The following is a 137,770-nucleotide window of genomic DNA, read 5'->3' on the forward strand; positions in this document are numbered from 1 at the left end:
AACCGGGAGTAACTTAATCTTGAAAAAAGATCACGGATAACAAGTTCATTCCTGCTCATGTACAGAGCTGTACACTTCTCGAGATGCGTCCGTCTCTGCATCAGTAGCATATGCATCTGGTTTACAATAAGACATTATTATCACCAGCACATACTTGCACCTGTCCTATAGCAGGTGCAAAACATGCGTCTCCTAAGAGGCATATATGCATGACAGTGCTCAAAAGGAAATAATAAATGTAATAACTATATATAAAATGTAGGTTTTTTGCCTTGCCCATGGCGGTACCAGGCACCCTTAGCTAGCACGTAATGCTGCCTCAGGGAGACAAAATAGGCTAAATGGACAAAACTGAGCATTTTAGGAATTTAGTGGGTCTGTGTGCGAGAGTAGTCTTTGCCTCCTCTACCCCATATGTGACATTAGGAGAATGGTAAAGGCATATGTGACATATACTCACTACCATTCTCCCCTCTCACATGTCCTGTATACCCCACAGGTACCAACCTGCTGCAGGATCCAGTGGAGAAGGGCTCTGGTCTTGACAGCATTTCCCACCTTCATTCTTTCATGTGGGAAGGCACTCGCTACATTAATATACCCATCCTACAATAATGCCTCCAACATTACATTAATAGCACCAACTATTTCCAACATTATATTAATAGCCCTGATCAAATCCCATATTATATTAATAGCCCCATTAAATTAAATTAAAACCCTTTTCTCCACATCCATTTAAATACTCTGCCAGACACACATTTCAGATTGCAGAGTTGGCCACAATTGCGCCCCAAATAGCAGCAGCGCATTTGGTTCACTAAAAAAGCTGCAATTGTGTGCATATGCAAATCTACAAGATATATGCAAGTAGCATATATGCAGGGTTTGAGGTGGGCATATACAGCGTAAAAAAACTTACCAGCACTAAGCAGAAGAACTTACGGTATACGCCACATACCTCATATGTTTATAACCATTTGTATTGTTTTCTAAATACATATTTGATATTAAGCATCAATAAAACTTCAAAACCTCTATAACACAGGAGAATCAAGTCCTAATAATACATAAATGGAAAAAAAAATACTTAAACACTCATAATAAAAATATATGCATGGTCTGACGACTTGAGAGGGTGGTCTGGCCCACATGGAGGGTCCCTTGACTCATGGCTCATGTACACTGCACACCCTGCACCCATAGTGGATATGCCACTGCCTTCTGGGCATGATATGGGCTTTATTCTCATTCAAAGCTGTGATCAGACAATTAGTGAACTATATAAACCTCTCACTAGGAATCAGATTTGAAAGAGCATTGCTAATGTCACCCGTGGTTTTCAGCCTTCAGTTAGTGAGTTTTGGTTCTTGAGTATTGACCACACTGACCTGCCTGCTTCTGTTTATCCCATCTGCAGACAACTGTGTTTTAAGAGAGACACTTTGGCATTCATGATAAATTTGACATAAACTTGATTACATAGTGTAAAATATGCATATTTTGTACTTGCCAACAAAACAGCATATGCTTACACCCTTATGTAGATTTAGTACTTGCCCCTCCTTATGCTAGGTGCACACTACAAAAACTTTCAACCAATTTGTTATCACTAACGAATATACAAACGACTAAAGTTCCAATCAGTCTGCCGATTCATGTGTACATCTGTCAGAACCATCGGCAGCAAGGTAATTCAGGCAAGGAAAAGTGACAACTCATATCTTAATTCATCGAGAGACATGATATGAGATAGCTACTGTAAAGAGGTTGCATGGCTGATGTGTGAATATCAGGAGCCCTAAATAATAGGCAAGCAGCAGTGTGCATGAATGAATGTAGCATCTATTTAAAATAGATAATGAATGATAAACATCTCATTTATGTATAGAAGCATTGTTGGATCAGGGTCCTTTAGTGCTGCAGTGTGTTATATGTGAAGGGTTAATTAAGAGTGAAAAGTAGGGCAGGGGGTTGATTGAAAGGAGACATTCCATCACTATGCTGGCCAGCTTCCTTGCACATCCTGTTACTGCACAATGTCAAAGCTGTGATCAGAGCTGGGGCGATGCTGCAAGGGGTCCCTGGAGAGGTGCAGGCACAAAGCACCAGCCGTAGGCCAGGTGATCAATCTGCTAAATGTGTTCTCACGCTGTATAATCCTATGCTTGATCTCATTAACATCTTCAACACGCGAGCCATTTGTCACATGCAATTATATTACAATCCTTTATGTAATACTTGCAATCTTTTTTCCAGTAGACTCCATTAAACAATCACTTGCTGTCATATAGCAGTTAATTGCTGTCATTATCAGATGTCTGCTGTGTCCTTATGAGTGACGGCGTGACTGCAACAGTGACAGGCATGTCTGATAGTGACAGAGCACAGGTACAGTGACACGGAGGGATGATCCAGGAGGTTCCATGTGCTGTCATCAGTATTTCTGCACAGTACAGTAAGGACTATGAAATGCTACTGAGGGAAGCTCTGGAAGGAGTTAAGTCGTAACTCTGGTCCCTCCCCTGGGATGATGATTAATGTCAGTGTTCAAGAAATATAAGCAGCTCACGCAGCACCAGTTGTGGCAATCACATGTAACAGCTAAAGACTAGTCACAGTGATTACACTGCCCAGAGACCACCATGTCACATCACTGACAGCAGGGGCGCACGCAGGATTTTTAGGGGCGGTTTCCCCCCCACCAACCAAAAAAAACCAAAACCAAAAAAAAACCGAGAGAGCTGCTGCGCATGCACCCGCGCAGCAGCTCCGTTTCGGCAGCACTGTATTATACAGCAGCCGCTGTCAAAGAAGCGTCCACGGTCGGTGCTGTATATAGTGCACCACTGCGGACGCTTCTTTGACAGCGCCGCGGCTGCTATATAGTACAGTGCCGCTATGTGGGGCACTTCGTTAGTGGAGGGGAGAGGTTTCTGGAGACCCAACCCCCCCCCCTGCGTGCGCCAATGAACAGTTTGCCTCTGTGCATGGCTACCACTTCGACAACACTTCCCGCAAGATTTGTGTAAATTAATATTAGGCATGTCACTACAGAGGAGCAAAAATACAATATTAGCAATATTTAAAGGTGATCACTGACCCCCGTGAAGTGGTTTTGGTTTTGGATCTGGATTAGCTCCGTGTTTTGGTTATGGCAAAATCACCCTTGTGTTTTGGTTATGGTTTTGGATCTGTATTTTTTTTAGAAAAATTGCTAAAATATGCTAAAATCACATAATTTTTTTTTTATCCTACATTATTGTTAACCTCAATAACACAAATTTAACGTCATTTGCAGTCAAATTTTGACCACCTCATGGGTCACAATATTATTTTTATACCCTTTCAAGCAAAGATTGCAGCAGTTCTTGCCAGTGATAAGAAAAAGGCCATTGTCATGCCTAGGCATAAGAACAAAAATCCACCTCTTATATGTGCAATTATTTTTAACACAAACCCTGACAACAGTTGTCTAGCCATTTGTAGCGTTTGTAAAGCCACACTCAGTAGAGGTAGGGACCTTAACCATCTAGGATCCTCATCCATGTTACGGCATTTGAAGCGAGTTCATGGAAAGCGGTTGGGAAAATCAGAAACTTATGTTAAAAAAATAACAACAAGCAGTCCAGCATCATCTCACCTCCCTTCTCTCATCTAGATCCCAACACCTGCAATCTACACCCCCAACACCGTCCTCATCAATATCCTCAGTAGCGATCGGAGTTAGTCCTGCATCCAAGTTGCTAAGGCTAGATGACTCCTGCACTATCCTTGAGTGCTCTGAAGAATTCTTGATTGTTAGTCCCACTGCTGCTGCTGTTGCTGCTGCTGGGGGTGAATCATCAGCCCAGAAGGAGACCAAGAAGAAGACTACTAGTAGTTTACAACAATTGACTGTTAAACAATCCTTTGCAAGAGGAAGCAAGTATGAATGTCAACCAGTCGCAAAGCCATGGCGATTATGCTAGTATTAGATTTGCGTCCAATATCCACTATTAATGCAGCTGGTTTGAGACAAATACTTGAGGTCTTGTGTCCCTGTTACCAAATTCCATTACAACACCATTTTACTAAAAAAGCTATTCCTCACCTCTACCAGAAGGTTCGTAAAAATTTAATTATTGTGCAACAAAATGTCATTCTACCCACTATATACTTAACCACAGATATGTGGACAAGCGGTACTGGGCAAACTAATGATTATATGACTGTGGCAGCCCACTGGGTTGGTGATTCGCCTTCACCAGCAGGAACAGCAGTAGCATGTACCCAAGTATATCACATTTTTCAGAGGCAGACTACTCTGTGTATCAGCGGCTTCACTAAGAGGCATATTATTATTAGTAGTAGTAGTAGTATTAGTATTATTATTATTATTATTATTATGGTAAATTTGTAAGGCACAACAGTGCTCGACAGCACCCTACAGTAGGGAAGACAAGGACATACATAAAACAAGACATACGTAAAACAAGAACAGAAAAAGCAGACAAAATGAATGGAGGCATGAAAACAAAGGGTATGGAGGGCCCTGCTTCATTCTAAAGGGAAGAGGGCACAGCTAAAACAAGAGGAGCGAGTGTGGCTCAGAGTGGAGATTGGGATAGTTGTGAGGGTGCATTGGTGTGTAAATTGTTATCGAGGATAAGGTCACCTCTAAAAAAGAGATGGGTTTTCAAAGTGCATCTAAAGATTTGAAGGCTGTGGGAAAGTCTGATTGAGCGTAGTAGAGAATTCCATAAGTGGGGAGCAGCACGGGAGAAGTCTTGAAGGCGGGAGTGAGAGGTGGTTTTCAGAGACGAGACAAGGCGCAGGTCAGAGGTAATACCACTGACAACCTTTTTGAAAACCTAAGGGATGTCATTGCAACATGGCTTATCCTGCTTGGACTCTCCTGAGAATATGTGATTTCTGATAACACCACCAATATTGTTAGAGCATTACAGCGGGAGGAATTCCATCACATTCCTTGTTTTGCTCACACAATCAACTTGGTGTTAAAGAACTTTTTAAAAAATTACAATGACATGCAGGCTATACTGTCTGTGTCCCCGAAATATTTAGGATCATTTTCGGGATTCTGCAACAGCATGTAGGAGAATGCAGCAGCTGCAAGATGAATATAATTTAGGGGAGATATACTTTAGTCCAGCACAGTGGAGAAATCTTTTCGTGTTGTGCAAGGTGCTAAAACCACTCAAAGTAGTCACCTGTGCAGACACTGTTAGCTTGAGTCAAGTGATTCCCCAAATTAGACTTTTTGAAAAGCAGAAAGAGAAATTGAAGGAGGAAATTAAACAAAGAAATTCCGCTAATTATGTTGGTCTTGTAGATTATGTACTTTATTCGCTTTACCAGGATCCAAGCGTTATCAACATCTTGAAATTGGATCATTACATTTTGGTAACTGTGCTTGATACTAGGTTTAAGAGCTATGTCTTTTCTTTCTTTCCAACTGACCCCGATCTCAGGAGATGCAATGAGCTCCTGGTCAGCAAGCTGACAACTCAAGTGGTACATGACACAATGACATCTCCTCCTTCAGTTTCTCTGGAAATTGCTGCTAGGAAAAAACTTAGCTTTCCCAAGACACCCAGTGTTGATGCAGATGAGTCTGCACAACATTTTGACATTTTGTCTGGTCTAAAAGAATTGACCAAAAATCATGACTAAGACTGGAGAGTGACAAGAACAATACTACCCCTCCTGTTTCTGTATAAGCTATGGCACAGTAGAATGTCACTGGAGACTTTTAAGAACACTGACAGTCCTATTATTACAGTTTCTGTTTCAGCACTAAACCCTGCCACCTCTCCTGTTTCTGAGTGAGCTATGGTACAGTAAAATGTAACCGCAGATTTAGACCAAGACTGCGAGCCCTATTATTTTATATTTCAGCAATGACAATTTGGAATGGAGCTCTCCTCTTTATGTTTTACCTATATAACACAGTACAATGTGACTGCAGATTTAGAAGACCAAGCTTACCAGCCCTAGTATTTCTATTTCAGCAGTGACAATTAGCAATGGAGCAATGCAGCTCTCCTCTTTGTGTGTTACCTGTATAACACAGTACAATGTGACTGCAGATTTACACCAAGCCTGCCAGCCCTAGTATTTGTATTTCGGCAATGACAATTAGCAATGGAGCAATGGAGCTCTCCTCTTTGTGTGTTACCTATAAAAGACTACATTATGTGACTGCAGATTTAGAAAACCCAACCTGCCAGACCTATCAATTCTATTTCAGCAATGACAATTAGCTATGGAACAATGGAGCTCATCTGAATGTCACTGGAGACTTTAAAGAACACTGCTACCCCTCCTCTTTCTAATCTATCTATGATGCTGACCAACTGCTTTACAAACTGCCAAGAACTGTGCTACCCCTTCTGTGTCCCTCTGTGAAATGGCGCTGGATCGGGCGGTACTTATAGACCCCCAAAACTCACGAGATCCGACTACGTATCAATGATGTTTTGCCTCGTTTTCAATTTTGAGGACGCACAAAAATACCACGCCCGCTCTGCTCGGTACTCGGATCTGCTAGGTTTGGATGTGTTCGGTTCTTGGGGAACCGAGTCTGAGCATCTCTAGTAAATATATATAATGTGATATTGTGGACATACATGTGTAATATTAAAGCACCAGATTTATTAACATAATGGGCACAGGCTAATGTAATGTGTTGGGCCAAACTGGTTTAATGCAATGGGGGCACAAGCTGAAGAATTTGTGATTGCACAATCTGGTATAATGTGATATTTTGGGCAGGGGAGGGGAGATCCTGGTGCCATGTCTGGGGCATTGCAGAGCAAATTGTGTCATCGTGGCCCATCCCCGCAGCTCAATATCAAAATTCTTGGCATAATATTTTACAATTTGCTGTGAATTGCGTCAATAAGCCCTGCCCTCACTAGGGAAGTGGGCAGGATGTGTGCAGGTGCACTGCTCTTCCTGGAGTCCCGGAGAAATCCTACAAATTTGGGAGTCTCCCAGACATTCTGTGAGAGTAGGCAACTATGAGATATTTGTAACATATTGGTCAGAGGCTAATTTAATTTGTTGGGTACAGACTATAATATTATATTGGTCATGTACTGATATAATGTGATGGGCATGTGCTGGCACATTTATGAAATAAAAAAGTGGGGAGGAATAGATGAATTGTAGGTCAGATAAAAGCGAAGAGGGCAATTAGCAGAGGATACATGACTGAGACAAAAGGGAAAACACTATACATGAGGAAGTTAGCAAAAAATCCATTGTAGAGATGCAAAGGGGCAGATATAACAGAAGGAGACATAGGAAACAAGAGGAGCATAGAGGAAACTGCAAACAGAAGTGACAAAATGTATGATTGGAGACATGGGAACAGACTTGAAGTAAAGGCAGATATAAGAGACCACCAGAGTAATAGTGGGGATGTACCCCCACCACACCGGAAAGATATACATCATATGAGTAAAACTGTTGCTTGAGGATTACTATTATTATCTTTCATTTATAAAACACCAAGGGGTAAATGTATTAACCTGCGGGTTCTTCAACACCCGCGAGTTTGGCGTCTTCGGCGTTTAAATTTAAAGCGGCGCTGCCTTGTAAAGGGAAACTTTCCTTTACAAGGCAGCGCCGCTTTAAATTTAAACGCAGAAGACGCCGAACTCGCGGGTATTGAAGAACCCGCAGGTTAATACATTTACCCCCAAGTGTGCATTGAGGGGATTGTGATCCAAACAAATAACAATTTAGCAATTAACAAATGAGCTTACAATCTAAGATGTGTGTGAAACAATTAATTAAACAATTAATACGTAAGGTAGCGAATAATAGTTGTAGTTGTTGATGGGGATACATGTTCATGGAAACAGCCAGTGTGCAAGTTTCTGGCTCCAGTCAGTTGATAACCAGAGGCAGAGCACCAGTTCAGGCAGATGGTAATTACAGGCAAAGTTCTGGTCCCTGGCTCCAGGCATTAGGTTATTGCAGGTAGAGCACTAGTTCCTGGCCAAAGTAAAGGCTTTGTATGGATCATAAGCTATGCCACTAGCACAGGTTGACAAATGAACCAGCCTCCATAGTGGAGTTACCACCACCACTGCATTGACATGAATAAGTACCATTATCCTACGTTGTCACTGTCTAATAATCATAGACTGCTCCTCTCGTACTGGTCTACATACTAATACCAGGTGATAGGGTTGGTTTTCTATCGCAGCTTATCTCAGAGATACAAAAAACACCTATCGCCCTGATTTATCATTATAATCTTGGAGAGGCAGTTGAGCGTTAAGCATTAACCTACCGCTTTCGAGGTCTTTGAGAGTTGTATATGTGAACAATTGTGTTGAGCACAATTATAGCTTTTTTACCATTCAGTCTGAAGTCAGAGATATAAGCCGAAGATCCAAATGTTAGCTCCTTTATTCATTCTAGCATGGGTGCAGCACTCTGAACATCAAAAAAATGCATTTACACAGTCTTAAATACCTTTTTTGTTACTGGGTAGATTTTAGTATCACCTTCTGTTTTAGGTCTCCCTCTTATACAGAGTTTGACCTTGCAGGGGTCTGTAATACATCTCGTTTCTATCTGGTTTTCTTGTAACTGGTACAGGGAAGCATGAATGTGCCATATCTTTGTTAGGCACAGTTGAAGAGACTATTCTCCCCTGCAGGATGCTAACTTGTATTAACCAAATTCCATTAAATTTATAACAAGCACCATGACACCTGTCTCAGCTCTTGTTTGACTACTTTAAGGCCTCTTCTGATATGCATGTACTGCTCAGAGGATGATATTGCACCCCCCCGCATCCACTGTAGTTCTACCACTGCCTTGTACTTATAAAAATGTGCAGTCTCATCTCATGTTGCTGAAAAATGCATACCATCATATTACAGGGATATAAAGGTTCTGTTGACATTTGCTAAACTAGGAACATTTTTGAAAATGCGTGTTTTTCTCCACTCATTTAAAAATCATGTCCCACAACACCAAGGGCTAAATGTATGAGCGTCTGATTTTTCAACTCGCCCGAAAGAGCAACTTTGCAGGTAAAATTTAAAGCGGAGATAGCTTGTAAAGGCAAGTTTTATTAACCTCAAAAAGAAACACGAGGTTAATCCAGATCCAAAACCAAAACCAAAACACAGGGGTCAGTGAACATCTCTTTTATTTACGCTACAAGGGCCATTACACAATTAAATGTACAAAAGTGACACACTGAAAATAAAGGCAGCTCCATTGTCCCTTTACTGTCAAGATTTATTAAAGGCAAATAGTAATTTAATGAAGGAATAGAAAATGGCATTTTATTAAATATATAAAGTGTGAAGAATTGCATGTAAGTAAAACATTTACTTTCTGTCAGATGTTGGACCTGATCTCTGTGAACAATGACTGAGCACATGTGCCCTAGTGTGTACTACTATTTCTCCTTCTTTGATATAACAAATATATTGTATATTCTTGGTTGCTATTTTTATACTAGTAGTTAAAACATGTGATAGGACACCATAGGGTAGAGAACCGGTGTATAAATTACCATCCATGACCTTATAGGGGAGATGCTTTGAATATTAATCCTGTTCACTTTAGAGTAATCTATGTAACTACAATCAGCTATATCATTATCAATTTTGTACATTGAACTGAAAGAACTGCAAGTCATAGATTTGAATAGGACACACCCAGCCAGCTCTCACACTACAGATATACATAAAACCTATTCTCAGTGTAGAAGGAGGTTTATTCAGTGAATAGGACACTTCCTGAATTCAGACTACTGATCAGGGTTAATAATGGAGCTGGGAGTTACAGCCACGCTTCTCCTGGCTGTCTGTGTCAGCCTCATCCTGTACTTCTTCACATGGAGAAGGAAATTGAGGGGGAAAAACCTGCCTCCAGGACCACCCCCACTGCCATTATTAGGCAATATTATGCAAATGAGCACCAAAGAAATGCCCCAGTCTTTAGTGGAGGTGAGTAATGAACTAATTTAACTATGTCAGAAACAACAATGTAACAATGTGGGAATATTTAAATGGTGAACAGGAATAGTGTCCTGTAACTGATAGCAGTCAAGCAAGCATTTGCTTTCGTGTTTCCATTCTAGAGAAATAACAGTTAAAATCTGATTGGTTGCTATGGGTCACAGAACCTTCTTCCTGTCCACCAGTTTTTATAAAATATATACAAATCAATCTACTTTCCTGTGTATTGTATTGGCTCTGTGCTGCACAAAGTGAAGAGACTGACTATCCTATAACTCTCAACTGTCCAGATTTAGGTGGCAAAGTTTCAATTTGATCTAAAGGATCTGTCCAGCAATTCAGGATTTTTCTCCCGGTCCCACGACAGTTGGAAGATGTGTGACGTAAACAGGGGTCGCACACACCTGGCCAAGTGCAGTTTTGAATTTATTTATTTTTTACTTTTTATTTAATATTTGCAGATACAATAATCAACAGGTAAAAAGAAAAAAACACAATGGTTACAATTGAGCAGAATTCAAGATTTTACAAAATAGATTAAATAAAATTGTAACAAATTTACAATTTCAGAAAAAATTATATTTAACAAAATAAATAACTATTGGAACAGAATAAAAGCATATCAAGTTGATCCAGCGAAAAAAGAGTATACAACAATCTAAGTAATGAACAATTTCATTAGGGGTTGAGGTTTATATAGAGGGCGGTGGGCTAAAGGTTGAGCGGGTTAGAGGAGGTCATCGTTATGTTATCTCATTGTAAGGTAGTTATATTTACATAGAAGAAACAGAGTTCTATAGTGGGAGAACTCATTGTGTAAGTGATAATAACCGGTATTAAGTAAATGAAGGGAGCAGTCTTAGGGATAAGGGATTAAATCATGGTGATGAGGGTGTTGATGAGTTTTGTCTCTGGTGGAACAACCATGGGACCAAGACATGGCTACATTTTTTATCTTTATTGTGTGGATGGTAAGGGATTTTTTCCATGTGCACAATAGACCAAATATAAGATCTGAGAGGAAAAAGATGAGTACTGGTGCTTCCTTGATTTATCGATAAGACAAAGGATGTGGGATGACAGTTTGGCTGAGTGTTTGTCTGCTACTTCTACGGGAAAGCAGAGAAGAAAGGATCAGGGATCTTTAAAGAGAGGGAGCAGAAGGAGTGACGACAAGAGATCTCTGACCTCATTCCAGCAATTGTAGATCCTTCAGCAGGTCCACCAGATATGTAAGAACATTCCAGTCTGGGCGAACTCCCTCCAGCAAGCAGTGGTGATGGAACTATGCATCATTTCTAATTTTTTAGGGGTATAAATTGCATACCGTGGATGCCAATCTTTCCCTTCACAAAATACCTTTATAAACTTAAACTATGTTCTCTAAAATAAAGACTTGAGACAATGTAAGTAGTTAAATAAGTCACAGTTTATTACATAATTTGGTGGTGAAGAAAGAGCACTGCAGGACAGCTGACCAGACTAAATACCTAAACCAAGCATGGAAATGGCGAGACTGCAGTGCATCCACTTACCACAGGGAACTCTCCCTAACTGCTTGGCCAGCGCTAAACCTGGTGTCAGAGTGACTGCATCCTCTCTAAATTCATGATGCCATACCCTCACTGAGTCGTACAAGGGATTCTCCTTACTGATGGACCACAAGTTACTGGTGCCTCGAAGGAGGCAGTGATCTGTGGCCAAATAAGCAATAGCGCAGTATGTATCAGCTGCTGATCGCAGTGCCTTCCTATCAACTGTGCCTGCTCTGTGATGATGTGAAAAACATGGGTTAAAACCGGCACTTAATCTACAAAAACCGTTACAAGGTTGCGGGTGGGCAAGATCTTGTGAAGAAAAATGAAGCAACCAGGAAGTGAGAGGACCTATATAGAAATCCAGGACACACCCATGAGACATTGGTCGGCTTGGAGCTGGATGTTAACCCATGCAGATAAGTGTGAGATTACAGAGGCATACACTTCCGTTATTTAAGTGCTTACTTCTATAGGGACTCTCATGTCATAGTTCCATTTGCAGTAAATTTTAAAGTTTTTTCTTTGATTAGGGTTGAGATTGAGCTAGTAGCTATTTTTTCTAGGATTGTTTCCATATAATTGTGTCCGGGGGGGTGGACCAAGATTTCCCTCCCACTCCATCTCGAGCCTGTTCTGGGATATTAGTACTGAGGTAAACGGGATTCCGTAAAAAGATAAAACTATGCCTTTCTGTAAGAGCAAAGAGATACAGATTTTTTTCTAAGTAAGTCATGTCTCCATGGGTCTCATCTATTAGAAGTGTTCTTAGGGAATGTTGAGTCTGGATGTAGTCTTAAAACATGGGGTTAAGATCAGGAAATTGGCTTTTTAATGTCCAATGTGAAATGGCCACTCACATGGTATGCTCCTTTCTCATACCCACACTGCTCAGATTAAAAAAAAATTGGGGAGGTATACTGTTCTGCTACACAAGCTGCAACTGAATCAGCACCTCTTTTGCACCCCTTTCATATTTGGTATGCAGTATGAAAGAAAAAACCCAGTATCACCTATTTATATTTTAATAACTACGATCAGCAAGGTAGAAACCAATTATGTATATATTGACAGAAAGAAAATCAAAATGTTTTATTCATGATTGACTTTTTACAAACTTACTCTCTCAAATACAAATCTTCAATTTGCTTAATTACCACCTCACCCCTAACTGCATACACTTATAATTTTACATATACAGTTTTTATTTATAACCATTTACTGCTTCCACAGAATCTACTGTTCTTGCAACATATTGAAACATATAAAAGAACCTCACTGAATTTAGTCCGTTCATTGCTACAACCTGAACAGGGTTTCAGCTGTGCTTCAGCTGTGCTTTTCAGCTATGATTTTATATGAGCATCAAAGTTGCTTATTTTCATTTGTCTTAGGGCAAATCTAGTTATAGACCATCTTAAGTTAAACTATAAATTAATTTACAAAAAAGATAGTCTGGCTGATGTTTCTGTTTAAAGCAAAATATGCCCAAACTATAGTTAGAGTTTATTGCCACTTGATTTTTAATCTATTATTGCAGCCTACTTCAATTATAAAAAAAAGGGAAAAATAAATGTAGCAAAACAGAAATTATAAAAATATAAAAAAAGCATATATTTTTAGCCAGTTTCATGAAATGCGTTATTCGCAGTTTTAAATTGATTTTGAATTACTTTTGTAATCACAGTATCTTAAAATGGGCAGATAATATATATTTTTTTATATATATATGTATCTCAAGCTAAGTGAAATCTACGGACCAGTATTCACCATTTATATTGCCCACGACCCAATGGTGATCTTGGCTGGCTATGACTGTGTAAAAGAAGCCTTGGTGGATCACTCAGACGCATTCAGTGCTAGAGGATCTAATGATTTATCCGATATGATTTTTAAGAATTACGGTGAGTTTTCATTGACAGAACACTATGTAAAACATCTATTACATTGTAGATTGCTAATGAAATGTGAGCTTAGCAGAGGCATTCATATTCAATTTATAGATATTCACTCTCGATTCAACATGCAGCAAATAAATCAAAATTCAATAGCACACATTTATTAAGGTTCCAATTCACATTTATTTATTAGTAAAATGTATTAGAGATTAGTTATACATAGATGATACTACAATAAAGGTAATTATGGATCAGGTCCACAGAAATGTGTGGGGTGTGGTCTCATATTAAAGCTTATTTCACCAACATTAACCCAGTTTCGCCAGAATAGTGAATGCATTAATGGTTTTACATTGATTAAGCACGTTTTTGTTGAATATTTTTATGCTTTGACATGCCAATTATAGCTATACATAGTGCCGGGGATACTTTGTTCATTTCAGACTATCTTCAAGAGGACTAGGGATCTCTTCCTATTTTTTCTCTTTTGGCAGCTTTATATTTTCTGAGGAGAGCACTGGTTCACCTACATTTTTCCTTTTGAGCTTTCTTCCCTCATCTGTTATTCTATCACAATGGACCTTCTCCCCCACCCATTGTTTTGGCCACTCCCTTGACCTTGTCTTCCCCCACCTTTGTTCTGACTTGTCCATATCTCCAGACCCTCTTTCTGACCACCACCTCCTCTCCTTCACCCTCTCCTCATCGCCCTTCCCTCTGTCTTCTCCTAACTGTAACTGAAAATACTCATATTTTAAACAGTATTTTGACAGAGGGTTGGGATTCTGGGCACATATCACCACAACCATGCTTGGAAACTGTAAATGTAAACAGTTCACAGAAACATCCTCACCACACAATGGCTCATTTCCTAATTTTCATTCTTGACAATATATTTATGTGCTGACTGTACATCGTGAAACTATTTTGTAAATGCATCTTTTTTACCTCAATGTTGTTACTGCTTCCTGTTCACTTAATGGGTCATGAACATAGCAACATTTTGAACTGCAGCTATTTTTAAAAATAAAACACAACCTAATGAGCCTGATTCATTAAGGAAAGTAAAGGGAAAACAAAGGAGTAAATTTGCACCTTGGCAAAACCATGTTGCTTTGAGGGGGAGGTAAATTAAAAAGGTGAGGACAGATTTATAGTTGGGGTAGAGCATGTCCTAGATTAGTTTTAAATTTCAGTGTAAAAATAAAGCTATCAAGTACTTGTGTATTACATGAAAAAACAGTCAGTATTTAACTTATGTACAAAATAATAAACTAATTTGCACCCCTTTAATTGTAACATCGTTTGACCAGGAGAACATTTACTAATTGTTTTGGGTTACTTATCTTAATGAATCAGTCCCAATATCTTTTAATATTCTATTCCATAGCATTAACTTGTTCTAGACACCTTGGTTTGTTAGTATACATCTGACCACACGTTTATATTACAACTCTCTGTGTTAAATCTGTAAATGTTTTCATTCAATATTCATGTTTACCATGCCTGCATGCAGTTAACCATCTTCTGTATAGAAGTAAATATTAATGGATATTAATGAGAGTATTTGCAGCCTATGAAATTACAGACGAATGCTCAGTGTGCTTCTGAGTAACACCCCGCACATCTTTCAGTACATGGCTCTTAATTAGCATCAGATTATTAGTGTTACAGGAGCTTCTGACTAAATAAAGAGCTAATTTAAATAAAGCCTGAGGAATTTATGACATAGAGAGGATGAGCACTGTTTTGTAGCTCATTTTTTCTCAAGAATGGTTTTGCGGTACTAATTGTGTATTTGAAACTTATGTATTAATATTAAATATTAACACTGCAAGACAGGTATGTTATTATAGTCACATTTCATATCTTTTACACCATCTGAAGGAGTGATGCTAAGCAATGGGGAGCGGTGGAAACAGTTACGTCGTTTCTCACTCACTACATTAAGGAATTTAGGGATGGGGAAGAGAAGCATTGAGGAACGAGTCCAGGAAGAGGCCCGATGCCTGGGGAAAGAATTTGTGAAAAATGGAGGTTGGTCAAACATTTCTGGAATTACAATTACATTTAAAGAGTAAATAACGTCATTGTATAAAATTAATATATCACAAAGGCTCTGTATAGCTGATTTCAACAGTATACATGAATGAAGTGATGTGTTTATACTTTATAAAATCTGTGCACTATACTCTTTTTCTCTGTAGCTGCAGCCAGTTGTCATGCTATGAGCGATATGCTTTTTTAACTGAGCAGGTAGAGAGCTATTGACATGGTTTAGGTTTATTCTGCAGATTGGTAGAGTCAAGGACAGGTAATATCATAGTGATATCACAGCAGCTTAACATGTTGCGATCTCAGAATTTTCCCATTTGGAATCTAAAGCTCATTTTCTACAATTACCTATATGCAGGGCCGGTTTAACGGAATGGGAGCCCCTGTTCTAAGGGGGCCCCCATTACCCAATGAGGCCCCCCCGTTAGCTGCCGCCCCCCCCGCCTCCCCCCCCGAGTGCTTACCTTATCCTTTCACTGCAGTCCTCCTTCTGCGGCGCGCTGTAAGCTCCTTACTGAGGAGCTCTCGTGACACTCTCATGAGGTCTCCTTAGTAAGGAGATCACTGAGCACTGGGGAAGGAGGACTGCAGTGACAGAGCTCAGCAGCATTGATCGGGCAGGGGGCGGGGGCACCGCCGGCCCGATCAATAACGCTGCTGAGCTCTATCAAGGGCCCCCTGGAAGCCCGAGGCCCCTGGGCTGTCGCCCAGTTAGACCTCGGGTTAATCCGGCCCTGCCTATAGGTCCAAATTTTTCACTAAACTATAGGAACTAATAACCTTTGCTTACATCATCTAACTTACACTAGTAAGATAACGTTGCCCTTAAATGCAACGCTAGTGATCCTTACTATACCAACGATGTCAAAGGGTTTCAGCTGTCTGCTATGAAGTGTGGAGACAATATTGTACTTTTAACAGAGCTACGGTTCAATGAAATGCCAATTTAAAACATTAGAGGTTATTTTACCTGCATATTTCATGTGTAAACTGGTGGTATGGCTAAGCAGCCAACTAAGATCGACATGCCTTACTGAAGCTCTGTCTCTAAGAGTACTAACTGACAGCCAATGGCAAGTTTCCCTACTGTCCCATATCGCACACTGTTAATCAGTAACAGAAAGAAACAAGTAATAATGCCACTGTATAGGTCATTGGTACAAGCTCATCTAGAGTACTGTGTTCAGTTTCGAGAGGCCATATTTACAGAAGGATATAAATACACTAGAGACTGTACAAAGAAGGGCAATTAAAATGGTGCATGGTCTACAGCACAAAACTTACCTGGAAAGACTAATATATATAATTTTGAGCAGAGAAGGGAACGGGGGGACATGATAGAAACTTTCAAATATATTGTGGGTTTTAACAAGGTACAGGAGGGAAACATTCTTCAAAGGAAGAGAACTATTAGAAAACTGAAACTAGAGGGAAGCAGGTTCAAAGGAAATTTGAGTAAAAACTACTTCACAGAAAGGGTAGTGGATAAGTGGAATATCCTCCCATCAGAGTTAGTAGAGGCTAAAACAGTAGAGCAATTTAAACATGCTTGGGATAGACATACCCCTTGATGATGGAGGTATCTTAGATGTAAGATGAAATTCTATACAGTAGACATCTCTTTACTTTGGTACCGTAATACTTTCACTGGAAATTAACGTGCATTTCCAGATGTTCCCTTTGATTCAACCGATTTGCTGCGTTTGGCTGTCTCTAATGTCATCTGCTCCATTGTATTTGGAGAACGTTTTGACTATGAAGACCAGAAGTTCATCACTTTACTCTCATTGCTAAAGGAAGTCTTTCTGCTCCTGGCATCCCCCTGGGGTATTGTAAGTTAACACTGTACATTAAGTTTAATAATTTTATACCAATACATGCATTTTAATACTAGATCAACAAATAATTTTTTAATAATGTAATAATCCTGCCATTTGGTTTGTGGATTAACTCATTATTTTGGATCAATCTTTTTTTTATGTCTTTTAGTCGTGTTGCAAACAAAAAAGGAACAACTATATAAAAAATATATTGATAGTCAAAAAAAGCCGTTTATAATTAAATTTATTTTATTTTTTGTGTACAAATTGGTATTGCTCAAAAACCCTATTTAGAACTAAAAAAGTTTTAATTCCACCTACAAAATACTCCCGTATGAGTAAACTTCTTGCAGTTGGATTCATAAGTTACTGTAACTAAAGGCCTGAATCAGTCAATGTTTGGTGAATCTCAAACTTTGCTGAATTGCCTTTCTTCTCTATACTTAAACCAATCTAATTATATTTCTTATTCTAAGAATCCCCCAAAAATTTTTAACCTGTAAATAATTGTATGCTTTAGGTTCTGCTACTAATTTAGCTAGTATTTCCTTTATGCATAAGCAACAAAATTCCTCTGTTTTTATACATGCAGCTCTACTAGTAATCTGATATTTATTTCACAACGGATGTGCCATATTTTTGAATTTTAGCTTCTCAATATGTTTCCCAAAATACTCCAAAATCTCCCCGGACCACATCAGAAACTCTTCATAAACATGGACAAATTAAAGACATTTGTTAAAGAATCTGTAGAGAAACACAGGAAGACTATCGATATGAACTGTCCACGGGATTTTATTGATAGTTTCTTGATCAAGATCGAGGGGGTAACGTATATGCATGCTCGGATTGTGATATTTGTATAACTATTATTATTATTATTACTAGTACTAGCAGTTGCAGTTGTCATAGTAGTATTAACTTTTATTATTTATATTAATAGTTAAATACAGTATAAATCTTCACCGATTAAGTTAGGGCTGAATTATTTTTTTAAGACTTACCTTTATATAAATGAAGTGCAGTAGGGTTGGTACCGAGAAGAGCAATGAGAGAGGGATGGGTTGCACTGTAAAATCAGCCTACAGCAGCATGAAATATGAATCTGGACCTGACTATATACAGGCTAGTACTACATTAAATAATGCTTTGTAAACCTGTGATACAATACATGCACCTTCAGAGGTACAATAGGCACTTAAATCTGTTAAGAGTAACTATATACTACATGAACAAAAAAAATATATATGTTTTTTTTAAAAAAATGGGGATATTTATTGAATTTATGTAGGCATAAAGGACCCTCTGCTTTTGCATGGCGCATGTCCTATTCTGTGTTCCTGCCTATGCTTCGATTGGTGAAGAAAGTTTAGATTTCTGCCCAAGCACACAGGTTTGCGGTGTACAATGGCAGTTATTACAAAGCAGAAGAAGTTTACGCAGGAACTGGGTAATTGGTGGGTAACTTGAGGATACTCCTTGCACTGATGCTCCAGTTTCTGCACAGTGCAGAAATGAGTTTTCCTTTTATGACCATGATTATTGAGACTCTACATGATAAGCAAAAGGTTAAACCCTCCATTATAAAAGTAGGGGCAATTATTATCATTTTGTTTCTTAACATATGTTGACAATAGTCTATGTGGGCTAAATATCTACAGGAGAAAGACAAACCCGGCACTGAATTCCACTTTATGAATTTATTTGGAACAATCATTGACCTGTTCTTTGCTGGAACTGAAACCACCAGCACAACTATGAAATACTGTCTACTTATCCTGTTAAAATACCCAGATGTTGAAAGTAAGTGAACAGTCACCATTAAAAACCCCTCTTAGTGACCTTATATCTGCAAGGATTGTGTTTTCTTACACACATATAATCTCCTATGAAAACATCTTTACAGCTTTTCCACTTTTTGGAGAACCCTTGCACTAAGACCCCCATGTAGCACCTTACAATTAGCCATAGTTGCCTACTTTCCTGAAATATCCGAGAGATTCCCGAATTTCTGTGAGTCCTCCTGGACCTGAGAAACCAGGGCAACCTCCCTGATCCTGCCGACTTCGCTGGTGAAGTGGGTGGGGACGGGGCTTAGTGATGTGAATCACGTGTCATCCCCTATTGTAATAGGCTAACGTGGCTGATGTTTGTATAGGGGGCGGGACAAAATGCAATTCGCCGGGCCTCGCCCCCTTATGTCCACATCCCCGTGGATCTCCCAGAGGCCAAAAGAAAAAAGTTGGCAAGTATACCATTAGCTCCTGATCTGCTGTGTCATCAGGCAGAGAAGAGCATTCAGATACAATGGACTGAGCCCCTCCTAGCTACAGTATTAATAAAGCTAGCACAGATTGCACAATGTACATTGTAGCAGTGTTGTTCAATGTTCATTGTAGGTAGCACTAAGAGAGTTTCCGACCAAACGTCTACACTTAGGGCTCCCTAAAACTGGACAACCCTTTCGTTATTATGTTTATAGTTTATTGATAAAACTGCAGCATATTCTATATACCTGTGCAATAAAAAATGCTTTGATTGCAAAACAGTTTTCCTGACAGTTATCAGAATAGTTACGCCCTGTTAAATCCTCTGCACTCTCTGTTCTGACAGGACATAGGCGCACGCCTGAAATAGTGTCCTGAAATAGAGGCCATTCCATGGGCATTTAACCATGCTGTGGCTGCTTAAGTTATAAGAAAAAAAACAGTAAAAGTATAAATAAAAATAATAAAATTAAAAAAGTCCCACTGCCCACCCTTTTCCAGCCCTTAAAGACAATATGAACCTACTGTATTTTGTGTGATAAGGATGCATTTTACATGGGCATCACACACTAATAAAGTAATGTGCAGTCTGAATAGAATAGAACGAGGCCAGTTTTTAGTCATTCCTGTATTGTTCAGGGTTCCAGCTGCATTGTAATATGAATACACTATAGTCATCCCTTAACATTTACAGTAGACAAATACAAAAGTAGCACACAAATTATAGCATTAGGGCCCATTAAATATGATCAAATTATTTAAGAATTAGCTTTACTTTTAATAGAAAAAAGCTAAGTTATTTATTTATGTATAAACAGTACAGTTAGTTTCACAAAGTGCAAAAAAACAAATGTGAGCATTAAATAGTTACACTACCACAAATATTTAACACTTGTTGAGATAATGAGATAAATTGCTTACGTCCTTATTTACACAGAAAAAATCCAGGAAGAGATAGACAATGTGATTGGACAAAGTCGATGTCCCTCATTGGAGGATCATATCAAGATGCCATATACGAATGCTGTCACCCACGAGATACAGAGAATTGCCGACATAGTACCCATGGGACTTATACATGCTACCAGCAAAGACACAGTGTTTAGAGGATACAATATCCCAAAGGTCGGACAAGCAAGAGCAATTTCTAAGATAAAAAATAACACTTTGCAGTCTAGGAACAGTCATAATGACAATCAATTATCAACTTTTATTGTATAGCTATAATATACTAAGCACTATATATGGTAGCAAACAAGAAAACTTCCAGTAATTTAATCTCAAACACAAGAATAAGTGCAGTGGTGAGTACATAGGATTACTGTAATGACACAATTTGGAACAGTGTTCAATATTAGTGGTTGAGTACATTTCATTCAAAGTAATGCATTGTCAGATTGAAAAGAAAATATACTGAATAAAGTATATAAAAAAGGATAACATAGCCTAATAAAGGAAAACATTAAACATACAACTTTAGAAATTGTTTCACCTTATCTTTCTTTAAATGCTTAGGATAGCATAAGGGCATAAATAATTCAACGCATAGAACCTATTACTTTCAACAGGTTAAAATAATATTTTCAGCACACCTAAATTGATATCCATTTCTTTTATTTAGGGTACAATAGTTGCCCCCTTGCTGACATCTGTTCTGAAGGATTCTAAATGCTTCAAATGCCCAAAACAATTTGATCCAGGACACTTTTTGGACGAAGAAGGGTGTTTCCAGAACAATGATGCCTTCCTGCCGTTTTCCATAGGTAATGATAATTTTAATCTCTTCAACTATCAATCCACCATATTTGTAGAGTATTGACAACTGTCTTTAACTCATGGATTGATGTGCTAAAGTCATGTTCCTTTAAGGACTTATTTTGAAATGATCTGGGGAACAATAAAAAATACCATAGTAACATATTAGCCATATTGCGGACCATATGATAAGTCTTTACAGTAAATGTTATTAAATGGTTTAACACACCTATTTGACTGGTGAACTCCATTCTCAACATTTTGTGTAAAAGGTCAAACCCCTTCCCAACTTTTTATATGGGAAAATGTTTCTCTAGCCTCTTAGATTGTACGCTCCTTTGAGCAGGGTCTTCTCTCCTCCTGTCTTCACCACTTTTAACTCTGCTCTCCAGCTACTTAGGCCTCCTCCTTGAGGACCCTCTTCCCCTTGTCCCCTTTCGCTCCCTCCTCCCCCCTCTGGGGGTCTCCCTGTCACCCGTGCCCTCCCTCTTGGCTCCGTCGTAGGCGGACCTTCCCCTCTCCCCTCCACCGCCCCCCTATCTGTGCTTTGAGCTCACTGAGTTACTGTGCTTATTGTTTACTGTACTGTGCTGTCTCACCCTGTATTGTAATTTCATTTGTCCCTGTACGGCGCTACGGACACCTACTGGTGCCCTATAAATAAAAATTAATAATAATAATAATAATAGCCTTACAAACGAGTGGTCAACATATCTTCAATCAACCATGTGGCTGGCTAAAAAATTCTCAACTTTTCATGTTACTGGTCAAAACTTTGTCAGTATTCCATGGAACTAATCAATTCCATCTCAGTCTTGCTGGTGACTTCCATATGATTGACATACCCATTCTCAACTTTCCAAACCATTCTAAAACTCTAAAGTAATACAATTTGCGAGTGTGCGTCACTGTGCATTCTAATCTCGAAAATTTTAAAATTTACAGGAAAAAGGAGCTGCCTCGGGGAGGGTTTGGCCCACATGGAGATATTTATTTTCCTGACATCTGTACTGCAAAAATTTAATCTAAGATCGAACACGGCTTGTAAAGATATCGAAATTACACCAGAACCAGGGAAGAATGGAACTGTTCCCAGAACTTATCAGCTCTATGTGGAATCAAGATGATGAAGATATCTGCTTACTTTGTTCTGTATTTTTGACCACAGTCACACTCACTTCATCCTCAACAAAACTAAGTTTTGGCATGGGCGTCACGGTGGTTGTATGCAGACCTCTGCAAAAAGAAGCAGGGTTATTAAATAACATTACATGTAGGCACAAACTTGCACAAAATCATAGCAACCAATAAAACACTTGCTTTAATTGTCAAACTAGCTCTAAAAAATAACAGCTATTTCCTGATGGGTATGTAAGTTTTGTTGAAAATCATCACCTCCATGCAATGCTAATAAATAAAGTATGGAATTCTTCATAACGCTGTGAAATCATACAAGAAGATGTGCAAAAGATGGGATTAGCGTAGTTTTATGATTTAGGTCAGGAAGAAGGTACCATAGATAATGGGAAATGGCAATCATCAATCTGCGTAGAATATATTGTAGGTCTAAACAATCACTGAAAATGACCCATGTTGTCACAAATATCTTTATTATTCAACAGTAGTCTTAGAAATGTCACATTCAAAGATTACAGGGCAAAATGAATATTGATTTAAAGTAGATCCTGTCAATCACATTAATGATCACAGAAGACAGCTTTCAAAATAGATTACTATAGTATACTAATGTGCTTTACATCCGGGAAGAGCCTAATAAAGAATCTAGTAATTCTATAAATATGCCATACTTTTATCCTTTTGCAATACTGTAATACATTGACAGCTGGGTGCATATATTTGTTCCTTTTTTATAGTTGGAGATTAGTGGATAAGGATGTTGAATGCAGGCGAGGTGCATCAAAGGGTGATAATTGGGCATCTAAAGATCGTTTTTGTTTTCACAAGTGGTCACCGAGCCCTTTTTCACTAACTGCAAACCAACTTGATTTTTACACTTGGTAGTGATCAGGCATTAAATCATACTTTCAACTAATAGTTTTGCGCCAACAAGTACATTTATAGGTGTGATAAATCTCCCTATTCCCATCTTCTTGATGGAATATAAATGTTTTAACCTACTGTTCAGTGATATTTCCTAACTAGTTTGTGTCACTCCACTAATTCTACTTCAGCTGAAGCATGTTTCAGCGACCACTTTGCTGTGTGCTGTACAGAGTACACTTTGCTGTTTGACAGGTCACTCAAGCCAAATCCTGCATGGTGAATCAATTAGGAAAAATTGTAATTTGTGTAATGGAATAAAAAACACCAACCAAGTCACAATATGGAGATATGGGGCCTGAGTCATTAAGTGTAGCAAAGCAGTAAAAAGGAATACATTTGCACCTTCTCAAAACCATGTTGCATTGGAGTGGGAGGTAAATTTAAAATTTAAAATTCAGATTTATAGTTGTTATACAGCATGTTCTAGATCAACTTTAAATTTCAGTGTAAACATTAAGCTATCAAGTATTTGTGTGCTACATGAAAAAGCAGCCAGTATTATCCTTATGTGCAAAATAATAAACTAATTTGCATGGGATTGTAACATGGTTTATCCAGGAGCTTTGCTCTCTTTAATGACTCATACTGTCTGCCAGTTCCAAGACTAATCAATTTCAGATACACACTCCAAGTGCCGCTACAGACACACAGAATGATCTCTACAGTCAAATGAAAAATTAAAAAAAAATTAATACCATTTCCCAAAATGACGAGTTATAAATATGTAACTACTGGAATTTTTATCCAAGCTACTTGTTGGATCTCTACCCAGTGAGGATAAATCACTGCAAAGTGATGTTTAATTACTATGCACAACATATCAATGCACTTCAAAAACATGGTTAGAAGTCTTCAGTTGTGAGAGTTAACTAAGCGATTCTGCTATACCTTATTAGTATATTCATTTACTATACAGTTTCTGTTTGGACATTGGGAAATAAATTGACTGGTTATATTGCTTCCAATCTCATACTTATTATAGAATATTGGAAGACTAAGTGGCTGTGGATGATTCGGTTGTTTTTTAATTGGATGGCAGTTTTATTTACTTTTTCAAATATGATTGACTGTATGTTGGTAAGTATGCTTAAGTAGTTTTAAGCAATTTATGGCACCTGTGCAAATCATTAAATAATACATACCTCTTGAAAACCTGAAGAAAGGGCTATGCACCCAAAATATGGTGGCTTCACCTCAGCACTTGCAATATTTAATCATTTTGGAGACATTTGTTCTTACTGGGGCGGCTGTGTTGTGGCTTTTTGAAACTTCACTGTTTATATGGATTCTATTCCTGAAGCAGTACCATTATTTGCATTTTGTTTTACACTAAGGGGTCTATTTATCATTGGTGGCTAGTGGACAGCAGTAATAATCATTTTATATCACAAAATGTGCTGCCACTGACCCATATAGCTACTGCTAAGTTGGCTTAGTGTTTGGCACTTCTGCCTCACAGCACTGGGGTCATTAGTTTAATTCCTGACCATGGTCTTATCTGTGTGGAGTATGTATGTTCTCTCCATGTTTGCGTGGGTTTCCTCCGGGTGCTCCGGTTTCCGCCCGCATTCCAAAAACATACTGGTAGGTTAATTGGCTGCTATCAAATTGACCCTAGTCACTCCCTCTGTCTGTGTATGTGTGTGTGTGTTTGCATCTTAGGGAATTTAGACTGTACGCTTAAATGGGACAGAAACTGATTTTAGTGAGTTTTCTGTACAGCGCTGCGGAATTAATGGCGCTATGTAAATAGCTGATGATGATGATAGAGATGGGACCTGGCACTGGACACATAGAGGCTTTGCATTTTCTGCATTTTTATTGCCCTTTTGTATATACGGCAACAACACTTCACTTACCAGAAGCACGCGCTTTAAAAAAATAAAAATAAAAAATTGAGTTTTGTAACCCAACCCTTTAAATAGTCCCACAAAACATTTGAATGGAGGCACTTCCCAAAAGTATAATGTGAGCTTGCATCCCTACCCTTTACCACAGCTAATCTTTACTTTAGACCCACTTTAACAAGAACCTGTTTTATCTCCCCGCTGTTCAGTGGCAATATGTGCAGCATTCAATAACAGGAGCCGACCAGTCAGTGAGAGAAAAGTCACGTTCAGGCACATCTTGCACCTATCAGTGTGGTTCTGAGTGGCAGTTTGAGATATTTGAAACATCAGTGTGTAAAATACAGTAGTTGTTAGGGAGAAAAGCTGAATCCCATGAGTTATGCAATGTAGAGAGTTAATCATTAACAATATAATTTGAACTAAGAGCTAAATTGAGTTTCTGATATTCTGCTAGGGATAACCTTTATGATAATGTGCATTTGGCCCACAAAACTTCAGATTCTCCTTTATTCTTCCTTCTATATTTTATCATCTACAGTGAAAATAAACTGTCTAGGAGAATGTCTAGCCTGCACAGAGTTTCCTTGTACTGAGCAACCTAGTGCCAATGGCGGATCCAAATGGGGGCGATTGAGCCAATGTTCTGCCTGCAGCTGCACACTATGTGCTGCAGGTCCATGTTGGCACAGACAGGCAGACAGAGAATCCTGCCCGGCTGCTCTGATTGTGTTTTAAACACAATCAGAGCTGCCAAGCACCGTACTCTGCCTGCCGACACGGACCTGCAGCACATAGTAAATAAATAAAAGTCAAAAAGGGCGGGGACTAAATCACCCCTCTAAAAAAAAAATCTAAATCCGCCCCTGCCTACTGCAGAGAAGTAACTTCAAGTCAAACAAGGCCCAGAAAAATATTGAAATAACTCCAAAATCTGGAAAAATATGGATTTGTTTCCAGGAAATTTATCTAGTAGCCAGAAAAAAACCCAAAAAGGCTTCTAACAGTAAATGGGTTTTGAGTGCTATATAAAACAGTCTGCACAACTCTGTATTAATGGCAACTATTAAAAAAACAATTAAGTTTACATTATTCAAATATTTCCACAATTATCATTAGATCCATCAACAAGGCAAAAGCCATTAACATAGGCAAAATAAAATGTATGTATAAAACATGTAATAGTACCACCTTCACATGGACTGAAACCAAGTGAGTCTGTGCAAGTCAGTGAAGACACATGCACCAAAGTGTACTGGTGAACTGCTTCCAGTATTTGTTTACAAGGTATCTGTCTGTCACCACCATAATAACATTGAGCCCTATATATAATTTTAATACAAGCATCCACTCAGCTTGGATGATTGAATGATAAAGATGATTAATGGGTTTCCAAGATTGTCCCCAGGAGGATGCTGCCACTCAGCAGGGAAAACGCATCGGGTCACGTAGACTGCACTCGTCTGCCCTCCTGAAAGTTTGCCAAGGTTAGCATTAGTTACACAAACAGTTAATATAACAGTAGTGCCCTGACCTGCTATTTCTTATATGAGCTTCATGCTTTGAGATTGACTCGCGGCAGGTCAGTCAAATGCAAAGAGGCGGTTGTATTCCGCATCACCTGGACACTATAACAATATTTTTATAGGGGATTAGGTGATTACTGGCGTAGACCTCTCTCTTCTTCTGGAGATGACTATGTATTGAGGTGCAGACCACCCAGGGCCGGTGATAGCCTCCATGGCGCCCTAGGCAACAATCGCCCGCAACAATCGGCGCCCTCCTCCCTCCTCACACCGTCTTTTCTTACCTCACCACCGCCGCCTCTCTGCTCCGTCTCCTCCCATTCACTCACTGAGTGGAGGGGAGGAGACAGAGCAGAGAGGCGGCGGTGGTGAGCAATAGCCTATTCCCCCCTCCCCCGTGCATCTGAATGCTGTGCGGGGCCGTGACAGGTATGGTCAGCGGTCGCCGCACAGTTTTAAAGTAATTTTCATTCTGGAGGGCACCCTCCAGAGCCCGGCGCCCTAGGCAAGTGCCTAACCTTGCCTAATGGGAGCGCCGGGCCTGAGACCACCATATACTAACATCTGTGAAGGTTGTAGTAGTGCAGTCCAACAGACTTTTTATGGAACATATTTATTTTAGTTTTTTCAAATATTTTACTATGTTAATGAAAGTTATGTTTTAAAAGACCAAACAAGAGATCTCCCCCACTTTTCCTTCACTTGTTGTATTGCTAACCACTCATTTAGTGAATAGCAGCAGATTTTTTAAACTAATTTCCTACATTTTGCTGTCCCCTAAAACATTCTGTCTGTGACAGCTCCTTCAACCTTATTAAGTCACATTTCATGCATCTAACTCATGCATGAAATGAACATCTTGAATATGCATGTCCAAATTTTGCAGAATATTTGTGTGTATAGAATTCTTTTTGATAGGTTTAGAAAATATTTGTTTACAGTGGGGATTAAGGCTATCTTAGTAAGTAACTTTTTTAAAAATATACTGGAATACCCCTTCCTAACACTACATAAACACACACAGAATTGGCACACCATGATGTTGAGATTGTGAAAGGTAGTGAACCCTTTACGTACAAGAGAATGGAGGCCCCCGGGCTAAGGGTACTGTGAGGCCCCCCGCGAGCGCTTACCTCCTTCCGTCACTGTAGTCCTTCCGCGGCGCATAGTAAGCTCCTTACTGAGGAGATCTTGTGAGAATCAGACTATGACTCATAGTCACATTCTCACGAGATCTCCTCAGTAAGGAGATTACTGCGCGCCGTGGAAGGACTACAGTGACAGCAGGCAGCTAACAGCATAACATTTGCTGTTAGCTGCCTGTCATTCTCCAGCTGACAGTCGGAGCCGGAGGCGGGGACGCCCCCGACCCGATGAATGTCAGCGGGCCCCCCGGGATGCCCAAGGCCCCGTTCATGTAGCCTAGTTAGACCTCTGGTTAATTAGACCCTGGACTGTTTTTGTAAATACTGCTCTATATACAATTTTAAATTATTTAAGGGTTGCCAAACTTGCAAGCTTTATACAGATACTGTATTATCATAGGGAGAAGAGCCCTAAGTCCGATGAAAATGATGTTAGGGAATCTCCCTATTTACCAGGCCCCAAAGTCACAGCTTCCTGCGGGAGCTTCCCCATGCAATTCACTGATCACTATGATGGCGATAGCAGCGATAATGGAAACAAATATTTATTTAATTAAATAAAGCGTTTGTTCCATTTAATGTTATTTTAAAATTATTTGTTTCTATTTTTTTAACTATTATTTTTTTTCGATTTTCTAACAATCTGCTACTGGAAGTCCCTGAATGGGCATCAAGTGCAGTGCACATGTGTGACTCAGCAATGACGGGTATCAGGCATGCGCAGATGGACCCGACTAGCCAACAAAGTGGTGATTCTCTACATACCACTGTCAGCCAGAGTCGTCGGGGAGCTAAGCATCACTAAGCTGAGCTGGCGACCTTTTAATGAAAAACAACAGTAATAGAGGATTTTCTATCGCTGCAGAAAATCTCATCTATAGCCGCTTTTTGTTAAATAGACCCCTCAACAGGGGCAGGCTGGGCTGGGGGGCATCTGTACCCTGACCCGGTCCCTTAGTGGGCTACCTTGGGCTTGGTCACTGGGCCACCTGCATTTTTTTTTTTTACATTTAAAATGTTCCCAATAGGCTGAATTGAGTCTTGCCCCCAGCCCTCCCCTGCCTCTCAGTCTGGATCATGAAAAATCAGGTAACCATATACTATAGCAATATTAAATAAATACCTAACAACACTTCAGGGTATATTTACTAAACAGCTGGTTTGATAAAGTGGAGATGTTGCCTATAGCAACCAATCATATTCTAGCTATCATTTAGTGCATTTTACAAAATGAAAGCTAGAATCTGATTGGTTGCTATAGGCAACATCTCCACTTCTTCAAACCCGCAGTTTAGTAAATCTAGACCTTCAAATGCTCAAAGAGAGACACAAAGGAAAAGGATTTTATAGAAGGAAGAGAACCATTGGAGAATTAATGCAGAGAGTAAAAGGGAAAGAAGAGTTAGAGGAAATGGACTAGAAGGTCAAGGAGCTGAGCCATGGAGCACTGTTAGCAAATGTCCAATTCATCACTCTATATTGGTGTTGGCTAACCTGTGACACTCCAGGGGGTAAATATATCATACTCCGGTTTGTACATGTCGCCGGAAATCGTCGAGTTGACAGCTAAAATTTAAAAGCAGCGCTGCCTTGTAAAGGGAAACTTGCCTTTCATCACACATTGCTTTTGGGAGAGGGTGGAAGTACAGTGCAATATAAACACAGAAGATATGTTGTGAACAATGTTTAGAAGCTCGAGATTCCCTAACAACTGCCTCGATCCACTCCTCATACCGTGAGAGTGCAGAGAATCAAGTGACTGCAAGTTCTTACCAGTATTCTATCTGTGTTGACATGATACCTTGTGTCACGTAAGCCCTCCCTGTCTTTTACACTTAACTGTATCCTCCCTGGCTCTGGCTGCTGCAGACATAAGTTCTGTTAGGAGAAGGATTCTTGTTGTGTAGTCTATCTCAGTCCAAGCCTGGTTGTTTTCACGGGACACAGAGTATTTGGGAACAATAAAATACAGTTGCAGTATTTTAAATGCTGCACAGAGAAATACAGTGTGAAGGTAACTGTATCATATATCCTGGGAAAGCGAAGCTGTAGTTACATTTATGTTTCCCTAGTGAAATAAATAGCCCAATTTGTCTTATTTTTAAAATGCATTAGATCCTGCATAAAACAGGAGTCCTAACATTACACAGGCGGCTTAGAAACCACACAATCTTGTCCCTACAATATTTGCTGCGTATGAATGATGTACACCACCATTATACTGCTTATTACTATAAATGTGGTGCAGAGGTAATTACCGTCAGCAGCACAATCCCTGCCTACAAGTATTAGTATAAAAACAGCCGCACAGAAGAACTGTGCAAAAGTAGACTAACCTTTACTGGCAAAATGCCCAACAACTATTTAATGCAAACAAACTATAAAAAAAAACCACTAAAATTTCTTCTAAACACCCACTGAATAGCACCTTGAGCGTAGGTGCCCATATTCAGTCCACAAGAGCTACTAACAGATCATGTTTTCATGATTTCATTAATCATGCACAGGGGAGTTAATCTCTTTTTCCAGGGTGAATATTTATCCCACCTGTTTCTACAAACAGAAATCCTGAAAACATGACCTGTTGTAGTTCTTGAGGACTGGGTTTAATCACCTCTGCCCTAGGACATATCTCACTAATAATCCTTTGCTCTGTTTTAACTAAGCCTGCCCCATTCCAGGGCAAAATCACATGAGTCGTGTAGACGCAGGGTTTCCCAAACCCAGTCCTCAGGGCTCCCTAACAGTGCAGGTTTTCCATATCTCCTTGCTGGAGCACAGGTGTATTCATTACTGACTGACACATTGTAACAGAGCCACAGATGGTCCTAATTATGTCCCATGTGATCTGGAAAACCTGCACTGTTAGGGAGCCCTGAGGACTGGGTTTGGTGTAGGGCATGAATATTTCCTGAGCATGAAGGTTACAGAAAAATTAACAAATACAATGTTGCTGACTTGTATCAAAGCGTGTTATATTGATAAGTAATTTGCTAGATCTTGTTTAGTTTATTATTAAGAAAAACAGAAACATTTTACATAAACTAAGTTGTGATATGTGTTAGATTGCCTGCATGTTTTATTTATAATATTACATTTGTAGTGGTCCTAATATTTTTCCAGCAGCGCCTTTTAGTTTTCCAGTCACAGCTACAGAAAGTAACTGACTACAATCTGACAGTTACGTGTTGGTGGTCAAGGAAACTCATTAGGTTATGTGAAAAAAATATTGTTTGTAATACTTTTCTTTTAAAAAAAAAGTAGAGTGTGACTGACGCACAGCAAAGTGTGAACATTGGTATGATTGAAATGTTAGCCACACCTGGGAATAAGGTGATTACATAGATGTCTGTGTTATTTCCAATCTCACTGTTCAACTGCCATGTATATTATAATGTACTTACCCTACTGGCAGAAAATAGTGAAAGAAAATATTGGTGTTGCCCATAATAAAAAAACTTGACATGGTTTTGCATTCATGCAGTTGAATGCCAGGGACATGCAGTTATAACAGAGATTTTCTAAGAGATTTCTAATCCCTAATGAGAGACTACACAGTGTAGGTATTTATTTAAAAAAACTGGTGAATAGGAAAAAGGTAGAATAACAGTCTGTAATTTTTCTAGTGCAGCACAGGAAATTAAGCAAACCTTCTGATTGGTTGCTATTGGCGTTTTAATGTGCATCAGATTTAACAAATGTATCTAGCAGTCTTCCTAGTAAAATAAATAATAGACACCACTTGAATCTCCAACTATAATGCATACATGTATAAAATATATTGCCTCTCACTCTCCTATTATTACATATAACTTCCCCTATTACACCATGGGGTATATTTACTAAACTGTGGGTTTGAAGAAGTGGAGATGTTGCCTATAGCAACCAATCAGATTCTAGCTGTCATTTTGCAGTGTGCACTAAATAAATGACAGCTAGTATCTGATTGGTTGCTATAGGCAACAACTCCATTTTTTCAAACCCGCAGTTTAGTAAATCTAGCCCCATGTCACTTTCCCTATTTATATCATCACTTGTCATCTGTTCATTCCTTTACTAGCATGTGTGTTCTATTACAATACCCAGGCCTCACTCTCACGTGATATATTTGCAGTGTTGGGTTACACACCTGACACAATATATAGGTTACGTCTCAATGTCCTGATATGTAATTTGAACCATTTCCTTTTCCTCTCTGATCTCATTGTGCCTCTGTGTAAAATGCACACATTAGACTCTCAAGGTTTACTGATCACGGCTTATATGGTTTGCTATTACTCAGCATGCACTGGTTTATACTACACAGCCTTACATTAAGTGAGACACTTCCTGTATTCTGGCTGCTGATCTGAGATTACAATGGAGCTGGGAGTAACAGGAACCCTTCTTCTGTCTGTCTGTGTCAGCCTTATCCTGTACGCCTTCACATGGAGGAGAAAACTGAGGGAGAAAAACCTGCCCCCTGGACCATCTCCACTGCCTGTATTGGGAACTATGCTGCATTTGAGCACCAAAGAAATGCCCCAGTCTTTGATGAAGGTGCGTGTATTTTCAGCACAATTAAACAATGATAGCATCTTCTGTGCAGGGTATCCTATACCATTGTGTGTGATTAATATACCACATTCTCAGACACCTCTATTCAAAGCACCCCACCCATTATTTTTTTTCACTGGCCTTTCAGCTCCACGATGAATGGAATCCAAAAGCCATTAGTAGGACAAGATTGGTATAGAGCAGTGTTGGCTAACCTGTGACACTCCAGGTGTTGTGAAACTACAAGTCCCAGCATATTCTTCCAGCAATAAGCTGCTATATATTGGCAAAGCATGCTGGGACTTGTAGTTTCACAACACCTGGAGTGTCACAGGTTAGCCAACACTGGTCTAGAGTATGTTTCTATATTCCTCATATGTATCAGGATACAATTATCTAGATGTTATTTTATGTTTCCCATCTAGCTGAGTGAGATTTATGGCCCTGTGTTTACCATTTACCTATCGAGTGTACCTACTGTGGTCTTGGTTGGGTATGATTGCATGAAAGAGGCTTTGGTAAACCAAGGTGACACATTCGGTATTAGAGGTGAAGTGGAACTTGGTAACTTGCTCTTCAAAGGCTGTGGTGAGTGAACAGACTTTCTTTAGACTCACACTAATCCAACAATTGAACGTTAAACTGCATATATCTGATACAGCACATAAAATGTTAGATATGTTATCCCATCAATCACATTGGAGCCTTCCAAGCATTACATAATCATGTGTTTATTATGTAGATAAAATGTGGAAAGGAACTGTTATAATTGAATTTGTTAAATGTTCTTCCTAAAACTAATGTGGCAGAGGCCAACTCCAAGACACTGCTTAATCTGTGTTCTCTTATTTTATATAGAATAAAAGTGGCATTAAAATGGAGTGTTAACTACGGGGCAATAGACAGATTAATGGGCGGATTGGAGGAGTAGTAAACTCTATTTTTTTTTTTTTTAATCTCTTACAGTACTGCACATACTGTGAAGGATATTAGTGTACATGCACCTAGCCATTAGCAAAGAATACCCAAAATATGTATTAAACCACTGGTGATTATGTACATAGATACTATATGGGGATAGATATATTTTATCCTTTTAAGACAGTGTTTCCCAAACCCAGTCCTCAGGAACCCCTAACAGTGCAGGTTTTACATATCTCCTTGCTGGAGCACAGGTGGAATCATTACTGACTGACACATAATTACATCACCTGTGGATCTGTTACAATGTGTCAGTCAGTAATGAATACACCTGTGCTCCAACAAGGAAATATGGAAAACCTGCACTGTTAGGGGTCATTGAGGACTGAGTTTGGGAAACACTGATTTAAGATATAATGGCTTAAGTCTGGAGAGCAGTATTATCAGTCCTTGATTATTAGGTTTGTAAAGCAGACTTTATTGTAGTATTCGCTTTACTTTGCTCAACAGTTAGTCAGTATTGCAAATTTATTGCCGCTGTGACATTTTCAGGCTCATTTGCTATAACATTGTGTTTAGGGGCAATATTTGCTCTAAATAACAGTAACCAATCAGATCCATGCTGATGCAATAATATGGTCTACTTCTGATTTAAGTTATTTTTGATTTATATCATATTAGTAACATTTATTTATGTTTAAAGGAGTGATCCTGACCAATGGGGAGCGCTGGAAGCAGATGCGTCGTTTCTCACTCTCCACACTGAGGAATTTTGGAATGGGGAAAAGAAGCATTGAAGAGCGGATACAAGAAGAAGCACATTATTTGGTGGAAGAATTTAGGAAGAATGGAGGTTAGCAGAGATGTACAGTACTAACAGTTACACATAACACCAGTCAATAGCATGTAAGAAGCGAGGTAATGGAGCATAATTGTTTTACACCTTTTTCCATGGAAATGTCCCTGTTTCTTCAGTGCTGATGGAATGAACAATAAAAAATAATATTTGCGTAGATGTAATTTTCTTCAATCAGAAATGTAATTTATAAACCTTCCAGGATAAGAACAGATAGAGAAGTATTTAAAATGCAAACAATACATTGGAATCAAACTCTGTAAACATGACATGATGTTATCATCATTCATCAGTATCAATGGACCTTAATTATAGCACCAAGGTCCATTGATACTGTATGGTGTTTGAGTGCTCAGCAGTGTCCCTGAAAGTTACTTAAAAATGTTGGTAAATATGATGCAGGCTTATTGAAGTCAGGGGTGGGCGGGGCAGGGGGGCAGCTCAGTCTAACGGCTGTTCGGGTCGGCCGCCCCTCCCCCCGATGAAAAATTAGCTAAATATTACCGGCGGCCGCATCGCGTATCACGCAATGCGGCCGCGTCAGCGCACACGCGGCCGCATCACGTGTCATGTGATGCGGCCGCCTGTGCCCCCCCGGGCTGATGCCTGCAAGCCCACGCCTGATTGAAGTGTATTAATGGTATGCTGATGGTGGCTGGGCTGAAGTGTAACTATTGCTTTTATGGATTTAGTCAGTAACTAATACACATGGACAACAATCATAACTGTAACATATATACAATATCACTGTTAAAATGTGTTTGCATTAATGTGTCAGTAATTCAGCAGCCAGTGAAAGAAATACCATAATATTTGGGAGTAGAACCATATGTTGTGTTTGTATGATTTATAGGAGCCAACTCAATTTGCGTCCATAGTAGCCTCACACACTGGGGAAAATTCAATTTACCACGAAGTTTCTCCCGAACTGAGAGATACTTTGCAGGGGGAGATTTGACAGAAATCTCCGCTTATTTTTCCTCGCACCTCATAGAGGTGTGGAGGGGAAAATGAGCTGAGATTTCTACCATAATTGCTGGTAACATGCGCACCGCCACATCGCCGGCAATTAAATTCCCCCCACTGTGTGTATGCTCACAAAACTGGCAAATACAGTAATGAAAACTTTGCTCATGTTTTGCTCACACCTAATAAAATATCATTACCAAAATAACACATGGAAATACTCATGATGCTACTGTGGCAGCTAGCAGATAATTGAAATGGACCCTAGGAAATTAACAGATTGTCTCTATCTCGTTTCCTCAAAGAGATTTCGAGTCAGATACAAAATAAACTGTATGTTTATACAGTCTTCCTCCAGATTACTGCTACTATAATGCACTCTTATAATCTATAATTTAATATCCAATCTCCAGTGATATAAAATACTATTAAAAAAAAGATGGTCCTTGTATAATGCGGTTACACTGGATGTAATAACGCTACGTTGCTGTAATTAGGAACTTGCATTTTGTGTCTTTTGCGCTTGGTTTTAGCGTGTGACAGATATTACTGTTCAGAAGGGAAGATTACATTGTCTGCAATAACACACAGAGAGAGGTGCACATATAACCCAGAGTGATCTGATGTTGGTGGTGACAGATTCAGCTATTTTAAAATTCATATTACAAGCGTAGAGTTACTTCAAGGTATAATAAAGTACTAAGGAAGATGGGTATAAAAATACTGTGGAAATATTTACACTAATTCAGAGTGGTGTAGATTTAAAAAAAGAAAAAAGAAAAATCGAGGACAGGCTACTAAACTGGTGCATGGACTACATATAGTGCTCCTGTATAGTTGTCTAGTTGTTTTCTATGAGGGTGGTAGAGATCAGTAGGGGTAAATATGGCAAATTACTTCACAAATCTAATAGAAAGTAAATATACAACTAAATGGATTGTGATGCCTTTATGTCCTTATGTCTGTATTATTGATTGAATAAAAATTCATGTCTCCTGACAGACGCCCCCTTTGACCCGACCCATCTGTTGAGTTTGGCTGTCTCCAATGTTATCTGCTCGGTTGTGTTCAGAGAACGGTTTGACTACAAAGATGAAAAATTCCGGACTCTACTAGCTTTAATAAGAGAAATATCTGTGGTTATGGCCTCCGCTTGGGGTATTGTAAGTACCATTTATTTTCACTTTTTCTTATTACATAAAACTCAAATCGATATGAAAAATGTATTACAAATACATGTGTATCAACAATAAAAATAATAAGCAAATTGCTTATTGTTGATACACATGTATTTGTAATAAATTTTTCATATCGATTTGAGTTTTGCGCTATCTTATCTTATCATATTAGTTTTTATACCCTTGACGGGTCCAGATCCCATTTAGATAGCTGCATCTTGATCGATTTGATATAGGGTAACCAGCGCCCCGTATATGTGTGTTTGTTTTGAAATTTCTTATTACATGCCTGTCATAGATATTAATTTTGTGCACTAACAGCTGAAATGCCAATATTGTTTGCAGGCTCCAGTCACTTATTTTTGCATCTATTTACAAATATTATATATATATTTTGTAGTTTTAGTTTAGACATTTGTAAATACCTAAAACATATGTAAAGGGGAAGTATAAATACTGTCTCATCCTTTTTATACAGCTTCTAAATATCTTCCCCAAGACATTCCAATTACTCCCTGGACCCCAACAGAAGATATTTCGAAATCTTGCCAAGTTGAAGCTGTTTATAGCAGAGTCCTTGGAAAGTCACAAAGTGACACTTGATGTAAACTACCCTCAGGACTTTATTGACTGTTTCCTAATAAAGATGGAGGAGGTGAAGTATACATATATATCAGTACCACCTGCAACAAAAAGTGGTTTTTCAAAGTCATGTCTTGGTTCACATGAGCCAGCAGCACATATTATTCCATTAGGTAAATTCGATTAAACCATCTTATTTTTTTACAGGAGAAACTTTAAGTAATAACCGAGTGAATCTTTTTTGGACACCATTAACAATTTATATAAACTACTTGTCCCAAGTTCAGTGTAATACATGTTCAGTCTTTAATGCCAACTTATTTGTAACATTTCAATTTAATACTACAGGAGAAAGACAACCCACGGACTGAATTCCACTTTGATAACTTATTCGGTACAGTCATTGACCTCTTCTTTGCTGGAACGGAGACAACAAGCACAACCTTGAAATATGGTTTACTTATTCTTCTCAAATACCCAGATGTGCAAAGTAAGAACCTCTGTATTATATCTTCAAAGGGCTGTCAAACCTTATGCCTGCAGTAGATGAGAGTCAGACATAATATATCAACCCCACTTGAAAGGGAAGAACAACAATAAGAAAAATCAATAAAATATAAGTAAAAGTTCTGGCAAACCAGATGGCTTTTATTTTTGTTTGTTTGTTTTCCCCAATGAGCCCTCATCCTGCAGGCTAGTAGATTTGAGAGATACTCTGGGTCCTAGATTCAACAATTCTTCAGTACGGCCGTATTTAAACAGTGCTTAGTAAGCTGTCAATGGATGCTGTTTAGGAGGCAGCTTGTCCCCTCAAATGTCGCCTCAACTTATGTACACACCACAATGTACATTCTGACTCTTTAGGATTTTGGCCCTGGACACTAGAGGGAAGCTACCAGTGGGAGTGAGACTGTCCCAAATCATAAAAACAAGACCCCGCAATTCTACTATCTGAGGGTAGAAAAAATACTTTGTCAGAATTCTGGCAAAATTCAGATCGATGCTGGTGAAGATGTTGTGCCTACTATTGCAGAATTTGCAGGTATGTCACCTAAGAGTTAGGATATGGATGCAGAAGGGTTCAAGTGAAAAGAGGTGGGTAGAGTGTATTCTCTGTCCCAGATATATAAAATAAAGGACAGGTATCTGAAAGGAATAATTCAATTACAACATTTAGGAAAGAGGAATCAACATACATAGTAATACTCAAGGCAGGTCTTGCAAAATAATAATGACCCATTTTTTTACATTTTGAGATGAACTGTTTAATCTTATGTTCTGGGTAATCGTATTTATTTTAAACATTCAATTGTAATGTTTGCCTGTTAGGAAACATTCAAGAAGAGATTGACCATGTAATTGGACAAAACCGATGTCCGTCAGTGGAGGATCGTATCAATATGCCATACACAGATGCAGTTGTCCATGAAATTCAGAGGTTTGCTGACATCTCACCTATCTCACTGCCACATGCAACCAGCCAAGACACAACATTCAGAGGATACAACATTCCCAAAGTAAGAAACTTTGGGGGGAAGGGGGAGAGAGTGACATGTTCCATTTTAAACCTAGTGATTCATATACAGTAGATTAAACATGGAGTAAACAACATCTGCATTATCCCCTGATAATCTTCTTGAATATAATCCCGAGATTAAAGTCATGAGCAGATCTATCGGTTGGTAATTTTATCCCAGGGGGCGAGACCCGTCCAAGTAGCCTATTAGAAGCATTTTAAATGAAAATGTCCAGTGACCCAGTCCGAGTTAGCTTACTATAGGACTGGCAAGCCAGTCCAGCCAGCCGCTGCACTTAAGATGGTCTATATAGCATACATTTTGTCATTCTGAGATCAAATCTGACTATAACCTTTTGATCATTCAGAACAATAGTTTATGCCTTTAGTTTATAGCCTTTATAGTTGATTGTTGTCCAGCATGTGTCTTGCTGGAAGAAACAGTTGCAACATAGTTAAGATGACCATCTGAAAGACTGGAGCAGACAATCTGGTTTAACTGGCTCATTTATTTGTTTGTTTGTAAATGGAAAATCATGTCTGAATGAAATAATACATAAGTGACAGGTGTCAGATGTTGGAGGGAAAAGTATGAGAAGATAATATGCCTGTTTCCCGTGTGACTGCATGTATAGTGAAAGCGATCTAATTTTGGTGTCTACGTAAATATCATCATGGAATTGATTTGTTTCTCTCCAACCTTGCCCCAATATCTTTTTAAACTTCAAGCTCAAGTCTATCCTATAAATAGCGGGGGTAAATTAACAGGGTTGGTGAAACTGATGATATGACAGCTGATCAACAAGCTGACATGTTTCATTTACGTCAGTAAACGATATAATCCTGATGATTTATGTACTGATATATACTTTTTCAATTGATTAATATAAACTGATAGTTTCTTTCATAATTGATTTTATATAATTTTCTACATTTTAAATTCTGTTATACTAATTTGCTACATCTACCGGTAAATTAGTATATCTAATACATAGTATATCTAGTATATCTAATACATTTAAGATTTAGCTAATCACTGCTATTATTTAGCAGTGGGTTTTCTTGAGCACAGTTTTAACTACTGGATTTCTTGTTTAGAGGCAAAAGGATTGGAAATTTTTCCCTAAACGGCAGCACAGAGTACTGTTTTTAATATTGTTATCATTCATTTAGCACCTGGACTACCAATTTGTATGTGATCATATTTCCAACATGTTTTATATTGCTTTCTAGGGTACTCTAATATTTCCCATGCTGACATCGGTCTTGAAGGACCCTAAACATTTTAAGAACCCAAAGCAATTTGATCCCAAACACTTTTTGGATGAAAATGACTGTTTCAAGAACAATGAGGCCTTCTTGCCGTTTTCACTGGGTAATATTTTTCTTAACTAAAATCTATATGTATAACGCTAATCTATATTACATTAGATTATACCGCTGGGATGTGGAAGGAAGACAAGTTGAGGAATGTCTTACCTAACACCTTTGTATTGTTGTGAAATTCTAATGGTATCAGTTTACCTCATATTGTGACAATTCTTTTAATGACCATCTATTGTCCACAGGTAAGAGGAGTTGTATTGGAGAAGGCCTGGCACGTATGGAGATTTTTCTCTTTCTTGCCACCATATTGCAAAGATTTAACCTGAAATCAAATGTTGCCCCGGAAGATCTTGACATCACTCCAGAACCAAATAAAAATGGACAAATACCCAGAACATACCAAATGTATGTCATTCCAAGATAAATGGGCCACTCACTGAAATTCAGGACGTTTTTGGTTAGGCTGTGGCAGGTGACAGATCATTTACAATGTAATTAATGCAACTGCTGCTCTCCAGATGATTGGATACATGTATCCATTCATCTGGGTTTGTGGATTTGTATGGGGTTTAATAAATAGAATAACCTAATGTAATACTCATCAATAAACGTGTGTCATTGTGAATCAATGTGGACCTATGTGGTAAGGAACAAATTGTCTCTTTCTTATTGAGTTCCAAGAAATGTTATCGGTAAATAATTTCGATTTTCTTATTCTACATGTTGTGGACATAGGGAACTTACAGTTATTTATAGAGATAGGCGGGCTCGGCTTCCCGAAAACCGAGCCCACCTGAACTTAGGGGATCCGAGTACCGAGATAGCTCGGTACTTTCGCTCTTTTGGATTCCAAAACGAGGCAAAATGTCATCGTGGGAACTTGGATCTCGCGAATTTTGAAACCTATAAATACCGCTCTCCACGGCGATCTAGCGCCATTTGAGAGAGTGATACAGAAGGGGTAGAATAGAGTGTTGGGCAGGCAAACTTACAGAAGTGAATGAGGAGGGTTGTAGCAGTGTTCAACAAAGCTTCATTGCTAATTGTCATTGCTGAAATCCAAATATACAAGTCCTTGCAGGCTTTTTTCTGAATTTGCACCAAAAAGTGTAGGGTGTTATATACACCCAAAGACAAGAGCTCCATTGCTGAATTTGTCATTGCTGAAATACAAATATGGATTCACAGCAGTACACAGATGAGCAGGAGCAGCAAGCAGCTGCTGCCACCAGTCCTGATGATAGTAATCCCTGTACATCATCTGGTAAAGCCTATGTAAAAGTACATAGTCTTTTTAAGTCAGGGAAAAAAACATTTAAAAAAAACACCTTTTACTGTGGTGAAGAAAAAAAGAGCTGTAATCCATGAAAAGTTATCTGCCGCAAAAAAATAAAAATTGCCAAAATGCCATTCTACACATGCAGTGGCAAAGAAAGAATGAGGCCTTCGCCTTTCTCTATGAGTGCGAGATCTAAAATTGTTACTGAGGCATCTTCTTGTAAGGTCACTCATGACCAAGCAAAACCAAGTAATTCGGACTCCAAAAGTGATGCACAAATACTGTTACGTGTAAAAGCCAAGCTGGAAGAAAACAGTAAGGCATTAGAGGAAAATGTATGCTCAATTTCAGAAATGAAATTAATTAATGAAATCAACATCCAAAGGATGGTGGAGGATTATTTTCACAACGGCATATAAATAGACACATCAGACAGTCCCTTTACATACTGGGAGGAAAAAAGGGGAATTTGGAGACCCATGTACCAACTTGCTTTGCACTTCCTAAGCTGCCCACCCTCCAGTGTGTACTCGGAAAGAGTTTTCAACACCGCCGGGAACTTTGTCAGCGATCGGCATAGAAGGCTACTTCCTCAAAATGTAGAAAAGGTGTTGTTCATAAAAATTAACTTCAAGTTCCACGAGGAAGGCCTTTCCTGCCAATTACTTCAAACTATACTGAGACTTGTGTAACGGTGGATTCCAACGGTGATGAATTAATAATGTGTGAGGATGATGTACACACGAGGGTGAGGATGATAACAACATCTTGCCACAGTAGAGTTAATAAACAGCAATGTTACCTTAAGTGGCTTAAGGCAATTGTTAACTTGTTTTGTGGGGTCCCAAACAAACCAAACAAGGAGTGGCACTATTATGTGATTTTAGCATATTTTAGCAATTTTTCTAAAAAAATACAGATCCCAAAACCAAAACACACGAGGGTGTTTTTGCCAAAACCAAAACATAAAGCTAATCCAGATCCAAAACCAAAACCACTTGACAGGGGTCAGTGAGCATCTTTAGTTATTTATAAGGGATAAATCATAACTGCAGTGTAAATATGTTATATCAAATGAGTCCATTAATAAATTCAGCTACGAAAGTGTAAAATGTGAGGACAGAGTCTCTGATGTAAATGTATTGGAGGACTTTGCACATTCCAGAGCGAGAAGATAGGAGTGTCACCTGTGGCAGCTTCAAAGAGCTCTTGCTGTGAGATATGTCCTGACAAGTTAGTTTTTAGACTCCTGAATAGACTTTGTGGGGCCGGTCACAGCTGGACATCCTTGCGGCCCAAGGCAGCATTTTGCAGGCATATACAGGTATATAGAGATATGAGCTTCAAAGGAAAATGCCTTCATGGTTCATATTTATTGGATATCCAGGTGGACTCCATACTGAGGAGCAGAAATCACACCAGAGTTGTGAATGACAGGTACTGGTGGTATCCGGGAACAGCTAAAATCACATATCTTTTGGAAAAGGTATGTCAAATTGACAAAATTTCATCATGTTTGGTATCAAAAGATGGACAGAGTCATAGGGGATTTATTAATGATAAAATTGATGTGACGCTCTACAGAAAAGTTAGATCACATAGTAGAATTGGTTAGTAAATCAGGCAACATGCAAATGGTGATTGAAAAAAGTGTCACAGGCCACAACCCCCTGGGGGCAGGGATAGGTCTTTAAAATGCTGAGACGAGACACAGAAAATTGTCAGACTCTTTGGCAAATCAATTCACATTGATAAGCTGTCCATCTGCCAAATTTCCCATGGCACAGAGTATGCAATTCATGATAGTGACACTTGCGTATGTCAAACTATTAATTGTTTATTCATTATTTTTATATCTGTATGCCCTGTACTTTTGTATATTAAATCTATAATTTAGTATGTTGCGTCCTTGATACTCTAACGAAAGAAATAGCTCAACCAAGTTGTGATTTGTTAATACATTTGATAAACAGGCTATGTGTATGCTTGCATATACATTTGTGCAACAGTCTGGAGGTGTGAAGAGTTAACCCTGTGCTTGCTGGTGTGGGTCTTGCTAGTCTGTGAATAGCTAGAAGCCGTGTGGGGCAGTATATTCCGGTCCTATTGGCCGTATTCAATAGGTGGGGCAAACCTGAAGAGTGTGAGGTGTGAGCGCTGTTTTGGGGCGATTCAGTAGGTTTATAACCTGTGTGATAGGTGGAGAGAGACTGCGGGCTGAAATCATGTGCAACCTCATATAGCAAACACTCCAAGACCAAGCTGGGAGATTGTTCGTGACACTACATAATAAATGTTATGTCTTTTAGCAGATATTGGAGTTTCTGGCAAGCTATTGCTATAGCTTTTTACATTGTTCAGGTAGGGAAAAGCACCAATACATTTTTTTTCTATAATTGTACTCAGGGTTTTTATATTTGTAAAGCAATCCTAGAAAATTACCCCTAATGTATTTGTCTAGCTCTTCCAAATACAAAGATACCAACTATGTAATTGCGGACTTATGGAGTTATAGGGGCACAAACATTGATGTGTTTTTATCTATTATCTTTTTATTTTACCCATTTTTTTAAAAGAGTGTTTATTATATTTTTAACCAGGAGAGTCCTTTTGCAGTCAGAGATTACAATTGGTATTCCCTATTTTTATTATGAATAGATCCAATGCAAACTGTATCTATTAGAGCGTACAACAGAAGTCAGCATGAATTTAATATTGATGCCATGCATGATTGAGCTATGATTAGCGGTTAATGGATTACTTATTTTTGCTCATAATTTTAATAACTTTGCTATTAAAACAACATTTATGGATACTTTGAAACTATGATGCATAACTAGTCATAATTACTGGTTATATGTGTAATTATAGGGGCATATTCGGAATAACGAAAGGGGACGGTGGCAAAGTAAGCCCAGCCGGTTCCCAGCAACAACAGACAGGGTGGCATAGGAGGTCTGTTTTCCTGTGGTTGTCCAGATACATTTTGCTACCAGTGTGTGATTTCCTCAGTGGGTTCTCTGCAAGAATGAATGGCCATGTAAACACACCCAATATTTTAGTTCAGGCCTCATTTGCGCCAAAAATCTGTGTCTCTATTGACTGGATAGTGGGTGACTGTAGCAGGATGGACCGCCTATGCCACCCTCTATGTTGTTGCTGGGAACCGGCTGGGCTTACTTTGCCACCGTTCCCTTTCTTTATCCCAATTGCGCCTTCTAACCACAGCAGGAGGGGCTTAAGCTGCTGCCACCACTGGACTCCTTAATGGCATCCAGAACCATTTTCCCTCTGGGTAACTGTCACTGCTCGTGTACCCCAATGTTAGTGCACCTGGACTGGTACCCTTGACCTCTTCCTATAGATCAGGGTTGCTGTGGATGGATCCCCCTGGCCTTTTACACTGGCCAGAGCTGCTGTGTAGCGGGCAGAGCGGTGGTACTGGAAAGCTGGGTCCAAACCTCAGAACAGCCGGAAACGGATTAGATTTGAGTCTATCTCTAAGTCACAGCAAATACAAGAAGTTGTCAAAGGAGGATCTTGAAGCAAGTGATGTTTATTAGCTCCAGTGTCCTGATAAGGACAGTTCACATTGGTTGAAGGTACCAGTGATAAGAAAGTCAGATGGAACAATAATGATACATTTCAGTACAAACCAATGCTGTTTTATACAGTTTTGGACACAGCATAGCAGGGGGTAAGCCAGCCCCCTCAATTCTTTGCTGGCCCCAAGAAGTCTGAGTTATTTTTAGTATCGGATGCAATATGTGTCCCTAAAACATGAATTTAAATGCAATTTATACTTAACAAAATTTACACTTATCTGTGATATCCTACATCAGGTGCTGTTTACAATGTTCAGACAGGTTCTAACACACTGGACAAAAGGCCACTCAGGAACACCAGTAACGACCGCCTCTGGTGCATTTAGAATAAAAAGGACATGTTGGTTACTCACATGAATAGACTTAATTAACCTTAATGAGGGCTTCCTCTTAAAGCTACACTTCTCAAACAAATGCTTATTGAATCAGACATATACCTCAGAAATGAATTCATTTTCTATACAAATTGCCACATTGGATACAACAAAATCAGTACATTACAATGATATAAATAAGCACCCTGCGCAATTTCCTTTTGATAAATTAATACCATAAGTTATTTATACAAACAAAACCTTTTCTAATCTTACTAGGTGGGAGACCTAATGTTTTATATTGCACTCCCTCCCTAAACAGCCAAGAGCCTAAGCATGACCACAATTGTGGAATTTGAAGTTGCAGGCATGGTGCCACGGTAACAAGAAAAGAAACTTAGGAACTTCCTGTTGATGGGGCATTTGGAATGGCTGCTTTTTAGACTGGCACTGTGCAGCTACTTGTTATCCATTAACATCAGTGCACCGGCACACTCTAATAATAACACCTTTTGGCTCATCTCAATCCCAGGAGTGTGAGGACCTGCCTGAGGTCTATATAGCATCATGGAGTCCATTTGTTTCTTTCCGGCTCTGTGTGAGAGCCACGTTAGTTTTCCCACCATTCAGCAAAGACAACTTCACAGGCTGAAGTAAAACCCCTTGCCTACTCGAACAACATCTGAGTGGAGAAGAATATTGTCACCACTGAAAGCATATTAAGTCGGAGTGGAAGCTGAATTAACCTCCTCAATATCGTCCATGAAGATTGGCAGTGACCCGAATGAGACACAGTGCAAAGCTGAGGGTGCTTACACTTACCTGCCAACTTTATCGGAAGGTCCTGTCCCTGCAGGGGACTGCAGGCGGCAGGAATGAGAGAAGCGTCCAACGACTCTCCAGGTGCTTGAAGAGCTGAAGCACGGAACCACCGTGATCGGAGGATTGTCGGGCGGTGTGCGGCTTCTTGAGGTGGGCGCGACAGAAATAGCGGATGCTTCCCTTGTTCCTGGTTGCACACCAGATCTGAAGAGAGGAGATAGGAGAAGAGAGCCTGGTTTGTGCCTAGATTGTGCCGTGTGTCGTGGATGCGGGGAGCTGGTGTTCATTGAGAGCAGTGAATTTGCCCTGCAGCAGGAGATCTTGGTGTTTGGCATCCTTCGGTGAGTTGAGTTTCCAGGGAGGCGGGTGCACAGAGCGAATTGGAGTCACTGGACACCCCTGCGTCTTCCTCCCACACTACGGCTGGCTTGGACAGTGCAAACCTCCTACAATTGGCCCCATATATCTTTCTACAAGATTCAGTAGGTGGATAACTCAAATTTTATTAGGACTGTGTTTTTTTTTTTCACTTATTTTTCTTTTTTTTTACATCTGATATGCTAACAAAATTTGGCTATACTGCCCATACTTATTTAACATCAGAAGTAAAACGGTCTATAACTTAGTAGATAAATATCTATTTCTCTGAGCAAATTTATTAGCTGATAATGATGCCATCTAGTGTTCGTCTTTCGAACTCTCAAGTAAATTAAATATCTCACACAGTTAACACAATTAATGACCAATACTTAGTCTTTAAAATTGAATATCTGACTCATAAGATTTAACATCTTGCATATTTGTCAAAATTTTCTCCATTGGCATTAATACTTGCATGTGATTGAACCTTGCTAACTGGTTTTGAATAGCCTGCTATACACATATGCTGTGACTCTGCTGCCACTTAGTGGTGGTGGATGCTCAATACTCCTGAACATCATAAGTTAAAATTGTATTGCGATATAATTAGAATAGTAAAGTGTCACTTAACTAACTATTGATCCATATGTGATCATTCAATTGTATTAGTGACTGACTAACTTGAACGCCAGAATTCTGAGAATATTACTTGTATATTCACTGTCTATTCAAACAATGTAAATGTAATTTCTCAAGGAGAGAAGCAAATGTAAACTTTTATCTCAAAATTGACAACCTAGGCACCCCATCTTGACGGGGGTTTCCCTTTTCTATTTATCTTTTCCATCCCATGGGAAAAGAATTACACAAACAAAAAACAGGGACCCAAAGTACCTCTTTCCACAATGGGAAAGCCGAAATCACATACTAATAAATTTAAAACCCTCTCCCCCACCCTGTCCATTGTCAGATACTGCTCAATCAAATAATTCTGACTCCACAGTGGTCTCATTGCAAAGTACATCCCCTTCCATCTCGGCAATGGAATTCTCAGCCATATTTATGCCCCAGATTGATAAACAATTTCAAGCTTTGCATGATACGGTTGACAATGTCCTATCTAATATTGCGGCTAACACAACTCGCATTGCTATTGCTGAGTTGGAACAATGTACTAGCGATGTAGAAGACAAAAATCAGTCTTTAGATGTCAAAGTGGATAGCCATCCCAAAGCTTTACAACAACTAATAGACAAGCTTGATGACCTGGAAAACAGGAATCTGATAAATAATCTCAGATTCATAGGTATACCAGAAACAATAATGGGCCCACAATTTACGAAATTACCTAAGTGTTTTAATCCCTCTGGCTCTGGAGCTCGAAGAAACAATGGATAAACACCAAATTGAAAGGACACATAGAATAGGCCCAGAACCCGTCCTGTCATTGCCAAGTTCCTGGATTAAAAAGCAAAAGTAACAATACTTGGGGCATATAGAAAACGGGGGTCACTGATTATTGAAGGAATAAAAATCTTAATCTTTCAAGATTTCTGTCATTGTGTCACAAAAACGAAAAGAGTTTTCAGCTGTATGTAAACACAATAGACAGCAATAAGTGTTTTGCTTTACTTTTCCCGGCCAGACTTAGGGTCGTGGAAAATTGAAAAACCCTGTTCTTTGATAACACAGCAGAGGCCATTAGATATTTCTTACAAAAGTCATCATCACGAGGGACACCAGCTGCAGACAGAGTGTCCCCCCAACGTGAGATAATATATTCATTAATATTATAATAGATATATGGCCACTCTAAAGAGTATTGTGCCTGTTCTAACTTAAAAGGTTGTATTCTGCATTAATATACTACTTACATTTTTTATTGTTATGGTTATGAGTTGTTTCTCTATGGCAGGTACAAGGATGATTCATTTTCCGTTTAGGATGAGGATGACATTTCTATTAGAGCTTTTATTAACTTTGTCAATCACAACTCTTTTGGGATTAATTTCACTAGCACTTAGTTTTATACATAGTAACTATTTAGATAATTTATTTTTTTACATTGTAAATGGCATTACTAACTGTTGCATTTAAAGTCATTTTTATCTTTATGTTCAATTGTGTTTGGAAGTACGAACTTCATTTTATATAGAGGCGAAATTGACACCACAATTGCCCACCATCATTTTGACTGTAGCCTCATATCACTGCTCTAAAACATTGGGTACTGTTAGGATATTAGGATTTTCTTTTTAACTCAGTTGAGATTGAGACATTGACTTACCTCTTCAGCTGTGCTGGGCAGGAGTCATTTTACACCTTTCTCCTTAAAATAAGGTGTAATTCCCCTTTAACCCGATTAGATCTTAGGCGTTTAAAAGTCCCTCCTGTGCTATGCCGCCAAGTCAGTGATAAGAGATTCACTCTAGATTTTCATATAGTCTCCTGTCCAGGATTCTTCAGTTTTCTGATTTCAGCTTCAACTCTGGCTCTATTGCCCTGGCTAAATGGCATACAAAGACTGACTCTGTACCCTTACAAACAGCATTATAACTCCAACTCAGCATTCTGGCAACTTTCTTACTGTGATCTGACTCTGTGAGTACAGCATTTTGAACATTGCACAGCCTGTTAAACATTGGTCAGCTAGCTTGGAAGGAAATCTTCTATATTATTCTGCCTGCTGATTATGGCATGGATGGTGTCATGCGCCGGACCCACCAGCTTGCTTGTGTGGTCTGGCATCATTACCTGGCCGTCCTCTTAGTTCCATCCAGTGCTGATGCACTGCCTACCGGCCAATGGTGAGCACCATCTTGGATTCGGGTCTGCCCATGTGCAGACCCATTTTTTATCTGTTCTATTCTGTAGCCATAGGCTGATTTATTAACCCTCCTACTCTCTCCCAGTTATTTGTCACCTTATCCTTCCCAATGGGGGGTCAAATCTTCTTGTTCTACAGACTGCTGATTTGTGGATAGTTTGGCTTCCTGAATCCTGGTATTCTGTACTTGCACTTCTCCTATTGTGCCTGGTATCCAATGTCTCCGGCTTCTAAGCTAAACCTGGTAATCCTGGTATCCTGTACCTGAAGTTCTCTATATCATGCCTGGTATCCAATGACTCCTGCTTCTTGCTAGGGTGATCCTGGTATCCTGTACCTACAATTCTCTATTACACCTGGTATCCTAATGTGTAGTAATATGCATGTCTGATAATGCAGAAATAACATTAAGTTTGAATAATAAATGTCTATTGGTGGAATCTTTAATCTAGAGACTGACACAAAAATAGATGAAACAAAGTGTGTGGCCAGTACACTTTGTAAATAAATTCTAGAATCCTGGACATGCGTGGATTAGATAAGGGATAACAATAGCAGATATAAAATCAATCATCAGAGAACAATGAAGAATATAAATGAAACAGTCTCACCCGAAACAGTAGCACCTGTAGTTTATGCTAATAGCACATTCAAATACGGTTCTTCTATATGGGAGGTGAGGTGGCATATTTGCACAATGTGCCACCTATGCTCATAACCTTAGTGGTGCAGGATAGGGGTGTCCAGGCTGTTTTGGGAGAGTCCTTCCCCTATAGAGTTCCAACAGCCGAGGGAAATGTTGATAACCTGAGTCTGATGTGCTTCTCTATATGCGGATGGAGGCGGGCTTGTAAACTCGTTTGAAAAATAATTTGTTATCCAATTTGTTAACATTTAACTACGTTAGATTATACATGACTTGTTGGTATACACATGTAAATATATACAGATGCATGTTTCTTTTCTGGTTTAGTTTGGTGTTTTGTTTACTTGTTAGGTGAATTTGATGGGGTGTGTTCCTAATTAACTGTGCCTTTATAACCTGGTCTGTGCTCTTTATTTGTATTGCAGCCCTCGAGAAATGTGCCTCATCTAATATATATATATATATATATATATATATATATATATATATATATATATATATATATATATATATATATATATATATATATATATATACATATATAATCACAATGTAGTCTATATTCTATAGTCTATATTTTGGAAAGTCAATTTGACAGTCCGGGCATCTCTTTCTACAACTGAAAATTTTCCTAGTCAAGAAAAGTCAGGGATGTTCTCTTCTCAATGTTATGTGGGAAAGAAAAGTTCCTAGTTTTGCCACCAAGAATATGGTGACAAAATGAATTAATGTCATCTGTTTCCATAAAGAGATCAATTTTATTAAACCATTCTGAGATGGTTGGAGGAGAGGATAATCACAAGTGTATTGGTGTTATAATTTTAGCAGCATTACAAAGGTGTTTTTTTTTTTTATATAGATATAGGTATTGTTGTCCAATCTAGAAGTCAAAATAGCGGATTATTAGAAATATCTTCTCCCAGAATTATTTTAGATAGATTTATAACATTTTCCCAAAAGGGTTGAAATAATATATAATCCCTCCATATATAAAGTGGGTTTTCAATCTCTTTGAGGCAGCTTCAAAATAAATTAGATTTTCCAATTTTCATTTTGCTTAAGACAAAGACCATTAATTTTCTTGATGTTACCATCACTCATGAAGAAATGAGTTTTGTAACTACTGATTACAGAAAGAGAACAGACAAAAAATATTCGGCTTTCAGCAGGTAGTCTTCACCCCAGACCATTGAAGAAAGGATTAAAACTGTCCCACATGATAAGAGTGTCTTGTATTACATCTAGCAATGAACTATTGCCAGGAGCCTTGAGAGATATGGGTGATCGCTTTTTACAAAGAGGCTGTAACCCAGGGAAGATCAAGGAGGGGATCCTTTAATGTATTCAACTTGATTGAGGTAATTTGATAGAGGACACTGATAACAGAAAAATTGATCCCCTGGTCTTTAGCAATACCTTTTCGATAACATAGGCAAACCGAGGGGGGGTTTCCTAGTGCCTGGTAACCCCCTTCCAAGCCTGGGGCACTGTATAATTGAGTTGGCTGGACCCTGACCCACTTCACACGGCTCTGCTTGAAAAGGGAGAGCTGTGAGCACCTAACAGTAGCACATGCAGCATTGCCCATGTATATTATGGGGATAGGAAGAGTTGGAGAGCAAAATTATAGCCACGCCCCCATTATTGCTGGTTACGCCCACCAATGGTGTGGTGTTGAAACCCCCCTTGTACAAATCCTCTGTTTGCTCCTGGATAAGCTCTAATAAAGTACATGAAGACTTCTACCTACACTGGCACATATTGAACTCAGACCCTGTTCATGGACAATATCTAGCTCTGCCTCTGTTTTGCTATAAACAGAGCCACAATCTCAAAGACATTTTAGTCTGTGTTGATGTGTTGCAAAATGTTATACAGAATAAGGCCAGGGTATGCCTTGCACCCAAAGTGGGCATTTACAAATGCACAGGATGTGTCAATTGTCCATTTCTCCTAACTGGGGATAAATCCACAAATCCAAATACACGTAAAATATGCAATTTTGCCCAACGGCTCACCTGTGAGAATAAGTTCCTAGTATATATTATCATCTGTCCGTGTCAGAAGATTTATGTCAACAAGACCTCACGCATGTTAAAAGAACAGATCGCTATGCACAGATCCTTGATTAAACAAAATATATTGCAAGTTGACATCAGGGGGGTATTCAATTGTTTCTTTTAACGTGCTAAAACAAAAAAAAAACGAGCGCTCGAAAAAAACTTCATATTATACAGTAATTTTGGGCGCGTAAACAGTTAATACGGTACTTACTCGCTGCCAGCGGGCTGACTTTCAGCTCGCTGCTCAGGGAGCTGCGAGATGAAATTTAGCGAGTAATTACCGTATTAACGGTAATATTTTTAGAGCGCTCGTTTTTTTTTTGTTTTAGCGCGTTAAAAGAAACAATTGAATACCCCCCCAAGACTCCATCAGTAGCACGCCACTTTGTTCAATGTAATCACAAAATTATTCAATTTAGATTTATACCAATTGATCAGATTTTGCGATTTTAGGAAGGAGGAGATTGCGATAAACTATTATTACAAAGAGAAGATCGCTAGATCCATCAGCTTAATGCAATGACACCTCACGGTTTAAATGAAGAATTATCGTTGTCTTATTTTTCATAAGTATATTTGGTTTTCCATAAGATCATATGGTTCTATTGAAATGCTTTGGAAATCTTCTTTTATTTTGAATATGTTTATATTTTTTAATTGTTTGCTCGTAGTAGGAGTTTTTTTCTAATGTATCTATTCTAATATTATGAATAATTATGGATTGCCAACTTTTATGGATATAGTAATAATTAAACTTCCTTTTTTTATTATTTGTAATTTTGGGGGTTTTGTGTTTTTGTTCAGCAATTTTTTTGTGTTTCCTTTTTTTTGCTGTTATTGTTTGTTTGTTCGGTAATACTTCTGTTGACTTTGGGAACACTCTTATTGTTGGGGGTATTTATACATCATATATGTGTGCTTATTGCTTTGTGCATATTTTTTATATGGTAGATGGTACCATTTGGTTTGGTGGTCGATATTGTGGTGGTTTTTTATGTTTTATTAGTTGTAGTTGCCACACCACCTTGCTTTGTTATTCTTGATATCTCATTTACAGGCTTTTTGTTCCGATTATGTGATCGGCTATCTGACAATATTGCATAAATTATCTGGTTGTTTAATAATGTGGGACATAGTGACTTAAGCTAGGTACAAACTACAGAAATTTCAACCAACTTTTTATGCCAAGCGATTTTACATGCGATCAATGGTCCAATCGCTCGGTCCATGGACTGCATAGACACTAGCCTTGTTTAGGACGATAAAGGGAAGAGCGGACGTCCCTTTAGCGACTTTTTACAGCCATGTTGTCGTGAGCAATGACTGTAATTTCGTACTCACTGTTGTGGATCGGTCGGAAGATTATACACACTACACAACGGAAACGAGATTGGAACGAAAATATTAAACGGTACGACCAACCAAATGAGGCGACAATCGTCCATTTGGGCAGACTTTCGACCATCGTGTCACTGTACACACTGACCCGACTTTTGAATGAGCGGTCGTATGTCGGCTGATTGAGCCGATTATTGGACGAAAACCGTGTAGTGTGTACCCAGCTTTATTTCTGCAGGCTTTTTGTTTTGATCAGATATTTTCAACCCGCTATCAGTGGATTGATTATTCGTTTTTTTAACATCATTGCGCACAGTGAGTAATTTAAACCACTTTATCTCAGTATCAATAAGCTGCATTCATACAAGACTTTTGTATTCAGTGTGTGGACTGTAGTGGGCGACACTGTGCTTCTTGCATAAAGACATGTTGTCTGATCGTGTGATCAGTTGCTTAATCTTTTTACAGAGTGTGAGAAGATAATTATCCCGTTTAAAGTAAGTTATCTTATATCATTTTTTTCTTTATTGATTCTTATTTTTATTCTTGTGTGTTGGCACTTATTTAGATCTGTGTAGTCCAGTTTGCAATGATTGTTGTTTGCTGGACACGGATGCAATAACTAAATGTTCCTGTATTTTTGACTGGACTTTTATTGCCTTTGATATGGGATCTGTTAAAGCTTGTAGGTCATGTTAATTTATTAACTCTACAACAGTGCTATAACATTTAAATATGTTAGATTATACATAACTTGTTGGTATACACATGTAAATATATACAAATGCATATTTGTTTTTTGTTTTTTTTTGGTTTTTTTTACTTGTTAGTGTGCACATTCGGTGAATGGGGTGTGTTCCTAATAAACGGTGGTTTTATAAACTGGACTGTTCTCACGATTTGTTTGTCAGCTCTTGAGAAAGTTTCCTGTAGTGCCTTTTCAAGATAAGTACATTGCAATCATGATGCTAATCTGTTTGTTTGACTTGCTGCTATGGCTGACACAAAGGAGCTGTTTTGCGGTGGATTTCAAATGTAATAAAACAAGCCTTTTGTGTGTGTGTGTGTGTGTGTGTGTGTATATATGTATATGTGTGTGTATTTGTGTGTGTGTATGTGTGAGTGTGTGTATGTATGTGTATATATATATATATATATATATATATATATATATATATATATATATATATATATATATATATATATATATATATATATGTATATCACTTTGTTTCAATAGTAAGAGGTTAATTCGGTACACAATCACCAACTATCTCCACACCTATTCTACATATTTTTCTGATGTCAGACAGGGTCATGTTGTGAACTGGCTTATCTGATACTTCTTGCGAAATCCCTGGAGATTCAAATAATTTTCATTTGCAGATATGAAATGTCATGCTCTAATTAATGTGTTAACTGTTTACTGTACCTGCACCTACTTGTTATTAACCTGCACCTAAGAACTCATCTCTAATATATTCACTCAAGGAATGACTGAACTTTGGAAAGTGTCTTTGTAGATCCTTATTTATACATTGTTGTAATACATACTTATAAAACAAACAAATAGAAACATTACCTCAGGATTTTTCCCCCCAAAATATCCGTTTGATTCAAAAACTTTATTACAGTGTTCATTTTACCTGATTTATCAGGATGTTCCCATTTTTTTTTTTTAATCCACAGATCACCAGATATTTGCAGTAATGCTAATTAGTTAATTAAACTATTCACAGCAGCACATAATATTTCATGATATAAGTGTGCTAGACTTGCAGAAGAAAGTGACCTGTCTTCTTGTGTGATTGTGTTAGTGAGGACATAACAATGGTAGTGTCTTTATATGTAGAGTGGAAAGGGGGCAAGCAGGAAGTCGCAGACAAAGTTTGATAGTGGGAAGAGCAAGGTACCTGTTATATAATTCAATGATAGAAAGAGGCAAATTAGAAGTTTAAATGACTAAGCTTGTTTGAATATCACGTCCACAGACGTCAATGTTTATATACAATGAAATGACAGCTTGCTACAGATTTGTAAACCTAGATCAAAGTCTCTAGTAATGTCAGTCTTTGGAAGCTGTACTGAATAAATTATTTCCAAAAACACTTGCAGTCTGTAGTTCTTCACAGAGAATAATTAAGGCACAGACTTGTAGAAGGAGTCACAGTACTCACAAGATGCAATCTTGCTAATGGAGAATATCCAATCTTCCTGATCTGCTTACAGACAGCCAAAGTCTAAGTGCAACGGAGATGAGATCCGAGTCATCTGTCGCAAAACTTGGCAGGTCTTTTGGATTCTTCACGGTCTGTGTGGTTTGACTCTACCCACCGTGGAGGTGTGAAGTCTATCGAAGTAAAGGTATTCACCAGGGACCCCTGCAAAGTGGTATGGGCTTAGCTGCTTCACCCCGCAGGTGTGATTCTCTAGGTGAGGAGCAGGCGAGACCGATTGGAGAAGATGTTGGGAGTTTAAGATACCAGGTGTAATAGAGAATTGTAGGTACAGGATACCAGGTTCATCGAGGCAAGAAGCAGGAATCATTGGAGAACTTAAGGTACAGGATACCAGGATTACCAGGTTTAGCTTAGAAGCCGGAGACATTGGATGCCAGGCACAAATGGATAACTGCAGGTACAGGATACCAGGATAGATTGGAATCTGAGACGGTGGATACCAGGCACAATAGGAGAACTGCAGGTACAGAATACCAAGATTCAGTTAGCCAAACTATCCACAAATGAGCAGTCTGTAGAACAAGAAGATTTGACCCCCCCATTGGGAAGGAGAAGGTGACTTAAATAATTGGGAGGGAGTGGGAGGGTTAATAAATCAGCCTATGGCTACAGAATAGAACAGATAAAAAATGGATCTGCACATGTGCAGACCCGAATCCAAGATGGTACCCACCATTGGCACGAGAGGCAGCGCATCAGCACTGGATGGAACTAAGAGGGCTGCCAGGTAATCATGCCAGACCCCACAAGCAAGCTGGTGGGTTCGGCTCATGACACCATCCATGTTATAATCAGCAGGCAGAATAATATATAAGATTTCCTTCCAAGCTAGCTGACCAATGTTTAACAGGCTGTTCAATGTTCAAAATGCTGTACTCATAGAGTCAGATCACAGTAGGCAGGTTGCCAGAATGCTGAGTTGGAGTTATAATGCTGTCTGTAATGGTACAGAGTCAGTCTTTGTATGCCATTTAGCCAGGGCAATAGAGCCAGAGTTGAAGCTGAAATCAGAAAACTGAAGAACCCTGGACAGGAGACTATACAAAAGTCTAGAGTGAATCTCTATCACTGACTTGGCGGCATAGCACAGGAGGGACTTTTAAACGCCTAAAATCCAATCGGGTTAGAAGAGAATTACACCTTATTTTAAGGAGAAAGGTGTAAAATGACTCCTGCCCACCACAGCTGAAGAGGTAAGTCAATGTCTCAATCTCAACTGAGTTAAAAAGAAAATCCTAATATCCTAACAGTACCCAATGCTTTAAAGCAGTGATATGAGGCTACAGTCAAAATGATGGTGGGCAATTGTGGTGTCAATCTCGCCTCTATATAAAATAAAGTTCGTACTTCCAAACACAATTGAGCATAAAAATAAAAATGACTTTACATGCAGCAGTTCGTAATACCATTCACAATGTATAAAAATAAATTATCCAAATAGTTACTATGTATAAAACTAAGTGCTAGTGAAATTAATCCCAAAAGAGTTGTGAATAAAGAAGTTAATTAAAGCTCTCATAGAAGTGTCATCCTCATCCCAAACGGAAAATGAATCATCCTTGTACCTGTCATAGAGAAACAAGTTCGCCCGGATTGATCATCCCATATGTGCCATTCTTTAAGCGAAGCCATACAGAGGATGCAAAGCTCGGGGCAAGCCTAGTTCCCTTGGCAGAGTATAACACACTATTGGACATAGAGCCTTTTGTAGTCCAGAATTTATCTCTATTTGCACTTAAATTTGTTTTTTATGAGTTATCTGTGAATAAAACTTGCTGTCTCTATTTAGGGTTCTTTGTAAACTATGGAATGTTTTTGCTTTAGTTGGTGTTGTTTAAATTTCTTTGAAATGCAGAGAGTTTTCGGGTAAATGAACTCCTGGCCAGTTGTTATTTTGTAAACTAGAGGTGAGCTCTGAGTATTTTTGCTGCTGTGGTATCACTAATCTGTTTATTGGGCAGCACGGTGGCTTAGTGTTTAGCACATGTGCCTCACAGCACCAGGGTCATGAGTTCAATTCCCGACCATGACCATACAAACTGTGTGCATGGGTTTCCTCCGGGTGCTCACACTCCAAAAACATACTAGTAGATTAGTTGGCTGCTATCAAATTGACCCTAGTCTCTGTGTGTGTATGTTAGGGAATTTAGACTGTGGAATTAGTGACGCTATATAAATAGATTATGATGATGATGTTTTCATTACAAAAGCAATATCCTTTATTAAAAAATGTTAACCTAAACAAACAAACAAATTCAAACTATTCAACTTCTATTAATTGTTGCATGGTCTGTAGAAAAAACAAATAAACAATTTGCTTTGTAGTCATGTAAAAATTATTATATGATCCAAATAAAGAATCCAGTTATTGAACATAGTTGTTTAAAGAATGTATAAATGAGCCCAGAAAGTTACTCCAGGGACTGAAGAAAGGGGATTGGTTATTCTCAGAAAAAAAGTTATTGTTGCTGTATCTAATTACCGAATGAACGGCTGAAAGTGAAATAAACAACGATCTCACCACTGTTGTTGTACATCAAGCCGGAGAATAACACAGCATCAGAAAAGAGATTTATAATCCTGACAGCTTTACTCTGCAACTAGCAGGAAAACAACTTGGACCTTAATTACAACACAAGCTCTCCTGACAGCTGACTGAAACTTATAATCCACAACCATCGGGACAGTGGGTTTGATGTTAAACATTCTTTAAAAAACTATTTTCATTAAACTGGATACTTTATTTGGCTCATATAGTATTTTCAAAATGGTTACAAACCAAATTGTTTATTTGTTTTTTTTCTACAGACCGTGCAATAGGCTACTCCGCAGTGAATAGTTTGTATTTGTTTATTTTTTATGTTAATATTTTTAATAAAGGATATTGCTTTTGTAATTCTGAAAGCATGCGACTAAGATTTTTTAAATTTATTCTAATTGTTTAATACCAGTTGTACAGCGCAGTCCAAATTTTTTACTTTGCTAAGTATTGTAGAAGTATGACAAGCTTAAACACTTATTATACTATATGAGCTTACATTCTACTGGAACATTTCCATGTTAACTCCACCCAATTAAACATGTAAATACATGAATATATATACATATTCTGGTCTGTGTCAGTCAGACTTAACTATAGTACAACAAAACATTTTGAAGTTGTTCGTGCATTAACTCTGATGTTGATCTACATTACTGAACGGCATTAGAGAAGCTGCAGACCAATATCCAACTGAACATTAAGTGGTTTATATTTCAGGATTCTCCATGGATAGCTCATGGATTGTGGCAGTGCTCCTTACGGTCATCACCTGCAACTTTATCTATTTGACTTGGGACACAATGTACCGGAAACGTAACCTCCCTCCAGGTCCAACTCCCCTGCCTCTAGTTGGAACCTTGCTTTACATAAAGAGGGGGGGATTGGTGAATTCCCTTATGAAGGTCAGTTGTATCTGTTTTGTATAGGGCTAAAATAATTACTTAAAAAAAAAAAATATATGCTCTGATAATTTTACATTGAGGGTTTATATTAAATAATATGCTTGGGAAAAGTAGTACTTAGATTGAAAAATAGATAACTGTAAATCTGTCTAATCTGTTTTACAGCTCTGGGAGAAATATGGTCCAGTGTATACCCTTTATTTTGGCCCTCGACCAGTGGTTGTCGTTTGTGGATATGAAGCTGTAAAGGAAGCACTTGTTGAACGAGGTGAAGATTTCGGTTCCCGAGGTCATCTACCTTCAATGGAGAGATTTACCAAGACTTATGGTAAGAGAAACATTTAAGTGGCTATAGATCCTTTTTAAGGATACAAAATAATGGGACTTATGGCTCTCACCAAGAATTGAGAAACTAAACAAAACCCTGCAATATACATAATCAAGTATAAAATATCTCCTAATGCAGCACTTATAGTAGGTATAGATTGTTTGTGGACTTAAAACCAAAGCGTATAAACAAAATTACTTCTGTAACGATATTCATCAGCAGTCACCCACCACAATGTGTTGAGTTTTCAATTTAGGCAGACCATGTAATTAAAAGAATACCTAACATAATTATATAGTTGTCTCAGAGACAAATAATGGTTTAGCTAGACAGCATATATAGGTTGAATCTCTGACTTGGATGCTAAAATACATGGAAATACTGGTTACATAGCATTAAGGTGAAGATATGCAGAGGGTTCAAACAGTAACCTTGATAAAAGTCTCACTTTTATTTGGCTTCCGAAGCACATTTCCAGAACCAGCTGGTAAGACCAGGGCCTGATTAAGGGTTCTGGCCGCCCTAGGCTAATACGGCCGCAGCGCCCCCCCCCCCCCCCCCTCCTCCGAATATATATAGGTGTATAGGAACACTCCTGAATATGAATGTTCAGGTGTATTCTCCAGCATTCAAATTTAGACAGATTGTGCCATTGTCTCTTACCTGTCCTTGCTCTTCTCTCTTGCAACTTTGTTATCCTCTCGCTGGCTTCTGGAAAGTTGGCATCCTGTTTTGAAAATGCAAAAATGTATTATAATGCAAACCCTGAATGATTAGGCCCTTTAGTTAAAACAAAACACTCCATTATGGCCAGCTAAAAGTACCCCATTGGACAGGCATATATAAGCAATATCTGAATATTTGTTGTCAATCAAATACAAACCTCTACCAGCCCCATCTCACTAATATTTAGTATTCTAGTGATTGCTGAGACCACCCATGTGACCACCACACAATCATGAGATTCTGCCCCCCAAAGCTGCTGTATTTTTTAAATACCCCCTGCAGCCATTTTCCTTAACCACAACCCCCCCCCCACAGCCATTTTCCTTAACCCCTGCTGCAGCCATTTTCTTTACCTCCCATCCTGCATCCATCCCCCTTGCAGCTATTTTCCTTACCTCCACTCTGCTAGCTAGCTATCCCCCCCGTCACATCAAAACTCCCCCAGTCACATATATCAGCCCCCCTCCTCTGCCCTCCTTCATACATATCAACCTCTCTCCCTCCCTATAGATTTTCATGGCAGCCCCCCCACACACTATAGATTTGTATGACAGTCCCCCTCTCCCTCCCTATACATATGCATGACAGTCCCCCCTCTCCCTCCCTATAGATATGCAGGGTAGTTCCCCCCCCCTCCCTATAGATATGCAGGGCAGTCCCCCCCTCCCTATAGATATGCAGGGCAGTTCCCCCCCTCCCTATAGATATGCAGAGCAGTTCCCCCCCCTCCCTATAGATATGCAGAGCAGTTCCCCCCCTCCCTATAGATATGCAGGGCAGTTCCCCCCCCCCCCTCCCTATAGATATGCAGGGCAGTTCCCCCCCCCTCCCTATAGATATGCAGGGCAGTTCCCCCCCCTCCCTATAGATATGCAGGGCAGTTCCCCCCCCCCCTCCCTATAGATATGCAGGGCAGTTTCCCCCCCCTCCCTATAGATATGCAGGGCAGTCCCCCCCCCTCCCTATAGATATGCAGGGCAGTTCCCCCCCTCCCTATAGATATGCAGAGCAGTTCGCCCCCCTCCCTATAGATAGGCAGGGCAGTTCCCCCCCCTCCCTATAGATAGGCAGGGCAGTTCCCCCCCCCCCTCCCTATAGATATGCAGGGCAGTTCCCCCCCCCTCCCTATAGATATGCAGGGCAGTTCCCCCCCCCTCCCTATAGATATGCAGGGCAGTTCCCCCCCTCCCTATAGATATGCAGGGCAGTTCCCCCCCCTCCCTATAGATATGCAGGGCAGTTCCCCCCCCTCCCTATAGATATGCAGGGCAGTTCCCCCCCCTCCCTATAGATATGCAGGGCAGTTCCCTCCCCTCCCTATAGATATGCAGGGCAGTTCCCCCCCCTCCCTATAGATATGCAGGGCAGTTCCCCCCCCTCCCTATAGATATGCAGGGCAGTTCCCCCCCCTCCCTATAGATATGCAGGGCAGTTCCCTCCCCTCCCTATAGATATGCAGGGCAGTTCCCTCCCCTCCCTATAGATATGCAGGGCAGTTCCCCCCCTCCCTATAGATATGCAGGGCAGTTCCCCCCCCCTCCCTATAGATATGCAGGGCAGTTCCCCCCTTCAATTACCTGTAGTTGTGCCAGCGTCGCTCCTCTTCTCAGATCAGCAGATAGGAAGTGAAGACGTCCTGCTTCCTGTCTGCTGCACAGCAACAGGCAGCCTGGCGATTGGCAGTGTGTTGCTAACCACTGACCACCATTGCTTTTGATTGTCGAGCCCTCCACCCCCCCGCGGCGACCCCCCCCTCCCCCACCCCGAAAAAAAAATGAATGAAGAAAAAAAAAAAAAAATACCCACAGGGCAGCGCCCCCCGGGACCCAGCGCCCCAGGCTGCAGCCTGGTCAGCCTAGTGGTTGATCAGGCCCTGGGTAAAACTTATCTCTCACTTCTCTGCTTCGACTAATCACACGGTGCGGACCTATAGCACTTCCATCAGTGCTCTTATGTTACGGGTCACCAAACCACAAATTACTTTATACACAAGTTTTGAACTGTTTAGAACTATAGACTCTAACAATAGATTTTTAGCCAAATAGAACTGAGACTTTTATCAAGGATATTGGATTTTATCTAGCATATCTTCAACTTTAATGGTCTGTACCCTGTATTTCCATTAGCATTACTATATCTGATATCATTTAGCACCCAATGCAGAGTTTCAACCATATACTGTGACTATCACTTATGTATGTTTTAATTCTGTTATTAAATAGAGTACATATATGATTATGTTGTGTGTGTGTGTGTGTGTGTGTGTGTGTGTGTGTGTGTGTATTTGTGCTTATATATGTATAATACAGTTTATATCTGCCTCATAGCCATATCATCATTTATTTCATCATTTAGTTATATAGCACCACTAATTCCGCAGCGCTGTACAGAGAACTCACTCACATCAGTCCCTACCCTAATGGAGCTTACAGTCTACATTCCCTAACATATACACAGACAGACAGACTAGGGTCAATTTGATAGGAGCCAATTAAACTACTAGTATGTTTTTGGAGTGGTGGGAGGAAACTGGAGCACCCGGAGGAAACCCACGTAAACACAGGGAGAGCATACAAACTCCACACAGATAAGGCCATGGTCGGAAATTGAACTCATGACCCCAGTGCTGTGAGGCAGAAGTGCTAACCACTTAGCCACCATGCCGCTCTGCAAAACCATATGCATGTGAAATCCTCTGGTCACCCAGTACAATTAACATTTGCTAGGTTAATGACCAGCTACACTCCTGTTTGTCACGCCTTATACTCAACACTAGATTCAGTTACAGCTACTCCTTTGTATATACTCTGATCACTTAGACAAGTTTCCTGTTATCATTTACTAATATCACAAGAGCTTTGGAATTCCTACATTAAAATCTTCTGTCTGAAAAAACATTTTCTTTTCTAGGTATTAGTTTCAGCAACGGGAAACGGTGGAGAATTATGCGCACCTTTACTCTAAAGACACTCAAAAGCTTTGGTTTTGGAAAGAAAGGCATTGAGGAGAGCATTCAAACAGAAGCACAGTACGTGGTGGAAGAATTTAGGAAGTTACAAGGTACAGAATACAATACACAAAAAGTGTACCTGGACACTTTCAGAATAGCATGCTTTATAGAAAACGGTATTATAAGGGGAAACATGTTTGATTTGTTTTGCTAGAAGAAAAATCCTATTATACATTGGTCTGCTTTTCCTTCAGAAACAAGCTCCGACACATTTTTCAAACTGTTGCATAATTAAAAGCTTAACAATTAATGACGGTGCTTAAATGAGATCACATAATATAAATAACGTATCAATATGTTCCAGGTCTTTCATTGGATCCAACCAAGAGGATAATGGATGCCATCTATAACGTTCTTTGTTCCATTATATTTGGAGAACGTTTCGATTATGAGGATGAGCAGTTCACCAGGCTTCTTAGAATCGTGAAGGAAATATTCCATATTGCATCCTCTCCATGGGGACAAGTAAATATTCTGATTGGAAGAATCACTATTTGCAGTGAACATACTGGTTGCAGAAAACACAAACACCAAGGATTAGGCTGATTTTATATAAAGCAGTGAACTTCAATGCAATACATAAAAAAAGGACAATTACTCTTAGAATATAACAATTGGCAGTGAGCGCAGAAAAACGATAAACTATTTGTCTTTACCATGTATATTTTGAATTGCATTCTCTATTGACCACAAACCACCCTGTATATAGGCTGGTCCTATATACAGCCTTTAATCATCATGCAGTACAGATAGAAACAAGATTATGCCTATGTATTTAGGAGTAAAATTTGCTCTGAGAATGAGCATCTTAAATTGGTCTGGTCCTAGATAAAGGCTTAAGTTGTAAAATACATCCGTATACTTTTGCAGGTGTTTTTTGAATTGCACATATCTTAAGAAATGTGCAACTATAGATACGTCTGGACTAAAACATGCGTCCATCATCATGTGCAGTCGATGTGCGATTATATATACTCACATATTATAGAGTGTTACTAGTCGAAATTAGATGCATCTCTAAGGGGCATGGTTTACTTACATCTCTATGACCCCACTGTACTGAACTTACAAGTGAATGTGCTTGACGTTTTTTCTCCACAAGTGACAGAAGTATAAGATTTGCTCAACTCATAATATGGGTGCAGTGTGACAAATATTATACAAGTCACACTTATGACTTGTGTTCAACTCTAAATCAGGCCCTTTATGATTGTAATTTTGCAGTGATCTTGGACACTTTGAATAACAGTGGGCTTAAGTCGACTTATCCATTATGTACGGGGCAAATTTTTGGGCTGGACTTATAACATGGTTATATGTTATCAATTCATCCCAATCATACACAGGGCCTGGAAATCTGAGATTACATGAGGGAAATAAAATTACAAAAAAAATATTGTGTAAAAAGTTACAGACAGCAGGCTAGTGTCCCCAATTACTATATTTAGCCTGAGAAAATATTTTATTGCCCCAGACTGTGAGATGTCGTTATTTGTAACAAAAGCAGAAGTACAAGGTTTCCTTGACAGTTGTGTGCATTCAAATTGCAAACAGCCCTAAGGGATAGAGGAGGCCCACATTCCCGGAATTCCAGGGGGTGGGGGAGACATCCTAATGACCCAAATCAATTTCTATATGAATTCCTATGTATTGTCTATACACACTCCTTTCACACCTGTATACATTTCAGTTATTACTAACCTCTTTGGATGTCCTAGGGCATGCCAAACATTTTTTGAGCTGTTTTTAAACAAATAATTGCTTTTGTTGAAAAATGGCATCAATGTAAAATTGAAGCACACAAGTTAGCATCCAATATTTTTTTTAATCTGTTTGTCAGGTCAGAGATGTACTTTAGACACATTGTGGTCCTTATCTGATAGCGCAGAAATACATTTTCAGTGCAGGCCCAATTTACAGTTGTAGAATTATTAAACTTTAATTGTACCAATCAATACACATTTTTCAGTCGGCTTCAATCTGATCCCTTTGGATGACAATTTTCCATTATTTGTATTAATGTTAGTTGTTTTGCTGTTTTTTTTAACAAATTTATCAAAAGCAATCAATGCATAAGAGTATCCTCTTATCTATCCCTCTCGTAGCCTAGTCAAGTTACTTTAATCTAGCTGTGGGTTGCTTCAGGATATCTTTTTAAAATGTACATCTTTGTTGGAACTAATTTAATTTATGAATTCTTTACATCAATAGTTAATTACCTTCTTTATGATTTTACAGCTCCACAACATTCTTCCAGCAATTATGAACAACATTCCAGGACCTCACCAGAAGACAATCACTTTCTCTGAAGAACTGAGTGACTATGTATTAGAGAGGGTGAAGGCCAGCCAAGAGACTCTGGATCCCAGCTCACCCAGACATTTTATTGATAGTTTCCTCATTAAAATAGATCAGGTAATTATTAGCAGAAAATAAATCCTGTTATGGAGCAATAATATATGTAAAGGGGGAAATATTTATGGTGCTCTATGATGTTGTTTATGTCTCAGTGATATCACTAATTTCAAGTAAATTAATAGTCTGCATTGTAATGAATATTGTTTCAGCCTATAAAATAGTTGCCATACATTTTAAGAGGTATTCTAAAAAATGTAAAAACCAAGTCAAAAGTAGCTAAACAATTCATATAATACAACAGATATACTAAGGATAAATACATAACTTAGAGAATAGAGATGTATGGAAACCCAAAAATTATATTTACAGCAATTCACATTGCCCAGTTTTAAAACTTCAATTCAAAATTCCACATTGCAAGGAATGTTTCTTAAATTGCACTCGCCACCCTTTTATCTAATTTTAATAACCTTGCCCGGCACAACATGGTGGAAATGCCACAGTCTAGACCCACAAAGTGATGGTGGAAAATTAGATACAGTTGCACAAATTTAAACTTTAGAAATGTGACCTGCATATCAGCAGTTTTGCATGTTGTATACCAGGATAGCTGGGTGATGTGATGCTGATGGTTCCCTGCAGAACTTCCTGTTGGTGCCTGGTGCCCAATGTGCAGAATAACATTACACAGCGCGGGATGCTGTTGTGCTCTGTGAGGAAGGAGGTGGAGCAGGAGAAGAGGAGTTGAGAATATATAGGACTTGTGGCATGCATGCCAAGGGTTGCTGACACCTGGTACAGTACATTTTTTACATAGCATACCTATGAGCAAGAGGAGTGTAATATAGGAGTTATCCAATGCTGATCCATAATTTTGGGGATAACTGACCGCACTTTTCAGTTACAATTACACTGGTAGCAATGAACACATTCAGACAATACACTAGAACATGTGCTGAAAAGATTTTCAATGGCCAGTTTTGATCATTCTGACCAGTAATCGGGCTTCTCTACAATACTCTACAGGGCAAATCAGGTATGCTTCTATCATGTTTTGTACATATCCTACCTCCCAATTTTACACTGTCTAAGCTTTGTCGCGTCGCATGCACCTCCCCTAAAACATCCCTTCAATGCCCCTTCATCAATAGTAAATACCCTCCCCAAAACAATATCCTGGAATAGGGACAAAAGTGCTGATCAGTGAGACGGCAGGATAGTCCCCTCAAATTAGGACTGTCTTGCCTATATCAGGACAGTTGGGAGGTATGCAGAATTGGCTGGCTATTCATACTCTTTTTCAAAGCAGTTCTGCTCCCATCAGTCAGGCAACAGTCTGTGCATATTAATGACTACTATGATTGAGATCACAATGAATTGTTTGTGCGTTTCTACACTTATGTAATGGCATCAAATCTGTTTTGTGCTGGTCAGTGTGTTGTGTTTAGGGTATTGTGAGTGTAAGGAAAATAAAAATAGGGAAAAGATAATTCAGACAGGCAATGCTGATGTGCTGTTTACATAGCTGTGTAGTATATGCCGTTTGCACACGAGTAAACAGCAGTCTCAAAGTACATATGCAAATGGTTTCCCCTCATGTCAAGTGACATTTGATGCTTATTAATTTTGCATATGGCAAATCTCTGAAATTTGAACAAATTTCAGAATTGTCCAAATTGATATGCCCTTCTCTACTTGCCTACCAATCTTTTTCTTTGGTAGGACATTCACATGGATGGTTGAACTGAAATGTGATATAAACAATGTTGTTCCTCCTTTTTGTTCGAAATGTTGGGGTGTTGGTAAGTAAGGTTTCATTACACAAGTTAATGAAAAGAAATTTGTGGATCTGTTATTTGAAAACCATTATGCAAATCATTCCAAAAACCAGAAGAACAACAATATATCATTGCTGCTAAATGCTAGGGATTTTCTGGGGAGAATGTAGGGGGCAGCTTTTAAATTTAATGTATTATAAGTTATGCTGTGATACTCAAAATTATTGAACAAAATTTATTCTAATAGCCTATTTTTGCTGCAAAGTGTTGTACCAAATCCCCTCACCTCCTGCTCCCACCGTGTTCACCTGTTCAATTTATTCCTCTCCACTGGCATATTCCCCTCATCCTTCAAACATGCTCGTTTCACCAGCTCTCAAAAATCCAATCTAGACTCCACCTCCCTGTCTAACTTGCGCCCAATCTCTCTCCTTCTCTTTGCCTCTAAAATACTTGAGCGACTTTTTTACAACCATCTCCATAGCTACCTCTCTGACAACTCCCTCTGTGATCCTCTTCAATCTGGCTTCCACCTCTTCCACTCCACAGGAACTTCCTTGACCAAATTCACTAATGAACTTCTGTTGGTTAAATCCAGAGGCCACTTCTCACTGCTTTTCCTCATGAACTTCTCTGTGGCCTTTGACACTGTGGATCACCCTCTCCTACTGCACACTCTTCACTCCACTGGCCTTTCTAACACTGTCATCTATTGGTACTCCTCTTTCCTCCCCAAAAGCTTTTTTCTTTTTTTTACCTCTGGTTCCTCCTTCCCCCCATTCATCCTTCCAATGTGAGTCCTTCAGGGTTCTCTCCTTGGCCCTCTGCTCTTTGCACACCTTCTCCTTGGGTGAACTCATCAGTTTCTTATGCCTCTAGTACCAATTCTATGCCGATGACACCCAACTCTACTTTTCTTGACCTGAGAACTCCCCTTTCCTCCTCCTCTGGGGTGTCCAGTTGTCTCTTCACCATCTCCTCCTGGAAGTTTCTATGTTTTCTCAAGCTTATAATGGCCAAAATTGAACTCATTGTCTTCCCTCCCTCAATAGTCTTCTCCCCTCCCCACCTTTCCATCACTGATCACAACAATACTATCCCCTCTGTTCCTCAACGCCATTGCCTGGACGTCATTCTGGACTCCTCCCCCTTTTTTTGCCTCCCACATCCAATATCTTGTTGAAATCTGTTGCTTCCAGGTCTGTAACATCGCTCGTATCAGACCCTTCCGCTCCTATGAAGCCACCAAAACTCTTATCCACTCACTGATTATTTTCCATCTTGACAACTGCAACCTTCTACTTTCTGGCCTCCCACACTCTCATCTCACTCTTCTTTGATCTATACTGCAGCAAGACTTATCTTGCTCGTTTGCCGTTAGATCCCTTATCTGCCAAGCCGTATATTGGCTGCCCTTGCCCTACAATATTCTCTTTAACTCCTCACCCATCTTCAACTCCACTGCTCCCAACATCTCCAACCTTATCTACATAAATATTACCTCTAACCCCCTCAGATCCATTAATGACCATTGCCTCACCTCCACTCTGGTAACCACACCTTACTCCTGCATTCAAGATTTCTCCTGTGCGGCCCTCCATCATTAGTCTGATAGAGTGATGGAGATTGTTCCATCTCCTAGCGTGCAAAGCTTCAAGCGCTCCTTGAAAACCCATTTGTTCATTAAAGCCTAGCATTCCATGGTTCAACCATTTACTTACGAAGGACACTTACCCTCTTTCATCCTCCATCTCCCGCACTCTAACCTCCACCCCATCTTTCTGATTTCTAGATCACTCACACTGACTCACAGAATATGTCAACTATTTGTCTGCCTCTTTTTATTCAGATTGTAAGCTCTCATTAGAAGGGCACTATTTCTTCCTGTTCCTCCTCTTTTTATTTCTTATGACTTCTGCTCAATAGCTACATTTCGCAATTCCACCAGGATTTGTTCAACGCACAGTGCACATCATGTAATGTAATGATGCCAAAATGCTTTATAAACACAGAGTTGTGCAGCTTTATTTTTAGAGAGGAGTCACTCTGCAAGGCTCTGAGTGGTATACAGTATATTAATTCTCTGTTGGGTGGATGCTGACTGTACCTTAGGTCTCCTTACTCTTCTGGACTATGGAAAGCAAGCCTGCCTAGCTCTCACCAGGCCCTGCTGTCACTGATTGACTTTTTGTTCAGATTCACTGTTGTCGGCAATAGTGGCTGTTGGCGTAGAAAAAGTAGCATGCATAGTCACTACTCCCATGGGCATTTGCCAGAGCCGACAGCCACTGGGAGAAGTCGGTAACACTAGAACTCCTCTTTTCCAGTTATTTCACTAAAAAGGGGAGATGGTATGTTGGAGAATATATTTGAATTTCTAACTAAGTCAATCCCTAAGATTTGTTTTGTAGGACTATTCTTTTTGAATAAATGGCAGCTACACCTGAGTCTGAGATATGATTTGTTCAAAGGATATTCCCTGATAAAACCAGGAACCAACTCCACCTTTTTATTTATGAATTGGGCTATTTTACCTTGTCAATGCAATATCTGTGAGATTTATTAGTGCCCCCCTCAGTTTTTCAACAAACTTTTTGTAAAATGTGGAAACCTTATTCATAAACAAGTATAAGGATTATCATCCAGATGCTTGGTAGTTAGGGCTTTCCAGAAAATGGGATTATCCAATATTTATATACTATACGTTGAATTTGCTGAAATACATTTGACAATTACCCATTTCTTCTCCCACTGTTTAGGTGTTTACCATCCTCATTACATGAATAGCTGTGCTCCTAGCAGTGACTGTAGGTTAACGTACTTATTGATCATATATGTGTGAATTACATAATCACTGAGCAGCATATATTTTTCCCTTATTTTTTCCAGACCTGTATATCTATAGATACCGTAATCTGATATTTCATATAATAAATCCTGCTGTTTAATTACTTAATGGTGAAATATGTTACCCTATATGTAAATTCTGAATCACTATTTGGAGAACTTAGATCTCACCAATGTCTTTGCAGGAGAAGAATGACCTTGATACAGAGTTTAATATAAGGAACCTCTTAGTAACAGCTCATAACCTGTTTTTAGCAGGAATAGAAACTGTAAGCAATACCCTTCGGCATGGACTACTTATCATACTAAAGTACCCAGAGATACAAGGTAAGTAGGTGGTGGGCAAAACCTAATAGCAGCAATGCAACGAAGGTTAAGGGGAGGCATCAACACACAATGGGAGTGATTCATGTACAGACGTATATGTGTTTGCATAGCCATATCTTGTGTGATTCTGCACTGCGCATTGCCAAAAATGGACATTATGCCAATAAGCACATTGCTTAGTTATAGTTCTAAGCTAACATAGCAAATATTAGGGTCATTCCATATCAAATCAACACCATTTTAGAAAAAAAATAAATCTATCTTACATCCTCTAATTTCAATTAAAAGTAATGAACAGGCCTAGATAGTTCCCATTTTCATTATTTTAACAAACAGTCCGATGTGAAAGCTCTTGTAACAGATGATCCCATGATGATCCCAAAATAAAACTTTGGGGATTTATCAAAAACAGTATGAACAGTTTTTGAGATGCTTTTCAAAATAATTAAAATGTGTCGCATGAAGATACACACAGCAGACTGAAGTATAGAGACAAGAACATCGAAAGAATACATTCTAAAATAAATGAACAACCCTTTTTAGTATTATCAATAAACACATGGATTTTAAAAAAATGCATAATTCAAGATGCTTTTAATGCATGCTGTACATACAATGGGCCTGATTTATTAAGGAAAGTAAGGCAAAAAAAGGAGTAAGCTTTTTCCTGGACAATGCAAGGGGTGCAAATGAGTTTATTGTTTAACACAGAAGTTAAATACTGGCTGTTTTTTCATGTAGGACACAAATACTTGACAGCTTTAGTTTCACACTGAAATTTAAAGTTGATCTAGGACATGCCCTACCCCAACTATAAATCTGTCCCCACATTTTAAATTTACCTCCCCTTCAATGCAATGTGGTTTTGTCAAGATGCAATGGTACTCATTTTTTTTTGCTTTACTTTCCTCAATGAATCCTTTTTTTCAATTAGAGTTGTGCGCTGACTTCTCAGTGCTTTGGTTTTGATACAGGTTTTGCTCAAAAATCCTTAGGTTCTGGTTTTGGTTTTAGATCTGGATTTAATTAAAAATTGTGAAAAATAGGTAAACATATGTGATTTTAAGCTGTTTTTGTTCATATAATACTATTTATAGCATTAACATTCATTTACAGTCACTTCGTTACCTGGCTTCTTATGCATTCCCAGTTTATCTTCAGCTACAGCTCATAATTCATCAAAAGGTGATAGTCTGCATATCATTGCAAAATATATGAGGCAATGGCGTCCTTGTATTCTCTATGACGCACTCCAAACAATATGCATTTCACCCTGGAACGCGTAAACCCGAAAGTGCCAAAACTGGAAGTAGACAGACGGGTTTTCACTATAGTAACTAAACACAGAGATTCCTAGATCATCCTCTATTTATATAGCGCCACTAATTCTGTAGCGCTGTACAGAGAACTCATTAACATCAGTCCTGTCTCATTGGAGCTTACAATCTAAATCCTCAAACTTACACACACACAGACCAAGAGAGAATAAGGGCAATTTAATAGCAGCCAATTAACCTACCTATATGTTGTTGGAGTGTGGGAGTAAACCGGAGCACCCGGAGGAAACCCACGCAAACACGGGTAGAACATACAAACTCCACACAGATAAGGCCATGGTCGGGAATTAAACTCATGACCCCAGTGCTGTGAGGCAGAAGTGCTAACCACTAAGCCACCATGATGAGTCACTGGGACACCTACAGGTGTGAATACCTAAGACATGTACCAAGAAGGTGCAATAACGCACCTCCACAATCGAATGCACAGTCTGGAGGTATGTGTTCCAGCTATGAATGCATTAAGCAATGATGCACTTCCTGTATAACAAGTGTTTTGGTTCCGTATTATACTGGAACTGATGTTTTGCCTCGTTTTCAGATGCGATTTTGTCGTGAAGAATTGAGTCGTGTTTTGTATCTACCTGGAAACCCAAATTTCGACTCTGTCAGATTTCTATGAATGCGAACCACTCATTTCTAGCTTAAATAGTCACTCTTTCTTGCATACGCATGTTCTGTGCTAGCTAGTGGCACATATTTATGTGTAGCTTTTAATATAAAGACTTTACCATGTCAGTCTGCACGTACACCTGCCCTGTAGCTGATGCAAGTGATGCGGCTGAAACCAGGCGTACTTACGAGAAACCCAGGACTTGAATCTGCAGCATCTGCGTTGGCATGCCCTTGGCACACCTTACTGTACACGGCCTTCATTCATCTGCACCTTCCCTTCCCCGTTTCACCTCTCAATTCATAGGCTGATCTTTTGGACTTATTGTGGTATTTATTTGATTAAAATAAGGTTTTTAAAAAGTATATACCAATAATTTGAACCACCTGTATTTATTATAAAACAAATATAAAGGCACTTGAAAGCCTGGATGTAGGTATGGGTTTATGGAGCAGAATGGCAGTATTTGAAAACAAGAAGACATTTGCACTAGCAGAGGCATAAGTTTGACGTACCAAGGTTATCACTAGCAAATCATGAAAAAGTTGCATCAATGCACTTAATTGTACAGAGAATTGCAGAGTTTCTTTTGTGTAGTGTGATTATCGAAATTACCAAAGATGAGAGTATTTTTAGAGGAGTTCCTTTGCAGAAATTAAAGTGATGATGAAGTGTAACAATTGAAATATTCAGGCTCAGTGGTGTGTTTAGCTGTGTGCATTAGGTACGCTCCGGGAATGATCTCCTCTGTCAAAAAAAGAGTAAATAAAAGCATTCTGTATAATTTTAATTAAAATAAAGTTATTACAGGAAATATACCTGTTACATGCCTTATGAAAGTAAATACACATGGGCTGATGACTGAGTAATATGACCGGTTGCATGGTATACCTAGTGTCAAAACCACTTTTTGCTTGCTCAGAATGGCAAGTGGAGGATGAAGGCATTTTAACATAGGCTGACTACAGTACAGTAAGGGCTTGTGAAAATGCAAATAGATGCAGACAGGGAGAAGATATATATATGCCTGGGAAAGCCATATGATTTGTGTGCGGTGCAAATAGTGGATGATAATGATGACAGTATCACTAGTGAACTGCTTGTGATTTTTTTGTGCTTGCACCATTGAAGCTGATTTGTGCTTTTTTTTGTTACTCAGAAATGTATTATGCTTTTGTGTGTGTGTGTGTGTGTGTGTGTGTGTTTGTTTCATGGTTTATTGATTCCCAGTAGAGAATGCGTTTGTTGCACATAAAACACATGGATTAAAAAATTAGCAAAAGAGGTGGATATAAGTGTCTGTTATGCAGGGGCTGGACCTGTTTTTTTTAAGGGGGGACAATTTAGCATTGACCTGATTGGTGGGCCCCCTCCTTCACATTCCTTGGACTTGGTGGCTAAGAAACAGACATAGGATGATACATGGGCGCTCCAGTTGTGTTTAAAACATAATCAGAGTGGCTAAGCAGGATCCTTTGCCTGCCTCTTGACCATCAAGTAGACATATATAGCGTGCTGCTAGAGCGGGCCCCAATCACCCCTCTGGGTCCACCATGGCTGGGACGAGTGCCTGGCATTTTCAAGAACATATGCTGACCATGCATATCTAATGATCCATGCAGATCGGCATTAGTAGTATAAGGGCTTTAATATTTTATTTTTAAGTCCTGCCTTTTTTTCTAGCATAAATTATGCCCATTTTGTGGCCAACTCTGCATCACACCCAAAGAGTTAAAAACTGTGTAAAACTGACGAAACAGTTCATTTAATGTATACACTGAGCAATGTGTAGGGAGCAGGTTTTGTGTAGCATTCAAATATGCAGAGTAGTGTAGTGTAGTGTAATGTAGTGTTTTTTCTACTTCCAGTATACAACCAAACTGAAGGAGTGTCATATTGATTACATGCTACTTTTAATTAGTCTTTAATTATGATTATTATTATTTTATTTCAATGTACACAGAATACATTGGAAATATAATTTTGTTTTTTAAATTAATTCCACCAAAAACTATATATTTCATTTTAAATAGATTTATCCTTTTTAATGATTTCTTTACTTTGCTTTTGGACAAGTACTATTATTCAGTGGAAAAGTGTCAAATACTGTCTGATAATATTCATTCTACAGCTCAACTTCATGAGGAGATTGATCGAGTGATTGGACGAGATCGAGTCCCAAATTTTGATGATCGGATGCAAATGCATTATACACATGCTGTGATGCATGAGGTTCAAAGGTTCTGTGACATACTTCCTCTGAGTCTTCCACATATGGTAACAAAAGACACCCTGTTTAGAGGATATATGATCCCCAAGGTATGATATGAACCTCATACGTTTACTCTGCTATCTGTTTCAACCTTTACCGAATTGACTAAAAGCAGTGGCAGCAGCAATTTTAAATTGATGATGCGCTAGCAACGAGATGACAACAAGAATTATTTAACATGAAATACAATGGACTATAAATATATAAATAATATATTATATATTAATATTATATGAATGTAATCACCTAGCGGGCACCCTGGGTGTGCGGGCATTGGGGTGTTACTGGGTGAGACTGCGCTGGCAAGCAATATGAAAACCAAAAATGACTTGCATGAGGCTAATAAGCTGACTGAGAGAACCAAGTAAGAAGAAGTAGTCAGTTGAGAGGAAGGAACTGTCAAACATGGACATTTGTAGGTTATTGAGAGAGCTTAGAGCTTCATGAAGTAATAAGTGTGTAGCTCCGGTAATTTATATGGAAATTGACTAAGCAACAGTGTAACTAAGGACTACTACAGTCTAAACCAGTGTGACATCCTCCAACACCATGTTGGAGGACAAGGAGTACTCTAATAAGCAGTAGATAAGTATAACGGTTTATTACCTTATCCAAATTAAGAAGTTTGCTCAAAGTACTGTGAATTTGCAGAGATGAAACATTAGCTTGTTCGTTTACCAACTGACTCCTTTTTGCATTGACACTGGGGAGACTGTCCCTGGAAAATAAAGACTATTATTTTCAGGCAGCACTGGTGTGTGTGTGTATATATATATAATGTGTATATATATATACAGTAAGTACTGCTTTTTTGTCCATTTTATTTGTAATTATCTGAGAAGTACATATTGCTACTGCATTATTGAAGAGTTGTTACCTACACGTTCCCCATAGATATCAACATATTAAAAGGAGAATTAGAGCAAAAAAAAAAAATCTAATTACAATTAATTACATAAATTTCTTTGCGGAATTATTTTTGATTGAATATTCAAGTTGGTTTTAAAGACCAATGTATGTATAAATGACTTCTGACTAATAACCTCATAATCCCTCAGGACACAGAGGTCTACCCTCTACTCTGCACAGTTCACCGTGACCCCAAATATTTCTCTACTCCGGACAAATTCAATCCCAACCACTTCTTGGATGAGGAAGGCAAGTTCAAAAAGAATGACGCTATGATGGCTTTCTCTGCAGGTAAATCTCTTTATAACAATCATGATCTCTGGTTTAGTGATGTAATAAAACGAAATACTGTACATCACCCAGATCATCTACTGAGCAAGTATGTTCCTTCAAACCACTGACTGAAGCGACAGCGAGACAGCAGGGTGGTTCTCTATCTTTTTAGCAGATCAATGTTTATTCTTCCAATATTCCACTTCCATTTTTTTTTATAGATATTTCGCTATTAGTGTTTGTAAATAAAAAGGTTTAACATTTTATTATAGGATTAATTTTCATTTGGTAAATGAGTGCCCTTGAAACACAATTTCTGTTCTTTATTTGGTTGTTACTACATGTTGCTATTGTGCGAGTGCACCTCCCCTCATGAATTATCAGCATATTTAGGTACATGATTATATACCTATAGAGGGGCTTAGCTATTTCTCTGGACCTCCTCCCCCCTCTAGAAATCCTACATTTGCCCCTGTTATAGGTACAAACGTTAAGTGGATTAACAGGGCATTAAGTGATTTAATTGTGGCCGCCCAGGGCTTTGAATGCTATAGTTTTTGCCCTGTAACTTTGTAAACCAGCAACTCGTTGTGCATGCGCAAAGAGCACACTGATCACTGCAATCAGTATCTCCAATGGAACTCCGCCCCTTTCTGGAAAAAAAACACTATGGAGAAACTATTCTTTATACAAGTGTCCACATTTCAGAAGCCATTTTCAAGAAGTCATGCCCATTGTCACACTGTCCTTCAGTCTTTCTCTAGGATTTGATGGGCATAGTTATTGATTAGTACTACAGTCTGAGGAAAGGAAATTAAAATCTGGGGTAAATGTATCAAGCTGAGAGTTTCCAGAGGGTTTGAAAGTGGAAGTGTTGCCCATAGCAACCAATCGGATTCTAGCTATCATTTTGTAGAATGTACTAAATAAATGATAGCTAGAATCTGATTGGTTGCTATAGACAACATCTCTTCTTTTCAAATCCACCAGAAACTCTCAGCTTGATTCATTTACCCCCTGATGTCCTGCGAAAGGTGGTGGTTCAAGCTATTATACTCTATTCACTTAAATTTTCCATACTCCTAAACTTCCACTTAAACCACTGACTGTATGTCCTTAAAAGTGGACTTGTTGCATGCACACAGTGGAGGCAGCCATTTTGTGGCGTATCCAATATTCATGAAAATATATTTGATAATATATGGTTAATTCCTCAGTGATGTCAATATCTCCTGTTGAATTGATCGGCTGAATATTGGACCAACATAAAAAATGGCTACCACCATTGTGTGTAGGTGATAGGCTCCCTTTAAGGGCTCTGTAACCTAAATGAGATGTCCCTTTTACTTAACTGTGTCTAGTACAAGGCAATGTATATGCTAGATTTACTTTGTAGCTTACATCCATTAGGATGTAAGCTCGTATGAGCAGGGCCCCCTCCCCTCCTGTCTCCATACCTGTTCTTCCGCTCCGTCTTTACTGCATACGACTGGCCGGAGTTTCTGAAGTATTGGTACTTTTTGTTCATTGTTCTGTATGGTTTCACCCTGTATAGTCCACTGTTAGTACTGTGTGCGGCGCTGCGGATACCTTGTGGTGCCTAACAAATAAATGATAATAATAATAATGTAGGATATAAGCATACTCAAGGGGTTGCATCTGCCACCACTTTGCTTACTCTTTATCACATTTACCCAGCCAAACCCTAATAATGTCAATTATCCCTTTGACAATGTCCCAAAGCTATTGTACTGGGAGAAAATGATCACATTTCAATAAGAATAAGGCTGGGTACACACTACAGTATTTTCAGCTGAATATCAGGCCAATCAGAGGATAAACAACTGTTTGCCCAGATATCACATGAGTGTTTACACTGCAACAATGACCGATTATTGTTTCCAAACCTATCGTATCGTTGAACAAGATTTTTAAACTGATCTAAAAGTCTCGTTCAAAGATGGAAGAATATCGTTCCAATTTTGAAGTGTGTATGCACTCACTGCCACAATGTCCATAGATCTCTATGGAGTGTGCAGAGTCAGGATATTTTCAGCCGATAGTTATGACAGATGACAGATGAAGAGCACAGATCTGATGGTAAAACATGTATATATCGTATCATTAGAATTTTCCTGCAGTGGGTACCCAGTCTAACAGGACAGTTCTGGAGCAGATTAAAATGATTATGGGGATAAGAAGAGATACAACCAGCGCTACTTAAAAGCGTGTTTTACAATCATCTTTTCTAGCAATTTCAAAAAATATCTAAATGGGTACCACAATTATAATTTTTTTAATTTGCAACAAAATATTTACATTAAAGAAATATAAATAAAATGGGTTAGAGTCCCTTTAATGTCAGATAAGGTGGCAGAAAATTGATAAAACTAATAATTGGAGACAAGTACATTTTGCATTGCAAAGCATTAGCCCAATAATTTTAATTTTCATGATAATTTGCTTAACTATCAAACCAATAAATTCCAAATCAAGGGAGTATATTTACTGAACTGCGGGTCTGAAAAAGTGGAGATGTTGCCTTTAGCAACCAATCAGATTCTAGCTGTCATTTTGGAGAATACATTAAAGAAAGCTAGAATCTGATTTGTTGCTATAGGCAACATCTCCACTTTTTCAAACCCGCAGTTCAGTAAATATACCCAAAAGACTTTTGCCATGCTTCATATAGAAATGCCCAGAAATTCCTAGTGCTTACTGCACATTCTGTACAGAAGAAGATCTACAAGGAGAATTGTTAGCAGGATCACAAACGCATCATCAAAATATGAGAGAATTTTACCCAAATTATATTGTGCAATTTAGTTTGAGACCTCCAGCTCATCAAAGATTAAATATAGTATGTATTACTAATACTGCATCCGGCCCTTCCTCTCACAAGATGCCACCAAAACCATCATACACGCTCTCATCATCTCCCGCCTCGACTACTGCAACCTTCTCCTTACTGGCCACCCCCTCTCCCACCTCGCCCCCCTTCGCTCTGTTCTTAATGCGGCCGCCCGACTCATCTTTCTCTCACGCCGCTCCTCCTCCGCCTCCCCTCTCTACCTTGCCTTACACTGGCTCCCCTTCCCCTACAGGATCCTTTTCAAACTCCTCACCACCACTTACAAAGCCCTCTCCCAGTCTACTGCCCCCTACATCTCCAACCTCCTCACCATTCACACCCCTGCCCGCTCCCTGCGCTCGGCCAACGACCGTCGCCTCTCCTCTACTCTGATCACGTCTTCCCACTCCAGAATCCAAGGCTTCTCCCGAGCTGCTCCCCTCCACTGGAACGACCTCCCTCGCTCCATCCGTCTCTCACCCAGTCTGTGCTCCTTCAAACGGGCACTCAAAACTCACCTGTTCCTCAAAGCCTACCAACAATCCACTTAACCCTTACCTCGTTGCACCTTTGCAAACATCCTTCTCTTATTCTCCCCTCTCTCCACCAGCCCCGCCCTTCTCTCCCTTACTTTAATGGCTCCCTCCTGTACCTGTTTGTCCACCCTCCCTTAGGATGTGAGCTCGTATGAGCAGGGCCCCTCTCCCCTCCTGTCTCCATACCTGTTCTTCTACTCCATCTTTGCTCATATGTCTGCCCGGAGTTCTGAAGTATTGGTACTTTGTGTTTATTGCTGTGTACTATGTCACCCTGTATGGTCTCCTGTTTGTATTTTGTACGGCGCTGCGGAAACCTTGTGGCGCCTAACAAATAAATGATGATAATAATAATAATAATAATAATAATAATGGGAATCTATTTATTTTTTACAGGAAAACGGATCTGTCCAGGGGAGAACTTGGCTCGAATGGAACTTTTTATTTTCCTCACCACTATCCTGCAGAACTTTAAACTGACATCAAAGACTGAATTCACAGAGTCCGATATTGCTCCAAAAATGTCCGGGTTCTCAAATGTCCCCATTAACTATGAGCTGTTATTTGTACCTCGCTAGAGATGCTGTGCCTTTCTTTTAACATTCACTTAGAGCATTGTGACATTTCTTTTCACAATAAATCTGTGAAAAATGATATTCTTTTATTTCATTGATCTTCTGCTAAAGCAAAGCAGCAGTGTTACCCAAGAGCTCAATGCAAACTTTAATAGTATATTTGCCCCACAGGACACCAATGTCATCGTTCCCACCAGAAATTACCACCCCAGGAGGCCATAACTAACCATAATAAAGAGGAAACACTATTGTAAGCTTTGTATAGCATATTCTGTACCCTTTAGTGTACATCTTACAACACAGGCCAAAATTGTTGTTATAGTGAGATGGAATTCGCCATTGTAATGCAGAGAGTTTCTCAACTTGAATTCTGTTGAGAAAATATCTGCTGATAAGCAAAGGTGGAAAGATGAAGCATTGTACTTCACTGTCAGGGGCGGAGGACTTGACTTTTTTTTTTACAATACAGCACCGCCGCGGACCCTTCTTTGACAGCGCCGTGGCTGCTATATAGTACACTGCCGCTATGTAGGGCACTTCTTTAGCGGAGTGGAGTGGTTTCTGGAGACCCAGAAACCCCCCCCTGCGTGCACCACTGACTGTTGCATATTGGTGTATTTTAGAAACTATGTTAAAGTTGACAGTGTCTACAATTTAATTATTAATTATATCTGGGATTTTTTACTAAAGTCATTGCATGCTATACTTATTCTGTATATGTTATCTGTAATATCCGATTATATTATTATTATATATAACAGGGGCCACACACCCTGCAGCAATCTCAAAGCAAGTGCATTGAAGCTCAAACTGTGCATGTGCAGCCCCCACAGATATTCAGATGAGTATAGTGGGTGCCATGGGAGGACAGACTGCATCACCCCCCCTCCCCCAATTTTGCTGAGGGGCCTGGTGGTGTATTATTCTGCCTCTTGCTGTCTGCCATAACGAATATGCCCATATGCCAGTTTTGCAAATGCCCACATAAAAACAATTGTTGTGACTGTTTGCGGACCTGGAAATGTGCAATAAAAATGTCCAGACTATTATGACTTTAGGATCACTAACTTTTCTTTTCCCTTTTTTCTGCTAAATCACTGCCTGGTTTATTCTAGTTTATGTGTTAAATTTATGTTATTAATCGAGTGAGTGACTTTTTTTTTTATCTAGCCTATTTCCCTTTTCTCTTTCAATAAATTTATTAAATTTGCCAAAATGCAGCCCAAACATATGCTTTCCGGTGTAAAGTGAATTTGGAAGATGCAAAAGGTTTTCTATTGAAACTATAAGCTGAGACCTTTTCGCTCCATGTAAAGCAAAAGTCATTTTGCAGTGGGACAAATGATTTGTGGCCGCTTGACAGTATATGCCCCCTCTTCCTCGAATTTGAACCACAAGTGTAGAAGCCCGATTTATTTTTATTCCCTTTTATTTTTAATATGGTATAATAGGTTCTAGGGTGCATGAAGATGTATAATGGCAGGTATGTTATAGATAAATAAACTTTAATGTTATTCTGCCAAGAATGTTTATATATGATGTCACAGTAATACCTATCACATTAAAGTATATTTATCTGTAACATACCTGTCATTATACATCTTCATGCGCCGTAGAACCTATTATTCCGTATTCTAATAACCTTTAGAGGGTGGGAACTCCCCTTATCATCATATAGACTCTACTTAGTGGCTGCACTTACGTCCAGTCCATTGTTATCCCTTTTATTTTTAATATTAGGGCTCTGGTGCACCCTCCCATCCTTGTGGGTTTTATTATGATATATTATTCTTAACCTATTATTGCTTGCTTTAATTTATTTATATTGTGATACCAGTGTTACAGACAAGGGAAAAATGTTCCTAATGTAAGGGAATTTGTTAGAAGATGTGTTCACTGTCCCAAAGAGTATACAATCTAAATCAGGCTTGTCCAACCTGCGGCCCTCCAGATGTTTGTGAAACTACAAGTCCCAGCATGCCCTTCCAGCTATCAACTGGTTGTCTACCAGCAAAGCATGCTGGGGCTTGTAGTTTCACAACACCTGGAGGGCCGCAGGTTGGGCAGGCCTGATCTAAATGGTGTTTGCATTAGCTATAGCAAGCCCAGGTTATAGAACTGTTGCTGGTTAATAAAAAGTTTGTTTGATATCTTAACCTCTTTACTTTCTTACTCTTATACCACTATAAACCTTAGAGTAACGACACGAGACTTGAGTGTGGCAAAATTAAATTATTTATTTAACTATGGTGGAGGAGAATAAAGCAGTCAGTCCGACATCGCCAGGCAAAACCCAACTGTCCTAGCATCTCCTTAGGACTTCCTATGGGTTCAAATGGTGGACCCAAGGTGCACATATCTACCTAGACGGGGCACGACGTCCCGATTCCACAGAACACGCCTATCCTCTGGGCTACACGTAAAGCAACCACAGGGCAACCCACAGGGGCAGTACCTGAACCGAGACTACTAGCCGATTCACTCGAAGAGAGGCGGGTTCAACGTGCCCTATACCGTAAATGTGCGCCCAAACAACCACTGGCCGTCGACTGAACTGCGTTTTCCGGCCAAAACTCCATCAATATTCGCGGACAGCCTCCAGCTGATACCCATCCAGAAACTATATCCAATTGATTCCTTACAAAACTCAGGAACCCATGAAGCAGGGAGGGTGGGTGGGCAACATCCAGATCTGCAATGGCTAAGTACAACTCCGCCCATCCCACTTATAGCATCTGACACCCCTCCCCTATGACACCGGATGGACATCTCTAAATAGTTAACTGTTAACACTCCAGAGTATACTCAGTTAAAGATACAGCAAAACTTTTATTATCCTTCGTTCCTATGCAGATCTCAGTTCTTATTACGAGGGTGAACACATTTTATTTTATTCTTTTTTTACATCAGTAAAGATACTGTACGTGCTGATGATGATCATCATCATGATGTATCTTTACATGGGACTAATGGAGCTGAAAAATATATGCCCCCTCGAACTGAAGCCAAGAGTTCAAGCCATATGAAATCCTCAAGCTATAAATCTGACTGAAATGCCATAAGAGCTCATTTGTGCTGTGAGCTCTTAGGAGCTAGAATTGTGCCGTGTATGAGGGTTTTTAATTTTGCCAAACCAAGGATCTTTGGATTTATTACAGATGAAGACTCTGGATCTAGGTGAAAAATAAAGAGGGTGAATGATGGTAGTGTAGGGGTGTTTTTATTTAAAATAAAATTATTTTCACACTGTTATCTGTTTTATTTACATGTTTTCTAGGTCCACATTTTTTTTTTTGCAGACTTCCTTGGTAATATAGCCCTGTGCTGACTGCCCTAGGGCTGGTTTGGCATTATGGTAGGGGGAAACCACGCTGCAGGTTTCCCTGCTTTAAGTCCACCAGTCCAGACTGGCAAAGCCTAGCTGGTAATGGTAAATTGGGGGCACCCACTTTTTATGTCCACCTGATTTTGCTAGTACCAGCCTAGTCTTGTAGCACTAGGGTTGGTTAAGCTGCTTGGGTGGTGCCCCCCTTCGTTCAATGTTATTTTTTTTTTATTTACTTTGTTACAAATTTCTTTTTCATCTATTACCGTTTTAAATCTAGTGTTTTATGTCAACATTTTGACTGTTGACTTTTCAAACCTGTCCACATTTTACACTAACTTTGTCGCCCTTTTGAACATGTAGATATTATGACTGTCAACCTTATAGCTGTGTCAATATTATGATGCAGACATTTTCACTGTCGACATTTACACTATTGACTTCTAAAATACATCCCATTGGGGAGAAGAGGGCGGTTTGTTGAATCTTGAACACTTAAGGAAGATGTGAACACAAGGGAGACATTAGATCTATGTAGTAACTAGAGCTGTGTGCAGACCTGAGTGTTTTGGTTTCCTCTAGAGATGCTCACTGACCCCGTGTTTTGGTTTTGGATCTGGATTAGCGTCGTGTTTTGGTTTTGCCAAACCGCCCTTGCGTGTTTTGGTTTTGGTTTTGGTTTTGTTTTGCAATTTTGTTTAAAAATCAGGTGGTATAGTGCAATTGCAATAGACTGCAGATGCTGAATTGCTAGAGTTCTAATTAGAGATGCTCACTGACCCCCGTGTTTTGGTTTTGGATCTAGATTACCTTCGTGTTTTGGTTTTGGCAAAACCGCCCTTGCGTGTTTTGGTTTTGGTTTTGCTTTGTTTTGCTATTTTTGAAAAAAAATAAAAAAAATTTGGTCGAAAATAACCTAATTTAGTGCTCCACCTTTTTCTTGGATAAGTAAGGTAATTCTAAAGCTAATAAATTTGGAAGAAAACAGTTTAATCCCTGGTAGGTCATCCTTAATTCTGCACACAAACCTGATTGTCTTCCTCTCCATCTTGGCCTATAGGCAATGCAGCCATCGTCTTTGGGCGTATATTACACCCAACACTTATAGTTAAATATCTAAAGAAATGGACAAAGGCACTTTGGTTTCTGTCTCTATAGCCCCGTCTCCACTTGTAGTTGAATAGAAAAAAAGCAGCCTGCATAGACTGTAGAATTAGAATATAAAAAGAAATAGACAAAGGCAGTTTGGTATCTGTCTGCATCAGATTCCCTCTCCACTAGGAGTAAAATAGATAACTATTCAGCCATTTTATAATCTAGAATATAAATAGAAATTGAGAAAGGCAATTTGGTATCTGTCTGCATCATAATCATCATCAACATCATCATTAGCACCCTTGTCGCCTACACAAATCTCCCCCTCATCCTCTTCTAATTTCAAAGTGGCATCCTCAATTTGTGTATCACCGGCTACACTCGGGCTGTTCAGGTACACATCAGTAGAACTGCTGAAAGGACTCTTCTTTATGGGTACACTAACAGAATGCTCACTATTAGACATACCACTGGTGGATGGACTCTCCACAGGGATTGTTGTCATTTCTGATTCAGAGCAAACATTATCCTCTACTGCCTTACTGTTATCTTGCAACTCAGTAGCTGTGCATCACTTTTAGACTCCAAATTACTTGTAATAGAGGCCAAAAAGCAGAGACTGATATTTGAGATTCTGTGACATCACTGACGCTGCACCTGTTTATAAATCTGTAAGGTGTGTTTCTGAGGAGCACGTCTGCCAAGCTGTCAGTAGAGGCGGGCTAGTACTGGGCATGGGGTCATCAACTCCTCCTCCCATCGAACAGTGAAAACTTTTACACACCGCAGACAGCTCCCTCTTGGCCCAGAAATCCAGATGTCGCATTTGTAGGTGAGGGACATTGTACTTCTACACTTTTGTAAATAACCCTTTGTGTCTGCTGGTGTAGCCCCTGTCCATCTGTAACGTGAGGTAGGTACATAAACTCAGGCATCTACCTTTGGAAATTCTCATTCTCACCAACCAAGCTTAGCTCAGTCTTCCTCTTCCCAGTATACAATGGGTAGTTACACAGACAGTTGTCTCTACACATACAGGTTTAGGAAAAAGAAAGTTGTGAGTGAGTTGAAATAGGTGCAATAGCACAATACAATTATATTTGACAATTAATGGGCACCAGAACATCTCTCTGATGAAATAAGGAATCACTTTATTACATCTTTTCCTCCAGAACTGTATTTGAATTCATTAATCACAGTAACTTTACATCACATGATTGTATAACAGCGTACACTCTCACTGACTGGTATTGCTGAAGCTGGAGAGAGAACAAAAGAGAGTGACCATACCAGAGTCTGCCACCTCACCCTGATCTTACTACACTGCAGGGTATCCCTTCACCTTTAAACGTCTGCATTCTGACCCACTGGATATGCTCTGCTAAGGATACCTCATAGTGCAGACAACAACGTTCCGGCACGTTCTGCTCACTGACAAGTCAGGCTAAAAGCACCCCCGTCCTCTGACCCCTATTCTCAGCAGTTTCTCCAGCTTCTCTCTGACACTTGCTAGGTTTCAGAGTCTCCCTCTCAGAACTCTGTCTCACTCAATGGCACATCCCAAAGACTACTTCTCGTAGCTCTCGCTGGCTCACACCTGTCACTCTGCAGCTATCACTGACAACATGGGCCAAAGCTGATGTTTTAACAAGTAATGGAATATATATTAATAAATGTAATGGAATATATATTAGCATAATGTACAAGGAGGATGGAATAAAGAAGATTCACTGTAAAAACATAGGTACAAAGCCTAATATAATGAAAAATATGTATTGCATGGAAGGGCTCTTAAACACAGGTACTTTGTCCAAGCTTTAGCTGAGTATCAGAAGTGTATTCCATACTTGCCAACTCTCCCGGAATGTCCGGGAGACTCCCGCATTTCGCGAGAGTCTCTCGGACTCCCGGGAGAGTGTGGCGATCTCCCTGATCTGAATTCGGGCAGAATTCGGTTGAAACGCCGCGATTCACGCAGAATCGCGGCGTTTAGCCAAAATGACGCAATTTTGGAGCCCCGCCCCCTGCATGCCCACGTCCCAGCCGGCATCTCCCGGAAGCCCAAGAACAAATGTTGGCAAGTATGGTATATTCATTAACACATCTTAAAGCTTCCATTCATCACAGTGTACTTAATGAGTGTTCTCATAGAGCCCCATTGTATTGTATATAGGGGTCTATTTAACAATGGTGCTCAGCGGGCAGTAGTTTGATTATCTATAACCCCATATAAAACCTTCACGGGGAAGCCTAAAACTGCTGGTGAATGGAAGATTGACTCCAGTGGCTCCATTTACAAGGTAAGCTAACGCCATTTCATGGCATTAGTTTTTAAGGCTTTTCACCGCTTGTTAAATTTAGGTCACATTTCAGTTGCCATAGAAGTCTATGTGAACTGCAGTGACCAGCATTAGAGAGGTTAATGCAGGAGAAATCTCTGATATCTCCTGCTTTAAACTCTTGATAAAGTAAAAGAACAGCTGGGATTGTCATTCACTGGAGAAAACAGCTTTTATTCTCCAGATTTTTGAGACCCATTGCAGCTTAGTAAATAGACCCCATTGTGTTTACACTTTTGAATGCTGCAGGTAATATTGAAAATAGCTCACCAGGAAGTCTGTTCTCTACCACCACAGTATTTTTTGTACATTTACATCCAAAGTGCATTTAAAAGGCTTTAATGACACACGTTGCCTACTGAAACCAACTACAAAAGTTTATTTCTGTAAAAAGTACCTAATGCCACATGCAGCTTCTATATAATTCCATGTGTTCTGTGTTTTCAGTTTAAAACCATGAAAAAAATAGATTTCTGTAATAAACTCACTCAGTTATACAACCATATAATCCTAGGTTTACAAAAACAAAAAGCTGTACTATGGCCGGATTCATGTAGAGGAGGAGTCTTCCTAACCAATTGCTTTTGAAAAGTGGATTGTTCGCAAAGTCGCATATAATTGTTTACAGTCAAAGTCTAGATCGAGGTTCAGATTGTCTCAGTCACACAACAGATATGGAGATGTTTGGGATTGGGACACTGCTTCTGCTTTTCACCATAACGTTCTTGGGGACTTTCTGGATGAAAAAGAGAAGACAATCTGACACCCCTCCTGGTCCATATCCCCTTCCTCTCCTGGGGAACATCCTGCAGATTGATTTCAAGAACATGGTGAATGCGTTTGTGCAGGTCAGTTATGCTTCCCCTTTGTTTAGAATAGGTCAGCAATATAACCTTTTCAGACCAAGAAAATGTGACGTTCTAAAGTGAATGGGGTCCACTGTTCTCCATTCACAGCATAGCAATGACATTGTCAAAATGAGGCATGAATAACACTAATATGTGTAAAGATTATTTGCTTGGAGAATTTTTTTTGTCAGAACTTGATGGCGTATGAAAAGTAAATCTCTGACATTGCCCCAATTGATCACTTGATTCAACACTTGATCCACTTATTTCCTATCCTAAAAGCCTGTACTGTTGTGTTATAACTGATTTCCAAGCATGCCTTTAGCTTCTATTCCCAAAGGAGTCAAATTGACAGGTGTGTGTGGAACTTCATGCCGTGTGTAAGGTAATGATTTATTTTTGGGTACATAGAAGCTATCCAGAAAAGTAGGACACTGCCATATCCTTGTAAACATGCTGAAAGGCAAAAAAAATATGTGACTTTAATGAGGGTTGTGTGTTTTATTTTAGGGGTTTTATTACTTTTATTAAGAGAGAATTGTAGTTCCACAAAGTAAAATTGTGTTTTACACTTTTTCTTTCTTTCCACTCACTTTATTACCCTAAACCCACCGCTGCAGGGTTGTAGGAAGATCCCTAGTGCCTTAAGCATGGTGCTGGGTCTTCCTAGAGGGGGGACCCACACATCCCTAGGGAACCCAGCTGCGTTCTGGATAGCCTGGGGTTAGATTGTCATTATGGCAGGGCCGCGTGTCCCCCTGCTATAGTGCCACCCAACCCGGCTGGTTGACCTAGTGTTGGTTTGGTAAAATTGAGAGGACCCCACCACCGATTTTGTTGAAACCAGCACTAGCCTGGCAGCAATACATCAGGAGTAGAGAATCCCACTTAAAAAAAAGAAAATCTATTTTTTAAAACTTTATAGCAGTGGTAGTTATTACACCGATGCTGAAAATGCCGTCATGGGATATACCGACATGATGACACTGCAGACGTCCTTCCCGACTGAGTGGTAATAGTGACAGCTTAAAAAACCAGACATGAAACTGTTCCGACGAATGAAGATCCCGGCAGCCTAGAAGGACGTCACTTTGAAGGGTCACACTCTGATTCCTGCTGGTAAACTATAAATGTAACGATGCGCTGCCTGTACAATGTTCTTTACAAAGCATAGTACATTGTATTATTTTCTGTTTTTTTTTTCTTCTGTTCCCAAAGATTTAAATATAAAACTATTTTGTATGAAAATGAATGTCCCTTAGCTTTAAAACAAGACCAACATGAAAGTTTTACCACAATTAGAAACAAAGTTATGATTCGTTTAAGTTGACCTTGCAAATATTAATTTTACATGTTTGCAGTCCTGTTGCATGAACACCGTGTATCACTGAGGGCTACAATTTTACATATGAAAGTTACTTTATGTCGTCTAGCATCCTACCAAATTTCACGAAAATCTGAGATGGTGGGGTTGGAAGCTGTGATGATTTGACATGGAATGACCCAAAAGTTAAACCACAAATGGTGTCAAACATGTTTAAAAAACATTAATTTTAAAATGTTTCGGTGAGAATGTCCGCTCACGACCCATCTTTTCAGGACTAAGAGGCTTGGTCGGGGGTGATGTGTCTCAGATAGCTACCCCAGTGTGTGGTTCTCTTCTGGAAGTAACCAGCACTGTGACAACTTCTTCTAGGGTTTGAAATTAATTGCCTTGGATTACAGATTAAACAGTGAAAGGTACCTTTCTTGGATGTAAGGAGACAGAATTGTAGCAAAGTTTTGAAAGTATTTGCTCGAGAAAAACTAGCCCTGAAACGTTTGTAACTATGCCGTGCTAACGTTGGTGATTCAGCAAAAATTCATGGCATGGGCAGAAGGACACACAGGTATTTCCACTTCATAATAGGAATTGAACTATTCACTAGCTCTGATGGAGCTGGTGGACATCGAGCCTCATCTTATACTTTTAATGGGGTGCATTTTGTACCTTACAGTTGCACTTCAGCTGAGATACACATTTCTAGGTGCACTTTGTCCAATATACTAAAAAGCTTCAAATACAAAAAATGCAGCATGTAAAAGACAAAGACGGTATAAATGTTCCCTCACTCTCCTGATTAATCTATGCCATAATTTAGAGTTAACCACGTAGTATTTAAGCGCACTTTGGCTTCACTGTGGCAGGGATGTCGTATGTATGAAGCCTAAGAGAATCGATTAGACAAGAGGCATTTGTGGCGATTATGCATTACACATAATCACTGAATATTACTTTCCCTTTAATATTCATGCATGAGCGTGCGTAATTTGTTTGTAACAAGTGTGCTTTGCTGAATGACATGAGTTTGACCTGTGCAAGTAGCAAGGTTTTTTTTGAAAGTAACCAGGCCAGACAGATAACATATCTGAGGCGTTACAGAGTTTGTGTAAACAGTCTCACCAGCCAGGCAGAGCAGAGGTGAGAAATGTTATCCTTTGAGATATCAGGCATATTTATCTTAGGAACAGATAACTCATTTCAAAAGCCCTGTGTCATTCTGGAAATCAGTCTGCTCTGACATTGGGAAAATAAATTTCCAAAGGTGGGGATGAGAACAGTGTGAGCAAGATTTAAATCAGCTGCCTTACCCAGTAATGTAGTTCATTCTATGATGAGACCTACCTTGGTTGGAGTGTGCCATTTTTCCCTAAGTGTACTCCTTTTTTTATTTTCTATTTTATTTCTGAAACATATTTGCGCAACTTATTTTTGTATGTCTTGTTATTAACTGTTTTGTACTTAAGCCTTGGAAACATTTTTTGAATTAAATACATTTAATCTAGCATATTCTCCATGATTCTTTGTGCACTAACAAAGCTAAGTAAGGCTCATGCTACATGTGTATGTTATTTAAGTGTGACACATGAATAAGTGGTTTTGGTGAATGCAAGGACTCAATTGTAAATCCTTCATGGTGACAGAAAAAGTGTATTCATTGGTAAGTGACTAAGGTCACGGCCAGTTGTTTCAGATTGCTGTATCTGAGGCAGGCTGGACATTTGTGACAGCATTAAAAGTTGGATGAACATGTCTGATAAAGACCTAAAAAGTAAAATGTTATTTGTTTAAACAGATTCTCTTTTCTATAGTTAGTTCCCAGCTGTAGTCCAGGTTATTTTGGCCTAAAATATAACCTGATTTGCCAAAACTATTTCTGTCTTGGTTCTTGGTCTGGTGATTCTTGAACCTACTCAGATTCTGCTGTTTGTTTCCTCAGCTCGGATCCCGGTATGGCCCTGTTTCCATGGTGCATCTGGGACAGAATCCGGTGGTGGTATTAAATGGGTATGACGTGGTGAAAGAGGCTTTTGTAGACAATGGAGAGGTGTTCAATGATCGTGGGAAACTGGCTATTACAGAGATGATTTTCAAGGGATATGGTGAGATAACTGTGGTGTAGATTTATGAAGAAGGTTGATAGAGCAAGAACCAAAAAAATAGGTCAGATCTGAAATACAAACAAAAATGTCAACAACTCAAAATAAAATGCTGCGAATCATAAACATTTATAGCCACAATATCAATAGCAAGAAGCATAATATTCTCATGATAAGTACATAAAAATAATCACAAGTATAAAACCAAAAGGGACACACATAGATCATTTAAATGATCTATTTCTTGGTTTTTAGGTTTATTTGTTTTTTTTACAGAGACCATTAGCTGCTTCTGAGGTCTCTGGGATTTATTGAGTGAATATAAAAGAATTGTATTTGTTTGTATTCTATTATTTTGTGGTAGAGCAAGAAAATGTGGTTGGAATTGTAATATGTCTTGTTTGTTTACATGACTGGTGTGTTTTTGGGTAGTCCTATGTATCTAGAATGAGGAAAGTAGTTGTAGTGGGTTGCTAATACCGGTTATCTGAGCTGGTGTTACCTTTTTACATGCTGATGATAGGTTTTATATATGTTCTTAAATGGCAAGAGTGGGTTTTCACTCATAGGCAATTGATCAAATAGATACAATAAAGTGTCACTAACTTTCAGTGATTTCTCCACATACAGGAGTTATATTCAGTAATGGGGAACGATGGAAGCAGATGAGACGGTTCTCCCTCAGTACCTTAAGGAATTTTGGAATGGGGAAAAAAAGTTTGGAGGCTCGGGTTCTAGAGGAGGCCAAGTGTCTGGCAGAGGAATTCCAGAAGAAAGGAGGTCAGTTGAAGAAATACTGCACATTCTTCAGTTTGTGCACTGTATAGGTGGGATCCAGATAGGTGTAGGTGGGTCATGTACATTTCCAGAGTTTGTAGCCTACCCTAAGCCTCACTGAGTCCTTGAAGGATGCTGGATAAAAGAAAAACAAGAGAAAAGTCACTTTCTCCTCAAACTTAATAACCACGTTTGTAAATATTGTATGTTAATATAGGATGCATGTATTACATGTAACGTTCCATTTTCATTCATGCATCACATTGTGACACCTCTAAATATCTTGCTGCAGGTGCATTCTAAAACGCAATTTTGAATTGTATGTTTCCTAACATCATGCACCTCCACATAACCATGTATGTGATACATTTTTGCAAACCGCATTTTTGTGTATATTTGGCCCACCAATTCATCCTACTCTAAATGAGGCCCTGATATTTCACTTTCCTTTGTACCCTGTTCATTCCACCATGGACTCAGACAATAATATTATTTTAATTTCAGGTGTCCCATTTGATCCCACCTTTCTCCTAAGCCTGGCGGTCTCCAATGTTATCTGTTCTATTGTCTTTGGTGAACGTTTTGACTATGAAGATAAGGAATTTCTCTCCAAGTTGGCACTCTTGCAAGAGTCTTTCCGAATTGCGAGCTCACCTTGGGCTCAGGTATGTAAAACATTACACAAGAGCAGATTGTAAACAGGAGGTCAAAAGAAGTAAAAAAATTTAGACCGGGTTTCCAATTTTAGGTGGAGCGCTGATAAACAACTCATTTAAAATATGTAATGGAAATTTATTGTTTTTGAGTAATAAATATTCATAAAATTACTGATTCTTTTTAATCACATATTTGTGGCTACATCTTTGTACATTGCCAATAATAACTAGTTTAATTTGATTTTCATTTAATCTTCCACCATTTTAACACTTTGCTGCGTTGTTTTGCATGCAAAATAAAAGCAAACATGGTTATAGATACATAGATGCAAACTAATACATAAATTAGGATAAGTATTCCTTTCAATATTTTAGTGCCAACAAACCTAAGCTAAAAGAATAGGTCTCAATTATCAGTGTTTGCTATTCACAATTTCTCCTTTTCTTTAAGATTTATACCAGGGTTGTCCAACCCACGGCCCGCGGGCCGCATGCGGCCCAGCCCGCCTGTAAATGTGGCCCAGCGGTTGTGCCAAGGGGGCAGTGCTGTTAATGAAAAAAATATCCTGCAAAAAAAAAAAAGAAAATACTTACCTTGCGGTCACGTCAGCTGGTGCTCCAGCTCCCTCCCTGGTCCCCTCCTCCGTGCGGTGCTCGCAGTAAATGTCGGGGGTGACGTCATCACACCCGACATCCATTGCGTAGCGCAGCACAGAGGAGTCACCCGCGCGAACTATCAGCAGCAGTGAAAGATTATCCAGTATCTTATTGTTGTTACTCTGAATTTGGACTTTCTGCACCATGCAATTATGAACTAGCTGTGTTCTCTGTATGTATCTAATATAAATATTAAGAGATAATTGTATTTTTAATATTTTAAACCATTTTAAATGTGCAGTGCTGAGTAGGGTGAAATTATCACCCACTGTTACCCTCATCGGAGGCTGCTCCATGAGCCATTTTTCCCGCCACCCTATCTTTAAATCTCTGTAGATTTCTATTAGTCCTCCTGATGCTACCTATATCGGTGACCATTTCAAACTGGTCAATAAAAAGAATGATTCATGGGTGCAGAAAGAGAGGAAAAAAAGGTTTTTGGCATTTTATTCCCCGAACCCCACTAAGGGGCAGATGCAGGTAAGTTAAATTGCAGCTGGTAATGGGACTACTGCTTTAATCATGATTCTGCAACAGATTTCCTAACTCTTACTAACTTTATTTCCAAGTAAGTTTAATATGTTAACTATGTTTTCTATGTTTTTTTGGATGATCAGCTATCGTTAGTGTTAGTGTATTTTATGTGCAGCCCAAACCAACTCGTCATCTTCCAATGTGGCCCAGGGAAGCTAAAAGGTTGGACACCCTTGATTTATACGTTGTGCTATGTCTTCTGTGTTGTACAGGATGAAACTACAGTCCTCTTCTATCTGAGCACTAACTTCTCCTTTGTCTGCCAGCAGTAAATCTAAAGTCATTATATTGTGTAGTGTAGTTCTATAATTCATTTATCCTGTAAGCTTTCCCAGAACTTTGGTGGTTTCATTTTATTACCTTATAAAGTATATTAGAAAGGTTAGTCGTACATTGTGTATACTAATATACTGGCAATAACATTTCAAAAGCTAGCTGGGGCCATCCAAAGTATTATTCATCAACTTGTATGCATTTGTACAACAAAATATAGAAAACCAGGGAAGGGAGGAACCTGCACTCAGATATTTTAAATGGCATGGACCCATGTGAGTCTAAGCAGCTCCACATTCAGGGTGGAGGTATCAGATCAGGTACCAGTTATAGAGATCGCTATTGCTGGGGGAGCAATATAAACAAAAACTTTGGCACATAGCTCCCTTTATATTTTAATGTTAACCTTTCTTTTAATAATCATAAGCTACTCATCTTTATTTCTGACATTAACATAGTTCTTTTCTACATGTAGAAATGGTATGTAATATTTTGTGTGCAGATAGTACTTAGAGGGTGAAAAGGGTCCATTGTTTTATGTGTAACTCTTCACAAACAGTTGTCATTGTCTTAATTATTTGGAAAGTTCCTACAATCAGCTACAAATAATTCAGCCAGTAGTTCAACATTCATTTATGTGCTTTTATAAACCAGTTGAGACTTAACTGTACAGCATTTTAGCTTTTAAAGGCAGATTCTTGAGATTATTGTGCTTGCTGTAAATACTGTATTTGTGAAGTTCGGGTGCAATGAAAGTGTGATCACATTTTATACATTATATCTTACTTACCGACTTTCTTCAGCTCTCTTTCGGGAGCCAGCCAGTGGAGGTGGGCATGAGGGGGGCGGGGCGGCCAAAATTGCGTCATTTCAGCCCCGCCCCCTGTGACGTCATGATGCGTCATTTGACAGGGGGGGGGCAAACACAGCGATTCACCGGGAATTGCGGCGTTTGGGATCTAATTCTGCCCACTTCACTAGGAAGTGGGGCACTTCCTAGTGAAGTGGGCAGAATTCGGGAGATTGCCACACTCACCCGGGAGTCCGGGAGACTCTCGCAAAATGCGGGAGTCTCCCGGACATTCCGGGAGAGTTTGCAAGTATGCATTATATACATTATTATCACAAATGCAGAATAATTATAAATAGACAGTATGAGTGCCTTAATCTGTTTAACTCCAGTTCACAGTAAATAATTGTGGCTTAGATCTCAGTGCAGAATGTTTCTGGAGCATCTCCATGGGTAATTGTTACTAGTGCTGGGTGTAAGAAAACAATTACATTCAGTTATGCAATGAATAGCATAATCCAGTGATTTATAGTTATACACAATTTCAATTATTTATTGCATTTGCTACAGCAAAACTTGTAAAATCCGGAAATCAATCATCAATTAAGACAGAGCTATAATCTTCAGGAAGGATTTCTGGTAAGCAATGATGAGGTTGCAGAAAACTGTTCCAATACCAGCACAACAGTCAGCAACCAGCACTAAACAGTTTAGCAGCAATGTCCCTGCTGACTCCACTGGTCTGGAATTCTTCTGCATGGGTTGTTTGTCCTGCACTGAGGAGTGCAGTACTTTAACAAATCTGATGGTTATAGATAATTAGATGCAAACTAATAGATAAATTAGGATAAACAAAAATTGGTAAACACGTTGTGCTATGGCTTCTAGTAATGAAACACAATAGGATGACCTGGAGGTGGGACTAATTATTAAACAAAATCATTTGCATTTGGTAAGTGACAAAGCACAGTTGCTCAAAAATTGGTCAATAGTTGAACCTACAAATGTGTGAAATGCAATCATATATTATATTGTACAGCAAAATATCTATTGACCCTATCATCAACAACATTTATATAGCGCCAGCCAATTCCGTAGCGCTTTACAATTGGGAACAAACATTAATAAAACAATACTGGGTAATACATACAGAGAAAGAGGTAAAAGGGACCTGCTCGCATGCTTACATTTGTAAAGTGCTACATAATTTGCTGGCGCTATGCAAATAAATGTTGATGATGATGATGGGACAATGGGAGTTTGATACACAAGGGCACGTGCTACATCATATTGCACATTTTGTCCAGCTAGAAAGCAAAGGTAAAAAGTATTGAGTGGTCTGTATGATCAGTCACACAGCAATGTTGGTCAGAGGGTTGTTGTCTTGTGTTAGCTGTGTAGAGGATAGTAATAGGGTAACCTAGGAAGATTAAGATGGTGGTTGAGGAATATTAAAAGCTTGTCTGAAGATGTGGGTTTTCAGAGAACGCTTGAAGGTTTGAAGACTAGAGGAAAGTCTTATTGTACGAGGGAGGGAATTCCACAAAGTGGTTGCAGCCTGAAAAAAGTCCTGTAACCGGGAATGGGAGATTGTGATGAGAGTGGAAGAGAGATCAGATCTTGTGTATAACGGAGGTGTAGAGTTGGGAGATATTTTAAGACAAGTGATGAGATGTATGTTGGTGCAATTTTGTTGATGGCCTTGTATGTTAGTAGAAGCATTTGCAAGGAAAATCAATCTAGCTGTTACATACAAAATAGATTGTAGGGGTTCGAGTCTGATTTTGGGAAGACCAGTAAGGAGGAATTGCAATAGTCGATGCAGGAGATGATGAGTGCATAAATAAAGGGTTTTGCAGTTTCTTGTGTGAGATATTTGTGTATTCTGGAAATGTTTTTTAGATGTATGTAACATAATTTAGATATAGAGTCGATGTGGGGAACAAACGATAGTTGTGAGGCAAGGATTACACCTAGGCAGCAAGCTTGCAGGGTGGGAATTATGGTCATGTTATTAACAGAAATAGAAATGTCAGACAGGAAGCTTCTATTGTTGGATGAGAATATTCTTAATTCTGTTTTTGAAAGGTTGAGTTTAAGTTGGCAAGAGGACATCCAAGATGAAATGGCATAAAGACAGTCAGTAACGCGAGACAACACAGCTGGTGAGGATCAGGAGAGGATAGATATATTTGTGTATCATCTGCATAGAGATGATACTGAAATCCAAAGGAGCTCATTAGTTTTCCAAGAGAAGTGGTGTAGATAGAGAATAGCAGAGGACCTAGGACTGAGCCTTGTGGAACTCCAACTGATAATGGAAGCGGAGCAGATGTGGATCCAGAGAAATTAGATCGATTAGATAGGTAGGATGAGAACCAGGATAGGAGAGTGCTTTCAAGACCAAGGGTCTGTAGCATTTGTATGAGGAAAGAGTGGTCAACAGTGTCAAATTTAGCACAGAGGGGGTGAGCGATTAGCTAATAAGGTGATGATCCGAGAGGGGGAAAGGAGTGTTAAGGAAATCAGAAACTGCGCATAGTCTAGAGAAAACAAGATCAAGACAGTGGCCATCCTGATGAGTAGCAGATTCAATCCACTTGGAGAGGTCAAGTGAGGAGGTTAAGAGAGAGTAGTTTGGAAGCAGCATTGAAACGTGGATTAGCAATTGTGATGTTGAAATCACCCATGATGATGATGATGGTGGAGATGTCAGAAAATAAGAAGTGAGGGAGCCATGCAGAGAAGTGTTCAAGAAATTGCTGGTGTTCAACATGTTAATAATTGTGATATACTGTATGTCATATATAATTTAATATGTCTTTGTTGACGTTTCTATGTAGGTTGTACCATTCTTCCTTTGAAGTTAAGACTCAGAGTGCACAGAAGTAAAATTTTGTCTCAAGGTGATAATATGGTAGAATAACATTTTAAATGTGATTATCAGTTCACTCCTATTGGATTGAGATGTATAGGGATAGAACATGTTCCAGTTCACAGTCAAGCCCTACTTCCACCAGGTTTAAATAAGGATATAGATTTTAATTTGTTTTATGACCAATGGGTCAAAAAATATTTTTAAATTTGACACACCTCAATATCAATTACTAGGATAGTTTTATCATGAATTATTCATATATTGTTTCCTTTGGTAACTCTGTAGTTATTGTATTTTAAGTTGTGTATGACACAGATTAGGGAATATACTATAATGAATCTGGGATAGATAATAGTCCACTGATTGTAGTGTAATTGTTGTGTTTTGTCCCTTTTACCAGTAGATGTCTCTAAAATACCTTATTTATCATTATTTGTTATCAATGAAAATGTTTTTTTCTATATGGAGACCAATTGTCTTGACATGAATGAATTGTTTCCTTCAATTATTTTGAAAGCTTTTTTTTCACATAGAACAATTATATATTTTAGTCTGAGTCAGTGGTTTATAAGGAAATTTTGATTTATCATGTATATCATGTTTATCATGATGATGATAGATGATGATATCGAATTTTGGCTGACTTCTTTGTAAGTATTACATGAATATCATTTTCATTATTGTGCTCGCTGCAAATGGACAGTTCAGTGATTTGAGATATCAAGGTCATGCAGAGCCGGATTTAGACCTCATAGGGCCCTAGGCAGGATACTGTTTTTGGGCCCCCTCCCTGAAACAATCCATAGCACTATATTTTTGCAGCCCACCATATACCCCTATAGTTACGTAGAAGTGAAAGCATGTGCCGCCGCATGCCTACCATATACCCCTATAGTTAAGTAGATATGAAAGCATGTGCCACCCGCCAAAGGAGGTGAGGGCGTGGCTTGCATCTTTGGGGGCGTACCTAGGCAGGTGCCTAGGTTGCCTAGCGGTAAATCCGGCCCTGAGGTCATGTAAACAACAATATCATATATATCTAATTATGGCTAAAAGTACAAAATTAACATTATCTTGCAAGCCATAGGTTATCTGATGAATGATAAACAATGAATTATAATGCCATAATTAAGAATTATTTTATTTAATCAAGTTTTTTTGTGTGGAATTCAATACCAATTTTGTATGGTCTGTTGGTTTTATGTCTCAAAATTTTGGAACCCCACCATTTTTGCTATTAGTTTATTTATACAAAAATACACCAAAGATGTTATGAGGTCACTGATAATCAAATTGAATACAGAATGTTATTGTCCAAAATAGTTAAATAGAAGCTTTCCTTAATCAAATAATAGAACCTTAATTGCAGCTGCGATGTCTCAAATGGAAATAATGATCAACACCACACTGTTGAGGATAGGCACCAGGAGAAAACATTAAAGAAAGACCAAATACAAAGTTTTTGGATCTATAAAATCTTAAAACATATGCACTTTTGATTGTGCTAATTCAAGCAAACTTTTGGCACGTTGACAGTCCTTTGCCTGTTTGAATAACCTGCCCCCATGTCCTGGATGCAGGATAGTTGGAAAGAATCAAATGGACCAGAATAATGTTTTCTTTCATCTGCTAACCACTTAGCATGGTAGCTAAGTGGTTAGCACTTTTCCTTACAGCACTGGGGTCTTGAGTTCATTTCCCAACCATGGCATTATCTGTGAGGAGTTAGTATGGTCTCCCCGTGTCTGCGTAGGTTTCCTCCGGGTGCTCTGCTTTCCTCCCACACTCCAAAAACATACTGGTAGGTGAATTGGCTGCTAACAAAATTGACCCTAGTCTGTCTGTGTACGTCTGTATGTGTCTGTCTGTATATTAGGGAATTTAGACTGTAAGCCCCAATGTGGCAGGGACTAATGTGAGTTCTCTGTACAGCGCTGCGGAATTAGTGGCGCTATATAAATAAATGGTACTAATAATCTCAAGCTTCAGGAAGAAAAATGCACTTTGCAGGACATATATTTGGATAAATGTCACCTGTTTGCTACATGATTTAGGGCTACAATAAGCCTCAAAGTGCTCTATATTTGAAAAAAAAAGTTAATTCATAGATTTGCAATTTTATCTATAATAAAATGTTTTACCATCTATTGCTGGCCCTTGTGATTCCTTCCAGCTATCTTGCACCCAAGATAAGGAGCCAAATATCAAGAAGTACAAAGGATGTGATCCGAAACCAGCCCAAATTTGTGCCACTTATCTAACGTAATGCTGGTCTTCACTAGAGCCCGCTGCAAAGTAGGTCATGACTCCTGGGGATAGGTCTTGAGCATGGTTTGTGTGCAGGGATGGATGAACACCGCATATAGTATCATACGTGTGATACTGGAGTTTAGAAACTGGAAAAATACTGGCAGAATAAGGTGCTATAATAGACAGCAGTATACTATTATACTATTCCAGGGGGTAAAAGTATCAAGCTGAGCATTTTCCGACGGGTTTAAAAAACAAATCAGGTTCTAGCTATCATTTATTTAGGACATTCTACAAAATGATAGTCAGATTCTAATTGGTTGCTATAGGCAACATCTCCACTTTTCAAACCTGCCGGAAAACTCTCAACTTGATACATTTATCGCCAGGAATGTTGTCAGCATGATGTGGCACTAGAATACAGGCAGCAGGATATATCACCAAGAATATGGCAACAGGATATAGCACCCGAAATGTGCCAGGAGGATATAGCACCAGAAGTAGGCCACTAGGCTAAAGCACCTGGACTATAGCTTTAATGGAGAGGCAACACTGGATACAGACAAGGCTTTGAAACTATAATGATCTGCTGGCCATATTAATATGGGTAGTCAAAAGCTACACTAGACTGGTGTCTTAGATAAACTCTCTGGCACCCTAATGTCACACAAAGCGAGATTGTATAGTGCAGAGAGGTAGGAGGAGGCATGACAGAGGCACGAACAGTCGAGTGACTGCACTTTTAAAAGATCAGAATGCATGGGTGTCCATGTATGCACTTCAGATCCCAGCAGAAGACCTGGCAGCACCGCGAGGATGAAATTGAGCAGCTCACCAGATCGAGGCAAGAACGGTGTGTGACAATAAGTTTTTCAAAGAAGCAATGGTACTGCTAGAGTGCCCAGATTATGTTTTAATTTGCACAATTCCATCCAGGACAGGGGACAAATTACTCCTCGGGGCTTCATTGAGCATCTCCTCCTACACATACTCAGAAGAGCAGAGCGGGGGCTTCAGTACGTGTGTTGGGCATATGAAACATTTATATACCTTCTGAACCTTACAGCTAAATGACAATGGACACAATTGAGTCAGAGAAACCTAATGTCTCTATCGGTGCAATTTTATGTAGACTCCAGACACAGCCATGGATCTCCCTGCATCTGCAATATGCTGTGCTACGATATTACAGGATTTTTTTCACCAGAATGCCCAGTTATGTTATGTGTATGATGCATTATAATGATTGTAATGTAAAATGAGATCAGGGTTCACAGTTTTCACTTGTTCATGTATTAAAAGTTTTAAGATAACAAGCACAGGGGAAAAACTTGCAGCCTCGGGTACTGTTGGATCTTTCCACCGTTTCCTATTTATCTATTGCAGGTGGCCTGACCAACCTATAGCTCTCTAGGTATTGCGAAACTACAAGCTCCAGCATGCATTGTCAGTAGATATCTAGCAGATAGCTGGAAGTGCATGCTGGGACTTGTAGTTTCACAACATCTAGGAGAGCCACAGATTGGCCAAGCCTGATTTATTATCATATAAGTTCATTCAAAACTGAGAAACAAATACATCAGTAGCTTTTTTGAAGTGGTTTATTGTCTGTGGCACAAGATATGTGTGTCAATGGAGTTTTTTGTCTTACACTGAGGTTTAACTTATTGTGCATTGTAAACTGTTTAACAAAATGTATTTCTTGCATCGCTAGAAAGCTTATGTCTAGAAAAAAAACTTTTTATTTTCAGATCTTTGGTCTGGCACCCAACCTCCTAATACATGTCCCGGGTACTCACCACACGTTGTTCAAGAATTTTGACAATCTGAGAGAATATGTGATAGGAAAGATCAAATCACATGAAAAGACATTAGATGTAAACTGTCCCAGAGATTTAATTGATTGCTTCCTCATAAAGATGGAGCAGGTAAGGTCTGGGAACATCTGTATGAAATATGAATCTTTGGGATGAGATCTGGGTTACGAGTGATATAAAGTGTTATTTTTTTAATTAGGAAAGCTTGTCTTTTGTAAGCTTGGGTGTTATATAACCAAGTAAATGAAGACTGGTTTAACTGCTTCATTAGCGATTTAGAGGTAGATTTACTCAAGCTTCTAAAAGAAAAAGTGGAAGTGTTTCCCATAGCAACCAATCAGATTCTAGATATCATTTGTCTAGCACATTGTAGGAAATGGCAGCTAGAATCGGATTGGTTGCTGTGGGCAACACTTTCACTTTTCCTTTTAGAAGCTTTAGTAAATCCTACCCCTTTGGCAGAGAATTGTGATATAGTAATTCTGCTGCTCTGCCCATGCCAATGTTGGATTGTGGAGAGTGTACTGTAGATTCTACCTAATTAAATAATACAATTGTTTTATATAGCTGTGTGCATGTACCGCCATCTTGTTTTTTGTTTTTCTTTCAATTCAATATGTATCTTATTTATAATATTTTAAAGGGGAAACTGTATGGTTTTGGCCTGTTAATCAGTGTCAAATGATGTATCTGTTGTAGACATAGATGGAAGCATGCCTCTAGTGGTTAAATCAAGAAAAAGGCAGAACAGCTAACCATGTTTCCCAGAAATTTACTTTTTAATAAAGCATTCTTCAGGCATGAGGTTGCCACTATTTTATTAAACAGATATAAAAAAGAAAGCATGCAATCTCAAATTTTAATAACTTTTCTCCCCCATCCCCAGGAGAAAGACAACCCTGCTACGGAATTTAATTATGATAATTTGTTTGTTACCGTAATGAATCTGTTTTTTGCTGGGACGGAGACAACAAGCACCACACTGAGATATGCATTACTCATCCTGCTAAAATACCCCCACATTAGAAGTAAGTATTACTAGTTCATTAATATTTATGGGTGGGATGCATTCATATGCCCAAATAAACTGTGCCTGAGATATAGTCGTCATAACCAAAAGCTACTGAGCATGAATTTTATATACACGTTTAAAATCTCTTTATTGGGTATTTGTGGAGACTGATTAGATCAATTACTTATTATATTACAAACCTGTAGATATCTGGATATACACGGCCTGGTTTCTTTAGTTGTATATATTACTGCCAAAAATGTTTGTAGCTCTGAATGGATCATACTCTAGTAAGGACCTGCTACCCATCATTTTTTTTTATTATTATTTAAAAACGTACATGTTGCATTGTATCTTATAAATGTTTCTGAGCAGAGCTATAACTAGGGCAGTATAGCATGTGCTCCCACTCAGTGTGCTAATCCAGGAGGAGCATAAGTGCAGGGTTTCGGGAAGGCGTGCCCTTTGTGGATAAAGCACACCCCCTCATTGGGTTGCCCGTGCTCCTTCCAAATCAGATTGGTGACTGGGGCTTTTCCTGGAATCATAAAGACAGGGAGCTATTCTAAGGAAAGAGAAACAAGCAACTATCCTGCAGAATGCAGAGCTCAGTTGTCAAACACTGCACGCTGCTTATAATCTCTTTCCTGAACTGTTATCCCAATAACAATCAGTGGTGCAACTGAGGTGATACGGCTCAGTACATAGATTCGTTATATAATTGCCATTATGCCATAACTCTTGGAGATATCAGGGGTTGCCATATGGTTGTAATGGCTTTTTTATCCATTTTTTTTTTTTCTCCTAGAAGGGTGCTGGCCCTGACTTAGAAGCCAGCACTTGGTCTTGCGACCTTCTTGGTGGTTGGTCGGGAGCACACACCATATTCTATTTTCTCCTGTCCAATGCACATCTGACCCCAGGGCCTTGGCTTGCTCAGCTCCCTGTCATATGGAGCATAACAGTCAAGCGCGGGACATGGGGATCGATCCATGGTTTAAATCCCCTCCCTGTGCGCTGACTCCTCCTCCCCCTACACCTAGGCCAGGGGCAGCAATTCACAAGTGGAACGTGCGCATTCTGACATGCATGCGCCAAGTCAGCAAGTGAGGCGGATGAAGGAGTCTGCCTTCTACAGTGTGCATCTCAGAATTTAAAAAGGGGGGGACTTTTCATGTAATGTGGGTGAGTGCATGGGCTATCAATTTATTGGTGAGGTGATTGTAGGGTCTGTTCATTTAATGGTGGTGGCATGAGGGTGGTAGCAGGGACTATTTAATGGTGTTGTTTACTAATTAAAGCTGGTGTGGTTTGGGGGACTATTAACTGAATGTGGAGCTCATGATAATTAGGACTATTCATTTAGGGCTGAGCTGTAAGGTGGGGGATAAGATGGAATAATTTGTAGCACGTGTCTTGGGTATCAAAGCACCGTGTCCTTTAAATGAGATTTATATTTGTGCTGAAAATAAACACATTATGGCCAAATTGCATAGCCACAATACATGCCGTGCAGCATATGCCCCGCTACCCTGGTCGTCCCCCACCAAAATTCTGGTGGTCATCAGTGTGCTCTCTTGCTCAAGACACTAAAAGGTGTAATTATTGATCTGCTAGAGAACAACTGATCTCTTACACAAACATTAGATTATACCAGACAATGAAAACGCAATACATAAAATGTAATAAAGAAACACATTATAGCAAAATTTATTACGCAAATCACTGGCGAAGCTGCAAAAATTTTAATACTTTACCCCTCTTACCCCTTTTGCAACATTATATATATATATATATAATTACTAACTTGCACATGTGCTTTTATTGCAGAACAAGGTCATTGTAAAGACATACTGAGGTTTTTTTTATATTCCACCAGAAAAGATCCATGATGAAATTGACAAGGTGATTGGCCAGAGTCGCTGTCCAACACTTGAGGATAGGCTCAAGATGCCATACACGGATGCAGTGATTCATGAAATCCAGAGATTTGCAGATATTGTACCTCTAGGGGTCCCGCACTCAACCAACCAGGATACAAAGCTGAGAGGCTATCACATTCCAAAGGTAAGGAACCTGGACATGAGTCACCTTATATAGCAGAGAGGATGTCCGGGAATGATTTTCAGCGTATACTGTCATGCAAGTTTTGCACAACTTTAAATTGCTCTCTTCTGGTTAATGTCTTTGGGCTTCCATCCTTCACTTATGTCCTACAGATTTTCTCTGAAGGGCTCCGTTCCCTTATTATGTAGTCTTATTTTTATGGAATACAATGTTTGGAACTCTTCCACTCTACCACATCATTCCCAAATAAAGATCCCATTCTTACCTGCTTAAGATAATTGTTATTTAGAAACTGTGTTACATAGAGAATGTTTAAATAGTGGTCTTCATTATTAAAGGTAAAATTGGTTTATTGTTTTCTAGGGTACAACAGTGTTCCCCATGTTGACCACCATCCTGAAGGATGAAAAATATTTCAAAGATCCATTGAAATTTGATCCAGGACATTTCTTAGATGATCAGGGCAATCTGAAGAAAAATGAAGCTTTTATACCCTTCTCTATAGGTGATATTCAATGCAATGTTAATTTAAAATATGATGTATATAGAATAATGCTTTGTAGTGTACTGATATTTTATATACTTAGTGATTTATATGAATTCCCTCTATTAACCCTTGTATTACTCCTTACAAACGCTTTTATTTCTTTAATTACTCCAACAGGTAAGAGAGTCTGCATTGGAGAGGGTCTTACACGCATGGAGATTTTTCTGTTCCTCACATCCATTTTACAGATGTTTGACCTGAAATGCAACATGGAACCTGAAGATATTGATATCTCTCCCATCCCCAACAGAGGCGGCAATGTTCCTCGACCATATATGCTTTATGTGAACCAACACTAACCCAATAAACTAACCTCTACTGATTCAGATGTTCCATTAACCAAGATAATGGTCGTCCCTACAATAAAACACTTGCCACCATGCATGCCAACCTATTTTACATGTCTCAAACTTACTGAATGAACATAGGTTACATATGTATCTTTACCAGTCAACACAGTGGTGGTCAATTTACCAAAAGGTATCTCACAGTTTATTGTATAAAATAAATACATTGAGTTGAAAACTCATTTTGACTAGCATAAGAATGAACCAATAGTTGAATTTGAATCTAGAGGGGAAAAAAAGTACAAAATTAAATTAGTTTAGTGATTTTAGTAAATTAGTTTAGAAGTAGATATGCATGTACTAACTGTGAGACATTATGTTTGCTTCTGTAACTGTTCTCAACTATATATTTTAGATTGCAAACAAGCAAAGGATGAAAATATGAATAGTGTGATAATTATTTTGTTTATCCTACCTTTATTAGAGCTCATTTATGATTACACAGACCAATGTCAGCTGCCAACGCCAATGTCATTTTCCAACATTATGTGCCTGTTTTACATAGGAATGCCACAGATTTGGTGGCGAAGATAGCTGTATCTGCTGTTGTCTAATGTTTCTATGCCCCCCTGCATCACTTCCCCTTTCTCCCTTGTAGCCTATGACTTTGCCATCTCCTTTACAGACAAATACAACACAATTTGACAGGTGTCAATGTCTTCATGTTAGACTCTGCGTGACCCACCCACTTACCCATGCACACCCCAACATTCCCTCAGGTCATGCTCACCCATAAACATGAAAAAAAATCTCTACACTAATGTTACCACCTAGACCTTGGAACCTATTCTTAAAACTTTTAGCTCCCAATCCTCCACTGCATTTGCACCTCAAGGTAAACTTTAAATCCTGTGTCTGACCTTTAGCACATTCCCAACCACCTATATTGCTGTATCTCCACTGACTCCCTTTTATCTGCACCCAGGTAACATCCACTAAGTCAATCATTTAGTTTCCAGTATCACCACTACTACCCTTCACTGCTGTATGTTGTGATCACTTGTCTCTATGATATTTTTACATGGATGCTAACTAAAGCTCAACGTGTCTATGTCCCTCCTTGCAGATCTACCGCCGCCCCCATCACTTGCCATTATTATTATTATTCTTGTAGATTTATAAGGCACCACAGTGCTCTGCAGCACTGTACAGTAGAGAAAGCAGGACATACATAACACAAGGACATACAAGGCAGACAAAATAAATGCAGACATGAAAACAAAGGGTATGGAGGTCCTGCTCATTAGAGAGCCATCAAGAACCCCACCATTCTCTAAGTCTCCCAAGCCCGCTGCTTTGGTGTCACCTTTGACTTTGCAGTCAGTTTAACTCCTCATATTCAATTTATCTCACAATCCTGTTACCTTCACATTCAATAGTGCTAGAACATGAATTTTCGTTACTCAATATGCAACTTCTTCCCTCGACTACAACCTTTATAAGATCACTCATGAGCAGGTGAGCGCATGGTGCAGTTGTTCTCAACGGCATGTAAATCTGCTCTGCATACTCCCGGAGTCAGTAAGAAAAGGATTTCAAGATATGTGTGGTGATGACCATAAGTGTAGGTTCACTCTGCTGTACTAGACCAGACACTGCAGGATGCGGACAATATGTAAGTGGAATATGAAATCTCAAAAGAATGCACAGAAAAAAAAATATTAATCAATTAATGTTACCTGTCAATAATATAGTCACTCATGATTAGAAATGGAAATTGTATATATAAAAAAAAAATTCTATATAATTTCCATTGAAAAACATTAGGGTTAGGATGTCCTTAATGTCTACTGTACATAAAATAAATTTTTACAGTTGCTCCTGATCGCAGACACATGTTATAGCTGCATACGATACTGACTCAGGACTCAGACTAGCCTCTTAGCTGGTGCAAGAGATTGGGCAGAAAAACAAGAAAGTTTCCCACACGCAGAGCTTCATTCCAATGTGGCTGCATTTGCTTTAGTTTGGCTCGCCCACTTTGTGCATCGAGTACGGGCGCACAAACAATCCCCACCCCGTTCACTCCCTGAAATCGTAGACAATTATATTTGACAATTGAATGTGCACCAGAACATCTCTATGATACATAAAGGGTCACTTTATCACATCTTTTCCTCCTCCACTGTATTTGAATTCATTAATCACAGTAACTTCACATCACATGATTGTAAAACAGCGGACACTCTCACTGGTTGGTATGGTCACTCTGTTTTTCTCTCTCTCTCCAGCTCCAGTAATATCAGAATCTGTGACCTAACCCTGATCTTACTACACTGCAGGGCATTCTGACCCACTGGATATGCTCTGCTATGAAAGTCTCATAGTGCAGACAACCACGGTCCTGCACATTCTACTCACTGATAAGTCAGACTAAAAGCGCCCCCGTCCTCTGATAACTATTCTCAGCAGTTTCTCCAGCTTCCCTCTGACACTTGTTAGGTTTCAGAGTCTCCTTCTCAGAACTCTGTCTTTTTCTCACTGGTACATCCTAAAGACTCCTTCTCTTACCTCTCGCTGGCTCACACTTATTACTCTGCAGCTATCACTTACAACATGGGCCAAAGCTGGAGTTTTAACAAGTATTGGAATATTTATTAATATATGTAATGGAATATATATTAGCATAATGTAAAAGGAGGATGGAATAAAGAAGAATCACTTGTAAAAGAAGTATTGCATTAAAGTGCTCTTAAACAAAAGGTATTCTGTCCAAATTTTAGCTGAGTATTAGAAGTATATTCACAAACACATCTTAAAGCTTCCATTCATCATAGTGAACTTACTAATCATTCTTATAGAGCCCCATTGTATTGCAGAAAGGGGTCTATTTAACAATGGTGCTCAGTGGGCAGCAGTTTGATTAACTAAACTCCCCCATCTAAAACCACCTTCACTGGGCGGCCTAAAACTGCAGGTGATGGAGGATCTGACCCCAGTGTCTACTGCACATGCACTGCTAAAGGTCAAACATGTGCAATGCGATGGGACGCGATGCTGGGCGAAAAGAGACTTCTGCGGCGGCGCTGGAGTCCTTAGGACTTTATTAACAAGGTTTTTCACCACTTGTTACACTTGGGTCAGATTTCAGTCCCCTTAAAAGTCTATGGGAACTGTAATAACCAGCATTAGAGAGGTTAATGCAGGAGAGATCTCTGATTTCTCCTGCTTTAAAACCTTGATAAATTAAAAGAACAGCTGGGATGGCCATTCACTGGAGAAAACAGCTTTTTTTTCTCGATTTTTTACTTATCACAGCTTAGTAAATAGACCAGATAGTGTTTACACTTCTGAATGCTGCAGGTAATGTCGAAAATGAGGCAAAGGAAAACGGAAGCTTGCCAGGAAATTTGTTTCTACCAGTATATTATTTTTTGTTCATCTAAAGTCAAAGCGAATTTAAAAGGCTTTAATGACAATAGTTTATTTTATAAAGTTTTTTTCTGTAAAAAGTATCTGCCACATGCAGCTTCTGTATAGTATTTTTCCATTCCATAAAAAACCCCCTGTGATTTCTGTATAAAAAACCAGTTATATAACTATATAATCTGAGGTTTATAAAAACAAGAAGCTGAATTGTTGCCAGATCCATGTGGGGGAGGAGGCTTCCTAACCAGCTGAAACACACAAGTGCTGATTCTGAAACGTGGAATGTGTGCATAATCACATTTAATTGCATGCAAGTCAAAGTCTAGATCGAGGCTCAGATTGTCTCAGTCACACAACAGATATGGAGATGGCTGGGATTGGGACCTTACTTCTGATTTTTACCATAACCGTCTTGGTGACTCTTTGGATGAGAAAGAGAAGAAAACTTGGGACCCCTCCTGGTCCATATCCCCTCCCTCTCCTGGGGAACATCCTGCAGATTGATTTCAAGAACATAGTGAATGAGTTTGTGCAGGTCAGTTATACTTTCCCTTTGTTTAGAATAGGTCAGTAATGTAACCTTTTCAGACCAAGAAACTGTGGCGTTCTAAACTGAATTGAGTCAGAAATTGATGGCGTATGAAAAGTAAACCTCTGATATTGCCCTAACTGATCACTTGATCCACCTATTTCCTATCCTAAAGACCTGCACTGTTGTTTTATAACTTATGTCAACATACACCTTTAGCTTCTTGGTTAATTAATCCAGGATGTTTTATTTGGAAAATAAATAGGAAATAAATGCAGAAACAGACATTTATCAAATTGTGAAAAGATGCTAATTTGGCAGGTGTGTGTAATTTGATGTTATGTGTACACAGCCAGAAGGTAATGATTTATTTTTGGGTACACAGCAGCTCTCCAGAAAGGTTGTACACTGCCTTATTTTTGTAAAGATACTGAAAGGTTAAATAGATTGCCCCCATGCCCCTTCTCTTTTTTTACAATTAGTTTCTTTTAATCAATATAACCTAGACATAGCACAATCCCATACTAAGCCACAGCAACCAATCAGATAGTTGCTTTTCTTAACTTGCACTAGGCATCTGAAATATCTGATTGGAACGAGATATAGCACAGCCTTTAAATGGGCCTGTCACTGATACATAGTGCATATGTGGGGGAGGGGGTGGGGATATATAAGGATATACCCAGGGCTGCCAAGAGGAATTTGGGGCCCTGGTACTGCAACTTTTTGTGTCACCCTTCCATAGATGAGTAGAATGAGGGCTCTGAGGCAGCTGTGACATCACATAGTGATAGGGGCGTGGTCAACATGGGCGTGGCTGTCTCTTTTTGGTCATGACATATTATATATTAAAACTGTGTCACCTACCTGTTATTGCAGCTTTCACAGCCTGGCACTGATTCTGGTATAGGTACTAAGGGTGTGCACTGGGCACTTTTGGTGTTTTGGGTTTTCGGTTCTGATTAGCTTGAGGTTTTGGGTTCTGATTTGTTTTGCCAAAACACCCCACGAAAGGTTTTGGTTCTGATTTTGTGACAGCATCCAATGCAGCGACAGTAGACATGTCTGCAATGGTTGGCAGGTCCTTCAGTCTGGACCAGATGTTCTCAGTATCCCCGCCAGCGGGTCTTTTAGGAAAACTGAGCTTTTTCCTCGCAGCCACAGGTGTTGAAGAAAATGGAGGAGCTGTTGGCATGTCACGGTCCTCTTCAGAGGACAATCTCCTGACCAGCAGGTCTTTGCACCTCTGTAGACTTGTGTCCGCCGGAAACAGAGACACAACAAACGCTTTAAACCGAGGATCCAGCACGGTGGCCAGAATGTATTCCTCTGACTTTAAAAGAGTGACCACCCTCGGATCCGGGCAAAGAGTGCGAAGGGCTTCATCCACAAGAGCTACATGCTTGGTGTAATCGCAATGCTTTAACAGCTCCTCCCTCACTTTCTCCAGCTCCTTCTGCAGCAGCCTGATCAGGGAAATCACCTGTCTCAAGCTGGCAGTGTTGGAACTGACTTCTCGTGTGGAAAGTTCAAACAGCTGGAGAACCTTGCACAACACGGAAATCCATCTCCAATGCGCTTGACTAAGGCGCATCCCCACTCTTTTTCCTATGTCGTAGGTGGCTGTGTAGGCTTGAATGGCCTTTTGCTGCTCCTCCATCCTCTGCAGCATATAGAGGGTGGAGTTCCAGCGCGTCACAACCTCCTGTTTGAGGTGATGGCAGGGCAGGTTCAGCCTTTTTTGATGTTGCTTGAGTCTGCGGTAGGCACTGGCAGAATGCCAAAAGTGTCCAGCAATTTTGCGGGCCACCGCAAGCATCTCCTGCACACCCCTGTCACTCTTCAGGTAATGCTGCACCACCAAATTAACTGTGTGGGCAAAACATGGGACGTGCTGGAAATTGCTCATATGTAATGCCCGCACAATGTTACTTGCATTGTCTGACACCACAAATCCCCAGGAGAGTCTAAGTGGGGTAAGCCACTGCGATATTATTTCCCTCAGTTTCTCTAAGAGGTTGTCAGCATTGTGCCTCTTATTAAAACCGGTGATACACAACGTTGCCTGCCGTGAAACGAGCAGCTGTTGTGAAGATGCTGCTACTGATGCAGCTGCTGCTGCGGAAGGCGATGCATCTACCCAGTGGGCTGTCACAGTCATGTAGTCCTTTCCTTTGCTCTGAACCACTTGTCCACATGTCGGTGGTTAAGTGGACAGTGGGTACAACTGCATTTTTCAGAGCACTGAGGACACTTTTTCGTACTTTTCTGTACATCCTGGGTATCACCTGCCTACTGAAGTGGAATCTCGACGGAATTTGGTACCGGACACACAATACCTCCATCAACCTTCTAAATCCCACTCCACTGATGGCGGACACCGGACACACATCTAACACCAACATAGCTGTTACAGCTGTAGTTATCCGCTTTGAAATAGGGTGACTACTGTCGTACTTTGTGCTCATGGCAAACGACTGTTGGACGGTCAACTGTTTGGTGAAAGACGTAGCGTTCTTGCGATTTCCCCTCTGGGAAGATGATCGACTACCAGCAGCAACAGCAGCAGCGGCAGTAGTAGGCGTACCGCTGCAGGATTCCTCGGATGAATCCCAGATTGAAGAGGACTCAGTCTGGCTGGTGACATGGCCTGCAGGACTAAATCTGATGGAGATCGTGGAGGAAGTTGACGAGGAGGGTGTTGGTGGTGTGTATCCAACAGGACCAAGGAATTTAGGTGTCCCTGGACTGCTGACGGTCCTAGCCACAGTTCCTGAACTAAACACAGAATTATGAAGGTTCTTCAGGTGACGTATAAGGGAGGATGTCCCTAGGTGGCCAAGATCCTTACCCCTGCTTATTTGAGCTTTACATAAGCTACGTATGGCCATACATTTGTTGTCCGGATTGGGATAAAAATAACTCCAGACAGAAGAGGTGGATTTTTTGGTCTTCTGACCAGGCATGACGATGGGCTTTTTCATCCCATGGACAACAACTGTTTCCCCCCCTGGTGCCTCACTTAAATAACCACATCAGCATCCTCCTCGTCAAGTTCCTCCTCAGCGCCAGCTACATCAATATCCTCCTCCCGGTGTACAACATTCACACCTTCATTAGCCAAATCTGTAACTGGACTGTGGGTGATCCTTCCAGCATATGCAGAGGGCATGCTGCAAATGGTGGAAGGAGCCACCTCTTCCCGTACAGTGATGGGAAAGTCAGGCTTCGCAACCACCAACACACTTGGACTCGCCTTGGGAATTTGTGATGACATCTCTCTAGAAGGCAGCGTTGTTTGCTGTGTTGTTGATGACAACTTAAGTCTCAAATTTTTTAGAGGGGTGGGGAGGAGGAGGGCTTAGATCCTTGGGTGAAGCTGAACCACTAGTCATGAACACGGGCCAGGGCCTAAGCTGTTCCTTGCCACTCCGTGTCGTAAATGGCATATTGGCAAGTTTACGTTTCTCCTCAAATGATTTGAATTTTCTTTTTTTACTAATTGTAGTGAACTTTGGCTTTTTAGATTTTACATGCCCTCTACTAGGAGATTGGGCATCGCCCTTGGCAGACGACGTTGATGGCATTTCATCGTCTATGTCATGACTAGTGGCAGCAGCTTCAGCATTAGGAGGAAGTGGGTCTTGATCTTTCCCTACTTTATCCTCCAAATTTTTGTAGTCCATTATATGCAGCACAAGAGAGCGTACCCCTAAACCACACACACTTTGGGACTGCTGAAACAGTGAACGTAGTAATATAGATTGCAGTTCCTATTTTTTTGGACTGCAGGAACAGTGAACGTAGTAATATAGATTGCAGTACTGCAAGAACAGTGAACGTATGTAAATTTAGCAGTACTAATAATTCTGGACTGCAAGAACAGTGAACGTAGGTATTGCAGTACTAATATTTCAGGACTGCAATAATATATTGCTCTAGAATTTTTTTTTATACCTTTTTTTTTTTTTTTAAATTATTTTTTAATATTTTTTTTTAGGAGTTTTTAATAATTATAAAATTAATATGGACTTAGCACAACAAAGCACAGGACTAAAGCACCACTGGACTCAGCAGGACAGACACTGGCCAAAGCACCACTGGACTCAGCAGGATAGAGCACAGGACAAAAGCACCACTGGACTCAGCAAGGACAGAGCACTGGACACAAGCATAAAGCACCACTGGACTGATCACGCAGGAGCACCACTACCCTGCAACCTCCCTCTTCCCTGATGTCAGGCAAAATGAAGATGGAGGCCGCAAGCTGACAATTTATGACATCCGAGTCTCGCGAGATCTGACGCGAGGCTTGGATGTCATAGCCCCGTTTCGGATCTTTTTGCCAGGCGGAAGTAGCCGAACAGTGCTCGGATCCGTACTGTTCGGGTGGGCTCGGATTAGTGGAATCCGAGCCCGCTCATCCTTAATAGGTACATGAAATACAGAAAACAGAGCAGTAAGTAGACACAGTGCATAACACAGATCATGCAGTATATAATACATTGTAATAAAAAATTACATTTATCACACCGTTCCCTGCCCCATCACGCTACCTCCTCCGCAGACACATCACACCCCCCCAGCCCACTGTACTTACCTGTGCTGGTACTGTTAACATCTATCAGAGTGAAAACTTCCTGTAGAATAAGCAGGGAAGCTCTTAGTCTCGTGAGATTTAGAGCTCCTTGGAAACGCACTGTCTTGGGAATGGGAGCAACTATCAACTGCCCACTTCATGAGCGCTCCGGCGGATGTTAAAAAAAAATTGAGAAAAATGTATTAATTGAATGCATACTTGGCTGCTGCCAGTGGAGGTCTGGGCTCCTGTACTTTGTACCTCCCCTTCTCTGTGCCTCTGGTAATATCCCTAAAAAGTGCACTTTCAACCCTTTATCCCATATTAATAATCTTCTGCTGGAAAAATATATCATGGTCCCTGATTTTGCATGGGACCATAAAATATGGCCCAACCATGGGCAGGTTGCGCTGGGGGGCATCTGCCCCCCTGGCTGGTCCCATAGTGGGCTACCTTGGGCTGGGTCACTGGTCCGTCTGCATTTTTGTTCCTTTAAAATGTTCCTAATGGGCCGTCGAGTCAAGTCTTTCACCCCGGGCTAAAATTTGCTAGCCCTCCCACGGGAACACACATGCACCTGGCTTGCGCTTAGCGAGGAATACCCTTGTTCTGCCAAACTTTTCTTATTGCTTAGCCTCATTTCTGGTCTGTCATAAAAGTTTTGAAAGACTATTTATATTTGCCTTATGACTGTTATCAAAAGCCTTTTTATCAGTCTGCTGTATGTGAACAGAGGATTAATTTATACAGGATCGATTCCATTTTCAATATATTTACACAAGTAATTACTTGGGGACGTTTTTTGTATCCTAATTTTAGAGTGTGGTCCTAACAATATCCATCATCTTCAACTTTTTTTGTTAGTTTTAAACACAAAAACTAAAATACAAAAATCAATAATCAAATTAACAGAGTCCTTAATTGCATGCACATTACCATCAGCTGAAGATCAAGCGCATTGTGATACTTTTACATTTTATTCATTATAAGCTATAAGGACTGAGTTGAACAAGATTATCACAGTATTCAAGTTTTTCATTTAGTTTATTGTATATTTAGTATTTTATGGTTGTTTTTGTTGAAAATATGTTTTGTGTAATAAATACAGTATATTAATAAGAAGAACCATCCTCTTCCATAATTCCTGTTGCTGTGTCATACCGGATCTCATTTGTTATCAGAGTATTGTTTTATGCCTAGATTTTCTTCATTGAAAGGACATATAAATATTATTAATATTAATACCTTTACAGTTATGAACAGCACTGTTTAACATCTACCTTTTCTTCTTGTAACGTTTATAGGGACTTAAGCAAGGTTCTTTATAACAGCCGCGAGAAAACTAAATATACTGTTTTTTTTGTTTATGTAATAGCTTAGCGCCGGATTTGTTTGTATAGTTGTGTGCAGTTTTTTGCATGCATATATACATAAAACCATTTGTCTATACATCACTAAGTAATGCTTAACTAAAATCCAATGGGGAGACGGTAATCCTTAAGGGAAATATATAAAAAATAAAAAGCACTCCCAAGGAGCACCCAACACACAGGCAAACGCAGAATTTGTAGAGAGGGGTTTCCAGTGGGCCGGACCAGCATGCATGGGGTCGTAGCTATAATTTTATACAGTGCTTGGCTGAACTCTTCCTATCCCCATCATATACACGAAGCGGGACATACCTCCCAACTGTCCCTAAAGTCAGGACAAAGTCGCTGTTTGGAAAAAGGATAGGTACATGATACAGAAATCCCAGCAATGAGTGAACACACTAGGCCTCCATCCTCAAAAGCAGCCCAATATTAAATCAAAAGCACCCACGTTTAGTAATTAGGACTCCCAGCAACCAACCCGGAGAGTAAATGAATGTCATTCACCTTGGATAAAAAGATTAATTTCCCCCCAAACAACCCCAACATTAAGTTAATAGTATTTACATTTAATAAATATTCCGATTTCTTCCCAAACATCAATCAATTAGCATTTACTTTTAAGAAATAGCTCTCCTTTTCCCCAAACTCAGCTCTACTTTCAATTAATAGCACCCAAACCACCCAGCATTAAATGAATAGTCCCATTATCCTATCCCTAATAGATCCACCATAATACACAATATTAAAGTAAATATCCCCAAACTTCACCCCCATCAATAAATTAAAAGCTCCCACTCTCAACCTACTATGAAATTAATATTTCACACCCCATCCCCATCACTGCACTTGCATTAAAATCCCTTCCCCCCCCCCTTCCCTACACTTATATTCCAATGTTATGTTTACAAAGGAACTATTGTACTTATACATTAAATCCCCCCATTTTCATTAAAAGCACTCAAGAACCCCCCCCCCCCCACACACACACACACACACATTCACAAACTTACCCTCTTCACGAGTACTGTGTCTTGTGTGCTGCACACATGAAGGCATGCAGGCAGTGAGAGAGAGAGGGGTGGGGACAAACACAGCAGGGGAAAGATGGCTGTGAACAGTGCAGACAAAAACGTTCTGCACACAAGCTGCAAAGTTGCTGGTCCCGCTACCTTAAGCATACAGTTCCCCGGGCTGAGAGGGGGCTTTCCAGGCACTAGAAAATCCCCCTGGGTTTGCCAATGCAACATGAGTGAATTAAGTTTAGGTAAGCCTGGCTGCTTAATAGCCAGGCAAACAATCAAGAGTGGTCTCTTATTTGTGATTGGCTGAACAATGTAAAAAAATACTCCCGATCGGCTAACCATATTGTCAGTTATTCTGAAGTGTTGTGAGACTGGTGTGTTACTAGATTATCAAGTGCCGTACCTGCACTCTCCCTTCTGTGCAAGAATGGTCACTACTTTCTTTTAGGCCTGGCACATCCCATCGCCTACCATCCCAGGAACCCCCGCGCATCATTGCTAGGCAATGGGATGTGATTCCCCTGTCCATGGTGGCAGTCAGAGATGTCACTGAGCACTGGATCTCTACTTGGGAACCTTATGTAAGGAGGACTCTGTCACCATTATAGTGCAAGAGTATTCGGTACACCCTAGCTCCAGCATTTCTATCAGTTCCAGTATCTGTGTTCTGCCCCTGTTCCAGTTGGCTTGACTTCCCTGTTGTGACCTTGACTTGGCTCCAGACTTCTCCCTCTGGATTCTGATTTTTGTCTATGCTTCCTGACCGGCTCTGACCTTTGGCCTTCCAGACCACTCTCTGCTGTCTGATTCAGCATTGCATTCCAGCTCGGCTTGATATAGGATTGTCTTACTACGCTTCTATCACCAACCTGTTTTTCTAGTGACTGACTTAGAGGGCCACGATCTGCATATCCCGAGCAGCGAAGTCCATACCTCCTTGCGGGGGTCCCTGGGGAATCCCGGGGGTGTTGTAGATGCCGCACCTCTTTGCTCAGTAGCGCTAACCACTGGTAAACGGGCTATATACAGTATCTCCTCTTGGTTTCATGACATAGATGTATTGCGGGCAACTGTTTTATGTTCAGAAATTCTTTTAGACTCCTAAAAGTTTTACCGACACACAGTAAAACTTAACGTAAAACCACATATGGTGTCAAACATGTTTAAAATAACATTAATTTTATAATGTTTCTGTGAGGATTTTCGCTCATGAGCCTTCCTCTTAGGACTAAGAGGCTTGGTCTGTGATGATGTGTCTGTGATAGCTACTATAGTGAGTGGTTCTCTTTTGGAAGTAACCAGCACTGTGACAGGTTCTTCTAGGGTGGGAAATTATTTGCCTTGGATTACAGATTAAACAGGGAAAGGTTCCTTTCTTTGATTTAAGGAGAGAGAATTGTTGAAAGGTTTTGAAACTATTTGCTTGAGCACTACTATCTATACCTGAAACTTTTAAATCTATGCCGTGCTAACATTGGTGATTCTGCAAGAAATCATGGCGTGAGCAAACACACAGGTATTTTCAGTTTACAATAGGACTTGAACTTTTCACTAGATTTGATTGAGCTTTTGGACATCAGTCCTACTTTTAATGGGGTGCATGTTGTGCCTTACAGGTGCACTTCACCTGAGATGCGCATTTCTAGGCGCACTTTGTCCAATGTACTAAAAAGATAGACAGTATAAATGTCATCTCACTCATTATTAATCTAAACCATAATTTAGGATTAATCATGTAGTATTGTAGTGCACTTTAGCTTCACTGTGATGTCATATGTATAAACTCTGAGAGAATCGATTAGTCAAGCAACACACGTAATTTTGCCAAAAAGCATTTGTGGCGATACTGTATTGCACCTAATCACTGATTATTACTTTTCCCTGAATATTCATGGATGCCCATGTGTATTTTGTATGTAACAAGTGTGCTTTGCTGAATGACATGAGTTGATGACCTGTGCAAGTGGCAAGAGTCTTTTGAAAGCAACCAGGGCAGACAGATAACTTCTCTGAGACGTAATAGAGTTTGTGTAAACAGTCTGACCAGTCAGACAGAGCAAAGGTGAGAAACCCTATCCTTTGAAATACCTGGGCGTATACATCGCAGGAATAGATAACTCCTTTCGAAAGCCCTGTGTCATTCTGGAAATCAGTCTGCTTTGACATTGGGAAAATTAATTTCCAAAGGTGGGGGTGAGAACAGTGTGAGGAATATTTAAATCGGCTGCCTTACCCAGTAAATGTGGTTCACTCTGGGGAGACCTACCTTGGTTGGAGTGTGCCATTTTTCCCAAAGTGTACTCCTCTCATGCCAAGTCTTAAACTAGTAAGTTAGTGACTTTTATTTCTAAAACTTACTTTATTTGTGCAACTTTCTTTGTATGTCTTGTTATTAACTGTTTTGTACTTAAGCCTTGGAAACATTTTTCGATTAAATACATTTAATCTAGAATATTCTCCGGGATTCTTTGTGAATTTACGAAGCCATGTGAGGCTCAGGCTACATATGTATGTGATTAAAGTGTGAAACATTAATTAGTGGTTTGGTGAATGCAAGGACTCCATAGTAAAACCTTTGTGGTGGCAGAAAAGGTGTATTTATTGGAAAGTGACTAAGGTGACCCCAGTTACGGCCAGTTGTTTCAGATTGCTATATCTGAGGCAGGATGGGCGTTTGTGACAGCATTAAAAGTTGGATAAACATGTCCAATAAAGTAAAATGTTATTTGTTTAAAAAGATTCTATTTTCTATAGTTAGTTCTCAGCTGTAGTCCAGTTATTTGGCCTAAAATATGACCTGATTTTCCCAAATTATTTCTGTCCTGGTTCGTGGTCTGGGGATTCTTAAACCTACTCAGATTCTGCTGTTTGTTTCCTCAGCTCGGATCCCGGTATGGCCCTGTTTCCATGGTGCATCTGGGACAGAATCCGGTGGTGGTATTAAATGGGTATGACGTGGTGAAAGAGGCTTTTGTAGACAATGGAGAGGTGTTCAATGATCGTGGGAAACTGGCTATTGCAGAGATGGCTTTCAAGGGATATGGTGAGATAACTGTGGTGTAGATTTATGAAAAAGCTTGATAGAGCAAGAACCAAGAAAATTGGTCTGATATGAAAAATAAACAAGTTGAGTCAAATTAAAATGCTGCAAATCATAAACGGTTATAGCCACAATATTAATAGCAATAAACATAATATTCTCATGATAAGTATATAAAAAATAATCACAAGTCTAAAACCAAAAGGGACACACATAGACCCTTTTAAATTAAAAATATTTCTTGTCTTTATTTTATTTTTACAGAAGCCTGTAAATGCTTCTGAGTTCTCTGGGATTTATTGAGTATCTATAAAAGGATTTTTATGTGTTTGTATGCTATTATTTTGTGGTAGAGCAAATAAAATATGGTTGGAATGGCTATATGCCTTGTTTGTTTAGATGATTGGTGTGGTTTTTTTTTTTTTTTTTTTTTATAGCCCTATATATCTTGAATGAGGAAAGTAGTTGTAGTGGGTTGCTAATACCTGTTATTTGAAATGGTGTTCCCTTTTTTACATGCTGATAGGTTTTATATATCTTCAAAAATGGTAAGAGTGGGTTGTCATTCAAGGTATGATTCGCAGGAGTAGGTAATGGAGCAAATAGATACAATAGAGTGTTACTAACTTTCATTCATTTCTCCACATACAGGTGTTATATTCAGTAATGGGGAACGATGGAAGCAGATGAGACGGTTCTCCCTCAGTACCTTAAGGAATTTTGGAATGGGGAAAAAAAGTTTGGAGGCTCGAGTTCTAGAGGAGGCCAAGTGTCTGGCAGAGGAATTCCAGAAGAGAAGAGGTCAGTTGAAGAAATACTGCACATTCTTAAGTTTGTGCACTGTATAGGTGGGATCCAAATCGGTGTAGGTGGGTCATGTACATTTCCAGAGTTTGTAGCCTACCCTAAGCCTTACTGAGTCCTTGAAGAATGCCGGATAAAAGAAAAACAAGAGAAAGTCACTTTCTCCTAAAGCTTAATAACCATTTCCCACATTTGTAAATATTGTATGTTAATATAGGATGCATGTTGTGACAGTCACTGGATTGGTGCGGGATGACAGAGATGTTTGTCCCAGGCCTATTGCCTTGTGTGCACTGGCATCGGTGAGATTATTTAGGTGTGAGAAAAGCTTCCCAGTGCAGGTTTCAGAGCAGTATAATTAGGAGTTGCACCTGTGGGCTGCCTGTAAACGGCTGCAGCTCTGAGCATTGGGTATCTAATTTTCTGATTAGGAGGTCGGATGTCTCCTGAGTGAAACTGCAATTTGGTCGGTGAGCTCCACTTGTTTGGTTTAAGTGAGGAACACCAGACATCTCCCTCTAGAGAGGTTATTCTACTATATTAGTTAGTAGCCAGACAGCTAGGATTTTTGTTTATGTTTTTGTTCTGTTTGCAAGCTGGTGAATAAAACTGGCTGAGGCTATTAACCTGAAACACTGGATTTGTGTGATTTTCTGGCTGAAGTGCAACCGTCCACCCCAGAGGACGGCATCCCCAATACTATTTTATTATGAGGTGTAGAGTTCCAATTTTATTCACTCATCACATCATGACACCTCTAAATATCTTGCTGTGGGTGCATTCTGACACACAATTTTGAGTTGTACGTAACCTAAGATACATGCTGCTCCACATAACCACGTATGTGATTTTTGCAAACCTCATTCACGTGTATATTTGGCCCATGAATTCATCATACTCTAAATTAGCCCCTGATATTTTACTTTTCTTTCTAACTTTTGTACCATTCAACCATGCACTCAGACAATAATATTACTTTAATTTCAGGGGTCCCATTTGATCCCACCTTCCTCCTAAGCCTGGCGGTCTCCAATGTTATCTGTTCTATTGTCTTTGGTGAACGTTTTGACTATGAAGATAAGGAATTTCTCTCCAAGTTGGAACTCATGCAAGAGTCTTTCCGAATTGTGACCTCACCTTGGGCTCAGGTAGGTAAAACAAGAACAGCTTGTAAACAAGAGTTCAAAAGAAGTCGACATTTTTAGACCGGTTTTCCAATTTTAAGTGAAGCGCTGATAATCATCTCATTTTAAAGGTGTAATGGAAATTTATTGATTTTGAGTAATAAATATTCTTGAAATTACTGATGCTTTTATTTATCACAGATCTGTGTCTACATCTTTGTACATTGACAATAATATCTAGTTTAATTTTACTTCATGTAATCTTCCACTATTTTAACACTTTGTTTTTTATTTTGTATGCAAGACAATGCAGCAATCACCATCATCAACATTTATTTCTATAGCGCCACTGATTCCGCAGCGCTGAATTAGAGACCTCATTAACATCATGCTTATAAATACATAGATGTAAACTAATACATAAATTAGGATAAGTATTCCTTGCAATATTTTAGTGCCAACAAACCTAAGAAAATAGGCCTCAATTATCAGTGTTTGCTATTAACAATTTCTCCTCTTCTTCATAATTTATACTTTGTGCTGTCTTCTGTGTTGTCAAGGATGAAACTACAGCATTCTTCTATCTGGGCAAAAACTTCTCCTCTGTCTGCCAGCAATAAATCTAAAGTCATTATATTGTGCAGTGTAGTTCTATTACTCATTTGTCCTGTAAGCTTTCCCAGAACTTTGGTGGTTTCATTTTATTAACTTGTAAAGTAAAAAGGCTAATTGTGCGTTGTATATACAAATATACTGACAACATTTCAAAAGCTAGCAGTTGTCACTGAAATTATTACTCAACAACTTGTATGCATTTGTACAACAAAATATAGAAAACCAGGGAAAGTAGGAACCTGCACCCAGATGTTTGAGCAGCTCCACATTCTGGGTGGAGGGATCAGATCAGTTACCAGTTATAGAGTTCACTATGGCTGGGGGAGGCATATAAACAAGAACTTTTAAAATTCATATTTTTGCCATCTGAAGTAGGTTGCAAAACAATAGGTAAATCAATCTGTGTACTTATAGAATTGCGCATGGAGGGTAGCCTCTCATCAAAAAATGTCCCACCAACTGTTGCTTGACATTTAGTACTCCGTTGGTTCATCACATAAATGTTTAACTCTTATCAACTGAGATTTTAGGATATTGTGTAACATACGATTTAAGATGAAAAGATGTATAATGCAATAGTGTGTCTTTATACAAAACTGTATGATATAATGTGGGTACGAAAAAGGATCAAGCCATGGTATATCGTAATTTCTGGCTGAAAAAGTATGGAGCTGTTGAAATTCTTCAACCATGCCATTAAAAAAAAAAAAGCTAGATATCATCAGCATATCGCATTTATTTAAGAATATGCTTAGTGTGAGAATGAGGACCAAATAGATGTATTGTATATTCTCAAAATGACGTACATATAGAGTTGCCACTGATGGTGTAACAGGAGAACCCATTGACACTGCTTCCATTTAAAGGTAATTCGTAATATGAAAGTTATTACATAAACAAAATTATTATAATTCCTTAATAAATGATGTAGAGGGGGTGGTTCTGGCAACTCTTCAAGAGGTCTTCAGGATATTGGGATTGCCTCTCTAACTCTGGTGAGCATGGGTCAATGACTGTAAGTTGACATACCCCTATAGTTGTGGTGAGGGTGAGCATGAGTCACCATACACCTGGCTCATTAAATTAAGGTGTGCTTGTCTCCTGACCTAATTAGACCTTTGGAAATAGATTTACCAAACGGCGGTTTGGTCAAACCGTAGTTTTTTTGACTATTTTTCCGGTGGTTTAGAAACCGATGAATATACTAAAGCCCAAACCGCCATTAAAACGGCTACAATTGACATTTTTCAAAACCACCACTTTACAAATCACCATCCCGATTTTAACAATGATGAACATACAAGCCACCAGATTTACTAACCTGGGGTATTCAAAACCGCCGCAAAACAGCCATTCAGGTGGCCAAAATGAAAGAGGTGGTTGTGAGTGGTGAGATTGATCAAACTGCTGCTGTTTGAGCTGTTTTGCCATTCAGAACATAAGAGAAGGCATGAATCATATATAAATTATTGAGGCAATCATTATTTATTGATTAAGGTGCAAAATGAATTTATAATTTACTTATGTGGGGGGAAAAAAAAAATTTTTTTAAGGAGGCAAAATTATTGAATTATATTCTGGCACTATGTAATGTCAAGATTATTAATAATATTATATATTTGTTGCACAATTTAAGTGATTGCTAATGGTGAATAATAATGTTTTGATTGCACAATTTGATATTACATAGTTTCAGATTAATATAATAATTCAATAATTTTGCCCCCTTAAAATTAAGAATTTTTTTTTTCCTCATAAGTAAGTTATAAATTCATTTTGCACCTTAATCAATAAATTGTCAGTTTGTCAATCAGAGGCAGGTATTTGAAAACCTGTCTTTTGGATGGGGGTTTTGATAGCAGCTTTAACCCTAGACAAGGTACACACATTCAAATTCAACATGTTAATACTTGTGATATACTATATGTCGTATATAATTTAATGTGTTTGTTGATTTTTCTATGTAGGTTGTACCATTCTTCCTTGGAAGTTAAGACTCAGAGAGCATAGAAGTAAAATTTTGTCTCAAGGTGATATTTAAAATGTGTCCATCATTCCAATCCTATTGGATTGAGATGAATAGGGATAGAACATGTTCCAGTTCACAGTTGAGGAGGAGATGGATATAAAAGACCTGTGTGCAGAGGGAATTATATGGGATCAACCATTTTCAAGCCGTAATTCCACAGGTTTAAATAAAGATATAGATTTGAAATTTTTTTGTGATCAATATGTCAATTTTTTTTTAAAATTTGATACACTTCAATATCAATTACAAGGATTGTTTTGTCATGAATTATTCATATATTGTTTCTTTTGGTAGCTAGTTCTGACAGATTAGAGAATATACTATAGTGAATCTGGGATAGAGTCCACTGATGGTAGTGTGATGGTTGTTTTTTGTCCTTTTTACCAGTAGAAGGTAAACACCTTATTTTTCATTAATCGTTATCAATAAGAATGTTTTTTTGGGTTTTTTTTTATATGGTGACCAATTGGTTTTTTATATTACTTGACAGGCATGAATTGTTTGCTTCAATAAGTTTGGAAGTTTTTTTTTTCCCCACAGAACAATTATGTATTTTAGTCTCAGCCAGTGGTTTTTAAAGAATTTTGAATTTATCATGTATATCTAATTTTGGTTGACTTCTTGCTAAGTATTACATGAATATCATGTATTCATGAATTACATGAATATCATTCTCATTATTGTGCTATACTATAATCATATTTTAAAGTCTATAAACAATGAATTATAATGCTATAATTAAAATAATTTTATTCAATCAAGTTTTTTGTTTTTTTTATATCAAATCTTGTAATCTGCTGGTTTTAAGTCTCAAAATTTTTCAACTCCACCATTTTTGTTATTAGTTTATTTATACAAAAATACACTGAAGGTGTTATGAAATCACTGATAATCAAATTGAATGTAGCATGTTCTTGTCAAAAGTAGTCCAGTAGAAGCTTTCCTTAATCAAATAGTAGAACCTTAATTGCAGCTGCTATTTCCAAAATAGAAATAAGGAACAAGACAACATGGTTGAGGATAGGCACCAGGAGAAAACATCAAAGAAAAAACAAATAGAAAGTTTTGCAGATGTATAAAATCATAAAATATATGCACTTTTAATTGTGCTAATTCAAGCAGACTTTAGACATGTTGACAGTCCTTTGCCTCTTTGGAAAACTTGCCCCATTCTGGATGCAGGATAGCGGGAAAGAATCACACGGACCAGAATAATGTTTTCTTTTCATCTGCATCTTTTTCTTTAGGAAGAAAAATGCACTTTGTAGGACACATACTTGGATGCATGTTACCTGTTTTCTACATGATTTAGGGCTACAATAAGCCTTAAAGTGCTCTATATCTGGAAAAATGTTAGTTTATATATTTGTATTTTTATCTATAATAAGGTGTTTTACCATCTATTTCTGGCCCTTGTGATTCCTTCCAGCTATCTTGCATCCAGATCAGGGAGCCAACTATCAAGAAGTACAAAGGATGTGATATAAAACCAGACCAAATTTACGCCACTTATCTAACGTGATGCTGATCTTCACTAGAGCCAGCTGCCAAGCAGGTCATGGCTCCTGGGGACAGGTCTTGAGCATGGTTTGTGTGCAGTAATGAAGGAACACCGCATATAGTATCATACGTGTGGTACTTGGAGTTTAGAAACAGGAAAGACACCGGTAGAATGGGTGTGGTACTAATATACGGCACTGATATGCCCGACACACTTTAAACCAGCTAAACAATTGCCGTTTTTTAAAGGTTTATCTTGTTGTGCCTTGTAAAATGTTTAGCAAAATGTATTTCTTGCATCTCTAGAAAGCTTATGCCTAGAAAACAATCGTTATATTTTTAGATCTTTGGTCTGGCACCCAACCTCCTAATGCATATCCCTGGTACTCACCACAAGGTGTTCAAGAATTTTGACAATCTGAAAGAGTATGTGATGGAAAAGGTCAAATTACATCAAAGCACATTAGATGAAAACTGTCCCAGAGATTTAATCGATTGCTTCCTCATAAAGATGGAGCAGGTAAGGTCTGGGAACATCTGTATGAAATATGAATCTTTGGGATGTGATTTGGGTTCTGAGTGATGTAAAGTGTTAATTTTTTTTTAATTAGAAAAACTTGTCTTTTGTAAGCTTGGGTGTTATATAAACAAGTATTTGCAAATAAATGAAGACTGTTTTAACTGCTTCTTTAGTGATTAAAGGGTAGATTTACTAACACTCCTAAAACAAAAATTAGAGGTGTTGCTCAGATTCTAGATATCAATTATCTAATACATTCTAGAAAATGATATTTAGAATTGGTTGCTATGGGCAATACCTCCAGTTTTCCTTTTAGGAGCCTTCATAAATCTACCCCTTAGGCTGAGAATTGTGGTATAAAACTTCTGCTGCTTTGCCCATGCCAGTGCTAGGATTGTGGAGAGTGTTTTGTAGATTGTACTCAATTATATAATAAAATGTGCACCACCATTTTTTTATTAATTCAATATCTATCTTCTCTATAATATTTTAAAGAGGAAACTCTATGTTTTTGGCTTGTTAGTCAATGTCAAATGGCATATGCATTGTAGACATAAATGGAAGCATGCCTATAGTGGCCAAATCAAGAAAAAGGCAGGATAGCTATACATGTTTCTCAGTTATTTACTTTTTAATAAAGCATTCCTCAGGCATGAGGTTGCCGATGTGTTACTAAACAGTTATAAAAAAAAATGCATGTAATCTCAAACTTTAGGAAAATTAATAAATTAACTTTTCTCCCCCATCCCCAGGAGAAAGACAACCCTACCACAGAATTTAATTATGATAATTTGTTTGTTACCGTATTGAATCTGTTTTTTGCTGGGACAGAGACCACTAGCACCACACTGAGATATGCATTACTCATCCTGCTAAAATATCCTGACATGAAAAGTAAGTATTACTAGTTCTTTAATATTAATGTATTTATGGGGGTGGGGGGGATATTCATTCATATGCCCGAATAAACTGTGCCCGAGTTACAGTCGTCATAACCAAAAGCTACTGAATATGAATTTTATAAGAATATATACGTTTAAAATCTCTTTCGGTATTTGTGGATACTGATAGATCAATTACTCATTATATTACAAACCTCTGGATATACATGGCCTGGTTTCTTTAGTCTTCTATCGTACTGCAATTTAAGTTTGTAGCTCTGAATGGATCATGCTCCAGCAAGGATCTGCTACCCATCATTTTTTCTCTTTCATCCTATCTGGGGGACACTGCTACCATGGGATTGTATGAGGGAACATGTTGTTAACTTCCTGCCGGCAGGCCATATCCTCCCTGCAACTTCAGTGTGTTTTGAGTGTCAGAGGGAGTAGGACCTCTGGTGAACTACAAGGCAGCTACTCCTCTTTCAAAGAGTTGGGTTGACTTTTATTTCCTGCTGTTTATTTTTATAGGCCGTTTTCTACCAGGTTAGAGTAGAAAGAAGATAAAAAGGCTTGGACAGCAAGGCTGCATTACTTACAGGAGCTGTAGCGCTGTCAGGTAATGAGAGAGGCGACTATCGCAGAAACCTCCTATCTTCTTTGTCTGATGCTGGCACGCGGTGGGAGAAAACACAGCCACATTATTTCCTCAACTGTGAAACACTATGCGCTGCTTATGATCTCTGTCCTAAACCCTTGTCTCAATTACAATCAGTGGTGCAAGTAAGGAGCTATGGCTCATTACACAGAATCGTTATGTAATTGCCATTATGCCATAAAACTTGGAGATATCTGGGGGGGTCCATATGGTTGTAATGGCTTTTTTTATCCATTTTCTTTTTTTGGTTCTAGAAGGGTGTTGGCCCTAACTTAGAAACCAACACCGGCTCATGCAACCGTCTTGGTGGTCGATCTGGAGCAGCCACTGTATTCTCTTTTCTCCTGTCCAATGCAGATCTGACCCCCAAGGCCTTGACTTGCTCATCTCCCTGTCAGATGGAGAATAGTAGTCAAGCCTAGGCCATGGGGGTCAATCCATGGTTCCCTCCCAATGGGCTGCCACCTCCTTCCCCTACCAACAAGTCCAGGGGCAGCAAGTCACAAGTAGAAAGTGCACATTTTGACATGCATGCGCCAAGCCAGCAAGTGAGGTGGATGAAGGAGTCTGCCTCCTACAGTGTGCATTTCAGAATGAAAAAAAAATATGGGAGGGCTCTTCATGTAATGTGGGTGAGGACATGGCCTATCAACTGGAGAGATGATGGCAGGAACTAATCATTTAATGGTGGTAGCAGGGACTATTTAATGGAGCTGTTTACTAATTTAAGGATGGTGTGGCTTGGGAGGCTATTAACTGAATGTGGAGGTCATAATAATGTGGGCTATTCATTTAGGGCTGAGCTGGCGGTGGGGAGTCCCTATTTATTAAATACCATTCCCATACCACTTGACCTCTCTCCTTCATCAGACATCAGCATTGGCCACTGTTCAATGCATTTCACCATAGAAGGTATAGTACCACTACGAATTTAAACCTACAACAGAACAGGCTATAAATTATAGACTACCCTGGTAGGTCCTGTACAGTGAGGAAAACCTGATACTGAAAAAACTACTGTAATATGAGAGATCTCCCTGGACAGAAAAGTATTAGGTATGCATGAAATACTGTACTAAGTATTAAACTTTTCTATATATAGACGTAGTGTATTGTGTAGGTGTTTGCACCTATACAATAGGCTATCCTACACAAGCAACACTGAAAAATAAGAACTCAATTTTATATTTTATTCTTAAGCCTTTAAGCATTCTTCCTTCAGTGCTCTGCAGCACCATACAGTAAGGAAAATAGGACATGCATAAAACAGAGACAAGGTAGACAAATAAATTAAGACATGAAAACAAGGTATGGAGGGCTCTACTCATGAGAGAGCTTTCATTCTAAGTGTAAGAGGGTGGCACAGCTAAAACAAGAGGAACAAGTGTGGTTCAGAATGGAGATTGGAACAATTATGTTGTGCATTCTTTTGAGAAGTAGCAACAGAGATAAGGAGAGTTGGGTTTTTAGAGAGCTTCTAAATATCTGAAGGCTGAGGGAAGCAGCACGGGAGAAGTCTTGTAGGTGAGCATGAGAGGTGGTTTTCATAGATATGACCAGGTGCAGACCCATGGTAGATCTAATATTGCGATCGGGAGTGCAGCAGGAGGCTGCAGTAGTCAAGATTGGGAATAATAGAATGGATAAGAGTATTGGGAACATGTTTGGTAAGAAAAGGATGTATTCTACCAATGTTTCTAAGGTGGAATCGACAAAACTGGGAGAAAGTCCGGATGTCAGGAATGATGCAGAGTAAAGTGTGACACCATGGCAGAGGGCTTGGGAGACTCAGGAAATTGTGCTGTTATAGACAGTGAGGAAGATTTGTGGGGAGGTGGTGACTCTGAGAGAATTCAACATGTCTTAAACAGAATTAATGTTAAGCTTTAAGTAGCACTGAGACATACATGTGGTGATTGCAAAAAGATAGTTGGTTACACAAGATAGTACAGAAGGGAGAGGAAGAGATATAGACTTGTGTCGTCAGCGTAGATGTGGTACAGTGGAGGCTGAATTAGCAAATTAGTTCCCCAAGAAAATAGGTGCACAGGGTGAAAATTAAACGACCAAGAATAAAACCTTGTGGGACCCTAACAGATAATGGGAGTGTAAGGGAACACATGCCAGAGGGAAATACACTACTTAGGTGCATTTCAATATATAGGAAGTTACCCAGGAAAGAACTGTGGCACAAAGGCCAATAGAATGACTGGTGTGTAAGAGAAGAGGTTGATCAACAGTGTCAAAAGCAGGAGAGAGGTCCTGGAGGATGAGTATGGAGAAATTATATTTAGATTTTGCTGTATATAAATCATAGATGACTTTTGTGAGAACAGCTTCAGTGAAATGTTTCGGGCGAAAACCTTATTGCAGGGAGTTGAGAATGAAGTGACAGGAAAGAACGCGAGATAGCCAGTTGTACACAAATCACTCAAGTGTTTTGAAGCAAAGAGGATTAGGATGTTAATTGGAGAGAGGGGCAGGATTAAGGAATGGTTTCTTGAGAATTGGTGAGATGAACGCATGTTTAAAGGAGGATGGAAATGTGCCAGTGGCGAGAAACAGGTTGAGTGATGAGCTGAAGTTGGGCAGTGGAAAAGAGGAAGCGGAGAAGTTGGGAGTAAATAATGTTGAGTGCACAGGTTGTAGAGTAAGTTGCTGAGATGAGTGCAGGGATTTTATCTTCAGTTACTGGAGATAATTAATTGAGGGTGGAATGGGAGTGTAGGAAAAGGTGGGTAGATTGCGGGGAGTGTGTGGAACCTTGTCGAATGGTGTTGATTTTTTATTTGATGTAGGTTGCAAAATCATGGTGTATGAGGATGGAAGTGGGTGGAGATGCAGGTTGGCACAGAAGTCATAGGAGAAAGTATTTTTTTCTGTGAAAATGAAAAGTGAATTAGGTTAAGAGTAATTAGGTGTTGCTTTGTACGTATGGATTTTGGAGCAAGGGAAAGAGCATGAGGTAAGGTGAGCTTGAAGGAAAGGAGGATTTGGTTGGAGATTGGGAAGGCTAAGTTAGAGAAGCTATAGATGGAGCAGTAGCAGGAGAAGACAAGGTTATTGGAGTGTCCATCTCAGTGGATGGGAGATGAGGTTCACTGGGAGAGTCAAAAGGAGGAACTAAGTGATAGAAGTTTAGTGGCATAAGAGATAGTGGGATAATCCATATAAATGTTGAAATCACTTAGTATAAGCAGTGTCAAGGAATATAGGACAGTTCAGAGGGTATGACTTGGAAGGTGCAGTTCGGAGAAAATAGAATGCATACTCTACCACCTTGTGTGTATCCAGGTCTGGGAGTGTGGTTGAGGGAGACGTATAGAAGGTAAGAGAGGATAGTGGTTATATGTGGAAAAGATTGGTGGGATTGGAAGTATAGGGTGGATGGAAAGTTTTTGGGTAGAGCGATGAGTATATAAGGGGGATTGTACTAAGCCCTGGGTTAGGTGAGATATCGCTAGCATCCATGAAAAGGAGCAGTGAGAAAGAGAACATGCAAGAATGTGGGTGTGAGGTTTATTTCTGTTTATGTAGGCTGATCAAGAGTAGTGGATGAATGATAATAATAAGAGAGAAGGAAGGAACAATTGATCCATTTGTGCAGGGCAAAGAAGTAGGTGAAGGATACTTACCCACCTCCAGGCTCTGATTAATAGAGTAAACAGTTTCTGGAGTTCTGACGGGACAAGGAAGGACCGGGATGCTGACAGTTGGCTGCAGAAGGTCCAGCAGTCAAACAGAGATGGCAATAGCAATCACAATTGATCTCAGTGGACAGCTGAATAGATATTAAAGCGGCATGGACAATTGAGCTCGGTGGGTCTAACAGCTGAACAGAGATGGCAGTTCAGTAGATCATAAAACAGCTTGGTTTTTGGTGTGAAGTCAATCATTAGCACTACTGTGACATTTGCCAACAGTGTTCAGAAATAGGCAGTGCTTTATATTTGTGAGATAAGGAAAAGAGGGAGCCTGTGCAAAGAGCTGAGCTAATGTACAGCTTACTCTAACTGCCATCTGCATGCCAACCTCTTAACCATTTAACTGCTTTGAAAATGCTGGAGTTTTAAGGATTAATAACCCTATGATAATAAATGTTAGCTGCGAGTGGTCAAAAGTTTTATGTACGACACATCTAAATTCACAAAATATTTAAATAACATTAATGAACAGGTGAGCTTGTTGTCACAGGGATTAATGATCAGTATGGAACCTGCGTTCCACAAACAGTATTCCAGTGGTTTTGGCTGCTAGTAATGTGCTTTTGACCAGATGTACAGTGTAAATAGACTGGAACACAAAGCAGTGAGGTGGCGGATAAGAGGGAATAATTTGCAGCATGTGTCTTGGGTATCAAAGCACCGTGTACTTTAAATGAGATTTGTATTTGTGCTGAAAATAAACACATTATGGCCAAGTTGCATAGCCACAATACGGACTGTACAGCATATGCTCCTCCACTCCTGGTTGTCCCCACCAAAATTATGGGGGGCATCAGTGTTCTGTCTTGCTCGGGCCACTAAAATGTCTAATTATTGATCTGCTAGAGAACAGCTGATCTCTTGCACAAACATTAGAGTACAGCAGACAAAGAAAACACAATACATAAAGTGTAACAAAGAAACACATTATAGCAAAAATTAATACACAAATCATTGGCAAAGCTGCAATATTTTATTATTTTACCCCTCTTGCAACAAGTTATAGATAGATAGATATTACTATTTATATCTATCTAACTTGCACATGTGATTTTATTGCAAAAGAATGTCATTGTAAAGACATACTGAGGTTTTTTTTTTTATCTTCCACCAGAAAAGATCCATGATGAAATTGACAAGGTGATTGGCCAGAGTCGCTGTCCAACACTTGAGGATAGGCTCAAAATGCCATACACGGATGCAGTGATTCATGAAATCCAGAGATTTGCAGATATTGTACCTCTTGGGCTCCCACACTCAACCAACCAGGATACAAAGCTGAGAGGCTATCACATTCCAAAGGTAAGGAACCTGAAGATGAGTTACCTTATATAGCAGAGAGGATGTCCGAGAATGATTTTCAGCATACACGGTCATGCAGGTTTAGCACATCTATAAATTGCTCTCTTCTGGTTAATGTTTCTGAGCGCCCATACTTCCCTTGTGTCCTAAAGACTTTCTCTGAAGGCTTCTGTTCCCCTATTATAGTCTTTTATTTTTATGGAATGCAATGTTGGGAACTCTTTCATTCTAGCATAAAAGTCCCAAATAAAGATCCCCTTCTTACCTACTTAAGATAATTGTTATTTAGAAACTTTGCTACATAGGGATTGTTTAAGTAGTGCTCTTAATTTTTAAAGATAAAATTGGTTTTATTGTTCTCTAGGGCACAACAGTGTTCCCCATGTTGACCACCATCCTGAAGAATGAAAAATATTTCAAAGATCCACTGAAATTTGATCCAGGACATTTCTTAGATGATCAGGGCAATCTGAAGAAAAATGAAGCTTTTATACCCTTCTCTATAGGTGATATTCAATGCAAAGTTTATTTAAGATGTGATGTATATAGAATAATGCTTTGTAGTATACTTCTAGTTTCGTATTTTATATGAATTCCCCCTATTAACCCTTGTATTACTCCTCACAAACACTTTTATTTCTTTAATTACTCCAACAGGTAAGAGAGTCTGCATTGGAGAGGGTCTTACACGCATGGAGCTTTTTCTGTTCCTCACATCTATTTTACAGATGTTTGACCTGAAATGCAACATGGAACCTGAAGATATTGACATCTCTCCCGTCCCCAACAGAGGCAGCAATGTTCCTCGACCATATATGCTTTATGTGAACCAACACTAACCCAATAACCTAACCTCTAAAGTTTCAGATGTTCCATTAACCAAGATAATGGTCGTCCCTACAATAAAACACTTGCCGCCACGCATGCCAACCTATTTTACATGTCTCAAAGTTACTGAATGAACATAGGTTACATATGTATCTTTACCAGTCAACACAGTGGTGGGCAATTTACCAAGAGGTATCTCACAGTTTATTGTATAAAATAAATACATTGAAAACTCAATTTGACTAGCATAAGAATGAACCAATAGATGAATCTGGATCTAGAGGGGAAAAAAAGTACAAAATTAAATTAGTTTAGTGATTTTTGGTAAATTAGTTTAGAAGTAGATATTCATGTACTAACTGTGAGACATTATGTTTGCTCCTGTAACTGTTTTCAACTATTTATTTTAGATTGCAAACAAGCAAAGGATGGAAATATGAATAGTGTGATGATAATTATTTTGTTTATCGCACCTGTATTAGAGCTCATTTATGCTTACACAGACCAATGTCAGCTGCCAACGCCAATGTCATTTTACAATATGATGTGCCTTTTTTAAATAGGGATGCCACGGATTTGGTGGCCAAGATAGCTGTATCTGCTGTTGTCTAATGTTTCTATGCCCCCCTGCATCACTTCCCCTTTCTCCCTTGTAGACAAAAACAACCCAATTTGACAGGTATGTCTTCATGTTAGACTCTACGTGACAGGACATACATTAAACAATGACATACAAGGCAGACATGAAAACAAAGTGCATGGAAAACCCTGCTCATTAGAAAGCCATCAACCACCATTCTCTCAATCCCCCAAGCCCACTACTTTGGTATCATCCTTGACTTTGTCCTGTAACGAAGCTTACTGTTTTTGTCTCCATGATGACCTCTCTGTGCCTCTCTCAACACTTCTCTGCAGCCGGGCTGGATTGCGCTAATTGGATACCCACCTTTTACTCGTTCCAGTGTTCAGTGTTGATCTGCAGTGTGATTGGCTCTCTGATGCTAGCATGTCCACTAAATAATAGAAAGTATTAGAAAAAATAAAAAAATCAGGCATCATTCCCCCTCCCACAATTAACAGGAGCTTCCCATGCAATGTCCCAAACATTCTGTATAGTAGATACCATACCTATATATTTATTAATAGAAGAAGTTGTAGTAAAAAGTAATAGCCTAGTAATAGAGGTTATTAATAAATAATAAAGGGTTATTTAGACTAAGAAACGGCGCTATGGAATAATACAGAAATTGCTGATGAATTCTGGGTGGAGCTAAGGGAATTACAATGATGGAACTGCAGTATTTTAGAGGGACACCATATTGGGGATAATGGGTTTTACACTTTAGAGAAGAACAATAAAAAAAACTAATTTATTACAGCTTCTTGAGACTCACAGCTAACAATTGGCAATGGGTTTGGTAAAACTGAGCCAGTTTGCTCTGTAATGGATATGTAACACATATTTATTAGGGATGTGCACCGGCCACTTTTGGTGTCTCGTGTTTTGTGTTTTGGATTCGGATTTGCTTGAGGTTTTGGGTTCGGATTTGTTTTGCAAAACACCTGACGAAAGGTTTTGGATTCGGATTTATTTTGAAAAAAACATAAAAAGTGCTAAAAACCAGTTGTGTGGGTTTTTTTTCACTCCTACGCTATTATTAACCTCAATAACATTCAATAACAATCATTTCCACTAATTTCCAGTCTATTCTAAACACCTCACAATATTGTTTTTAGGCCAAAAGGTTGCACCGAGGTAGCTTGAGCACATAATGCCAAAAAAAGAGGTACAAGATGGAATTGTTCTGGGCCCCCCCTCCCACCCCTCGCTAGATTCGACGCGAGACTTGGACGACAGAGCCTTGTTTTCAAATTTTTGGCCGCCGGAAATATCCGAACAGTGCTCGGATCCCGTTCGGATCCGTGCTGTTCGGGTGGGCTCGGATTAGCGGAATCCGAGCCCGCTCATCTCTAATATTTATAAGGCAGTCCACAATTACAGGTTTTTAATTAGCTGCAAATTGATATGCTTTTATAGTTATTGATAGAAACAGAAAAGAGGGACTGAATAGATATATATAGTGTAGAAAGATTACAATTTAAGTCTAGCCAGTTAGTGTTGTGTCACGGTTCAAATACAAAGTGCAGCTCAGGAGCCAGGAATGAGGTGAAAACACACAAAGTTTATTGCTGGAATAACAATCTGATGGTGTAATACTGAATATACAGGAAAATGCAGGAATAAATACCGGGTAGATGGCTGATGTAGGAAAGTGGTAATATGGAGAGCTCCCAGATAGCAGGTAAGCAGTGACATGGAGAGATCCAGGCAGCATGAAACCACAAGCACAGCAGAGGGTAGGAACAACAGGATGGGACAACCATAACCAGCAATGACTGCTGGGAGAGACAGGTTTAAGAAGGTCACACCCAGGTGCAAGGAATAATTACAGGGCAGGTTAACCCCTGATACAAACAAGTAAGGTACAATAGCAGCACCTCTGGTCATCAGAGGTACTGCTTCAAACATATAAAATGAACACAAATACTGCACAGTGCAAACCAAACAGGGGCTGCAGGATGTAAGCAGCATTCCAAAAGGGAAATGTTGCAAGGCAGACGGAGGCAGACAGTAACATGTTGGATGGGACGTGAAAGGTACACCAGAGAAACCAATAGTAGGGGTCTATGTAATAGCATGAGCCGATGGAGGGGGTGTGGTCAGCCCACAGAGACTGAGATGAGCTCTTAACAGCAACACTTAAGTGAAAAATATACAGAAAAGGTACTCATGGTAAGAGAAATATGCAATTAGATCTATTGTTATGTGATTTGAATATTTTTTCCGTAAGTGATTAGATGTCATAGGTTAATTTATGTATTCTCAGTAGTAGCTAGGAATGCATAACAAGCCAAACCAATCCCGACATTGCATGACCGCTGGATATGGACTGTACAATAATTTATTTGTTAAAGTATAAACTTTCATTTAGTAAACCTCAACGTTACAACTCACTATAGACTCAGGCCTAGTGCAGATTTGTATTAAGGGATGCAAAGAAATTGTTTGCTAATTTTTGACTTGATGACATTCATAAAGGAACTTGTAGGGCAAGGCAACTGGCAACCCCCCTAAGTGCGTGCTTGACTTCACATCTCTAATCCATTGGAGGCTAATTACTATCAAAATCATATATGAGGTGCAGCATGTCTTTATTTGAGCAATTGTTTATAGATTTAATGGAACACATAGACATTCATGCACATCCCTTACTATATTTATCCATTGATGTATTTTATAGAACACTATAGGGATAAGACATAAACATAAACGTGTATGCAAAATTCACAATTTTACGTTTAATTCAGGCCCTTAGTATGAAATTCTATTCTTTCACATTTGTTCAACATTGTACATGCAGACATTTGCCTACCATACCTACTGTAGCCCTCCCTACCTACATTACACTTCCTACCCTGTTTTTATGTCTATATTTAATTTTTCTACCTTGTATGCCACTGTCTGACACTTCGGAGCACTGTGAGAAATTAATAATAGTAATAATAGTACTTTTCTATAAAACTGTTTCAGTGTATATATTGGTCATACACATTCCTAAAGAAAGTCACATTTTTTATTTTTAGCCAAATTAAAAAACACATTGAACAACTGTATTTTAATACTTAAACAGCCACTAAACCCAAACATTAAAATTATCAGGTGTGTAAACCATGAAGCTAAAATACACTGTTCGATGTTACCCTGACATTCTGCTGCATCTGTGTTAAAAAGTAAAATGTTACCTCTTTATTACATTACAGCCAAAGTGGAAATTTGCTAAAATCAATATATAAAACTAACCACACATGCAATGAGTGATATTTTGGGCATAAATAAAGTGGTAAGCTGCACTGTTTGCATTTTTTTCCTACTGTGCTTTGGAGTAAAAAGAAATGCGTTTCTTTAGTGACACAATTTTTTGAAAACCATAGGCTCCAAAAATATTGGCATCCTCATTATTAATATTTGGTGTAACCTCCCCAGCCACAAATAACAGCACTGAGCCACATTCTGTAATGCTTACCAAGGTTGGAGTACACTTGTTTTTCGGGATCTTGGACCACTCCTTCACGCAGAACATTTCCAATTCCTTGATATTTTTGGGTCGTCAAAAGTGGACTGCCCTCTTCAATAGCTGTGAACTGCCCCATGGGTTTTCAATTGGGTTCAAATCTGGAGACTGAGAGGGCTATTGCAAAACATTTATTTTGTGTTTCTGCAAGCATTCCTGTTTGGAGTTTGATATGTGTTTGTGGTCATTATCTTTCTGAATGGTCCACCAACTGCCAAGTTTCAGTCTTCTAGTAGAGACAGGGAGATTTTGGCCTAAAATCTGGTATAGCGTTGATTTCATTATGCCATTGATTTTCACAAGAACCCCTGGACCACTAGCAACAAAACAGCCCCAAAATATCAATGACCCACCACCATATTGGACAGTGGGTATCGGGTACTTTTCTTTGTATGCAGTCCCTTTTTTCTCCACATGTGACGATGGTGGGCATGGCCAAAAGGTTACATTTTTGTCTCATCTGACCACATCACATGATTCAAGTTATAGTCCCATGGGTATTTTGCACAGTTCAAGCTTCGGGTCACGGAGGTGGTGTCTGACAGTGGATTTTGAAATTATGAAGCCCTGAGATTCAACAAAACTGCAATTCTGAAACTGTGATCTGTGGGCTCATCTTTGTCTCTCCTAACATCCCTCTCACTCTATGTGGGGGCAGT

General features: G+C 39.2%; 4 protein-coding genes across 12 annotated transcripts; all 4 read left to right on the forward strand.

Moving 5' to 3' along the window:
• Window positions 1-9,806: 9,806 nt before the first annotated feature.
• On the forward strand, window positions 9,807-22,472 carry LOC142102253 (cytochrome P450 2C20-like). The gene is made up of 9 exons (XM_075186994.1): window positions 9,807-9,986; window positions 13,275-13,437; window positions 15,319-15,468; window positions 17,158-17,318; window positions 17,957-18,133; window positions 18,968-19,109; window positions 20,511-20,698; window positions 21,195-21,336; window positions 22,274-22,472. The coding sequence occupies exons 1-9, from the start codon at window positions 9,807-9,809 to the stop codon at window positions 22,453-22,455; spliced, it is 1,485 nt and encodes a 494-aa protein (XP_075043095.1). The 3' UTR covers window positions 22,456-22,472.
• Window positions 22,473-32,118: 9,646 nt separating this feature from the next.
• Window positions 32,119-80,532, forward strand: LOC142102234 (cytochrome P450 2C8-like). 9 transcript variants are annotated; one of them, XM_075186958.1, is made up of 17 exons: window positions 32,119-32,449; window positions 32,872-33,034; window positions 34,071-34,220; window positions 36,192-36,352; window positions 36,846-37,022; window positions 37,298-37,439; window positions 38,279-38,466; window positions 39,699-39,840; window positions 58,545-58,729; window positions 58,895-59,057; window positions 62,694-62,843; window positions 63,098-63,258; window positions 65,032-65,208; window positions 69,962-70,103; window positions 74,185-74,372; window positions 75,384-75,525; window positions 79,291-80,532. In XM_075186958.1, exons 1-17 carry the CDS (start codon window positions 32,270-32,272, stop codon window positions 79,470-79,472), a joined length of 2,793 nt encoding a protein of 930 aa, XP_075043059.1. In that variant the 5' UTR covers window positions 32,119-32,269; the 3' UTR covers window positions 79,473-80,532. The 9 variants fall into 9 exon arrangements, with proteins under 9 accessions (XP_075043059.1, XP_075043063.1, XP_075043060.1 ...); XM_075186959.1 differs by lacking the exon at window positions 36,846-37,022 and having other exon boundaries at window positions 32,120-32,449; XM_075186961.1 differs by lacking the exons at window positions 32,119-32,449; window positions 32,872-33,034; window positions 34,071-34,220; window positions 36,192-36,352; window positions 36,846-37,022 and adding an exon at window positions 37,030-37,122.
• A 6,316-nt stretch (window positions 80,533-86,848) lies between these two features.
• LOC142102245 (cytochrome P450 2C23-like) lies at window positions 86,849-105,148 on the forward strand. The gene is made up of 9 exons (XM_075186980.1): window positions 86,849-87,076; window positions 90,337-90,499; window positions 91,127-91,276; window positions 91,778-91,938; window positions 101,063-101,239; window positions 102,015-102,156; window positions 104,020-104,207; window positions 104,571-104,712; window positions 104,872-105,148. Exons 1-9 carry the CDS (start codon window positions 86,903-86,905, stop codon window positions 105,051-105,053), a joined length of 1,479 nt encoding a protein of 492 aa, XP_075043081.1. The 5' UTR covers window positions 86,849-86,902; the 3' UTR covers window positions 105,054-105,148.
• A 3,627-nt stretch (window positions 105,149-108,775) lies between these two features.
• LOC142102248 (cytochrome P450 2C23-like) lies at window positions 108,776-133,085 on the forward strand. Its single transcript, XM_075186983.1, has 9 exons — window positions 108,776-109,005; window positions 118,854-119,016; window positions 119,665-119,814; window positions 120,805-120,965; window positions 125,429-125,605; window positions 126,358-126,499; window positions 131,963-132,150; window positions 132,515-132,656; window positions 132,808-133,085. Exons 1-9 carry the CDS (start codon window positions 108,832-108,834, stop codon window positions 132,987-132,989), a joined length of 1,479 nt encoding a protein of 492 aa, XP_075043084.1. The 5' UTR covers window positions 108,776-108,831; the 3' UTR covers window positions 132,990-133,085.
• Window positions 133,086-137,770: the final 4,685 nt, after the last annotated feature.

This window comes from Mixophyes fleayi, chromosome 9 (assembly GCF_038048845.1).
Source record: "Mixophyes fleayi isolate aMixFle1 chromosome 9, aMixFle1.hap1, whole genome shotgun sequence".
Classification (NCBI taxonomy): domain Eukaryota; kingdom Metazoa; phylum Chordata; class Amphibia; order Anura; family Limnodynastidae; genus Mixophyes; species Mixophyes fleayi.

Excerpts from the sequence above, each read along its gene's own strand:
- LOC142102253 (XM_075186994.1), top strand. The coding sequence starts at position 9,807 with ATGGAGCTGGGAGTTACAGCCACGCTTCTCCTGGCTGTCTGTGTCAGC. Across the intron at positions 13,438-15,318 it reads TATGATTTTTAAGAATTACG|GAGTGATGCTAAGCAATGGG; the intron begins GTGAGTTTTCAT and ends CACCATCTGAAG. Across the intron at positions 20,699-21,194 it reads GAGGATACAATATCCCAAAG|GGTACAATAGTTGCCCCCTT; the intron begins GTCGGACAAGCA and ends TCTTTTATTTAG.
- LOC142102234 (XM_075186958.1), top strand. The coding sequence starts at position 32,270 with ATGGAGCTGGGAGTAACAGGAACCCTTCTTCTGTCTGTCTGTGTCAGC. Across the intron at positions 33,035-34,070 it reads CTTGCTCTTCAAAGGCTGTG|GAGTGATCCTGACCAATGGG; the intron begins GTGAGTGAACAG and ends TTATGTTTAAAG. Across the intron at positions 34,221-36,191 it reads AGAATTTAGGAAGAATGGAG|ACGCCCCCTTTGACCCGACC; the intron begins GTTAGCAGAGAT and ends GTCTCCTGACAG.
- LOC142102245 (XM_075186980.1), top strand. The coding sequence starts at position 86,903 with ATGGAGATGTTTGGGATTGGGACACTGCTTCTGCTTTTCACCATAACG. Across the intron at positions 87,077-90,336 it reads TGGTGAATGCGTTTGTGCAG|CTCGGATCCCGGTATGGCCC; the intron begins GTCAGTTATGCT and ends TTGTTTCCTCAG. Across the intron at positions 90,500-91,126 it reads GATGATTTTCAAGGGATATG|GAGTTATATTCAGTAATGGG; the intron begins GTGAGATAACTG and ends CTCCACATACAG.
- LOC142102248 (XM_075186983.1), top strand. The coding sequence starts at position 108,832 with ATGGAGATGGCTGGGATTGGGACCTTACTTCTGATTTTTACCATAACC. Across the intron at positions 119,017-119,664 it reads GATGGCTTTCAAGGGATATG|GTGTTATATTCAGTAATGGG; the intron begins GTGAGATAACTG and ends CTCCACATACAG. Across the intron at positions 126,500-131,962 it reads AAAATATCCTGACATGAAAA|AAAAGATCCATGATGAAATT; the intron begins GTAAGTATTACT and ends ATCTTCCACCAG.